General features: G+C 35.5%; 11 protein-coding genes, 1 long non-coding RNA gene and 1 pseudogene across 19 annotated transcripts; 4 read left to right on the top strand and 9 right to left on the bottom strand.

Annotated features, from left to right (window-relative positions):
- Positions 1-3270: 3270 nt before the first annotated feature.
- LOC136066813 (uncharacterized) lies at positions 3271-4885 on the bottom strand. 2 transcript variants are annotated; one of them, XR_010628286.1, is made up of 4 exons: positions 4638-4885; positions 3735-3837; positions 3523-3589; positions 3271-3433 (listed from the first exon to the last, which is right to left on the bottom strand). It is a non-coding gene; the product is annotated as an uncharacterized LOC136066813 (long non-coding RNA). The 2 variants fall into 2 exon arrangements; XR_010628285.1 differs by having other exon boundaries at positions 3271-3589; positions 4638-4880.
- A 9181-nt stretch (positions 4886-14066) lies between these two features.
- LOC112032167 (L-type lectin-domain containing receptor kinase IV.1-like) lies at positions 14067-16612 on the bottom strand. The gene has a single exon (XM_065771658.1). The coding sequence runs from the start codon at positions 16442-16444 to the stop codon at positions 14417-14419; it is 2028 nt and encodes a 675-aa protein (XP_065627730.1). The 5' UTR covers positions 16445-16612; the 3' UTR covers positions 14067-14416.
- A 20910-nt stretch (positions 16613-37522) lies between these two features.
- On the bottom strand, positions 37523-38131 carry LOC136066808 (uncharacterized). The gene has a single exon (XM_065771697.1). The coding sequence runs from the start codon at positions 38129-38131 to the stop codon at positions 37523-37525; it is 609 nt and encodes a 202-aa protein (XP_065627769.1).
- Positions 38132-40779: 2648 nt separating this feature from the next.
- Positions 40780-56986, top strand: LOC112032129 (large ribosomal subunit protein uL30w). Of its 3 annotated transcripts, none has more exons than XM_065771657.1 (7): positions 40780-40912; positions 42317-42498; positions 55167-55264; positions 55352-55409; positions 56226-56305; positions 56406-56508; positions 56598-56986. In XM_065771657.1, exons 2-7 carry the CDS (start codon positions 42319-42321, stop codon positions 56811-56813), a joined length of 735 nt encoding a protein of 244 aa, XP_065627729.1. In that variant the 5' UTR covers positions 40780-40912; positions 42317-42318; the 3' UTR covers positions 56814-56986. The 3 variants fall into 3 exon arrangements, with proteins under 3 accessions (XP_065627729.1, XP_065627728.1, XP_065627727.1); XM_065771656.1 differs by having other exon boundaries at positions 40827-40985; XM_065771655.1 differs by lacking the exons at positions 40780-40912; positions 42317-42498 and adding exons at positions 52926-53058; positions 54890-55071.
- Positions 44117-45812, bottom strand: LOC112032135 (large ribosomal subunit protein uL30x). Its single transcript, XM_024064892.2, has 5 exons — positions 45679-45812; positions 45537-45594; positions 44769-44848; positions 44564-44666; positions 44117-44472 (listed from the first exon to the last, which is right to left on the bottom strand). Exons 2-5 carry the CDS (start codon positions 45582-45584, stop codon positions 44257-44259), a joined length of 447 nt encoding a protein of 148 aa, XP_023920660.2. The 5' UTR covers positions 45585-45594; positions 45679-45812; the 3' UTR covers positions 44117-44256.
- A 6084-nt stretch (positions 56987-63070) lies between the features above and the next one.
- Positions 63071-65112, bottom strand: LOC112032175 (uncharacterized). Its single transcript, XM_024064935.2, has 4 exons — positions 64974-65112; positions 64513-64767; positions 63604-64326; positions 63071-63252 (listed from the first exon to the last, which is right to left on the bottom strand). Exons 1-4 carry the CDS (start codon positions 65050-65052, stop codon positions 63209-63211), a joined length of 1101 nt encoding a protein of 366 aa, XP_023920703.2. The 5' UTR covers positions 65053-65112; the 3' UTR covers positions 63071-63208.
- Positions 65113-66507: 1395 nt separating this feature from the next.
- LOC112032173 (pentatricopeptide repeat-containing protein At1g11290, chloroplastic-like) lies at positions 66508-69154 on the bottom strand (annotated as a pseudogene).
- A 5120-nt stretch (positions 69155-74274) lies between these two features.
- On the top strand, positions 74275-78554 carry LOC112032155 (protein TOC75-3, chloroplastic). The gene is made up of 7 exons (XM_024064912.2): positions 74275-75544; positions 76014-76235; positions 76365-76472; positions 76584-76775; positions 76878-77126; positions 77567-77821; positions 78030-78554. The coding sequence occupies exons 1-7, from the start codon at positions 74381-74383 to the stop codon at positions 78267-78269; spliced, it is 2430 nt and encodes an 809-aa protein (XP_023920680.2). The 5' UTR covers positions 74275-74380; the 3' UTR covers positions 78270-78554.
- Positions 78555-81141: 2587 nt separating this feature from the next.
- LOC112032156 (uncharacterized) lies at positions 81142-85411 on the bottom strand. Of its 2 annotated transcripts, XM_024064913.2 has the most exons (5): positions 84811-85411; positions 82883-83051; positions 82022-82054; positions 81779-81873; positions 81142-81574 (listed from the first exon to the last, which is right to left on the bottom strand). In XM_024064913.2, the coding sequence occupies exons 1-5, from the start codon at positions 85171-85173 to the stop codon at positions 81344-81346; spliced, it is 891 nt and encodes a 296-aa protein (XP_023920681.2). In that variant the 5' UTR covers positions 85174-85411; the 3' UTR covers positions 81142-81343. The 2 variants fall into 2 exon arrangements, with proteins under 2 accessions (XP_023920681.2, XP_023920682.2); XM_024064914.2 differs by lacking the exon at positions 82022-82054 and having other exon boundaries at positions 84811-85409.
- A 4770-nt stretch (positions 85412-90181) lies between these two features.
- LOC112032139 (pentatricopeptide repeat-containing protein At5g59600-like) lies at positions 90182-92989 on the top strand. Its single transcript, XM_024064898.2, is given in 2 exon segments — positions 90182-91172; positions 91174-92989. Coding segments are annotated over 2 exon segments (1644 nt in total). The 5' UTR covers positions 90182-90735; the 3' UTR covers positions 92381-92989.
- A 2454-nt stretch (positions 92990-95443) lies between these two features.
- Positions 95444-98726, bottom strand: LOC112032157 (transcription factor PCL1). Of its 4 annotated transcripts, XR_010628275.1 has the most exons (3): positions 97582-98726; positions 96873-97163; positions 95444-96533 (listed from the first exon to the last, which is right to left on the bottom strand). XR_010628275.1 is itself a non-coding variant. In XM_024064916.2 (2 exons), the coding sequence occupies exon 1, from the start codon at positions 98531-98533 to the stop codon at positions 97592-97594; it is 942 nt and encodes a 313-aa protein (XP_023920684.1). In that variant the 5' UTR covers positions 98534-98725; the 3' UTR covers positions 95444-96533; positions 97582-97591. The 4 variants fall into 4 exon arrangements, 3 of the variants coding, with proteins under 3 accessions (XP_023920684.1, XP_023920685.1, XP_065627726.1); XM_024064916.2 differs by lacking the exon at positions 96873-97163 and having other exon boundaries at positions 97582-98725; XM_024064917.2 differs by lacking the exon at positions 95444-96533 and having other exon boundaries at positions 96828-97163.
- A 20680-nt stretch (positions 98727-119406) lies between these two features.
- Positions 119407-120398, top strand: LOC112010952 (uncharacterized). Its single transcript, XM_024043336.2, has 2 exons — positions 119407-119853; positions 119981-120398. Exons 1-2 carry the CDS (start codon positions 119512-119514, stop codon positions 120143-120145), a joined length of 507 nt encoding a protein of 168 aa, XP_023899104.1. The 5' UTR covers positions 119407-119511; the 3' UTR covers positions 120146-120398.
- A 13183-nt stretch (positions 120399-133581) lies between these two features.
- Positions 133582-141085, bottom strand: LOC112010933 (pumilio homolog 2). Its single transcript, XM_024043310.2, has 9 exons — positions 139869-141085; positions 137566-139088; positions 137337-137478; positions 137132-137239; positions 136513-136725; positions 136321-136431; positions 135416-135610; positions 134819-134993; positions 133582-134057 (listed from the first exon to the last, which is right to left on the bottom strand). The coding sequence occupies exons 1-9, from the start codon at positions 140520-140522 to the stop codon at positions 134020-134022; spliced, it is 3159 nt and encodes a 1052-aa protein (XP_023899078.1). The 5' UTR covers positions 140523-141085; the 3' UTR covers positions 133582-134019.
- Positions 141086-143393: the final 2308 nt, after the last annotated feature.

Here is a 143393-nt window from a genome sequence, read left to right as displayed (position 1 = left end):
ATAATTTAATTTTTATAAAAAGCTAACAAAAGAAAATTCCAATTTTGATTCTAATTTAATTTTCCCTGAGCTTTAGTTTATATATATTATTTAATTAGTAATAGACCATACATAGTCATGATATATTACATAAATAACTTATAAAATTGAATTTTTTTTATTACACAAAAAAAAAAGGCTCAGAAATATAAAAACATTCAAACTCTCTTTTCTTCTAATTTTATATATAGGCTTAGATATATAATTATGTTTTTTTTTTATTTTCATGGTTTATTTATTTTGGACTCCTCCTTTTCTACACTAAATTAACTCACTTGGCACAAAAATTAAAAAACTTATTAAATGGGACATGTGGTGCAAAATTAAACTCTAATTGAAATCCAATTTTTACATTGAATTAACTCACTTGACACAAAAATTTAAAAGCTTAAATTAGATGGGACATGTGGCACAAAATTAGACTCTAATTGAATTCTAATTTGAAATGTAATTAGATTTTCTCTCAATTTTACCTATTAATATAAACTAGTATGTAACCCCGTGCTACCGCACGGGACTGGTTAATTGTAATGATGCTTTTGACCAATTTTTTTGTTTTTGTTTTGTTTTTGTTTTTTTGGGTTTATGACACGGATGATAGAATTAAATAAAACAATGAAAAATATATATTGCATTTTATTATTTGAGTAATGGTATTGGTCTTTTTTTTTTTTTTTTTTTGGTTTATCATACATAGGATAGTAGGATATCTCACTCCAACAAGTCCAACGATATAATTGCTAAGTGGAGAGAAATTTTTGCTTTTGATTGACTCCATAGACTTGTAAAGTAGATGCTATATGCCTATATCTAGATACTGTAATTATTAAATAGTCAGTTGTATTGATTAATAAAATTTACATAGTTTGGAGAATTCCGTTAATTCAATGGATAAAATTTCTTATTAGTTTAGTTTTGACTAGTGACATGGTTTGAGAAATTTCATTTAGCTCAATTGATAATATTTCTTATTAATTTAGTTTTGACTAGTGACGTGGTTTGGGAAACTCCAGTTAGCTCAAAGGATAAAATTGATAAAATTTCTTATTGGTTTAGTTTTGACCAGTGACATGATTTGGGGAATTTCAATTAGCTCAAAAGATAAAATTTCTTACTAATTTAGTTTTGATCAATGATATAATTTGAAAAATTTCAGTTACTTCAACTGATAAAATTTCTTATTAATTTAGTTTTGAACAATGACATAGTCGGTAAAATTCTAATTTTGTGATATAGTGCTTATACATCAAGTATATTTGTGACACCCAAGAGTTGCGTATCATTACCTAGTTTCTTCTTAAACCATTAGAGGGCGCAGGGAGGGGTACCTGGTTTTTTCAAATTCTCCCCCTCCCCTCTATTTATCAATATATATATATATATATTTTTTTTAATTATGTCGAAATTATATTTAATAGCACATTCATTTAAAATATACTAGTATGTAACCCCATGCTACCGCACGAGACTGGTTAATTGTAACGATGCTATTGGCCAATTTTTTTTTGTTTTTGTTTTTTTGGGTTTATCACATAGATGACAGAATTAAATAAAACAATGAAAAAGATATATTGCATTTTATTATTTAAGTAATGCTATTGGTCCTTTTTTTTTTTTTTTTTTGGTTTATCATACATAGGATAGCATTAGATAAAGCAATGAATAAAAAAAGAGAATATTGCATTTTATTATTTAAAATATATAAAGGAACGTTAATGGAACTTTCTTCAAAAGTTTCTAATAAAATTGAACATGAATAGCGAATTGGAATCAGAAGTGTGTTGCAATTCACAGTTTTTAGTGGAGATGCCATCATATAGCACTTTTTCCCCATAGACATGTCTAATACGTTGTCCTTAAGTTTATTTTGAGTACGTTTCAAGGTGAAATCAATATTGTTGTCTCTTTTAACACTTCAGAGTTTATTTTGAGTACGTTTCAAGCCGAAGTCAATATTGTTGTCTCTTTTAACACTTCAAATTGCCATTGATCAGTTTCACAAAATTAAAATTTACAGAACATTTTACCTTGTTTTTTCAACATCCGAAGGTTAAATGTTTCTATTAAAACCCAAAAGTTCACCTAACTAAAAATCATATATACATATCTTTCATCAATTGTTAATAGCTCTATTTCAGATTACGATTGATATCTATTTGTCTATGAATGATATCAGATCTGACCCTCACTTACACAAAACATAAGGTATCACATTCACAAAACTTAACGTAAGGTATCCTATGCTTTCTTGCTTTTTGAGAAAATTTCATTTCCATTCCGTGTGTTTGTCTCAGGTTTTTGTTTTGTGTCTTTGGGTTAATAAGGCAACAAAACTAAAGTTTTTAAGGCTGTCTGAGACTGTCAACAACATCACATAATGGTAGCTTAAATTCTTCTTTCATTGCTGATTTTTTTCATTTGCTTTGATTTGTAAATAAGGACTGTGTGTTTTGGAGAAGTGAATAATGACTCTAAGTTCGTTACATTTCATACTGATTGTACTGTCAACTACCTGAATGGAAGTATATAAGTAAGATTTCCCTAATTTAAATGCCATTGTGATTTTTTTTTTTGTTTTTTGTGATGCACTTGAAGCATAGAGTTTCTTTATTCAAAAATTGATAGTTGATACTAGGTTAATATTTCTTCTTATTATTCTCTATGGTTTTTGTTTTCCCTTTATTACTACACAACACAAACACAAACAAAATTCCAATATGTTATTTATTTATGTAGTTGTCCTAGATTTTTTAAAATTTGGGTTGCCGAACATAGGTGTATATGATTTAGACTCAAACCTTAAATAACTACCATTTGTTGTGATAAGATTGTATTGAAATTATGCACCATAATGTGTATTATCCATACTTCTAAGAGGATTGGCTCTGTTCCTTCTGTGCCTACTTAGATAACGTGGATGTGGTTTTGTAAGGTGCGACTAGGTGCCATCATCAGAAGTTCATTTGAGACCAATTGTGAGAATTTGTGGTATAAAAAAATTTGAAAATAATTACAACGAAACTTAACACAAATCTATCTTTTAGATTTATTGGTTGAAGAGCAATTTCTTCAAAATGGTTGGCATTGATAAGCAAGAGTTCAACATAGATGTTGGTCATTTTGGAGTAGGAATTTGTCATAATATATGCTTCCTTAGTCTCTGTATTATTAGGTGCACCAAGAGCTTTTTATGTCCTTTTATTTNACGAACTTAGAGTCATTATTCACTTCTCCAAAACACACAGTCCTTATTTACAAATCAAAGCAAATGAAAAAAATCAGCAATGAAAGAAGAATTTAAGCTACCATTATGTGATGTTGTTGACAGTCTCAGACAGCCTTAAAAACTTTAGTTTTGTTGCCTTATTAACCCAAAGACACACAAAACAAAAACCTGAGACAAACACATGGAATGGAAATGAAATTTTCTCAGAAAGCAAGAAAGCATAGGATACCTTACGTTAAGTTTTGTGAATGTGATACCTTATGTTTTGTGTAAGTGAGGGTCAGATCTGATATCATTCATAGACAAATAGATATCAATCGTAATCTGAAATAAAGCAAATAGATAAAACCCATCAACAGAATTTCTCAACCAACCAAATAAATAAATAGAGCAATACAAATTCTATTAGTTTCAATAGAAAATAGGCTAATTTATCAAAACCAAATATTATATCTTAAAAAATCACTACCTTTGAAAGATCTTGGAATCTGGTTGCTATCAAAATTAATCAATCTGTAAGTCCACGAAAGAATACCAAGAATCTCTTTGATGCAAATTCAACATTTTTCCTCCTGCCACAAAAAAGGAAACTTGAGAACTATAAAACAAAACCTAGAAAAGTATTTGAACTCTATGATTGATAACCAATTAGATGGCAAATTTCATAGCATTCATTGAAAAAGAGGGAATGGGCTATCCAAGTAAAAAAAAAAAAAAACTGAAAACGCGCTACAGTGCAAAACGTGAAACGTAAGATTGGATCTAAACCCCACCTTAATCACGGATGGAGGAAGAAAAAAATTTAAAATATATTCTTTTATTATAATATCTTTCAAAAATAACAAACACTAATAATTACCAAGAGATTTATTTATTTTTTTAAATTTAAAAAAAAAATCAAAATATCAAGAATGATGCAAGAGTCAACCTATGGCAGTTGACTATTTCTAAAAGTTTTAGTAAAGTTTTAATCAGAGTTAAAAATAATAATAAATAATAAATAAATTCCTTTTATAATAATATATCTTTCAACAATCACAAAAGCCGATCATGGCCCATGATTCAATTTCAACAGAAAAAAAAAACAATAAATAAATAAATAAAATTAAGGGAAAAAAAAGGGCGATGCAAAGAAGAAGTGCATGCCTCTAAAAAAATGGTGATCAATTTATACATATATATTCCCACGAAAACAACTACATCATATCAATTAAAACACACACACACACACACACACACACACACACAATAGAAAGCAACCCAAATTAGCCAAAAACGGATGATGTGAAAGACACTGTGACTACCAATCACTGAAACCATCAGACTGAAGTATATATAAAAAGCCAACCAACAAAGAAAGAGAGAGGCATACCGGAGCCATGGGAGAAGAGGGTCGTTGCCAAAGTAGGATTTGATGTCTGAGATCAAGGAGCTGAAGAGATTAGTGTTGTTGTCGTTGTTGGCTTTGGCAGAAGGGGAGGTGAACCTGTAAAATAGGCGTGTCTGATATATAAAGAAAAGCAAAAGGTTTTATTTAGCCAAAAAAAAAAAAAGCAAAACATTTAAATGTAAAACGCAGATTTCTAGAAGGGGAGCTGTATATTGAAGGATTTTGGGTTTTGAGAAGGGGAGGTGAACTTGAATATACGTGGTGGGTGTGAAGAGTATGATGTTTTATTCACCCAAAAAAAAAAAAAAAGAGCAGAGCGTTAATTGACTGAAATTGGTGTGTACACGTGGCACACAATTAGAGTTCTAATTTGGAATTGCAATTTCACACTCTCTCTGCTTCACCTATTATTATATATATATATATATATATATATAATTTTGAATCTTATTGGATCTAAACTCTTCAGTTTTTGCACCCAATAATTCACTTATCATAATGTAATATAGGATCAATCCAAAACACCAAAAAAACATACACTAAAAAAAAATTAATAAAACTTAACAATGATTAATTGAACCAATATTAGGATAAAATTTTGTTTTTGATAATCTATTAAGGTTATTTTCTTTGTAGAAATTATAATTTCGGCCACTCAAAACATATTATCAAATAAACAATTATTAGCAAAATCTAGGAATTAAATTTCTATACATGAATTGTTATAAAATAATAATAATTAAAATAAAATTGCAAAAGTTAAAATTTGTCACCTATCCGATTATTTTTGTTTGGCTAACCTTTGCTTTTCTTTCATTTTGCTAACCTTTGCTTTTCTTTAAATAAATGGCATTATAAAGTATTTCTAGTACAACTATTAAGAATACTTTGTCTATTACAAAGGATTAGAAAATAAACAAAAATTAGTAAAGTCTCACAGTTTAACATTTAAACTAAGCACTATAAAAAATATGCTATGTAACAGAATAAATACCAAATTATCTAAATCATGCTAGTAATAGAATAATATTATATTTGTATATGCTATATTTAATTCTTTAGAATGCAATAGGACAACATTTAACATTCAAAGAGAATAAAAAAAATAAAAAAAATAAAAAAATAAAAAAAACAACAACAACAACAACAACAACGACAATTTAAAAAACTAAACTAAATCACAATTTAAAAAACTAAACTAAATTGCATTTATCAAAAATAGAGTTTTAAAGAATATAAAAAAATTATCAACCTAAAGTAGAGATGCAAGAAAAATAAAAAAATCTACCAAAAAATTGAGAGAGAGAGAGAGAGAGGGAACCTTTTTTTTTGTGAGGGAAAATTATGCATGGAATAGAAGAGATAGTAACAAATTTATAGTAAGAATGTGTGAATAAGAAGAGACAAAAATAAAGGAAGATGAAGAGAAAGAGGAAGAATGATATTAATGTAGAGGGTAGTGGGGAGATGAAAAGGTAAAGGAGGGAGAAAGATTGAAGAAGTAGTAAGGAGATGAAATGGTAAGGGAGAGAGAAAGGTTGGAGAAGTGTAAATAAGTAATGGAAGTAAATAAATAAATAGTGGGCTGCATTTATAGGACTGAAAATTGTAAAAATTATTTTAAAATTGTAGGAAAATTATATTTTAAAAAAGAAAAGAAAAAAAAGAATGACGTGGCAGCTGATGTGGCGCAACATGAGAGCAACAGCATTAAACGCTACGCTTCAGCTTTTAGTAATATATAGACTAGTATGTAGCCCCGTGCTACCGCACGAGAATAGATATATTATTAATCATGAGTTTATTCATGTTTAAAAGGCTCAATTAAATCTAAATTTATATTATTAACCAAAAAATTTCATTAACAAAACTTAGCAATATATACATTTTACACAGAAAGATGAACCTTGGTGACAATGTTTATCCAAAAGATCCATTCACGCTTTTGAATCTTCAATCTCTATTGGTGATTGAAATTTTCGTAGCTTAAAAAATTAAAAAAAAAAAAAAAATCCTTAGAGTTGTACTAATTTTGTAGTTTTACGATGAGTCATTTTTTAACATAATGGACATTTGTACGAAGAAAAAACCTCTGAAGTTCCATGGCTGATAAAAAAAATTCTCTCTAATCTCTTTTTATAGAGAGATGGGTTTGTGCGTGTTTTTATACATCCTTCATAGTTGTATTATCACGAAGCAGGTCCAATGAATTATCACGAAGCAAGTCCAATGAATTTAGATTGGTACTACTGATTCCCAAAGCATAAGTGTTTAATGTGTTATTAATTTCATTTCATTGGCTTCTACGCATGATAGCAAAATTAAAAATAATTAGATTGTACACGTGTATAGTAAAATTAGACTCTAATTTCAGATTCGAATTAAACAATTGGAATGATAATATATGATAGTAACAACAATAGGAAAATTCAAATAAAATTTCGGATTAAATTGTAATAATCTGAATAAAAAATTACAGTAGAAAGGCAGGGAAGTAACTTAACACCAACATTTAAAAATCAAATTGGACACATAGCACAAAATTAAACTGCAATTAGAAATTAATTTGATTCGATTTGAATTCTAAAATTGAACTTCAACTTAATATAATATATATGATTATATTTTTGTCACTTTCAACAAATTAACAAAACCTTAATCTAGACACACTAAATCTATTAAAAAATAAGAAATGATCATTGAGCTAGGAATCTTCTTGGAGGCGCCAATGAAGCGCTAATGTATGAGAGTATGAAGCAAGGAAGAGTGAGATTGAACATTGTGTTTGAACTCGGCCTTGCTCTAAGAAATCCGTAAGAAGGAAGAGAGGGCAGTGTGTAGATCTAGTTGGTAGAGGTTGAGAGAGGAGGAGACATGGGATGATGATATGGAATTAGAAGGAGATGATGTTTTACTTTTATAGTCTTTCTCGTTGGACTTCTTGGTTCTGGTTGTGGTATTAAAAGAGCTCCAGACTCTATTGAGATCACCCATAAAAGTGTGCAGGTGAGATGTTCTTGCTTAGGCCAATGCGTATTATTATTGTGGTTTTCTTGGCTTTTGTGTTAAATATTAATGCATCATTTATTTGGGTACAAAAATTAGAAAATTTAGATAAGATACATGTCACAAAATTGGATTCCAATTTATAATCTCCATAAAAGTGTGCAGGTAAGATGTTCTTGCTTAGGCCAGTGAACATTATCATTGTGGTTTTCTTGGCTTCCGTGTTAAATGTTAATGCATCATTTATTTGGGCACAAAAATTAAAAAATTTAGATAAGATACATGACACAAAATTGAAGTCAAATTTATAATCTAATTAAAATTTTTTTTCGAGTTTTGGTTAGGACAAGTTGCGCAAAATTGAGAATCCAATTGAAATGTAATTAGATTTTCTCTCTGCTTCATCTATTATTATATATATATATATAGATATATATATAATTTTGAATCTTATTGGATCTAAACTCTTCAATTTTTGCACCCAATAATTCACTTATCACAAAAATTAGAAAATTAAATAAGACACATGACACAAAATTGAACTCCAATTAAAATTCAATTTAGAATATAATTGAATTTAGACTCTTTGATTTTTGCATCTAATAATTTTTTTTTTTTTTTTTTGGAGGAGGTTGCACCTAATAATTCACTTGACATACAAACACGTGACGCTATTTAGAATATAATTGAATTTAGACTCTTTGATTTTTGCATCTAATAATTTTTTTTTTTTTTTTTTGGAGGAGGTTGCACCTAATAATTCACTTGACATACAAACACGTGACGCAAAATTAGACTATAATTTAGAATTTATTTGAATTTTCTCTTAACTTTAGCTATTAATATGTGTGTATATATATATATATATATTTCATGGAGTTATTTTTTATTTAAAACCCAATTTTCTTACTTTTTTTAGATGTAAAATTAATATTTAACTCTTTTGTATTTAAATTTGCTAACATCTCATTTTCAAATAGTAATATGACTAATTCACTTAATATTTTTGTGATAAATTTGATTTTACGTAGGATTTTAACAATTTTAATTTGTAAAATAATTTTCTAAAGAAATAATTATAACAAATATTTTCAATAAATTCTATAACATGTATTTGGAATATAAATATACATAGTCCTTTCCAATCATCAATAATTATTATATTACATGTTTGACCATCAAAATCTCCTAGTGTTTTTTTAGTGGACCTCTGTAGAAAAAGACCAAAATTGCAGGGGCAATAATTCGTTGCATTAGGTTGAATTGTAGGCTCTCAGTCCACACATTAGAAAGCCCAAAAAATTGTGTACCAAACTACCAATAAAAACTCAAGTCAATTCCCTCTGTTCCACCCCAAAAAAAAAAAAAAAACAAACAAACAAACAGATTACATGCTAACTCAACAAACTACCATAATGTGGATTCCAATTATTTGAACTGGTAAAATTTTTTATAGTTGAATAAAAAATATAGGGTTTAATCTCTGCCTACAACAAAAACTAATTTGTGTTTTGATCTAATGATAAAAAATTATCACCAAGAACAAGTGGATGTTATAGGTTAAAACTCTCTAAAAAAAACTAATATTAAAGTCGGTGAATTGTTTAAATTATAATTTTGGGGCCTTTATTTGATGAGGGCCGCTAGGCCATGACCTAAGCCTAAGGTTGACCCTTGGGTCTTTTATATGTAATTCTCCTTTTTTTTTTTTTTTTTTTTGATGAAATATGTAATTCTCCTATTAACACCATAGACCCACAGATCTCAAATGATAAACAAATACATAAATAGTTATAAACAAAGACATAAAATAAGAGACTTTATATTGTGTTAGGATTGATTCAATGGAGTTTGATGCCAAAGGCGATAAATTAAGTGAGATGTTTTTAATGTCTAAATTTTAATTAAATAATATTAGTTAACTAGATGTAAAAAAATTATTTTTCTTACTTCTTGAAATTAAAATTTAAGTTTTGTATTAACGTTTTTTTTTTACATCTTTTTTTAATTAGTAATATCTAGTCTTAATCTTTTTGTAACATAATCAATCTTAAATAAAATTTTATCATTTCTAATTTTAAAAATTCTCCTTACACATAAACAACAGTAACAGTATTATTAATATTGAATATTGCTTGAATATATATAATACATGCATTTGAATATATTTACATATTTAGAGAGAGAGAGAGAGTCTAGTGTGTAGTCATATAGTAAGAGATTAAGTGGCTAATGTTAACAATCTACTATGTGAGAGATTAGTTTACAAAAATTAAATTCTCAAGCTTTTAATGAAAATTAATAGTCAATGATGATTAGATCCACTTACAATTTTTTTTTTTTTTAAAATTAGAGTTTCAATTGGGTTATACTTTTATGGCCCAATATTTTAGGGCCTTCTTAGGTGTGGAAGAAAGGGCATACAAACTATTTAAGTTCTTTTTTCTTCTTAAAAAAAAAAAAAAAAAACTATTTAAGTTTTTAAAAAATAAAATAAAACAATTAGTTATTATATTAATATTGGGGCCTTTTTAATGGACTCATTGGGGGTCTTTAAGCCTAGACTTAAAGCAGACCCTATTCTTACATTAAGTGGGTATTGTCTTTTTTTTAATCTCTTGTCTGTGTCATTAGAAATAATTTATTTGAATTTTTTATTTTTTATTTTTTTAGCAAAAACAATAGTAAACTTTATTTATGAAAAATCATGTTGTGCAATGAAGAAAAGAAAAGATTGGTATTCTTCTAACCAAACAATGATATCTTCTTCCTCCTTTACAGCACTAGCTAAAGTTAAGATAACACGATTACATCGTAAAGGTATACAGTAAAAAGAAATTAAAAACAAAAGCAAAACTATACCTAATGACACCTTGCAAAAATGAATACTTAGACAAAAAAGGAAAGCCAATCTCCACTAAATCCCAAGTCGTCTAGCCGTAAACAAGCATCCACAGCCTCTGTGAACTTAGCAATTTGATTATATATAATTAAGGCCAGGATCCATTACCCCAGTACTCATCAGAATGCAAAATTTCATTGAAATCACCTAATAAAAGCCAAGGAAAAGAGATAGATGCATGGAGTTGACGCATAAATCCCAAGATTCTCCTCTTCTTGATGTTTCAGGATGTCCATAAAAACCCAGAAAAGTGTCAAACAATGCCCTCTTGGGACAAAATTATAGCATCAATGTGATGTGAGGAAAAAATTAGGATATCTAACTCCACACTATCCGCCCAAAGGAGGGCCAAGCCACCACTAGATCCAATTCTGGATACCGCAAAACCAGCTGTCAATTCCAACTTTTTTCTTTAATCTGCTAAAAAACCATCCATATCCAGACAAGTTTCAGACCAAAAAAAAAAGAAGAAGAATTTCGGGACATTTTTCTCTCGCCAATCAGCGGAGTTCTTCTACAGTTCTACTACCTCTCGGATACCAAGCCCTCGACAATTAAGGCTTAAAATCTTCACGTTCGAGAAGGGGTGGAAGATTACCCCCAACAAATGTTTGAGAAACATTTAAACTATCTGAACAGATAGCTTTTTTTGTGAATTGAAGAGGTCAAAGAAGACGAGGCTGATGAAGGTCGCTTACCCACGTGTTGAAGGTTAGGCAAATTCTTGCCAGAAGTTTGAAAATTGGAACTCTGAAGAATACGTTTCCATGATCTCAGTGCAGGTTCTTTTTGGCCCGGCCAATCCTCAATATAATTGGACTACAAAGGGTCAGGGAGAGAAAAATTTGTTAAAAACTGATTTCTACAATTTTCCTTTTCTTGTTAATATCTTTAGACCCTGTCAATAGCCCAATTTTGTTGTCAATCCCTCTTGCATTCAGTCCGTATCTTTTAATTTAAATTTTTCTGCCAATCACTCTTGCATTCAGTTTGTATTTAAAAAAGAAAAATCATATATTCATCATGAGACAATATTTATTTGAAATTTAAATTTTGCTTTTTTTATAAGAAAATTTAAATTTTGTTGCCAATTCCTCTTGCGTTAAGTCAGTGTTTTTTTTTTTTTTTTTTTTTTTAAAATATTTTTATTAGTATCTGTCCATCCAGAGAAATTTTTTTTTTTTTTTTTTTTTTTAATATTTTTATTAGTATCTGTCCATCCAGAGAAAGTGAAAATTAGTTATTGGTTCATAAAGAACACAAATTGCAGTATTTCTTTTGTGTGTTGAAATTTGTCAACCTATTTGGGAGGAGGGAAACAGATGGAAGGAAGTTGAAAGAAAAACTCTCTTAAGAATATACATTTCATTCACTTGTTTGAGAGTCTAGGTAGGAGGAAATAAAAAGGCCATTCACTTCTCTTGAAGGAATGGAAAAAAAAAATGATTAAAACATATTACTTTCATTCCCTTATTTGGGAGCCTAATATAAGAGAGAAAGTAATGAAACTCTTATTCCATTTCCTTTCGCCTTATAAGCCAATTTTTTAATCCCTACAAAATTAGGAGGAATCAAACTACGTAAAATGTGTTTTACTGAATTCTCCATATACGCTCCTTTTTTCTTTTTTCTTTTGGTTAAATGCCTATACCCCTATTTTTATTTAAGAAAATGCATAATAGTAAAATTGTTACAAAAGGATTATTTTTCATTCAACTATCAAATAAGATTACATTTCATTCCATTATTTTCCTTTCAAACATCCAAATAAGAGAGATAAATTGTTAATTCCTATCTAATCCTTTATATTATTTTTTATTTTATACATTCCATTCTATTCATTTTCTTTATGAACTCCCAAATATAGTAGAATGGCTAGGTTGGAAGACTCATTCTTCTCTCCCTTAAAAACTTAATTTTTCATTCCCAAAATTGGAAGGAATTAAAGGAAAATGGGATGGATTTTGATGAAATTTTGACCAAAATATTTATAATACCCATTTATATTTTCCAATTGTCTGTACTGCCCCTCTTATTAGTTTCCTCACTTTATTTAAAGATATCTCATTATTTTTTCATCTCCTTAAATTGTGTAACTCAATATTGTTATGTTTACAATAAATGAGTTATACATTTAAGCCATCATAATCAGTTTGTTTTTAAGTACTTTTACTCTTTTTTTTTAATAATAACTGTAGGGACACAATTTGTGGCCCAAGCCCAAAGATGAATAGGGTGGTGGCCCAATGATCCCGATACAATAAATTTGTAAAGAGTGGGTTAAAGAACTAGACCCTAATGAATTTAATAACGGCTAGTATGGATTTAGAAGATGATCAAGTAAGAACAAGACATATAAGACTGGATAAATTCACTATCTGAGGAGATAATTCTGAGTATAAATCACTATGAATGTTTACAAATACAACTTTGGTTGCTACAGTATTTCTTCTCTTGTCTTTTTCTCCCCCCCGTCTCATGGGAGGTCTTTCACCATATATGGTTCCTTTCCAACCATCTTGATCCTATACTTGTTAATCATCTAATCCTTCACTTGAGTGTATGTCCCATCAGACACCTTCTCTGGCTTTCTATAAGTTCTGATATTTGAGATTGGACTATTCAGGGGTCTACTCTACACAAATACGACCAAAAAAGTAACTGCAATACATTTAATGCGGTGGTAGCAGCTTTTCCTTTAAATATTTCTGAGTTCTAATCTCTCCTGTACGTACATGAAGCTCATCCTTATCGTGGAAATCTCCTGAAAAGTCACCTAGATTGCTGAAATACAGATTTGATCAATATTCATCATATCCGAGGAGTAGTTCCTCCTCGAATTATCCTCTTCCATCCCTTTCTTATGTGACTCTAAACTTAGGGCCTCCCCTAATTACTTACCCTTCCTCGGACACAATCACATCCCCAAATAAGGCTCAATGCCCAATATATAACTTTAGGCCTTTACCCCCCACAATAACAATAATTTCATTCTCGTGGAATTTCCAAACAAGGTTATTTTAAGTTCCATTCATTCATTTCTTTTTCTTTTTCTTTTTTTTTTTTCTTTTCTTTTTTTTTTTTTTTTTTTAACTTCTAATAAGACAGTTTAGTTTCACTCCACTTCAATTCATTCTTTTTCATTTCATTCTTTGCTATTACTTATACTTATTCCATTCCTTTATAATTTATTCATTTCATTTCATTCCTTTATAAACTCCCAAACCAAGAGTTAAGGACTAGTGCTTAATGGTAGCTTTGTTCAATTGCTGTTTTTGTTTTCTAAATTCGTTCAGCCTTTAAGCCATTTCTGTCTATTCTATTTTGATTAACAGAGTCATTCGGATTTCTGGTTTACTGAATTATATACTATCTACATAATCACATATTGTAGTTTAATTTCATTAACAGAGTCTATTCCATCAACTTCTTTCTATGCCTTTACGCTGCTGCCATTCATTATAAACCATACAAGCAGGTACTTTGTCGAGGCAAATAATAACTTTCAAACAGAGTAATTACTGTCTGTAGGTTTTCAGTATTCTAAAATTTGATTTGCCACCCAATCAAGTTTTTGCAATACTCTGCATAAATATTGATTTACAAAATTTGCAACAACGCAAACAATCTTATTGTTGTGTTACTCAAGCATCAGTAGACTACTACCAAATAATAGTTTCTATATTATGTGAAAGAACTGTATATAAATCATGCTCTTTGAAATTTCTTTGTATATAAATCATCTCCATTCCCCAAACAATCTCTAAGCTTTTTGTCTGCCACAGTTTAATTTGGTGCCAAGCATTGATTGATCCATGATCTAGTCTACCCCATAGCATGATATGCAGCTAATTCAACGACCACTTCTGAGGATTGAATCAGTGGTAGAGGAGGAAGGCGCAGAACCCTTGCCATATGATGAAGGAATTGACAATAAGATCTCAGATGTTTCAGTACTTGTAAAGTTACTAAAACAAGCATTGTCGTAAGGTAATTCTGGCAGATCAGCATTACCATCCAAAAACTGCATCACTTGCCTCATGCTAGGCCTAGCTGCCGGCATTGAGTGTGAGCAAAGTAGGCCTAGTTTCAAAACCAATTCCATTTCCTCCATCACATAGTTACCTTCCAATCTAGGATCACTAGCATCAAGGATAGCTCCTTTTTTCCAGCACCCAAAAACCCAATCAACCAAAATTACTTCTTCAGGCAGTCGTCGATCTATAGGCCTCCTTCCACAAGCCACCTCAAGCATGAAAGCCCCAAAAGCAAACACATCAGTGCAAGTGGTTGCCCTTCCTGTTCTAGTGAGCTCTGGAGCCAAATAACCCACTGTCCCAACAACATGGGTGGTTTGAGGATTGGTACCGTGGTCGTATAATCTGGCAAGGCCAAAATCTCCAAGCCTTCCATTTAATTCAGCATCTAATAGAACATTGCTTGCTTTTACATCTCTGTGTAGAACAACCTGTTCCCACTCTTCATGGAGATAAAGAAGCCCAGAAGCTACTCCTCTAAGGATTCGAAATCGTTGAATCCAGTTAAGGTTTGGTTTTTCATTGTCATATAAGAACTTGTCGAGGCTTCCATTGGGCATATAATCATAGACCAAGAGGAGTTCTCCCCTTCGCCTGCAATATCCCAGGAGTTGCACCAAGTTCCTGTGTCTTAATCTTCCCATGCTAATGATCTCAGCCACAAATTCCTTCATCCCTTGTTTGGAATCATGGGAGACTCTCTTGACTGCAATTTGCACATTAGAAGAAGGAAGTATTCCTCTATAAACTTTTCCAAAACCTCCAGATCCAAGAAGCCCTTTGTCTGAGAAACCTTTGGTTGCTTTGTAGAGATTCTTATAGATAAACCTGTGAGGACCATACTCCCTTTCCCATTCTTCACGTAGTTCTTCATATTTCTTCCTCCTTGACATGTAAGCAGCTCCAAGAATAGTTATTAGCACAATCACTAGCAGTACTGCTAATAACAAAATCATAATCACTTGTCCTACTTTCTCTTTTCTTTTCCTCAATCGGGGAAGTGAAGGAAGCTTGGAAACATCAAGGCTTTGTGCTTGTCCACTTTTATTAAAGCTCCATCCAAGAATATAGTGGTCACTTGTAGCTCCTCCGGTGGCTGCAGTGAAACCAATATACATAGAGTCCAAGAGAACTCTAGACAGATCAATTGGTGTTGACAGGAGAGGTTGGTCTGGTCTTGAGCTACTGGTTGGAGCTAGTGTTACATTCAGTAACTTTTCTGCTTCATCATAGTCTATCCAAAGGTGCATTGGGTTGCCACTCAAGAGGTCCAAGCTTATATTCTTCCCTTCTTTCTTAGGAATGTATGATGCAGGAGCTGATTCAACTGATATCACGCCGTTCACGTCAATTCCCACATGGTTTTTATTTATATCTAGTAACTCAGGATTCAGAAGAGTATCAAGCTCTATGGCTAATATGTGGTTTGCTGGAAGGCCATTATCTTTGGAATTGAAGAGTCCCAGAAACTGGCTTGATTCAGCATGGGTGAAGTCCCAAGAGGGAGTGATGGTGAAGGTAAGGCCATGAGCCCCCAAATTTGGTATTTGAGGAACTATTGCAAATACAAAGTTTGTGGAAAATGAAAGAGATGGGGTTAAACTGGAAGTAGTAGTTGTGTTGAATTTTAAAGGGAGTGGGTGGAAAGCATAACCAACTTGTTGGTTTGAAGTGTTGGTTAGTTGCAATAGACCATTGGGGTGGATTTTTGCAATTCCATCTAGATGTAGATTGGCTTGATGGAAGCCATTATAGATGAAGTTAACATCTTGAGCAAATTTCAGTGGAATACTAATTAGGTAGAGAATTATCAGAAAAGAAGGTGATGTAAGAACTGTAGCCATTTAAGAAAAGTGGGAAAAGGTACTGGTTTTGTAGAAAAAGGTAGATTTTTAAAGGTAATTTTGAAGGATTTCAAAAAGTTAAGGTGCTGGTTTTATATAATACAGTGGGTTGTATAATATTATATTTGACTCACTGTATTTCTTACGCAAAACTCTTTGATGGGGAATTGTATTGAACTGAATAAGAAAGAAGTAGTCATCTGGGCTTTAAACTAGACTGCTATGACCGAGCAAATTTCAATGATTTTTTTTTTCTTTGGATTCAAAAGTATAAGCCAAAATGTCAGCATCTTAGTTCTCATAGCCATAGGGAACTTATCAATTACCCCCACAATGGGTGTAGAAAATCAACAGCAAAATATGATTCATTTTTTCTTTTTCTTTTTTACTTTCCAATTTTTTTTTTCTTCAAATGTGTCAGATCAACTTCTTATACCAATTTGATCTGTTACAAGCATTCAAAAGAATCAAAACTTAATACTTGTCAAAAAGAAATTTATTTAGACATTGGCACTTGATAATAGATTAAATGCTTTTGAAGTGAATTCATTTTGTGGAAATAACTTGAATAGACGGGCAACATGTTAGAGCATCCACATTGGTGGTGCTAAATAGCTATATTGCTATTTTTAGCATCGCCAAATACCAAAATGTGCCCTAAAATCGTGGAGTCAAAGTTATATTTTTTGGCTCCATAGCTATCGTGCACAATAGCTAAAAGGTTAAATATATATATATATATTATTTGTAGGTTCACACTGCTTTTGATTATTTTACTCATTTTTATTCTTTCTTTTATTGTTATTTCTCTTCTCCTATGTTCACACGGCTATTGTTTGTGCATTCACACTTTTTTTACTCATTTTTTTTTTCTTTTTTTATATAGCCGTGTGTGATATAGCATTCACACGGCTATATATTGTTTGTGCGTTCACACTACTATTGTGATATTTATATTATTTTATTATGTTAAAAGTTAAAATAGATTCGCTGATGCTGGATGTATTGTAAAGTGAGTAGGTAAAATAGATAAAGTAAATTTTTGTGATGTCACGTAACTAAAAAACATAACTCCACCAATGTGAATGCTTGAAGATGCGGCCATCTTTAATTTGGATTTTTCAGGCAGTGGCCTTGTCCTTTTATTGAATTTTCCTTCATATGACAAGTAAAAGAAAGTGAAGGTTTTGGATATTATGGATTTGATGCAAAAAAACTCAACCACGTGTCTTCATTTTGTCCAAAATTTCAAAGTGACACGGAAATAAGCTCTAGAAGACTATTACAACTCTCTCTCTCTTTCTCATGTAAATGAGAGCCACTATTTCAGCCTTTAATTATTTGACGGGTGCAGGTGTGGCTGTCCTACTAGTGAATTTTCCTGTCTTCAAGCTCTCATCAGCTCAAAGCATTGACCAAACTGCTGGAAGCAATGATGAAAATTCTAGAATTGACCCCAAGCTTCCTCTAGCCTTTTAGGCATTAGGCCATGTCATGTTGAAGATGCTTCTTGATCTGGAGGAAGTAGCAATATTGCCACTTTGTTTTCACTGACTAATATCCTGTAACTCTGGTTGTAAAGGAAACTTAGCCTAATCTTAATTGTAATTTCTTATTTTAAACATTATTTAGCAAGTGTGTTGCCTTATTATTATTTTGCCTAGAAGAAGGTTCTCTTCAGCATTGGTGAGTAATGTAAGATGTACATTAATGCTATCCTGCGTATGCTTTAATAGACCGTAAACTCATATTAATTATAGAAGCTATTAACAAGTAGCAGAACCTGTATACATCATAATCTTTGGGATTCCTCCTGACACTCCTGAAACTGCCAACAAAAACAGTCCCAAGTATCAAACTATCATCTAGAACCATGAAGTGTTGCTGTTTCCAAAACACTCCCTAAGATTTCAATACGTACTAGGTAATCAGAAGCAACCTTCTCATACGCTGAAGGCAAACATAGCAAACTCTGCAGAAGGATCATGGCACCATTAGTAGTATTCCCAGAAAGATGGCTTTGAGGTCCAAATAATGCATTACTGGCCTCATGCTAAGCTGCCTCTTGGCAGTGTTATATGAACAAAGCAGGCCTATCTCCAAGAACAGCTCTTTTTCTTCCACTGCATGATTACATTCAAATTTAGGAATTCTTGTTTCATATACCTGCCAATCTAATACAACTATCATCATCTCACCTCTCTGAGGCAAGCATTCCATCACTAGAATTACAAGCTAAAGCAACATAGCTCGGCTATATATTGATAATATTAGCACTCACACAATATTGTGACAGATCCGCTATTTCAGCTAACTGATTTAGTATTGTCAATACATTAAATCATGTTCATGACTCATATTTAACTATGTAAAATTTTATTAGCATTAAAAATTCATAGACACAGAGAGTTTCACATTTTTTGGATTAATTTGTACATTTTTTAACTTACAGAGCTGCAAAAAAAATTTATTGGTAACCATATAAAGCTTGTTCAAACAGAGGACATTATCTCTGCGAACTACTTACTGGTACATAAAGCTTGTACGTGGTTCAGAAATTTGTTTCCTTTTCAAAAGTTGGGTCCCTCATATTTAATTGGCTTGGAGTATTCTTCCATGATTTTCTTCCTCGCCAACTGCAATAGAGAAAGACACATGACGATGAAATATTATACCATAAATAAAACCATAGTACTTGGTATCTGTAGCAGGGTCAGGACCCTATTCTAATAACTAATCAGAGATATACTTTTGACAAAGTCATTTCTTGCCATATATCAAATGCATCCCATAAAAAAACTCAACCACGTGTCTTCATTTTGTCCAAAATTTCAAAGTGACACGGAAATAAGCTCTAGAAGACTATTACAACTCTCTCTCTCTTTCTCATGTAAATGAGAGCCACTATTTCAGCCTTTAATTATTTGACGGGTGCAGGTGTGGCTGTCCTACTAGTGAATTTTCCTGTCTTCAAGCTCTCATCAGCTCAAAGCATTGACCAAACTGCTGGAAGCAATGATGAAAATTCTAGAATTGACCCCAAGCTTCCTCTAGCCTTTTAGGCATTAGGCCATGTCATGTTGAAGATGCTTCTTGATCTGGAGGAAGTAGCAATATTGCCACTTTGTTTTCACTGACTAATATCCTGTAACTCTGGTTGTAAAGGAAACTTAGCCTAATCTTAATTGTAATTTCTTATTTTAAACATTATTTAGCAAGTGTGTTGCCTTATTATTATTTTGCCTAGAAGAAGGTTCTCTTCAGCATTGGTGAGTAATGTAAGATGTACATTAATGCTATCCTGCGTATGCTTTAATAGACCGTAAACTCATATTAATTATAGAAGCTATTAACAAGTAGCAGAACCTGTATACATCATAATCTTTGGGATTCCTCCTGACACTCCTGAAACTGCCAACAAAAACTGTCCCAAGTATCAAACTATCATCTAGAACCATGAAGTGTTGCTGTTTCCAAAACACTCCCTAAGATTTCAATACGTACTAGGTAATCAGAAGCAACCTTCTCATACGCTGAAGGCAAACATAGCAAACTCTGCAGAAGGATCATGGCACCATTAGTAGTATTCCCAGAAAGATGGCTTTGAGGTCCAAATAATGCATTACTGGCCTCATGCTAAGCTGCCTCTTGGCAGTGTTATATGAACAAAGCAGGCCTATCTCCAAGAACAGCTCTTTTTCTTCCACTGCATGATTACATTCAAATTTAGGAATTCTTGTTTCATATACCTGCCAATCTAATACAACTATCATCATCTCACCTCTCTGAGGCAAGCATTCCATCACTAGAATTACAAGCTAAAGCAACATAGCTCGGCTATATATTGATAATATTAGCACTCACACAATATTGTAACAGATCCGCTATTGCAGCCAACTGATTTAGTATTGTCAATACATTAAATCATGTTCATGACTCATATTTAACTATGTAAAATTTTATTAGCATTAAAAATTCATAGACACAGAGAGTTTCACATTTTTTGGATTAATTTGTACATTTTTTAACTTACAGAGCTGCAAAAAAAATTTATTGGTAACCATATAAAGCTTGTTCAAACAGAGGAAATTATCTCTGCGAACTACTTACTGGTACATAAAGCTTGTACGTGGTTCAGAAATTTGTTTCCTTTTCAAAAGTTGGGTCCCTCATATTTAATTGGCTTGGAGTATTCTTCCATGATTTTCTTCCTCGCCAACTGCAATAGAGAAAGACACATGACGATGAAATATTATACCATAAATAAAACCATAGTACTTGGTATCTGTAGCAGGGTCAGGACCCTATTCTAATAACTAATCAGAGATATACTTTTGACAAAGTCATTTCTTGCCATATATCAAATGCATCCCACGGTTAGCACAGAGTCTACAAAGAAACTTCAATGATTAGGGAAATTAGTGAAATTATTTAACCAGTGTTATCAATCATGGCAAACATGATTACTATTTCCTAGTCTGGTTGACTGCTGATTTATTCGTGATGGTTATGTCTTTAAGTTGTATTAGCTTGATGTATTTTTTGTCTATATGGTTTTAAAAAATGCCTGGTTGATTAAACGTTTCTTAAACAAGACTGCTAATTTCGTTCTTTTTTTTTTCTTTTTTTTTATTTTTTATTTTCTTTAAAACAGATCTTCGATGGTGTATATTTGAAAGTGAGCAAGGCTACAGTGACACAGACAGTGGAGAATGAGTTTTGAGAATAGACAAAAGTTTTGACTTATTTATGACATGTAAAAAGTGATTGCTAACCATTAGAGGTGAAAATAGTCAAATACCACGTTTTGACAAAATTTATGGTAAACTAGCACTGTTTCGAAAATATTTAGTAATTTATCACTTTTCTAATACTCGAGTTCCACAAAATCGAGTTCTAAATAGTACTCAAATTCAGTGAACTAGAGTTCCTAATGAGTCGCCAGTGTAGCATTGCTAACCTGGAATTCATGTAATTAAAAAAATAACGTGATACTCGATATTACTAAAATCAAGTATCTCTTTATAGTACTCGAGCTTATTGCAGTCGAGTACCTCTTTTTTTTCTTTTCTTTTTTTTTTTTCTGTTGAAATGGCTTGAATAGTCAAACTTAGTGGCTTGACATTAGCCAACAAACCATTAAATGGCTTGCATGCCCATGTCAGGAAGATGCATTATATTCAAGAAGTTTCATACGTAAAGAAATACAAGAGCTTGCATTAAATGTCATTCATGAATTGTCAAAGAAGATGGCCAGGAACAACACCTTACATGCAAACCAAATTCATGCTTCATTTCCTTGGCCATAAATGCTTGCCATTTTCTTTGACTTGACAAGTTTCTTTGACTTGCAAGAGTGAGTTCTTACCAGAGATAAAATAAATAAATAAATAAATAAAAAGAAGAAAGAGTGCCTCTACGAGAGATAGAGAGAGAGAGAAAAGAGAGAGAGAGAGAGAGAGAAAAGAACTCAACTGTATGAAAAGTAGGGGAAAAAAATGTACTCGGTTGTATGAAGCTCGAGTACTATAAAGAAATACTTGATTTCAATAATATCGAGTACAATATTATTTTTTTTAATTACACAAATTCCAGGTCAGCAGTGCCATGCTGATGACTCACTAGAAACTTGAGTTCACTAAACTCAAGTATTATTTAGAACTTGATTTTGTGGAACTCGAGTACCAAAAAAGTGGTAGATTGCTAAATATTTATGAAATAGTGCTAGTTTGCCAAAAATTTTGCCAAAACGTGGTGTTTGTCTATTTTCGCCAACCATTAGATCTAATAGGAATGGACGGTAGAAAAAAGGTCAACTCTGATTAAGTTACATCAAACATAACTTGAACACATCTATATATATATATATATAGATGTATATATTTATTTATTTATTTATTTTACTTGAAGATATAATCAATCTCATGCAATTCATTTTTAAAAAAAATGACGTTAAAAAAAAGAATAATTGTCCTAAAGTGCTTATATTCATAGTCTTCATGTTTCGAAAGACTTTCACTTAAATTTAGTTGAACGGAAGTAGACCGAAATGATACATTAATGTGGCTCATCAAGAGTGTAGCAACACTAATGTTATACTTAGGATTTTAGATATTATGAGTTTGAGATCCATATAATTTTTTAATAGAGTTACTAATTTAGAATAGGTGATCTCAATCAAAACATGCCGTTTCACATTATGTAAATACACAAAAATAGACCGAAATAGACTAAAATGGACCGTAAGAAACTGAATGGATTGAAGTGGACACAAATGGGCTGAATTGGACCAAATGGATTGAGTTGAACTAAATGACCAAATAGGACCAAAGTAGACAAAATAATACCAAATGGACCAAATAAGACCAAAGTGGACAAAATGGACCTATTAGGACCAAAGTAGACCAAACTTGACAGAATGGTTCGAATAGGACATATATAAACCGAATAGGAACAAAGTTGATAGAATGGACCAAATAGAACCGAAGTCGACCAAACAGGACCAAAGTGGACAAAATGAATTGAATAAAACCAATGTGGACCGAATAGGATGAAAATGAACTAAAAATGACCAAATATAACCAAATTGGACCGGATAGGACCGAAATGGTCAAAATGGACAAAATTGGCCCAAATAAGACCAATGTGGATCGAATAGAACCAATTTGGACTGAATAGCACCAAAGCATACTAAAGTAAACCAAAGTTTGTAGAATGGACCGAATAGAACCAAAATGGACTGAAAATGACCCAATATAACCGAATAGGACCAATGTAGACAGAATAGACCAAATTGGACTAAATGAGACCAATGTAGACTAAATGAACCTAATAAGACCAACTTAGACGGAATAGAACCAAGGTGAACAAAATTGTTCGAATTTGACCAAATAAGACAAATGTGTACTAAATTGGACCAAATAGGACCAATGTGGTTTGAATAAGAGCTGATAATGCCAAAAAAACCACTAGTGAACCACACATACTCGCACGCTTAGAATGTAACATGCACAACACAAGAAGGGAGAAAGACCTAAACAGAGAACACCAATGTGGTACCAACCGAATGCCTTCCGAAGGTCAAGTTAGAATCTTTTACAACTCTAGAGTGCTAAAGAGGGTCAATTATGCATACCTCGATTTGTAGGGGTATTAGGGGCTTTTATAGTAGTCGAAAATTGACCTCTTTTACTTGGAGTCGAAGTCTTTCCTTGTGAAAATCCTCTTGAGGAGTCCAAAACGTGATGGGCAACTCCTTTCCATATAGAAAAAGATCCTTATTAATGCATGCGGCTAATAGAGTCCTATTTGTGCTAGGATTTCATTATATGGTGTGCACTGCAAGTATTCCCATCTAAGGTTTTTGGAGATTATGAGATAACAAGATCAGGTCCCTCCTAGATCTTACACCCGTCTGTACTAAGTCCATCCAGGTACAGATCTGTCCAGTACATAAAGGGGTCTGTCCACATAAGGATCCGTACATATCAGGGTCCATCCATATCAGGGTTCATTCATACGAAATTATTCCTCTTCAGTTGCCCCCTTCACCCTGTGGGTCCGAAACAACAAGACGGACACATGGGGTGACAGTAAGGTAGGGATTCTATGAACTTAGTGTAACCCTAACAGTCCTGACAGTTAACCATCAGAACGTACGACACGTGTCACCTTCTCCTTGATTCTTCTCTCAGATCGGAGCGTCGCTTCGTCTTCCGTGCACTCCCTATATATATATATATATATATATATATATCACCCATCCTCCTTCATTTTCACATTTTTCTCTGAGAGTACATTGTTAGAGCAAATCTGTCATCTTCGTGAGAGAATACTCCATTCTCTTGCTTCATCTGTCATCAAAGTCTTTCCGTCCTCTTTCTGACTTGGTAAGCATTCTACACTTCTTTTTTCATTTTTTCTTATCAGTTAGACGTGTTTTTACTTTTATTTTTTATCTTTTTTGGACTTGTCATAGTCTTAGGTTTTGTCATCCCGTGTAGGTGATGTCTAGTGCGTCAAGTAATCAATCCGTCGTTCATGACGGGGCGGATTAAAGGAGGTATACCCGTCAGGTCACAAAGACCACTACAGTACAGAGGAAGATAGGAGTCCGTCCGCCTCTACCCAGTCCTCAACAAATGAGGATATGGAGATGGTTGTTTTAGAAGAAAGTTCTGACGATGGAGGGGAAGAACCCACAACACCCGTCTAAGGTGTTGATGGACCCAGCGAGTTCATCATGCTACCAGAGTGGACGGTGAATGCATTTGTGTCAACCATCAAGAAAAAACACTTTAATACTCTTACACTGTGTTTGGTTGGGGTGATTTTAGGGGGGATGGAAAATATAGAGTGGAAAACTGAGTGGAAAACATTATTTTCCACTGTTTGGGAAAGAGAGGAAAACAGGGAGAGTGGAAAATCCGGGAGAAAATTTTCTCTCCGGGCCCACAAATTTCGTCTCTCCAAATCGGAAAGAAAAGGCATGAGAGAAAATTTCCTCTTTGCTCTTTTACAAACATGCCCTCTCCAACGTCCACAACAACCCAGCGCGGGCGCGGCAGAATAAGAAGAAAAAAGCAGGAAATAACCACCAAACCCAACACCACCACCAAACACTGCAATCTAGCACAAAAAATTAACCCAAAATCAACACAAAATTAATAGAAAAATAATTAGAAAATCCAACTCAAAATCACTGCCCAAAATCACCGCCCTTAATCAAACCCAACCCAAAATCATTATCTATAATAAAAGCATAAAACTCAAATTGTAAAAGAAGAGGAGGAAAGAAAAATATTCTCAAAAAAGAAAAAAAACGAAATTTTTACCGTGTTCATCCAAAAACCCATCCAAAAAATGAAATCATCATCTATCATCTTATTTTTGACAAACCCATGTTCATCCAAAAACTTTAGTCCAAAATCTGGACATCCACCCGCAACTCCTCACCCCAAAAAAAAAAAATGAAAGAAAGTAGAATGGTTCGAATAGGACATATATAAACCGAATAGGAACAAAGTTGATAGAATGGACCAAATAGAACCGAAGTCGACCAAACAGGACCAAAGTGGACAAAATGAATTGAATAAAACCAATGTGGACTGAATAGGATGAAAATGAACTAAAAATGACCAAATATAACCAAATTGGACCGGATAGGACCGAAATGGTCAAAATGGACAAAATTGGCCCAAATAAGACCAATGTGGATCGAATAGAACCAATTTGGACTGAATAGCACCAAAGCATACTAAAGTAAACCAAAGTTTGTAGAATGGACCGAATAGAACCAAAATGGACTGAAAATGACCCAATATAACCGAATAGGACCAATGTAGACAGAATAGACCAAATTGGACTAAATGAGACCAATGTAGACTAAATGAACCTAATAAGACCAACTTAGACGGAATAGAACCAAGGTGAACAAAATTGTTCGAATTTGACCAAATAAGACAAATGTGTACTAAATTGGACCAAATAGGACGAATGTGGTTTGAATAAGAGCTGATAATGCCAAAAAAACCACTAGTGAACCACACGTACTCGCACGCTTAGAATGTAACCTGCACAACACAAGAAGGGAGAAAGACCTAAACAGAGAACACCAATGTGGTACCAGCCGAATGCCTTCCGAAGGTCAAGTTAGAATCTTTTACAACTCTAGAGTGCTAGAGAGGGTCAATTATGCGTACCTCGATTTGTAGGGGTATTAGGGGCTTTTATAGTAGTCGAAAGTTGACCTCTTTTACTTGGAGTCGAAGTCTTTCCTTGTGAAAATCCTCTTGAGGAGTCCAAAACGTGATGGGCAAGTCCTTTCCTTATAGAAAAAGATCCTTATTAATGCATGCGGCTAATAGAGTCCTATTTGTGCTAGGATTTCATTATGTGGTGTGCGCTGCAAGTATTCCCATCTAAGGTTTTTGGAGATTATGAGATAACAAGATCAGGTCCCTCCTAGATCTTGCACCCGTCTGTACTACGTCCATCCAGGTACAGATCTGTCCAGTACATAAAGGGGTCTGTCCACATGAGGATCCGTACATATCAGGGTCCGTCCATATCAGGGTTCATTCATATGAAATTATTCCTCTTCAGTTGCCCCCTTCACCCTGTGGGTCTGAAACAGCAAGACGGACACATGGGGTGACAGTAAGGTAGGGATTCTATGAACTTAGTGTAACCCTAACAGTCCTGACAGTTAACCATCAGAACGTACGACACGTGTCACCTTCTCCTTGATTCTTCTCTCAGATCGGAGCGTCGCTTCGTCTTCCGTGCATTCCTTATATATATATATATATATATCACCCATCCTCCTTCATTTTCACATTTTTCTCTGAGAGTACATTGTTAGAGCAAATCTGTCATCTTCGTGAGAGAATACTCCATTCTCTTGCTTCATCTGTCATCAAAGTCTTTCCGTCCTCTTTCTGACTTGGTAAGCATTCTACACTTCTTTTTTCATTTTTTCTTATCAGTTAGACGTGTTTTTACTTTTATTTTTTATCTTTTTTGGACTTGTCATAGTCTTAGGTTTTGTCATCCCGTGTAGGTGATGTCTAGTGCGTCAAGTAATCAATCCGTCGTTCATGACGGGGCGGATTAAAGGAGGTATACCCGTCAGGTCACAAAGACCACTACAGTACAGAGGAAGATAGGAGTCCGTCCGCCTCTACCCAGTCCTCAACAAATGAGGATATGGAGATGGTTGTTTTAGAAGAAAGTTCTGACGATGGAGGGGAAGAACCCACAACACCCGTCTAAGGTGTTGATGGACCCAGCGAGTTCATCATGCTACCAGAGTGGACGGTGAATGCATTTGTGTCAACCATCAAGAAAAAACACTTTAATACTCTTACACTGTGTTTGGTTGGGGTGATTTTAGGGGGGATGGAAAATATAGAGTGGAAAACTGAGTGGAAAACATTATTTTCCACTGTTTGGGAAAGAGAGGAAAACAGGGAGAGTGGAAAATCCGGGAGAAAATTTTCTCTCCGGGCCCACAAATTTCGTCTCTCCAAATCGGAAAGAAAAGGCATGAGAGAAAATTTCCTCTTTGCTCTTTTACAAACATGCCCTCTCCAACGTCCACAACAACCCAGCGCGGGCGCGGCAGAATAAGAAGAAAAAAGCAGGAAATAACCACCAAACCCAACACCACCACCAAACACTGCAATCTAGCACAAAAAATTAACCCAAAATCAACACAAAATTAATAGAAAAATAATTAGAAAATCCAACTCAAAATCACTGCCCAAAATCACCGCCCTTAATCAAACCCAACCCAAAATCATTATCTATAATAAAAGCATAAAACTCAAATTGTAAAAGAAGAGGAGGAAAGAAAAATATTCTCAAAAAAGAAAAAAAACGAAATTTTTACCGTGTTCATCCAAAAACCCATCCAAAAAATGAAATCATCATCTATCATCTTATTTTTGACAAACCCATGTTCATCCAAAAACTTTAGTCCAAAATCTGGACATCCACCCGCAACTCCTCACCCCAAAAAAAAAAAATGAAAGAAAGAAGGAGAAGAAAGAGAGGCGGAGACAGAGATAAGAGATAAAAAGAAGAAGAGACAAGAAGAGATAGAGTAGAGACGTGTTTTTATGAATCAGAAAAAGGGAGGAGGGGTTAGGTGGGGAGGGGTAGTTGGGAAATAATAAAGAAAAGGAAAATATTATTTTAATAAAAAAAAAGTATGTATAATAGATAAATTAATATGAGTGTTTTGTAAAAATAATAGTGTAAAAATGATGGTTTAATGAGTATAAATAAATTTATTTATTACATATTATGTAATAAGGGCATAATAGTCAATTTATATAAATTATATTTTCTATCCTTCCTTTTTTCTCTCCAACCAAACAAAAGAGTTTTCCACCCTCTCACTTTTCCACCCCTCCAACCAAACACATAAGAGGGAAAACTAAAAATTTTCCATCCTCCCACTTTTCTATCCTCTCACAATTTTCCATCCCCTCACTTTTCCACTCCTCCAACCAAACGGACCCTTAGGGCCAACTACCAAATTCCAGACAATATTCCCATCTGTCTACCCCATGAGTCAAAAAGATGCTACTACGAAGGGGTGGCAGATTTAGGAGAATACGAGTAGATGCTAAAGGCAGGTCTGCGATTCCTGTTGAGTTCCCTTCACCGTCAGCTTCTTAAGTATCTTGGCCTATCCGTCAACCAAATATCTCCAAATGCCTAGAAAGTCTTCATAGCTATGGAGGTACTTTATGGTGCTATGACGGATGGTGCCAGAAGGTTGACGGTGCGGGAGTTCCTCCACTGCTATCGTCCATATGAAATCGATAGATCACAAGGAATGTATAGCTTTGTGGCTAGGAGTCCTTTGTTAAAGGTCATATACAATACCCCAGACTCAAATAGGGACTGGAAGAGTCGCTACTTCTTCCTGGAAGGTGATGGGTGGATGGGCCATCCAGGGGACACGGAATATATGCCCGTCGACACAACTTGGGGTGTGTTACACCCGTCCGGTATGGGCCCATCCTAGTGTTTTAAACTAGTCACCCATCCAGTTAATTTCAGCGTTTTAACTCAACCCTTCTCTTTTTTTTTTTTTTTTTTAAACAATTTGCAACCGTCTTCTTTTTTGTAGTTAGACGTCGTTCATAGATTGATCTCGAAGAATTCATTTTTCTTTAGAAAATTTTTAACAAGACCAAGCCGAAGGAAAGAACTTGGGCGAAATTAGTCACACTTGATACTATCCACTAGTATTGTGACTGGCCTGAACCTTCACCGGCAACCAAAAAGTACTACGCTCGAGTTCGTCAACGTAAGTCCGTTATGCCAAATATGCTCAGACGGTTCTGTTTCTGATAAATCTAATTTCTTATCTGACTTTATCTGTCTACCTTTATAGAAATGGACGATGCGAAGAGGAGGGCCCTGATCAAGGCTAATGCTACCAAGAAGAAGGAGTCCGTCGACGCAAACCCCACGAAGCCCAGTTTAAGCAATCTGGATCAGAAAAGGAAATATCTACCAAAAGTGGACCGTCCCTCTAAAAAGCCAAAAGTCTCCCTAGAACCCGTCGTAGGGTTAATGGCTAGGGGTTCAAAGACAGTCACCCCAGCCAAGCCTAGGGCTGGTAAAGGCCTAATGAAGGGTCCATCCTCCCCATTGAAGAATCCACCTGTCCCCCTCCTTTGAGAGGACTCCAAATACGCCTTGGAGAGGTTGTCGTTCATCATAACCAATAAAGACTATGAAGACCCAGGCAACCATTCGACAGAGGCAATGGGTGAGACAGGTCTATTCAACATTGCTTAGGTAATCCTTCGTTTACTTTTTATCCGTCCACTTCCCTTAGTCTGGAACTAATCTTTCTTCCCTATTTCTTCAGGCTATGATTATGATGAAGGGGCTGATGGGACGATGCCTGAATCGTAAGACTACTCTGGACCATCTAAGGGACAAGATGACGGTTATGGAGGAAGAGCTGGACGAACTAAAGGCTGGGAGAGTAGCTCAAATGAAAAAACTCTCGGCGACAGAGAAAGCAAGGGATGACTTTTCACCAGAGGACGAAGGAGTTGAAAAAGGTCCTTGAGAAGAGGGAGAACGACGTCCGTCGTACAAAGGAGGTCGCCATACAAGAGTATCGTGACTCCGACGCCCTTCTGGCGGAGCTCGGAGTCTCTTATGGGGACGGCTTTGATGACGCCATCTGTCAGGTAAAGTCGATATATCCCAAGCTTGATCTTTCCGCTGTCAACATCAATGCTCAGGATTAGTTACCAGTTTAACCTGTCAATTCAAAGAATACGAATGAGCTATTTGCTGAGCACACGCCTGTCCACTAGTCCCAAGATGAAGGAGCTAATGCTGAAGTAGAAGGTGAACAAGACCGTCGCCTATCTGAAGTGTTAATTGAAGATAAGGACGAAACCCCTGCCCCAACTACACAACAATAGAGTTTTTTTTTTTTTTTTTTTAAATATGTGGAGAACAATTCCATAATTCCCCCGTCAAGTTTTGGGGCTATGTAAACATTTCCCTTTCGAGGTTTTTATTTATGTTAAACTATGCTAGGTCTGTCGACCTTTTTGATGTTTTGTTTTGTGGAATATGTCTGTATGTTTCATTTAATCTTGTTGACGCTTTTGTTTACCTCGTTTCTTACTAATTTTTATATCCATCTAGTTCTGGACTTGAATTTCATCCTCTCGGGATGATTCGTCCATCTTGTGAACTTAGTTTATATCCGTCCATTTTTGGACTTGAATTTCATCCTCTTGGGATGATCTGTCCATCTTGTGGACTTAGATTATATCCGTCCAGTTGTGGACTTAAATTTCATCCTCTAGGGATGATCCGTCCATCTTGTGGACTTAGTTTATATCCGTCCATTTTTGGACTTGAATTTCATCCTCTTGGGATGATCCGTCCATCTTGTGGACTTAATTTATATTCGTCCAGTTGTGGACTTGAATTTCATCCTCTTGGGATGATCCATCTATCTTGTGGACTTAATTTATATCCGTCTAGTTGTGGACTTGAATTTCATCCTCTGGTAATAATCTGTCCATCTTGTGGACTTAATTTATATCCGTCCAATTATGGACTTAAATTTCATCCTTTGGGGATGATCCGTCCATCTTGTGGACTTAATTTGTATCCGTCCATTTTTGGACTTTTAATTTCGTCCTCTCAAGATGATCCGTCCATCCTGTGGACTTAATTTGTATCTATCCAGCCTGTGGGCTTTGAATTTTCATCCTCTTTGGATGATCCGTCCATCTTGTGGACTCAGATTATATCCATCCAATTTTGGACTTGAATTTCATTCTCTCGGGATGATTCGACCATCTTGTAAACTTAATTTGTATCCGTCCATCTTTGTGGACTCGAGCATTTAAGTAGGTAAAAACATTGTCGTGTCTGAATATTTCTCTTTATTTAATTTTAAAAAAGGAAAACCATGTGTTTGCAGAAAGGTACCTGCCCCCTTGGGCTTTAAAAGGTACTTGTAGAAAGAATTGTTCGAAGTAAAACTAGTAATAGCAAAAACTATAAAAAAAAAATATTCGAAGTAAAAACTAATAAAACTCAATAATAAAACTGGAGAGCACTGATGCTCTTCATGTCGTCTCTACTGGTAGTATCTCCGTAGGTGCTACGTGTTCCATGGGTGCTGTAGCTTCCGTCTGTCTAGAGTTTCTAGGTGGTAAGCCCCTTTCCTTTTCCATGATGAGATCCTATATAGTCCTTCCCAGTTGGGGTCGAGCTTTCCTTGTGAAGGATCTCTAACAGCTCTCATTACCTTCCATAGCACAAGATCTCCGATATGAAAGTCTCTATGTCTGACATTGGAGTTGTAATACTTTGCCATAAGGTTTTGGTATCACGCCAACCTCTGCTTTGCTGTAGCCCGGACCTCGTCCACCAGGTCTAGCTGAAGCCGCAAGGCCTCTTCGTTCTTATCTTCGTTATAGTTATCCACCCGATAGCTCGTAACCCCTACCTCCACTGGAATGATAGCCTTACTTCTGTATGCTAATCTAAACGGTGTTTCTCCAGTGGGTGTTCTTGCCGTAGTACGATACGCCCATAAGACGCTTGGTAGTTTGTCAGGCCAGATGCCCTTAGCCCCCTCTAGCCGGGTCTTGATGATCTTAAGTAAGGACCGGTTCATGACTTCAACTTGCCCATTGGCCTGTGGCTGTGCGGGCAACGAGTAGTGATTCATAATACCCAGCTCTGAACAGAAGTCCCTGAATGCACTGTTGTCGAACTGCTTTCCATTATCGGAGACGAGCACTCTAGGTATCCCGTACCTGCATATGATATTTCTCTATACAAAACTTCGGATGTTCTTCTCCGTGATAGTGGCCAGGGCCTCTGCTTCCACCTACTTAGTGAAGTAGTCGATACTAACTACCAAAAATTTTAGCTGCCTTGCTGCCGTCGGAAAGAGGCCCATGATATCTAGTCCCCATTGGGTAAATGGCCAAGGGACCATCATGGGTGTCAGCTCCTCATTTGGTTGCCTGATCAGATTACTAAACCTCTGACATTTATCGCAAATCTTAACATAAGCTTATGCGTCCTTTTGCATTGTAGGCCAATAGTACCCTGCTCGGATCAATTTGTGCACCAAGGATCGTGCCCCTGAATGGTTTTCATAGATACCCTCATGGACTTCTCTCATTACGTAGTCTGCTTCCTCGTGACCCAAGCACCTTAGGTACGATCGTGAGAATCCCCTTTTGTATAAGACATCATTGATCAGCATAAATCACGAGGCTTAGACTTTCAGTTTCTTGGCTGCGTCTTTTCCGTCTGGTAGTGTGCTCGTCTTCAGGTATGCTATTAATGGCGTAGTCCAATTGTTCTCAAAATTCACCTCCTGCACTTTTGTTTCGTCATCAATAATAGAGGAAACTTGGACAAATGACAATACCTGATCGGGGACTAGCATAAATTCTGCAGAGGCTGCTTTTACCAGGTAGTCGGCACATTCATTCTCCTCCCTTGGGATTTGAACGAATCTGACTTCGAGGCTGCCAATCCGATTCTTGACTTTTTTTAGGTACCTCTTCATCCTTTCATTTTTGCACTCGTAGAAGCCATTAATCTGACTTGTTATTACCTGGGAATTGCAATGTACGACCATGTTTTTAGCACCTACTGCCTTTGCAAGGTCTAATCCTGCTACCAATGCTTCATACTCGACCTCGTTGTTGGTCGTTGAGAAGTCCAGTCAAATCATGCATTTGATTTTATCTCTGTCAGGGGTTTGGATCGCCACACTGGCGCCTCCAGCTTGCTTGTTTGGAGATTCGTGCATATGGATGCTCCATTGTCTAAGGGCATCTACACCTTTGCCTTCTAATTAAGTATATTCAGCGATAAATTCTACCACAGCTTGTCCCTTTATTGCAGTTCGTGGGTGGTACTGTACATCAAACTCGCTCAGATCTATTGCCCACAGAGCCATTCGTCCGGCAGCCTCAGGGCTGCTCATGGCTCTTTTTAGAGGCTGATCCGTCAAGACTATGATGGTATGGGCCTGAAAGTACGACTTGAGTTTTAGGGTTGCAGTTACCAGTGCGAAGGCCAAGTTCTCCATCTAAGGGTACCTCTCTTCTACCCCCCGGAAACCTCTACTTATAAAATAAACGAGTCGTTGAGATCCTTCCTCTTCTCTTACTAAGGCCGCGCTGACAGCCACTTGTGAAACTGCTAAGTAGAGGTAGAGTCCTTCCCCTGGTTTGGACGGGCTTAGCAATGGTGGAGAGGCAAGATATTTCTTCAGGTCTTCAAATGCCTTCTGGCACTCGTCTGTCTACTCGAACGACTTTCTTAAGATACGAAAGAATGGTAGACACTTGTCCATCGCTTTAGAGACGAACCTGTTTAAGGCTGCAATTTTGCCATTCAAGCTTTGCACCTCTTTCACTGTCCTCGGTGGTTCTAGCTCCATGATAGCCTGTATCTTCTCTGGGTCGACCTCTATACCTCTTTGGGATACCATGAATCCCAAGAATTTCCCCGCCGTTACTCCAAACACGCACTTGCTTGGATTCAGCTTCATGTTGTATGACCGAAGGGTGTTGAACGTCTCTTAAAGGTCGTCTAGGTGGTCATTTTACGCAGGCTCTTTACCAACATGTTGTCGACATAGACTTGTACGTTCCTCCCAATCTAGTGTGTGAACATTTTGTTCATTAGTCTCTGGTACGTCGCCCCCGCGTTCTTGAGTCCGAATGGCATCACCTTGTAGCAAAAAAGTCCTTGGCTGGTGACAAAGGAAGTTTTCTCTTGATCAACTTCCTTCATCTTAATTTGATTGTAGCCCAAAAAGGCGTCCATGAAGCTTAGGAGCTGGTGTCTGGCCATTTATTCTACCAGAGTATCTATACAAGGGAGGGGGTAGCTGTCCCTTTATTGCAGTTCGTGGGTGGTACTGTACATCAAACTCGCTCAGCTCTATTACCCACAGAGCCATTCGTCCGGCAACCTCAGGGCTGCTCATGGCTCCTTTTAGAGGCTAATCCTTCAAGACTATGATGGTATGGGCCTGAAAGTACGACTTGAGTTTTCGGGTTGCAATTACTAGTGCAAAGGCCAACTTCTCCATCTGGGGGTACCTCTCTTCTACCCCCCGGAAACTCCTACTTATAAAATAAACAGGTTGTTGAGATCCTTCCTCTTCTCTTACTAAGGCCGCGCTGACCGCCACTTGTGAAACTGCTAAGTAGAGGTAGAGTTCTTCCCTTGGTTTGGATGGGCTGAGCAATGGTGGAGAGGTAAGATATTTCTTCAGGTCTTCAAATGCCTTCTGACACTCATCTGTCCACTAGAACGAATTTCTTAAGATGCGAAAGAATGGTAAACACTTATCCGTCAGTTTAGAGACGAACCTGTTTAAGGCTGCAATTTTGCCATTCAAGCTTTGCACCTCTTTCACCGTCCTCGGTGGTTCTAACTCCATGATAGCCCGTATTTTCTTCGGGTTGACCTCTATACCTCTTTGGGATACCATGAATCCCAAGAATTTCCCCGCCGTTACTCCAAACACGCACTTGCTTGGATTCAACTTCATGTTGTATGACTAAAGGATGTTGAACGTCTCTTAGAGGTCGTCTAGGTGGTCATTTTCACGCAAGCTCTTTACCAACATGTTGTCGACGTAGACTTGTACGTTCCTCCCAATCTGGTGTATGAACATTTTGTTCATTAGTCTCTGGTACGTCGCCCCCGCGTTCTTGAGTCTGAATGGGATCACCTTGTAGCAAAAAAGTCCTTGGCCGATGACAAAGGAGGTTTTTCTTGATCAACTTCCTTCATCTTGATTTGATTGTAGCCCGAAAAGGCGTCCATGAAGCTTAGGAGCTGGTGTCTGGCCATTTAGTCTACCAGAGTATCTATACGAGGGAGGGGGTAGCTGTCCCTTTATTGCAATTCGTGGGTGGTACTGTATATGAAACTCGCTTAGCTCTATTGCCCACAGAGCCATTCATCCGGCAGCCTCAGGGCTATTCATGGCTCTTTTTAGAGGTTGATTCCTCAAGACTATGATGATATGGGCCTCAAAGTACGACTTAAGTTTTCGGGTTGCAATTACCAGTGTGAAGGCCAACTTCTCCATCTGGGGGTACCTCTCTTCTACCCCCCGGAAACCCCTACTTATAAAATAAACAGGTCGTTGAGATCCTTCCTCTTCTCTTACTAAGGCTGCGCTGACCGTCGCTTGTGAAACTGCCAAGTAGAGGTAGAGTTCTTCCCCTGATTTGGACGGGCTGAGCAATAGTGGAGAGGCAAGATATTTCTTCAGGTCTTCAAATGCCTTCTGGCACTCTTCTATCCACTCGAACAACTTTCTTAAGGTGCGGAAGAATGGTAGACACTTGTCTGTCGCTTTAGAGACGAACCTGTTTAAGGCTGCAATTTTGCCATTCAAGCTTGGCACCTCTTTCACCGTCCTCGGTGCTTCTAACTCCATGATAGCCCGTATCTTCTCCGGGTTAACCTCTATACCTCTTTGGGATACCATGAATCCCAAGAATTTCCCCGCCGTTACTCCAAACACACATTTGCTTAGATTCAGCTTCATGTTGTATGACCAAAGGGTGCTGAACATCTCTTAGAGGTCGTCTAGGTGGTTATTTTCACGCAGGCTCTTTACGAACATGTTGTCGACGTAGACTTGTACATTCCTCCTAATCTGGTGTGTGAACATTTTATTCCTTAGTCTCTGGTACGTCACCCTCGCGTTCTTGAGTCCGAATGGCATCACCTTGTAGCAAAAAAGTCCTTGGCTGGTGACAAAGGAAGTTTTCTCTTGATCAACTTCCTTCATCTTGATTTGATTGTAGCCTGGAAAGGCATCCATGAAACTTAGGAGCTGGTGTCTGGCCATTTAGTCTACTAGAGTATCTATACGAGGGGGGGGTAGCTATCCTTTAGGCACGCCCTGTTAAGGTCCGTGAAATCGTCGCACATTCGCCACTTCCCATTAGCCTTCTTAACCATGACTACGTTCGCCAACCAGTCTGGGTAATATACTTCTCGAATGAAATTCGCTTCTAGTAGTTTCTTAACCTCTTCCATTATCACTCTGTCTTGTTCTTAAGCGAACACTCGCTTTTTCTGTCGAACGGGTGAGGATGCGAGGTCCACGTTAATCTTGTGAACTATGACTGAGGGATTAATCTCGGGCATGTCCTCGTGGCTCCACGCAAATACGTCTTGGTTTATCCTGAGGAATTCTGCGATGGCTTGACGTATTGGCTGGCTGGCCAACGTCCCCATCCTAGTCGTCCGTTTAGGCCTTGATTCATCGAGTGCTATCTCTTCCAATTCTTCAACCAACTCTGATGTGGTCCGTTGCTCTTCTTTAGACATGGTCTGCTAGTGATCTTCCATTTCTAGCATGGCAATGTAGCATTCACAGGCGGCCACCTAGTCTCCTCGCAACTCCCCAACCCCATAATTTGTAGGGAACTTGATCATTAGATGGTATGTCGATGTTGCCGCTTTCCATGAGTTAAGTATGTGTCATCCGAGAATACCATTATAAGCTGACGAGCAGTTGACCACAAGGAATGTTACGCCCTTCGTGATCTGCTGAGGATAATCGCCTACCGTCACTGAGAGTGTGATCGAGCCTAACTGGAATACCCTTATTCCTCCAAAACCGACCAGCAGATCATTTGTTGGTATCAATCGCATTCTGTCAATCCTCATTTGCTGGAACGCTGGATAGTATAGGATGTCAGCTGAGCTGCCATTGTTGATTAACATTCTGTGAACATTATAGTCCCCAACACGTATGCTGACAACTAGTGCGTTATCGTATGGGTGGTGAAGTCTTCTCGCGTCTTCTTCGAAGAACCCAATGATGGCCTTTCCCTCCGTGCTATCTTAGGTAAGGAGCCCATTAGCTGGACGTTCTGGACCATCTTAAGGTATGTCTTTCGAGCTTTTCTGGAGGAGCCAGTAGTCGCGGTTCCCCCTACAATCATCCTTATGTCTTCGATGGGGGGGTTTAGGATGCTCATTATCCCGTCGGAGGGCCTGCTCTTAAGGATTGGGATCCACTCTCTCCTTACTAACGAATTTCTGTAACTTTCCTTGTCTGATAAGGGCCTCAATCTGTTGCTTTAAGTTGTAGCAATTGGCCGTGTCATGACCGTGATCATGGTGAAAGCGACAATACTTGTCTCTAGGTCGCTTGTTTGGATCACTTTTTAGCTTCCTTGGAAATATCAGTGCCCCCTCGTCCTTCATCTGCATCAGGACTTGGTCTATTGGGGCGTTCAGTGGTGTGAAGCTTGTGAACCTTCCTCCCTGGGGTTTAGGGCGCCTTTCATTCCTTCTATCTCCTGTCCTTGGTCTTTTCTGCCCTTGGTTTTGCCATGCATCTCCCTGTCGCTCTCTCTTCCTGGGTTTTTCTTCCCGAGGTAGTAGCGTGTCTTCTGCGTTCATGTACTTAGTAGCCCTGTAGAGTACTTCTGACATGGTCTTGGGGTCATTTTTGTATAGTGAGAACAAAAACTTACCCTTTTGCAACCCATTTGTGAAGGCTGCTACCAATATCTTGTCATCGGCTTCATCGATCGAAAGCGTTTCCTTATTGAAGCGGGTTATGTAGGCTCTCAGTGTCTCGTCCTCTCTCTGTCTGATACTCATCAAGCATGCCGTGAACTTCTTGTACCTGTGCCCCCTATGAATTGTGAAGTGAACTGAGCACTTAACTCCTTGAAAGTGCTGATGGAGTTTAGTGTCAGTCGACTAAACCATATTCTCGCGGGACCCTTGAGCGTTGTAGGAAAGGCCCTGCACATGATTTCGTCCGGCACCCCTTAAAGATGCATCAAGGTCTTGAAGGTCTCCAGGTGATTTAGAAGATCCTTAACTCCATCGTAACTCTCTATCTGTGGCATCCGGAACTTATGCGGTGAAGGAAAGGAATTGACAGGGGCGGTAAAGGAAGAGTCGGTTCGGTTGACTAGGTTGTCCAGATTGCTAGATACTCGTCCCTTGAGGGCATTCATCATGACCTCCATCTGTTCCTTCATTGCCTGCATCTCTGCGGCAATAGGGATTGGAGCCATATCCATGAGGGACGGGATGCTCATATGTTGTCGTTCTTGCGTGCTTGGGGCATTGCTACCCTCAGCCCCCTCTCGATCTCTTCGTGTAGCGCTGGTACCTTCTTGGTCTTCTCTCTGATTGTTTGGTACAGCGTTCTTCTGGCGCAGCTGTTCTTCTAGGTCGTGGTTTTGTTTGGTGAAATGCTCCACAGCTGTGGTGAAAGTTCGAACCTGTCTTTCGAGGGCAGTTGTGGGTGGTTCCTCTCCTTGGATGTCGTTGGTGGTTGCCATCGAGCGAGTGAGCACCATGCAACTCTTTTGTCCGAGAAGCGATAACACGGCTTATAGATCGCAAAGATCATTTTGTCTTTCCTACAGACGGCGCCAACTGATGATGTCGAAAAAACCACCAGTGAACCGCACGTACTCGCATGCTCAGAATGCAACCTGCACAACACAAGAAGGGAGAAAGACCTAAACTGAGAACACCGATGTGGTGCCAGCCGAATGCCATCCGAAGGTCAAGTTAGAATCTTTTACAACTCTAGAGTGCTAGAGAGGGCCAATTATACGTACCTCGACTTGTGGGGGTATTGGGGCTTTTATAGTAGTCGAAAGTTGACCTCTTTTACTTGGAGTCGAAGTCTTTCCTTGTGGAAATCCTCTTGAGGAGTCCAAAACGTGATGGGCAAGTCATTTCCTTATAGAAAAAGATCCACATTAATGCATGCGGCTAATAGAGTCCTATTTGTGCTAGGATTTCATTATGTGGTATGCGTCGCAAGTATTCCCATCTAAGGTTTTTGGAGATTACAAGATAACAAGATCAGGTCCCTCCTGGATCTTGCACCCGTCTATACTAAGTCCGTCCAAGTACAGATTCGTCCAGTACATAAAGGGGTCCGTCCACATGAGGATCTGTACATATGAGGGTCCGTCCATATCAAGGTTCATTCATACGAAATTCTTCCTCTTCAGGAGCAAAGTGAACTGAATGGAGCGAATTGGACCACTTGGAAAATTTATTCTACTACTAAGATTTAGAATCAATAATCATTCAAAAATACTGAGAATTAAAAAATATATAATTCAAGTTAAAAGAAAGTTTATTTCAAATTTTCAATTCTTTTGTGATGGTAGGAGTCTAATGACACCAATGGTGCCATTGAAGAGCCGCTTGAGCGGTGCTATCGAGGGCAAGTTCAAAACTATAAGGTTTATGGACACTATGCAACCTTTGCTTTTTCTTTTCTTTTTTTCATGATCTCTTCTATGTACTCACTAGCATTAATTCAAAATGTTGGCCAAATGTAAGAAAAATAATTATGAGCTCTTAGTTGGCCTCCATAGACTAAATCATAGGGTTAGGTGATGGAGCAAAATTAATAAAGAGCATGTATGAGAAGAAAGAAAGTGAATGGTTGGCCATAAGGGGCATTTTTTATGTGTGTTATATCTAATCATTTTTGTTGTAGACTATCTTTATATCTCCTATAAAATAATATGTATTTATAATATGGTCCTAGGAAACCCTATAGTTAGGACTAAGGATTTGTCAAGCTGGGCTACCCTTATAACCCCCAAAAAAACATCTCCATCGTTGGACCGCCCCAAGTCAAAGTGCATTTAAACCCTACAAAACCCTAAATTTTTATTTCTCAGTCCCTCTCTTATCACAGATATCATTTGATCTCAACTTTGGGGAGTTCTTAGTTCCCTTTCAAATCTCAGGTTTTAGCCCAAAACCTAATCTTAATCCCTTCATTTCTACCTCAATCTAATTAGGGTTTCATTTTGTTCTCGATTTGTGAATTTTAGCTTGTGGGTTCTGTGAATCCAGGGTTTGTGAATGTTTTAAGCTTTGTGGGTGTTCACATTATGTTCTATGCTTATTAGGTTTAGAATTTGTTTTCTTGTTTGGGCACTGGAAAAATTGTGGAATAACTTTGAAAGTTAAGATTTTGTGGAAGTAGTTTAAAAGGACAGATGTCACTATTTTAAAGTAATTGGAAGTAAATTGGAGAAAGTCTTTTTCCTATATCATTTTGCAAAAGGATTTAAGTATTTAAAAGACCAAAAGCCACGTAACAATTTCCCAAATGAAGTGGGTCTTGGACACTAACCTTATGGATATGGACGAAATAGACAAACAAATTAATAAAAAAAAAAAAATGACCAAAGCCCACGTGTCAAGTTTCCCCACAAGCAAAACGGGTCAATTGGGCAATGAGCTGCCCAAGCCCATAACCCAAACAAAACATCCACAGTTGCATCAACCCTACTACAAACCCTAGCTTCCCTCTTCTTCTTCTCTTTTTCACGGCCGAGAGAACCCTAAATTCTCAGTCCCTCTCTCTACGCACACATCAGAAGACCGGTGAGTTCCCTCTCAGATCTTCGATTTCAGATCAAACCCTAATCTTTATCCTTTCATTTATTTCTCAATCTAAGTAAGGTTTCATTTTGTTCTCGATCTGTTAAATTAGCATGTGGTTTCTTTGAATCTAGGGTTTGTGAATGTTATAAGCTTTGTGATTGTGTTTTCTGTTTGGGTGCTGGGAAATTTGTGGAATAGCGTGGAAAGTTAAGATTGTGTGGAGTTTGTAGTTGTATTAAGCTTTCTGGGCGTTCATTTTTTTTGTATGCTTATTGGTTGTTGAATCTTTTTTTGTTTTGTTTTATGTTTGGGAGGTGGGAAAATAATGGTAAAGCATGGAAATTGAAATTTTTGTTTAGTTTGTTGAAATATCACATTGAATAAACTATAGTCCTGTACTTGTTTGTTTTCTTTATATTATTTGGCCTTTTTATTTTTCATATTGGGAATAATAGATTCCTGTTATAGAGTTGATGTTTTGAATAACTGTCTTTTATAAGCATTATATTTGGGGGGTTTTATATAATAGACAACAGAATCAATATTTGATTAAGATAATTAAATGTGGTCGGATTATACCCAAACCTAGCAAATTTATAATTTGAACCTTGTTTGGTTGCTGGTAAGATTCAGAAAATTGTGAATTGATAGTATTATTTCTTTCCAGATATTTATTTGTTCAAGGCAAATTATTAGTATGAAGCTAATCCCTAGCGGCGAAGCTCATTTCTGGTGGTGGTTTAAATAAGTTCATTTTTTAGTCTATCATTTATCTGTGAATGCTTATCATAGTTTGTATTGGGTTCAATTTGGTTGTTTAATTTGCGTTTATTCATATATACTGTCATTTCTCTATTGAAAATTATAATAAGGCTATTCAATAATCTTTTTTCTTGTCATTTCTTGCCCGTGGTGAATGAAGAATGACTCTTATTGTTGTTTATTCTATTTACCATTTAATTTTTGGTTATTCAAAGGAGATAATGATAGAACTTCACATAATTATTGTGTTTTGTGGTATCAAAAACCGGAAATAATTATCAGTTCGACTGTGTCAATTATCTCTATGATGTACAGTTCCCAAATACACCATCGATCAAATAGGATCCTCTAATTCCTATTAAACCTATTACTATAGTACCAATTGAGAAGAATAGCGCTAAGTGTAGTGAAAGGATTTATGGTTTGAAATTTTAATTGTATGAAGTAGTGGTTGTTTTTGCAGTCTAATTTCGGAAGCAATGACACAGGATATCTTATTAAATATATGCTTGGAAGTGATAATGATCATTTATTATGTAGTGGACTTCTGGTTGATGCTCAAAATAAAATGTGCTCAAATAATCTTTGATATTTTCTTAGAACTTGTATAGTTTATTTCTTGATTAATCTTTGTTTCTGCAGAGATGGGTGAAGAGGCAGTCAAGACAGTGATTCCAGAGTCAGTGTTGAAGAAGAGGAAGAGGGAAGAAGAATGGGCATTGGCAAAGAAGCAAGATCTTGAGGCTACAAAAAAGAAAAATGCAGAAAACCGGAAGTTAATTTTCAATAGGGCCAAGCTGTACTCAAAGGAGTATGAAGAGCAGGTATGTATTAGTCATCTGTACTAATTGTTAGTGCATATTAAAATAAAATTTATGTTTTCTATTTAGAAAAGGAAATTAAATTATTAGTAATTTCATACAATTCATACAATTTCGAAGTGATTGTGTGCACTTTAAAAAAATATATATTTAGGTATAATTTAAATTTACTTCGGTGAAAGGAAAAAAAGGATTTAATAAAATGTTGATTGAATTTTTCTTGTTCATAAAATTTTTATTAAAATAGATTAAAACAATTTTTTTAATATATATTTTGGTATCATTGCAAAAATACCAAAAAAACACAAAAAATCCTATTTTCAGCAATGAGATTGCCAAATACAAAAAATGGGTACCAACAATTTCAGCAATACCAATGCTGAAATTGCTTCTCTCTCCTCCCCTTTCACAACATTTCTCTCTTACTTTTTTTTTTCACAATTTTGACAATACCATTGCTGAAATTCATCTCTCTCCTCAAACAACTCAATAACTTTGGACAGTTCATATATCATAAATAAACTCCATTTTTACAAATATTTAGCCAAAAGACTTAAAGTTGAGAGTATGAAACTTTTGTGAATAAGAAGTGTTTGATGTGTCTCAGATGGAGAGAAATAGCTTTTCGTGAATAAAGAAATGTAATAGAGTTGAGTTGCCTATTGTTTGGCTATGCATACTTGTTGAATACATCTTCTCACTTCCAAGTTTAGTTAATTTGAAGAAAGTCCAAATTTTGGAGCAAATATTTCTCTAGTTGTAGTAAATGCATTAGTGTAGGGACCACGTCAACAAGTTGTCTCCATCAACAAATTAAATCTCTTGTGCGCTAGGCGGCCCATCTGCTTGTGAGAGGCTGGTCTCATGCACTTAGCACATGAGATACCACCTCCCATCAACTCTATCCATGAACGTTGCTTGTTCTCTTTATTCTTTCTCATTAGACAGACTTCACTCCATCACTCCAACCTCTTATTTATTTATTTATGTATTTTTTTAAACCATCACTCCAACCTCAGTAAAGCACACCCACCAGTTAAAATTTCATAAATTTCTTCCCTCTTCGTAACCCTCTCTCCTTCCCTTTCCAACCCTATCTGGTGCCGCGTGGAGGAACTAAATCAGTTTGGTGCACCATTGGGTTCCATATAATTAGTAGAAATTTTAATTAACAGGCCAATTTCAAAAATTATTATAAGAGGGCCTCGTGCCACAAGCACATATGGCACCCTTTGGACATCTAGCTTGGGCCACCCTACTCTAGGAGTTGAGGGGAGCCCATTGGGCATTGATATTATGAATTTTGAAATTAAGAAAAAGTTAGCAAAAATCATATAAAATTACTGGAAGTAGTCACACATTCAACAAGATCAAGCTAACAGTCTCGAATTATCACTAAAAGGATGGAAAACTAACACTTTTTTTTTTTCAATAAATTAATAGACGGTATATTTGGTCGTATCTTTCGTAGAATTATTAGGACATTGTTAATAAGTCTAATTGGGCAATCGGACAGAGCATTTGAATGTCATGACTCACAACCAATCCCTTTTTTTTCCCTCTTAAAAAAAATTTCGTCTAATTTAACAACCCGAACTGTTAAAATAAAAACAAAGGTGTCTGAGCTTTAAAAAGTAATATATGAAATTGACCAAGTTCATAGAGGAAAATTGGTGTTCAGATTACTTCCTGAGATAACAAAAAAAAAAAAAAAAACAAAAACAAAACTCACTCTTCCAACTAACAAAATAGTGCAGTAGTCTAATTCATTCTCCTGATTAGCTCATTGATAAAATTCTCGCGATTTCCAGCGTCACCTCCCTCAACGTAGTGGTTCCTCTTCTTCTTTAAACCACCCAAGGGTGCCTTCAGCTTAAATGGCCACAGGAAGTTGTTTGCCTGCTTGAAGTGAGGTCCGACTGTCATTATCTCATGGATGAGATCTTCCGTGCAGATAATGCCATACTTACCCAGAGCCTGTGACAACATCATAGTGTATAAGCAACAAGTTAAAGCAAACACTTCCCTTTAGTCCTTTACAAAAAGGCAGTAGCCTGGAATTACAAACCTGTTCAACGATAGTGTTATCAGTCAGAGCAGTTCTCTGCTGGTTCAACTTTCCATATCCTCTCTTATAGATCAGTTCCCTCACACTCTTCAAGTTGGGATATCTATAAACATGAACATCCAGTTAATGAGAGATGATGTGAATTTTGAACTACAGATGTTTATGCAAGACAAATGAAAAGAGGGAGAGATAGAAAAATACACACCCATAAGTCACATAAGGCTCAACCCTCTGGAGCATATTCACCGTAGCCTTGTTCACTTTCAAAAATACACCATTGAATATCTGTTTTAAAGAAAATTAAAAAAAAAAGAATTAAATTAGCAGTCTTGTTTAAGAAATGTTTAATCAACCAGGCATTTTGTTAAACCATATAGACAAAAATACATCAAGCGAATACAACTTAAAGACATAACAATCACGATTAAATCAGCAGTCAACCAGACTAGGAAATAGTAATCAGTTTGCCATGATTGATAACACTGTTAAATAATTTTACTAATTTCCCTAATCATTCAATTTCATCATTTCAGTCAAAATATTAAAATAGTGAAAGATCATCATAGACTTTGATCCTAGATTAGATTGATGGGCCAATCACTGTACACTGAAGATGTGTTATCACTAATGCCAACAGTAACCCTACTAGAAATAGTGTCTACTTAATGCATATATAAAGATCTAAAAGGTCAAAATAAAAACGTGCTTACACCTAAACACCTTGACACTACATGTTTGAGCTTTACCTCAAAGATTTCTAGGCTATGACTCGAGGAACTTAAACTTAAATAGCTTAAAAACAAGAGTACATTTACTAAAAATACCTAGCAATAAGCATATAATCTGAACCTGCCTTAGCCTTCAAAAGGATATACTTAGCCTCATGACCAAGACAAAAACATAAATAAAACTACAATAACCAGATACCATTTTATAATACCATAAGGGGTGAGTCTCATGTAAATTGTAATACCTGTCTCAAACGCAAGAGCTGCAATATCTTTCTTGTCTTTGGGTGCATGGCATTGATACTGTAATTCCAAATTCCAAAATATAAGAACCTGGTGATCTCCATAAAGATTCATGTAACATAATAATCAAACAGGAAAACTTACCCACGAATGCGAATGATAAACAGGAGCTTCGCCTCTGGGTCAACATAAAACCCACCTTTCAACTTTGCCTCACGCTTCAACCTAATCAGCTCCTTCTCCTGAATAGCCCAAATAGATAAACAATAATTCAGGAATCATCAAAGCATAATACTCCAGTTTTATGAATCCCATCATAATATCCAATCAATATTAACAATATATAAACAAAAGAAAAGACACAAAAAAAATTATTTTTCAATACATTTTAAATAAGTCATTTATCAAAATGTAATTTAGCTTTCTTTTAAATCTTGGAAATTCTATATTATTGATTTTATACTAAATTTGCACTAATTTCTCTTACAATATACAAAATCAAATAGTAATTTAAAAATTCATATTTCCTTTCGTTATAGAACCTAATTTTGACAATTTATGATTGAAAATGCTTGTGTTGTAGTTATAGTACAAACAAAAAGATTAAGTATAAGTACAATTACTCTATAAATAAGAGGGTAAATTGCTGATATTTTAATCATTACCAATCATTTGGCAACATCCAAAAAAGAAATGGTGAAGAATAAAAAGAAGCGTACTTAAGATTTACCTACCATCCCATCAAAATTTTGATGGGAAAAAAGAAAGAAAAAGGAAACACACATTTGACACTGATACATATACATATAAGATCCAAAAACTAATTTAGAATGAAAATAAAATAATAAGTTTGTGTGAAGAACCTTAGGCTTCGTTTGGGAGTTTATAAGGAAATGGAATGAAATGATCATAAGAGAATGGAAAGGAATGAAATATATTCAAGTAAGGGAAATGAATGGAAAAGAATGAAATAGAATTAAATAAAGTAAACTTGATTGGATGTTTTTAAATAGAGGAGTGGAAAATAATGAAAATGAATGGAATGTAAGTAATCTTGTTTGGGAGTAATAAAGAGGCAATGGAATCAAATCGAATCATTTTATAACAATGCTACTATTAGACCTTTGTTTTAAAATAAATGATTGAATATAAAGGGATATTTTGAGAGTTTTAGTTAAAAATTCATTAAATCTAAATTCATTTTCTCCCAATTTCGGGAGAATGAAAATTTGAGGTTAAGGAAATAGAGAGGAATGAGTGATCCTTCTTACCCATTTCATTTCTCTCCACCTTTTCCACCCCCCCCCCCCTTGCTTAATCTCTTATTTCTTAGCTTGCCCTTCATTTTCTAAGGATTAGGAAAAGATTTTTCTTAATAAAGAATTTTTGCTTCACAAAACACAAAAGCACGCCACAAATGATTTTTTTATATAAAACTTTTATTTAGAAAAAGCCCACAAGTTATAACTATAAGCAAATTTTTTTTTTAATTTACTGTTTTAAATATTGTTTACGAAGTTAAAATTGAAATGTATAAACTTATATTTAGTAAAAAAATATTTGGTTTAAAGGGGTAGCCCATTGGACCAGAGGGCCATGGCCCTCTATTGTCTTGCTCTGTCTCATGGTCTGCTGTACGTGTTTTTATTTTTATTTTTATTTTTATATTAAATTATGGAATACAAATCCTCTGCACCATTTTTTATATTCTATTTTATATTCCACCAATCACAATTTGTGATATATTTATTTAATTTTCCTTATAGAATAGCCAAAGCTTAAATTGAAAAAAAAAATTTAAATTAAATACATGGCAAGTTTTAATTAGTGGAACATAAAGTAAAAGTAATATAGAGGATCAATACTATTTCAGCAATCTCATTGCCAAAATACCCACACACAAAAAAAGAAAAAAAAATCAATACTATTTTGGCAATCTCATTGCCAAAATAAAAAATAATTTTTTCCTCTCCCATTTTGATGTCATTGCCAAAATAGAAAAAATAAAATAAAATAAAATAAATAATCTCTCCTATTACGGCAATGAGATTGCCAAAAGACAAATTTTTTCCTCAACAATTTTGGCTTTTCCATTAACGAAATTGCTTTTTTCCTTCCTCTTTCTATCTTTCACATCATTTTTCTCTCTTCTCTTACTTTTTCTCACAATTTCAGCAACACTTCTCGAAATTCATCTCTCCTCAAACAACTAAATAACATTGAACACTACACATCACAAACAAACAAACTCTATCTTATCAATATTTACCCAAAAGAATCCAAGTCTCTGAGTATTTTGTAATATGAGTTTATGCAATGGATTCAGGTCTGTCTAACATCAAACACGTAATGACTACGAAGCAAGGACACACTGTATTTTAGGCAAAATTACAATTTAATTTATGACTTGGTCCATGACAATTTAGCCTATAAACTTTTAATTGATAACTCCAATGATTTTATTTTATAACTCCAATGTGTGATGGACCAAGTCATAAGTTAAATTGTAATTGATAACTCCAATGATTTTATTTTAGTCTCAACCTCATGCAACAAAGCATTAAAATTGAATAAACCATTCCTTAACTTATTAAGCATAATAAAACTCGAATAAACCACTCTTTAACTTATTGCTAAATTGGGTTGCACGTGCTACCCCTTTAGTGAGAAAATTAGATAGATTATTGTAGGGATATTAGGCCCGAAAGTTCGAGGAAAAAGAATTTCCATCATCAGAAACCGTATTACAAATAAAAGAGTTATTTTTGGCCATAAAAGCTCGTCGAGACAAGCCGAGAATAAATTTATCCTCGGCCAACTATAGCCGAGGTAAGGATGGATGGCTTGCTAAAGGCAAGAGAATCTCTCAGGAAGTTCTGTCGATATGAGTAGACATTGTAGAAATATTAGACCAAGAGAAGGCGTCAGATATCTTAGGAAGAAAGCTGTCACCACCGCATTTAATGTTTTGCAGTTACCTTCCTAGCTACATTAATGTGGAGAAGACCCCTGAACAGTGCAAAGTTGGCTGCCCCAAAGCCTATATGACCAAAGAGGGTGTCTGATAGGACAAGCACTCAAGTGGTAACACAGGTGATCAACAAGTGTAAAATCAATATGCTTTAGGAGGAACTATATAAGGAAAGAGTTCCTTCATGGAAAAGGGATTGAAAAGGGAGAAGAAAAACACACTATTATTTAAAGACTAAATTTGTAACCCTACTTGAGAATAATAAACAATAATAGTGTACCTCGGATTTGGCCGAGGACCAATTATCTTCAAGATAACCCTATTTCTTTTCGTTCTCCTATCATTTGAATCTACTCCAATGTTTGTTTGATCAACTATAGCCCAGTTTTCCTACCCATTCTCTATAAATTTATTGTTTTGGGCTTATTTGGGCTTAAGTCCTTCCACATAACGGATTACTAGCTCAAATCGTGCCATCACAATTTTTTTTTGAAAAAGTATGAATTCATGTACTTAAATTTAAAATAGTTATTTGAATATCTATTTATTATGACAATTTATTAGAACCTATTTACTAAAGGTAATATCTACTCACTAAAAAATGCTACTAAGAATGATAATGACTGTCATTATCTTTCCACAATATTTAAATTTTTGCAATGAATGATGATATATGCTACAATTTGAAATTTTTCATCAAATTAAATACTTGCAACCATTTACAACAAAGATTTTGTTATTCATACTTCCTTCTTTATCAATTTGTTTTATGAGCCTAACTACGATGTTTTGCTTACTTATATTTAATGAACAACATTTTAATCAAGAAAAGAAATTAAAAAAGAACAAGATAACAAAAGACATATGTCATCAAAGTTTTTATTAGATAAAATTATAGTCTAGAAGATTTAAACCTAATAAATTAGTGTTCTCTAGGTAACAAATAGAACACCATATATCACAATTCTAACTTTCTAAGTATGACTACCAGTCTACCACATAAAATTCAAAATACACGAAAAAAAATTTTGGGACATTAAAATTTAGTGGAAGTATTTTAGATATTGCACAATGGAATATTTTAAGAATTATAAGATTTCATTAGAATTTAATTAAGAGAATAACAATAGGGGTATATGCTCATTTACAAAATATAAAGGAGAAAATTATTCAAATTTAGTTTAGAGGAGAATGAAACTATCCCAAACATAATGGGGGAAAGCGATTTTTCACCAATTTTGTGTGTGTGTGTGTGTGTGTTTTAATATATATATATATATATAATAAAACTTCAAACAATGTGTTAAAAAAAATCAACCTAAAAAAACTATGCATAAAATAATGAATTTTGTCTCAACAAATTGACTAAACCAAAAAAGAAGTCTTGGAACACAACAAAATGTCATGATATTTTTACAGTACCTTTATTTTTAGCTATGATGGGTTCTAGTCTAATATTTTATTGTTTTATTTTAGAATAATACTACGTCTACAATATTTTCATAATAAATCCTAGGTGGTAAATTGTTACCGGTTTTAAACTGAGCTAATCACTTTAAACCATACATTAAAAAAAAAAAACCCAATTGAAGAAAATTGTGCCTAAAACAATGAATTTTGGCTTACCAAATTTAACTAAACCAAAAAAGAAGTTTAAGAACACAAAAAAAAATGTCACAACATTTACACAATACTTTTTATTTCTAGCTATGGTAGGTCTTGGTTTGATATTTTATTATTTTATTTTTGACGTCCACAACATTTTTACAATAAATCTTAAGTGACAAATTATTACTAATATAAAAATTGTGCATTAAAAAAAAATGGCAACACAAGAAAATTGTGCGTGAAGGCGTGAATTTTGGCTCACCCAATTTGACTAAACTAAAAAAGAAGTCTATAAATACAACAAAATATCATGACATATAACAATACTGTGTAGGAACATATAAATATCTAGAAGAAAAAACATAAAAGGCGCAAACAAAACTGGCTTACTGTGAAAGAAAAAAAAATGTGAGTTTTGCTCACCAAATTGAATAAACCAATGTTACTGTAGATTGAGCTATTAGCTCTTTTTATATAGTTAGTAGATACTACAACTAAAACTCAAAACTTGAAATCATTCAAAACTTTTTTCCATATTCCATGACTCAAACTCAAATTTTTTGAATTTTGAGTTATAAAAACTGAACCAAACACACTGAGTTTAGGTGAGGCTCATGAAATTTGAATTTTGGGCAATGGAAACTGAGTTTTGAGTTATAGAACTTAGAGCTTGTTTGGTTTGCCTTATTTTCATCATTCATCACTCATTTTCCATCACCCATTACTCACTTTTGGTGGGTCCCACACAAGGGAAATATGTTTTGCCAAGTTTTCAATCCCATAACTCAACAAAATGAGTAACGAGTTGCTGAAAATGAAAATAGATTTTGAGTGTTTTCGAGTTATAGAAAATGAGTTGCGATGATACTATTGTAATTTCACTCATCTTATGGGAGCCCCTGCTCTGTCTTTTCTAATCATGCCAACCCATAATTACTCCACTCCAACGGCTCTATCCCTCTTTCCATACCAGACTCTTTTTTCTTTCTATTTTCTTCCCAAATAGCAATCATCTCTTCCAAGAACTGAAGAATGCTCCTCTCGGTGGTCATAATATAAAAACATGACTTGAATCTCCCCATATTTCTCATACCAACTCTCCTTCTTCTTTTCTTTTTTTCTTCTTCACTTCACACTTGCTTCTCTCTTTCTTTCTCTCCTAACTTCCTTTAAAACTTTCTCTCTCATCTCCTTCTCATCTGCAACTACAACCCAAAGTTCCCTCTAGGTTTTCTCCTCTTCTTCTCATCTTCAACCTAAAGGTCCCAAACACTGGCCAAGCCTCCATGGCTAGATATGTCACAACCACCATTAGAGGTGGTCTGATCCCTCCATTTGCTACTCTAACTCTTCTTCTCTTTCTCGCTACTCAACTTCAAAACCCATGGTCAAAGCTTGAGAGCTCCAACCTCTCATCCTTTCTAGATCAATACCTTTAGGTTGAAGCCCTCAAGTTCCCCTCTCCTATCCCCTCTATCTCTATTTCTTTTTTTCTTTACCTATGGTAGAAAATCCCTCTCCATATTGTGGTTGTTTGTGGGTTTGGGGATTTGGTTGATTTAGGTTTAAGGATTTGGAAAATGGAATATTGATTTGGGTATTTGTGGCTTTATGTTTGTATGTTTATGAGTTTTGTATCCATGGGTTTTGATTTGGGTATTTGTGGGTTTATGTTTGTATCTTTCATTTGTATTTAAGGTAGAATTGTTTTTGTTGATATGTGTGTACATGAGATATCTTTGTGTTTATGAGCTGGGATTGTGTTATGTTCTTTATTTTGATGTGTGGGGGAGAGCAAAATGAAAGAGGAAGAGGACAGTTTCAGAGAGAAAAATGAAAGAGAAGTGGGGGGAGAGAGAAAATAACGTATATATATATATATATATATATGTGGGCTCTACATCTTTTGAGTTAAAATTGAGTTTTTAAATTGGAAAATAAACCCAATATTTGTGCCAAACACATTGTTAAGTGAATTAAGAAAAAATAGAGAATAGGATATGAGATATATGTTAGAAGTTTGAGTTATGAGAATTGAGTTTTGAGTGAAATGCACAAACCAAACCTGCCCTTAGTAAACCAAACACCCTCTTATTTTGACACTAAAATTTAGAATCAAGAATTATTCAAAAATATTGATAATTAAAAAATATATAATATTCAAGTTAAAAGAAAGTCTATTTTTATCCTTGTTTGTGATGGTAGGAGTCTAATGATATCAATGGCAATATGTGTCCTTCCAATTTGACCAAATTAAACCCCACTCCACTTATGGTTAAGTTGGGTTAGTTGATTTTTATTTAAAAAAAAAAAATCAAACTATAGGTGGCGTTGGGTTTAGTTAAGTCAAGTTAAATGGACACGTTTGTCTTTTACCTTAAAAAAAAGTTGAGAGGACACATGTCACAATTTTAAAGTAATTTGAAGTAGTTTAGAGAAAATATTTTTCCTATATCATTTTGCAAAAGGATTTATTGAGTATTTAAAAGACCAAAGGCCGTGAGTTCCTGCTAGCTCAACCGGTAAAGTCTCTGATGGTTGAACAAGAGATTAAAGGTTCAATCCTCGCCTATACCAAAAACTGATTAGTGTCTTAATCTGATAATAAAAGTTATTATTAGAAGCGGACGACATAGATTAAAAAAAAAAAAAAACCACCAAAGGCCATGCACCAATTTCCCTTGTACACTTACTTTAGGGCTATGGACCAAATAGACTAACAAATATAAAAAGACCAAAGCCCACGTATCAATTTCCCACAAGCAAATCTGATCTATTGGGCAATGAGCTGCAAAAGCCCATAACCCAAACAAAACATACCAAGCCCACGCATCAACCCTACTACAAAACCCTAGCTTCCCTCTTCGCCTTCTTTTTATCACGGCCGAGAGAAAACCCTAAATTCTCATTGCCTCTCTACGCACACATCAGAAGACCAAACTTCGGTGAGTTCCCTTTCACATATTTGATTTCAACTCAAATCCTAATCTGAATCCTTTCATTTCTTTCTCAATCGAAGTAATGTTTCATTTTGTTCTCGATCTTTTAAATTAGCTTGTGGTTTCTATAAATCCAGGGTTTGTGAATGTTTTAAGCTTTGTGGGTGTTCACATTTTGTTGTATGCTACTTGGGTTTTGATTATTTTTTCTGGTTGGGTGCTAATAGCGTGGAAAGTTAAGATTTTGTGGAGTTTGTAGTTGTATTAAGCTATTCCTACAGTACCCATTGAGAAGAATAGCGCTAAGTGCAGCGAAAAGGATTTATGGTTTTAATTTTTATTTGTCTGAAATCGTGATTGTTTTTGCAGTCTAATTTTGGAAGCAATGACACAGGATGTGATAATGATCATATATTATGTAGTAGACCTATGATCGATGTTCAAAATCTAATGTGCCGGAATAATATTTGATTTTTGCTTAGAACTTGGGTAGTTTATTTCTTGATTAATATTTTTATGTAGTTTGTTGAAATATCATATAGAATAAACGATAGCGTTGTACTTATTTATGTTCTTTATTTTATTTGGCCTTTTTTTTTTGCATAGTTCTTTGTTGGGAATAATAGATTCCTATTATAGAGTTGATTTTTCGAGGACTGTTTCCCCATTTGCTTTCTAGGAGAGCTAAGTGTTCACATTATGTTTCAAGTTTTATTTTGCATTTGGGAGTTGGGAAAATAATGGTAAAGCATGGAAATTGAAATTTTTGTTTAGTTTGTTGAATTATCACATTGAATAAACTATAGTCTTGTACTTATCTATGTTCTTTATATTATTTGGCCTTTTTATTTTGCATAATTCTTTGTTGGGAATAATAGATTCCTATAATCCTATTAGGAGGGCTAAGTGAAACCCGAGTTTTGAATAACTTTATCTTTTGTAACCATTATATTTGTGGGGGTTTAATCTCATTGGCAACAGAAATAATATTTGATTAAGATAATTAAATGTGCTAGGATTACACCCTTACCTAGAAAAATTATAATTTGAACCTAGTTTGGTTGCTGGTAAAATTCAGGAATTGTGAATTGGTAGTATTATTTCATTCCAGATATTTATGTGTTCATGGCAAATTATTAGTATGAAGCTAATCCATAGTGGTGAAGCTGATATCTGGTGGTGGTTTAAATAAATTCATTTTTTAGTCTATCATTTATCTGTGAATGCTTATCATAGTTTGTATTGGGTTCAATTTGGTTGTTTAATTTGCGTTTATTCATTTATACTGTCATTTCTCTATTGCAAATTATAATAAGGCTATTCAATAATCTTTTTTCTTGTCTTTTCTTGCCCATGGTGAATGAAGAATGAGTCTTATTGTTGTTTATTCTATTTTCCATTTAATTTTTGATTATTCAAAGGAGATAATGATAGAACTTCACATAATTATTTTGTTTTGTGGTATCAAAAACTGGAAATAATTATCAGTTCGACTGTGTCAATTATCTCTATGATGTACGGTTCCCAAATAAGCCATCAATCAAATAGGATCCTCTAATTCCTATTAAACCTATTACTATGGTACCAATTGAGAAGAATAGCACTAAGGATTTAGGGTTTGAATTTTTATTTGTCTGAAGTAGTGGTTGTTTTTGCAGTCTAATTTTGGAAGCAATGACACAGGAAATCTTATTAAATATATGCTTGGAAGTGATAATGATCATATATTATGTAGTAGACCTCTAATTGATGTTCAAAGTATAATGTGCTGAAATAATCTTTGATATTTTCTTAGAACGTGTATAGTTTATTTCTTGATTAATCTTTGTTTCTGCAGAGATGGGTGAAGAGGCAGTCAAGACAGTGATTCCAGAGTCAATGTTGAAGAAGAGGAAGAGGGAAGAAGAATGGGCATTGGCAAAGAAGCAAGATCTTGAGGCTACAAAAAAGAAAAATGCAGAAAACCGGAAGTTGATTTTCAATAGGGCCAAGCTGTACTCAAAGGAGTATGAAGAGCAGGTATGTATTAGTCATCTGTACTAATTGTTAATGCATACTGGAGTATTATGTTTTGATGTTTCCTTCATAATTGATTATCTATTTGAGCTATTCAGGAGAAGGAGCTGATTAGGTTGAAGCGTGAGGCTAAGTTGAAAGGTGGGTTTTATGTTGACCCAGAGGCGAAGCTCCTGTTTATCATTCGCATTCGTGGGTAAGTTTTCCTGTTTGATTATTCCATTACATGAATCTTTATGGTAGATCACCAGGTTCTTATATTTTTTGAATTTGGAACTTACAGTATCAATGCCATGCACCCAAAGACAAGAAAGATCTTGCAGCTCTTGCGCTTGAGACAGGTATTACATGAAACTCATCCCTGATGGTATTATAAAATGGTATCTGGTTGTTGTAGTTTCTATTTATGTTTTTGTCTTGGTCATGACGGTAAATATATCCTTTTGAAGTCTAAGGAGGTTCAGGCTATATGCTTATTGTACTGGGTAGTTTTAGTAAAAGTACTCTTATTTTTTAAGCTATTTAAGTCTAAGCTCCTTGAGTCATAGCTAGAAATCTTCGAGGCAAAAAGCTCAAACATCTAGTTTCAAGGTGTTTGGGTGTAAGCACTTTTTTTGTTTTGACTTTTGTGATCTTTATATAAGCCTTAAGTAGACACTATTTGTAGTAGGGTTACTGTTCAATAGTTTAAACTTGAAGCCCTTTGTTGAGAGGATTATAATAAGCTTATCTGAAACTATGCCTGATTCTTTTATTCTGAAAGCTGGGACTTGGTGACTGTGGACTTAAAAAATGGAACCTGTTTGGTATTAGTGATAACACATCTTCAGTTTACAGTGATTGGCTGATTAGTAATCTAGGCCAGAAGTATATGATGATCTTTCAATTTTTTAATATGTTTGACTGAAATGATGAAATTAAATGACTAGGGAAATTTGTAAAATTATTTAACCAGTGTTATCAATTATGGCAAACATGATTACTATTTCCTAGTCTGCTTGAGTGCTATTTAATCATGATGGTTATTTCTTCAAGTTCTATTTGCTTGATGTATTTTTGTCTATGTTGTTTAACAAAATGCCTTGTTGATTAAACATATTTCTTAAACAAGACTGCTAATTTCGTTCATCTTTCTTTTTTAATTTTCTTTAAAACAGATCTTCAATGGTGTATTTTTGAAAGTGAACAAGGCTACAGTGAATATGCTCCAGAGGGTTGAGCCTTATGTGACTTATGGGTGCGTATTTTCCTCTCTCCCTCTGGTCATTTTCCTTGCATAAACATGTGTAGTTCAAAATTTACATCATCTCTTATTAACTGGATGTGCATGTTTATAGATATCCCAACTTGAAGAGTGTGAGGGAACTGATCTATAAGAGAGGATATGGAAAGTTGAACCAGCAGAGAACTGCTTTGACTGATAACGCCATCGTTGAACAGGTTTGTAATTCCAAGCTGAAGCTACTGCTGTTTTATAAAGGGAGGTTTTTGCTTGAACTTGTTTCTTATATGCTATGATGTTGTCACAGGCTCTGGGTAAGTACGGCATTATCTGCACGGAAGATCTCATCCATGAGATAATGACAGTTGGACCTCACTTCAAGCAGGCAAACAACTTCCTGTGGCCATTCAAGCTGAAGGCACCCTTGGGTGGCCTAAAGAAAAAGAGGAACCACTATGTTGAGGGAGGTGATGCCGGAAATCGCGAGAATTTCATCAATGAGCTAATCAGGAGAATGAATTAGACTACTGCACTATTTTGTTAGTGAGGAGTGAGGTTTTAATTTTTATTTTTGTTACTGGCTTCTGGAAGTAATCTAAACGCCAATTTTCCTCTCTGAACTTAGACAATCTCACATATATTGTTTTTAAATATCAGAACTAGTAAATGGTGTCTACCTTTGTTTTTATTTTAACAGATTGGGGTGTTAAATTTCCTTTTTTAAGAGGTAGAAAAAAAGGACTGGTTGAGTTGTGACATTCAAATGCTGTGTCTGATTGGCCAATTAAATTTATTAACAATGTCCGAATAGTTCTCCAAAAGATACAACCAAATATAACGTCTATTAATTTCTTGAATAAAAAAGTATCAGTTTTCCATCCATCAATTTTATATGATATTCGGCTACTTTTTCTTAATTTCAAAATTAATAATTCCAATGGGCTTCCCTCAACTTCTAGATTAGGGTTGCCCAAAGTAGATGTCGAAAGTGCCCTCAATTGTGGCTCGAGGCCCTCTTCTAATAAATTTTGACATTGGCCTGATAATTAATTAAAATTTTCTACTAATTATATGGAACCCAATGATGCACCAAATCAAGGCTTTATTTTTCCTGGGGGCTGTCTTCAACCTCCACTAGCTGGGGCTTTCCTAAACCCTAACCACTTGGAAAATTTATTCTGTTACCAAAATTTAGATTCAAGAATCATTCGAAAATACCGTAAATTAAAAAATATATTATTCAAGTTAAAGAAAGTCTATTTCAATCCTTTTGTGATGGTAGGAGGTCTAATGTCACACCAATGGTGCCATTGAAAATCCGCTTGAGCAATGCAATCAAGGGCAAGTTCAAAACTATTAAGGTTTATGGACACTCTGCAAAAATGATGTAAAACTTCATTGGATTATGGAGAGCCCGAAAAAGACCATTTGGTTATGAATCTTATGATACTAATGAAGGAAAAGGAAGGTATAAATGATTACACATTGAAATAATCAAATTTGGGTTCATATATATAATATATCTCTTGGTAAGATGAAGCAGAATAAAAAATAAAAATAAAAATTCACATGTAGGCGTTATTGCATTGGAATGGGATCAACCGTTGCTCTTTTTTTCTTTCTTTTTTTTTCTTTTTTTCATGTTCTCCCCTATGTACTCGCTAGCATTAACTCAAAATGTTGGTCAAATGTAAGAGAAATAATTACGAGCTTTTAGTTGGTCTCCATAGACTAAGCATTGGGGTTAGGTGATGGAGCGAAATTAATAAAGAGTATGTATGAGAAGACAGACAGTGAATGGTTGGCCATAAGGAGCATTTATTATGTGTGTTATATCTTTTCTGCTTTATCATAGTCTATCCAATGGTGCATTGGGTTGCCACTTAAGAGGTCCAAGCTTATATTCTTCCCTTCTTTATTAGGAATGTATAATGCAGGAGCTGATTCAACTGATATCATGCTGTTCACGTCAATTCCCACATAGTTTAAATTTATATCTAGTAACTCAGGATTCAGAAGAGCATCAAGCTCTATGGCTATTATGTGGTTTGCTGGAAGGCCATCATCTTTGGAATTGAGGAGTCCCAGAAACTGACTTGCTACAGCATGGGTGAAGTCCCAAGAGGGAGTGACGGTGAAGGTTCCTTTTGGCTTTTTGTCCTTTCAAAGTCAGAGATTCTTCTGGTCTTTTGCCCATGCCAAAGCCTCAGTTGCTGGAGTTTTCAAGTCATAAAGCTCCTACACCACCATTCCAATGCATGCTTCTGAAGATTCTCAATATGGTGCATATTTGGTTTCTTTTGGCACTAAAGGACAATAATGATGTGGCCTAGACTCTTGAAATAAAGGCGTAGACTTTTGAGTAGAAGGTTTTTGAACTCTCCGTATTCCTCTCATGATTCTCCAAAAATTTGGAGTCAAAAAGAAAGAAAGACTCACTTTTTCACTATTAACCTGTTACTGTTCACTCCGAATTTTTGCCACTCCGAATTTTTGCCTATTTAAGGGAGGTTGTCCCTTATGTTGAAAACAAAATGTTTGGTAGAATGTTTTAGAATTCTCTCCCTAGAAAACCTTTTTCCCTTAGAAGCTTTCCTTTGAGTTAGAGAATTCCTACTACCTTGTTTCTACTACTACTTCCCTACAAATATTATAACTAGGACTAGTTCAAATTTTGTAACTGTTAACCTGTTCTGAGATCTTGTAACTACTACTACTATAAGTGTTTTGTAGTATTTTCAATAACAAGTATTATTCAATTTTATGTTTATTATACTATTTGTTGTTACCGCCACCTTGAACGGATTACCGCCATACCGAACGGTTTTAAAGGCCATGACCCTTCCAAATTTGGTATTTGAGGAACTATTGCAGAGTTTGTGGAAAATGAAAGAGATGGGGTTAAACTGGAAGTAGAAGTTGTGTTGAATTTTAAAGGGAGTGGGTGGAAAGCATAACCATTTGTTGGTTTGAAGTGTTGGTTAGTTGCAATAGACCATTGGGGTGGATTTTTGCAATTCCATCTAGATGTAGATTGGCTTGAAGGAAGCCATTATAGATGAAGTTAACATCTTGAGCAAATTTCAATGGAATACTAATAAAGTAGAGGATTATCAGAAAAGGAGGTGATGTAAGAACTGTAGCCATTTAAGAAAAGTGGGAAAAGGTGCTGGTTTTGTAGAAAAAGGTAGATTTTCAGAGGCAATTTTGAAGGATTTCAAAAAGTTTAGGTGCTGGTTTTGTATAATACAGTGGGTTGTATAATATTATATTTGACTCACTGTATTTCTTATGCAAAACCCTTTGATGGGAACGCGTAATTGTATTGAACTGAATAGGAAAGTAGTCGTCATATGGGCTTTACACTAGACTGCTATGACCGAGCAAATTTCAATGATTTTTTTTTTCTTTGGATTCAATAGTATAAGCCAAAATGTCAGCATCTTAGTTCCCATAGCCATAGTGAACTTATCAATTACCCCCACAATGGGTGTAGAAAATCAACAGCAAAATATGATTTCTTTTTCTTTTTTACTTTCCAAATTTTATTTTATTTTTTCCTTCAAATGTGACAGATCGACTTCTTATACCAATTTGATCTGTTACAAGCGTTCAAAAGTTAATACAGAAATTTATTTAGACAGTGGCACTTGATAATAGATTAAATGCTTTTGAAGTGAATTCTTTTTGTAGAAATAACTTGTATAGACTGGCAACATGTTAGAAGATGCGGTCATCTTTAATTTGGATTTTTCAGGTAGTGGTCTTATCCTTTTACTAAATGTTCCTTCATTTTTTGAGATTAAACGGTAGAAATTTTTATTCAAAACAAAGCAAACTATACACTAGGAGCAAACTTGCTCAGTACAAGATGGAGACATCTCCAATTGGAAGGCTTCTGAAACACTATCAAATCTCTTGCATATGATCGACATGCTCTAGAGCAGTTACAATATCTACCTAGTCTACCATCAAAAAATCACAACTACGTTCCCATATATTTATCTATCTGTATAGAATTAAGAAGAAAAGGGGGGCATTCCTCCACCCAAATTCCTATAGAATTTCTCTTGAGAGCTTCCTTTGCTATTACATGAGCTACTTGATTATATAAAGAATTTGTAAAACTAAAAACAACTTTTCTGAAAGTGTGATGCTCTCCACTGGATGTCTTCAACCAATGTTCCAAAAGGGGCAAGACATTTCTCTGGATTTTGTAGAGCTAGGAATATATCTGCCCAGTCACCTTCAATCATGATATCATACAAACTCAAGTCAGCAGCAAAAGATAGAGCAAGTAGGGCAGCTTCAGCCATGAGTTGCACTTTGTCTCCATAATTCTGGAATTTTGTACAGCAACCCCAATTGTCTCACCTTCACCATCTCTGATTATAATGCCCATGCCTCTAGTAGTTGGCTCATTCTTCTTTTTTTCAATGGCAATGTTAATCTTGTATAGATGGGATGGAGGGGGTTCCTATTTATTACTTTGAGCATGTGGTACAGCTCTCCTTAAGTCCAGATTATCTAGGAAGTCTGTAGTATACGCTGCTGCTCTTTAGGTGATTTGAGTTGGAGAACTATGCTTTTGGTCCCACACTAGTTCATTCTGAGCATTCCATATCATACATGATATAGTGAAGATCAACTGGACAATAGACTTCTCTAATTTACTCAAAACCAAAGCCACAAAATCAGTAACATTTTTAATACCTGCGTACTCCCTTCCGGAGGCCCCTGGAGTCATCTTCCATACAGCTTGGGCTACTTCGCAGGAGTACATCACATGGCCTCCTCTTGACACAAAGGACATGTTAAGTGATAGACATTTTCCTTTTGTATAGATTTTGTCTTGTTGGCAATCCGTTGCAGCAAGCTTTCCTTACTAGAATTTTGATCCGTGATGGAAGTTTCACCTCCCATATACCTTTCCACAGAAATTGACTGTTATTTGGATTTGAACATTCTCCTGTTGTGTTACAAGTTTCAGCTGCTCCCAACATGTGGCAAGCACTTTTAACAGTGAAAACTCCACGAGTTGTCCCATTCCATATCAATATGTCTTTATGATTTCTGCGGCTTAGGGATGGATTTAATAATTTGAGCCTCATTTGGTGTAAACACAGCATCAATAATTTCGTGTTTCCAGCAACCAGTATTTTGGTCAATCAGGAGGTTTACTGTGGCATTTTCAGGAAGGGTTAGGTGGGGTTTGCACCTTGTATGTGATGGGCATGGTAGCCAGCGATCCTTCCAAATCAGAATCTTCTCTCCTGTATCCACTCTCCATCTAGATCCTTGTTCAATGACATGTTTCGCTCCAACAATGCTTCTCCATGTGTATGAAGAATTTCAGGGTGTATTTGCTGTAAGAAAAGATGAAGGTGGAAAACACTTCGCTTTTAGGACTCTAAACAGCAAAGAGTAGGGATTTTTTTAATCAATCTCCAACATTGAATGTTCCTTCATATGACAAGTAAAAGAAAGTGAAGGTTTTGGATATTATGGATTTGATGCAAAAAAAACTCAACCATGTGCCTTTATTATGTCCAAAATTTCAAAGTGAGACAGAAATAAGCTCTAGAAGACTATTACAACTCTCTCTCTCTCTCTCATGAAAATGAGGGCCACTATTTCAGCCTTTAATTATTTGATTGGTGCGGGTGAGGCTAGCCTACAGGTGAATTTTCCTGTCCTCAGGCTCCCATCAGCTCAAAGCATTGATCAAACCGCTGGAAGCAATGATGAAAATTCTAGAATTGAACCCAAGCTTACTCTAGCCTTTTAGGCATTAGGCCATGTCAGGTTGAAGATGCTTCTTGATCTGGAGGAAGCAGTAATATTGCCACTTTTTTTTCAGAGACTAATATCCTGTAACTCTGGTTGTAAAGGAAACTTAGCCTAATCTTAATGTAATTTCTTATTTTAAACATTATTTAGCAGTGTGTTGCCTTATTATTATTTTGCCTAGAAGAAGGTTCTCTTCAGCATTGGTAAGTAATGTAAGATGTAAATTAATGCTATCCTTTGTATACTTTAATAGACTGTAAACTCATATTACTTACAGAAGCTATTGACAAGTAGCAGAACCTGTATACATCATAAATTCATAATCTTTAGGATTCCTCCTGACACTCCTGAAACTGCCAACATAACAGTCCCCAATATCAAACTATCATCTAGAACCATCAAAGTGTTGCTGTTTCCAAAACACTCCCTAAGATTTCAATGCATACTAGGTAATCAGAAGCAACCTTCTCATACGCTGAAGGCAAAACATAGCAAACTCTGCAGAAGGATCATGGCACCATGAGTAGTATCCCCAGAAAGATGGCTTTGAGGTCCAAATAATGCATTACTGGCCTCATGCTAAGCTAGCTATTGGCAGTGTTATATGAACAAAGCAGGCCTGTCTCATGAACAGCTCTTTTTCTTCCATGGCATCGATTACATTCAAATCTAGGAATTCTTGTTTCATATACCTGCCAGCCTAATACAACTATCATTATCTCGCCACTCTGAGGCAAGCATCCCATCACTAGAATTACAAGCTAAAGCAACCAAGCTCGGCTATATATTGATAACATTAGCACTTACACAATATTGTAACAGATCCACTATTGCAGCTAACTGATTTAGTATTGTCGATACATTAAATCATGTTCATGACTCATATTTGACAATTTAAAATTTTATTAGCATTGAAAATTCATAGACAGGGAGAGGTTCACATTTGTTGCATTAATTTGTACATTTTTTTAACTTACAGAGCTGCAAAAAAAAAAAAAAAAATTTATTGGTGACCATATAAAGCTTGTTCAAACAGAGGAAATTATCTCTGCGAACTACTTATTGATGCATAGAGCTTGTACATGGTTCAGAAATTTGTTTCCTTTTCAAAAGTAGGATTCCTCATATTTAATTGGCTTGGAGTATTCTTCCATGATTTTCTTCCTCGCCAACTGCAATAGAGAAAGAAACATGAGGATGAATTATTTTACCATAAATAAAAAATAAATAAAAACCATAGTACATGGAATCTGGTCAGGACCTTGTTCTAATAACTAATCAGAGATATACATTTGACAAAGTCATTTCTTGCCATATATCAAATGCATCCCATGGTTAGCACAGAGTCTACAAAGATACTTCAATGGAATACTTTGTAAATATCATCTCATGCATATGTAGGTAGGTCCAACAAGATTTCAACATCCTCACATGACCATGATTTAGCAATATTAATTGAAGCTTGTTAATTTGTCTCCACTTACATTCATGATCAAATTTGACAATGAATGGGAAAAAATTACCTTCACGAACATTGGTGGAGATCGGAATATGTGATGCTGAGTTTTTAGCCAAATGTGCATTGGTGGAAATTGGCAGGTGAGATGTTGTGCTTTTAGCTGAATTCGCAGCTGTGTATTTGGACGATTCTTCATGCCAGAGCAAAGAAGTCACAGCCTCTCTCACCTTCTCGACCACACCAATATCACCAGGAGTTCTCCTTGACCTTGGACTCATTGCCTCAGATATCACTTGAGAAAGTGCTCTCTCATCTTCCCCAGGCTCAAGTTTATGCATCAAATACTCCTTCACTGAAACACCCTTATCCCATATTTGCTCACTAGTATTAGCGTGCGTTCCTATTTCAGGAGCAAAAGAGGAAGAATAAGTTTGTGGAACCGAAGTGCCTGAATAAGTTTGTGGAACTGTCTGGCCTGACAAGGGCTGTGGAGCAATAGCCTCCTTTGATGTGGTCTGTGAAGCTGCTGGTGTTGAAACTGTGAGGCCTTGGACTTTTGAGGCCAGCGCATAGGTTGCATCCGATACTGCAGCATAAGCTGGTGCCAACCTCTCAGTCACAGTTTCAGTTATTGTCTTGTTTGGACTAGTAGTCTTCTCTTTTTCTTGTTCAGCATTACAATTGACACTGCTTGACAAAACATGCTTTTCAGAAATCACAGGTATTGCTCTTGGATGCTGCTTGGCAGTTTCCCTATACGTCTCAGGTGCCAGCTCCGATTCATACACTGAAAATGAAATGATATTATATAGCAGAATCTGCCAAGCTAGAACTTTGTTGATAAGGGGCTTTAGGAATTAGGAAACCACATTGAAGTTTTTGCCGTTTACATCACAAAAAGCAATAAAACAATAAAGAAAGAAAAAACATAGGAACATATCTGTTAAACAAAATGAGGGTGTAATGATTTTACTTGGGGCTCCAAGGTATTCAGCATCTTCTTCTTCTTCTTCTTCATAATCATCCAAGCTGACACCCCAAGAAGGTGTGGTGTTATCATCCTCACTATTCCTCTTCTTGTTGCTGAGAGTATTTCTCAATTTCTTGGCCTTCTCCTTCACTATGGTGAGAACTGATTTCTTTTGAGGATGGGCATGATCTTCTTCTGGGTCATGATCCCTCCCAAATGTAGGTGATGAGGAGTTTGCTGACCACTTTGAACCATCGCCTATGAAAAGCATGATCAAGACAAGGATTTTTCATTGCTCCAAGCATTAAATGAAACATTTAACAAATAAAACAAACCAGCAATGTTATATATAGTTTAAAATTCATGGTATGAATATGTACTAACAAACTCTCTACCACTTGGACCAAAGCACAAATTTATGTAGGATGCTTAAAACCAATGATGGCATGGCTGCAATGAATTACCTCTGAGAAGTTGTTCAAAAGTGGGGCTTGTAGGACTTCTAGGATTATCACCGTATCTATGCATGCGGTCAAGACTCATTGTTTTAATTCAGAATAGAGAGGGTCTTAGTGTATTTATGCCTTTTCAAATAACTGTTAGTTATGCTGCTCCTTTATCTCTTAACATTGAGAGAAATTTAAGAGAGAGGAACGGTGATCAATTCCGGGGTTCTTGCATGGACAATGAACAAGAGCCACATTTCATCTAGTTCATATATTTGTGGGCTCCATTATTACACTTGGCAACAGAATGTAGCCATTGACTTTTGCTTGCCACTTGCAACTCATTAAGCATAGGGTCGAAATAGAAATTTTTGACCAGGATGGGAACGACCATTTTCCTTTCCTGAGAATTATGCCTTGTGACAGGAATTTCTTGTGAAAGACATAATTAAGGGGCATCTAAAATAGCCAGCGACTCTGAGGGGACCTGAATCTCCTGATCCATTGAAGTAGGCATAGGATTCTCTTACGTTGCATGGTTAATGGTGAAAGTTGGCATAAAATCTAAAGGATAGTATTTATTACGCACGTCCATACACACATCCTTAACACAGTTTATTTTTAATGGTCCAAAATAAAGTGGGTAAGGACGTGTGTACAACTTTTATCCAAATCTAAATGCTTTAATCGGGAAGATAAAACTTCTCAAAATAAAATAAAATTGGAAAGATAAAATACATCAGAAATTGTGCTCTCGTTGCATTGTTGGGTTTGAAAGTTCTCTTTTCTTTTTATGTTGTTGCAGTGCACTGTAGAACAAAATTTCTTAGAGGAGAAAATCTAAGCCATACCTGTTTTACTTTCTAAGCATTCCATTAGTCAAGTAAACAGAAAAAATAAACGGAAGGAATAAATTATAACATTTAAAAAAAAAAAAATTTTGAAGGACCAAACTTAACGTTTAAAATCGAACCTACCCCATATTCAAAATTGCATTTTACCCAAAAGAATATTTCCCAACATTTTTTTCCCAGATGCAGAATAAAGGAAGAAATCACCATCAGAGTTGGATTTGCAATACAAACTAGAACGTTGTACAAAGATCTTGACTACAATGTCTCACGAGCAATTAAACATGACTTCTTCTAAGCACATAATCCACGCTAAAGGGTGGTTGTTCATTCCTAGTTAGGAGTAGCCTTCGTCCACATAAGCCCAACTAGTAAAGGACTTGAGGCTTTGGTATGCCATTTACAACCTACTTTGATTGGGTCAAGAGCAATGTTCCATCGAGTATTGGCATTTTATAACTCCACAACTACATGCCTAATGGGTAAAGCCATGGTTGCCTTTTTGTCCCACCAATTGGTCAATAAAGCACAAGATATTGCATAACATCAGCAGTATGTCCAGTATGATCAACTGCAAAAGGGTAGAGCAATTTCCTTGTGAACTTGACAAGTTAGAAGAGCTTAAGATTTAACTGATCACCCCGCAGTTGGAAGTTAAAACCATGAGTTGATTTATCCTGAAATTGTTAAATAACCAAGCAGTCAGCTTGACCAACCATCAGCAGAAATACCATTTTTTTTAAAATGAAAATGCAGTAAAAGATGCTCCAAATCTTTAAAATTGTCCCCACAGAGAGTTCACCATCAATCAAGAAAATTGGAACAAGGTGCTACACTGCTACTACTCATACATGAAAAACCTTTTACATATATTCTTTCTGAAGCATAAGATTCAACTGATCATAATTTTCAAGCTAAACAAGTTATAGTTTTTTTTTTTTTTTTTTTTGGGGGGGGCTAAGTTTCTGCTGGAAAAACTAGGAGGTTTCTGGACGCTCTTTTGAGGGATAAGCCCAGTTGTATTATTGTTTAGTGTTTTCTTTCATTCTTTCTTTTTATTCACCTTTTGCAGGGGGAGAGAGAGAGAGAGATTGTACCATGTAATAGGAGAAAAACTATCCTGAGTAGTATGGAATGTCAAATGTGTTGGAATCTTCCAACCCCATTCTCAATATGCCCAACTCAGCTGATCACTGCATGGCATTAACAGAAGTTTACTCTCTGCCTCTTCCTTAAGAAATGAGTTCAAGATCAGCTGCCCAGTGACACCGAGGGAGGATCAAATAGTCCTTTTCTGTCACACTATAGAATCCATTTCCAATTCGTTCACTCAAATCCAACTATAACCAGGAGTTTTCCTCACTCCTGTATCACACATGAGCTTCCGTATTTTGGATGCATCATCCCAGTAACCCCGTCTCCAACACATTTGATAGCCCCTGTCTCCAACACATTTGATAGCAACACATAAGTTCCAGGGTCATTCAGGCACAGCTCCAGGATCCTTTTTACAGAACGTAGAGCAATTTCCTTATTTCCATGAATTTGACAAGCGCTTAGAATAGCTTTGTAGACCGACAGTCCTGGCTCTATTGGCATGCTATTGATAAAGGCTTCTGCCTCATGGAGATTCCCAGCTCGACCAAAAAGATCAACAATTGTTGCATAATGCTCCATTTGGGGAGGTTCAAGAAAATCATCATTTCTCATCAAATTAAAGTATTCAAGCCCTTTGTCCTGCAAACCTGCATGACTACAAGCAGTGAGCACAGCCAGGAAGGTGGTATTATCTGGCTTGATGTGAGTTCTTCTCATCTGTTCAAACAATTGAACAGTCTCTCTACCATACCCATGATGAGCACAACCAGAAAGAAGAGTGTTCCAGGAAATCACGTCATGTCTGTCCATTGATATAAATACTCTCTTAGAATCATCAATAGCACCACATCTTGCATACATGGAAACAAGCCCGTTTTGGACATATAAATTTGCAGCATGTCCACTTTTGAAAACCAAAGCATGGACCTGCTTCCCCTCTTCAAGAGCTGAAATAATTCCAACAGCTTTTAGAATGCTTGTAAATGTGAAGAAGTCTACATCAACACCAGCCAACCTCATTTCAAAGAAGCATTTCAAGGACTCCTCACCATACCCTAAATTAGAAAACCCAGCAATGACTGCGTTCTATGAGATTTGATCCCATTTTGTGACACTCAAACAAATCTTCTGAAATTCCTCCAAGCTACCACCACATTCCGAATATGCAATTGCAAGGGTAACCACTATATATGCATTAGACTCTAAACCATCCTGAATTACACGACAGTGAATCTGCTTGCAATGATCCAAATAATTAGGACTATAAAATAAACTCAGCAAACTATTATAAGTTACATAATTCGGCTTAAGATCCCAATGCAGCATATCTTTTACTAACACCATCGCCTCATCTGGTTGCTGATTTTGCGCATAGCCAGTAACCATGGAACTCCAACTTAAGATATTTTTATCCAACATTTGATCAAATACCAGCCTTGAATCATCCACACTGCAGCACTTTGAATACATATCAACTAAACCTGTTCCCACAACAACATTATAGCAAAATCCTGCTTTTAAACTTAGACCGTGCACCTGAGTTCCAAGCCTTTTAGCTCCCAATTGGGAACAACCCACCAAAACAGCCGAAACACTGAATGGAGCTGGAGCTATCCCCACTCGCAACATCTCCAAAAATAAAGCAACAGCAATTCCCGGGCACCTAACATGCAAATACCCAGAAACCAAAGAATTCCAAGTGACTACATTTCTCTGAGGCATTTCATCAAACATTTTCTGAGCGCTTGAAATTTCACCACATTGACCATACATATCCACAAGAGCACTGCATATATACACATTTGAACCGAAACCCATTTTGATAATAATTGAATGGCCTTGAATTCCAATATGAAGAAGTCCCAATTTGGCGCAAAAGGACATGAATTTGTTGAGAACGTGAGGGTTGAGTAGAGTCCCATACCCATGTACTTGAAACTGAGCCAAAAGGTCCAAATCAACTGGCCTCGATAGCTTCTCGACAGAGCATACAAAATCGTGTTCTGGGTCAGTGTCACTGTGGAAAGTGTGGGTCATGGGAGCGCGGGAAACCACCCGATTGGCTGCTTTTGCTGCTTTCCACAAGGTGCACCGTATTTGAGAAGCGGACGATCGCAAGCTCATTTCCTAACACAAAACTAGGTGAAAATGTTTGAAATGTGGAATCTGTGGATGCCATCACCATGGTCCTCTCAAAAATTTTGAAAATTGTATTAATGTTTTATATAAATATAATTATTATTTTTTAAATTTTTTGATACCCGAAAAATATGAGCTCCCCTGAAAATTAAAAGGGATTTTAAAAAAAATATATTATATAATTTATATTCAAGAGGTTGAAATTTTCAAAGAGTAAAATCTTACCATTTCATAAAAGAATATAAAGGTATACAACTATATTATTATAGAAATAATAAAAATGGTCAAGTCACATTTACTTTTATAAAATTGAAAAATACATTTAGGATGTGTTTTGTAAGCAGGAATAACTCTTGTAATAGAATAGTTATTTCTATTTTTGTGTAATTCGATTATTTAGTTGCATCTTTATTAATTTTTCTTTAAATTGTGATATACAAGTTATTCATCTTTAAAATTGTTGTAATATTGGGTGGCTCTAGGTGTATGTCAGGTGGTTCACTTGCACACCTTGATCACAAATCAGCCTAACCCAAAATCAAATAACAACTTAGATTAGTCCATACCAAAACCAAACAACAACACAAATCACTGATCACTCTCCCTCTCTCTCATATATCTTATCATATTTATCTTCTCTATTTGACAATCTATATATTTATAGCTTTCAAAGTAAAGAGCGAGTGTTTGTAAGTTGTGAATATCTCTCTTTATTATAGATTTAGATTATATATGTGTGAGTGTGTGTCTAATACTAATTGTGTGTGTTATTATTATTATTAAGAGGATTTAGAAAGTTAGTTATGATTTCAGAAAATGTCAAAAATACCCCTAATTTAATTAGATAATCTTTAAAATTGTAATTCAACAAAATTCAAAATTCAAAAAAAAAAAAAAAAACTACTTGAGAAACTTTTTTTCCTAATTAAAACACTCTCTATTTAAATATATCTCATGCACGTTTAATACTTTTTTTCCTAAAAACTAGCACACACTAAATCCAATAGTTTAGTCAATTTCAAATTCTAAATTTTAGTTTCTTAAAAATTCATTCTTGTGTAACCTCACTAAAAATTGAAAATTGAAAAATTATATTAAACTCAAAATTAAAAAAAAAAAAAAAGTATCATCGTACGTGCGAAGCGCGTGTGGTAAGGCTAGTTATTATTATTGTAAGGACTCAAAAAGAAAAGTCCAAACCCAAGCCCACCTAGAATAGTGACCCCTAGTCCTTCAAGTCAAGCCCAACACAATGAATTTTTTTTTTTAAGAAAGTGGGCTTCTGAATCAAGTGCAATGCTAGAATTTACAAACTTAGAACCAACAAAACCAAAGCGATTAGTATGATTGAAAAGAATGACAATTCAATATAAGTTCCTCATCAGGCAAGTCTGAGGATGGTTTCTCATTAAAAAAGAAAAACGAAAAAAGAGTGATATGTTTACAAAATGATGTTGTGCTCTCTCTCTTTATGTCTTTTTTCTTGTAAGGTGTTCATCCCTTATTTCTGTGGGGGTCATTTCTTTATATAGTCCATTTCATTACATCTCAGCCCACCATTCGTACGTTTTAGGGGAACCATTTTGACGCTTGTCCTATCAGGACCCTTCTGCAAGTGATAGAGAGGGTTATGAGCTGTGAAATCACTATTCAGGTATCTTTTCCTCATAAATGCGGCCAGTTCAGTTGGTGTAGTGCATTAAATATGGAGGTGGCAGTCATTTTCCTAGATATTTGCCCTTTCCGTTGCTTGCATGACTATGTTGTCTTCCCTGAAACTTTACTTTCCAGTGTAAGGAGCTACTTAAAGTATTCCCAAGGTGTCTTTACTCCTCAAGATCCTTGGTTGGTGAACCAATTTGCATTTTCTCCTCAGACCTCTCATTCACAACTTTCGTCTGTTTTGGAATGATCTTGACGTCTTCCCTCCTCAGACTTGGTCCACGTGTCAAATTTTAGTTAACATATATGTGTATCTTTAATCATCCTCATACAGGGCCCATAGCCTAAAAATGTGCTTGGATCATTTACTCCCACAATTATTATTGTTGTTGTTGTTGTTGTTGTTATTTGTTATGTGTGTAAATGTGTGCACACATATATAAATTTAAATAACTTAATCATTAGGAAATACAAAGGTTTGTCACATGTTTGTGTATTGTTATCATGTTAGAATAACTTTTGTTATAAAGTTAGTGAGTTAAGAAAAAAATAGTATAAGTTAGTGATTGTTCAAGCATTTAATTAGTTTTTATTTATTTATTTTATAAGAAGCATTTGATTAGTTAAGTAAACACTTAGTATATTATTTATGTATAGATGAGTGTGGGTCAATAATGAATACAATACAAGTGGATTGAATTTTTTCATTTTATATAAACTTAACTGTAGGGACATAGGGTTGGTGACCAATATTGGCCCACTCCAATAGGGATAGGCCCAACCTAGTATCCATAATATATAGACATAGGATCAGTACATGGGGATAGCTTGTCGTTATTGGACTAGGCTCGGCCCATTGTCAACAAATGGGCTGGGGACGACCGAAGACTCAATAGTCAAATATGAGGTCGGTAACCAAACGCTGTTAGTGCCTTGGGGGAATCTGCTACTGAGCGTTGTTTGGCGTCTATTGCAAGTTTCAAGAAAATCTTCAGAGTAGACCAATTTACGAGGGATTCTAAGCAGAAGTGGGGGCCGCATGTGAAAAGATGAAGAAGTAATCATATGGGTCCCCACTAAGGAGAGACTATAAAAAGAAAGGGAGGAAGAATGTAAGGAGTTTGGCAAACACAGAGGGGTGTGAGATAACAAGGGAGAAAGAGGGAAGGGTAAGGTTAAGGCTTGTGAGGAAAAAGGTTAGATGGTTGGGCTATCAAGTAGTGTTTGAAGCAATACCTAGTAGGAGTGTAAGGAAACCCATCAACAAATAAATTGGGAGCCCAAATTTTCCAACCCTAGAGGAAGTACTATTGGGTTTGGGAACCACAATAACAAAATAAAATGGTTAAACCTACATTGACAATAGATAATGAATTATCATATAACGATTTCAAAACATGAACTTATTGAAAGAAATTGCAAAACTTCATGTATTTGCACGTGTGTGTGTGTGTGTGTGTGTGTGTTTTTTTTTCTCTGATGATAACTCAATATGTTCAAGTTCTCTTTTTCTTAATTTTTCTTTTAATTTCACTTTCTTAATGACCCTCTTAAAAAAATTCCATGGAGTCTGATAACCCTAGACTGAAGATGCATGAGTACGAGTACATGGATACAATATTTCTTGAAAAACTTAGGGTATGATATGTCAGGGATACGTTTATTAATTACTTATTAAATATTATATATATATATATATATTGTTAAGCATTTATTTTTCATACATTATTAAACATATATCAATTTAAGAGCAATAATGGATAATAAAGCGAATCTATAGGCATTAACTAATGTTTAAAATACAAACCAATCCAAATAAGTAAATAAAGGATAGCTAGATAAATGTTCAATATTGAAACTAATATATATATATATATATAATATAAATTAAAATTCATACAAGTTTGAGATATCTCTCTTCAAGTTGTATCACAAGTGTATCCTAGATGTATTGACACATTTCTTTTCAAAAAAAAAAAAAGACTTGGATATGTATCTTAGAGGTATCCAATATGATACCGGTACGTTATGTATTGGATATGGGTACGCAAGGAAAAATTGAGTACCTATACATCCATCCTAGCCTAAAGCTCTTTTGAATTGGTAATTAAGAACTTAATTTATAATTATCTATGCAATAATATTATGAGCACAATCATTTCAATACCAAATTTTACAATTTTTTGACTTATATAATTGTGAATGGTCTATGAAAAGAGTTAGATCACGTTCGAACAAGTTAATAAGTTGTGAAATTGTGTGAGATATTAAGTGTGTTGATAGATTGAAAGAATTATTTATTCTAAAAGAAAATAAAATGTCCTGACAAACATTGTAGATCTCGCCCCAAAGCCAAAGAACTCTCATCCACCTTTTGAAACACGATTCAGACCCACAGGAAGTTGACTCAAGTCATCAAAGGGTGCAAAAAAAAAAAAAATATGATAGAAGAGATTACTGCTCTCCTCTCTCAAGTTTTTTTTTTGAGTTTCAATCTATAGCGTCTGCTCTTGATGATAGCTCTTTATCATTAAACCAATATACCAATCAGTTTTTGATATAAGCAAGAATTAAACCACAAATCTCTTATTCAACCATCAAAAACTTTATCAATCAAGCTAAGTGAAACTCACCTCTCTTCTCTCAAGTTTAGGGGTGTGCATGGGTCGCGTTGGGTCGGGTTGAGGGGATTTTTTGACCCAACCCACCATGGTGGGTCAAAAAAAAAATTCAACCCAACCCAATCCATCACATAAGTCCAACCCAACCCACATGAGTCGGGTTGGGTCGAGTTGAACCCATGGGTTTAACAAATTTTTATTATTATTGTGGGGCCCGTGGGCCTAACAGCCACAACCCATCGCATAGTAGGCCCAAGGCCAGCGCCGAGGAGGACTGACCAGCCAAGGCTAAGTCAGACAAAGCCCCTTTTTGACCCACGCCGAGGACCTCTCCGTCCTCGGCATGCTAGGGATAATTTTTGGGAGGAAACAAGCCCAGAGCAAACTGTCACATTCGCACTTAATGCATTCACCTAACCCCTCTGGCCGCATTAATGGGGATATAACCCCTTAGCAGGACAACGTTGATAAGAGTGAACCACTTGAGTACTGATAAGGCCTCTGATGGGACGGATGGCCAGAAGGAAGGCGAATGGATGATCAACAGATGGAAGAAGGGGATAGGAAGATGAAGACTATATAAGAAAAGCAAGTAAAGTAAAGAAGGGAGGGAGAAAAAAGAGAAGAAAAGGGGCTCCTCGGCCACGGGCCGAGGAGCATTCTCCCCGTTGCAAATCAATTCTAAGTCTTTCTTAATAAAAGAGAGTTCATGCTTGGTGGACGACGGCCAGCGTCTAAACCTTTAACCCACTCTCTACAAATTTATTGTTTGGGCTTGTTGGGCTGAAAACCCATTCATACTCAAGGTCAGATTCAAATTGAGTCCCTACAATTATCATTATTAAATATATTATTATTAGTATATATTATATATTTTTTAAAATATATAATATTATTATTTTTTTTTTCAATTAAACAAACAAACAAAAAACCCAAAACCCAAACCCCAAACCCTGTCGTCCTTTCTCTTTTTTCACTTCACAGTCCCACTCCTTATCTCTTCTACTTTCTTTGTTTCTTCTCCTCTCTGAGAAAACAAAGAAAGAAAGAAAGAATGCATTCCTTCGCCGCTCCGACAACCCACCTCCATTCCACAACCCCATCTCTTTCCTCCCGACGGCGTAAATTGCCTTCTCCTTCTCCCTCCTCCTCAAAACGCACCGTTCAATGTCACATTTCCCCTCCCTCTTCTCAAAACCCTAATAATACTAAACCCCTCAAATCCTCTTCTCCCTTCAAACCCCTCTTTAAAACCCTCGCCGCCTCCTCCACCGCCGCTCTCCTCTTCCACCTCCGCTCCCTCCCCTCCCCCTTCTCCTCCGGAGGAGGTGGTGGCTCTAACGGTGGTGGCGGTGGTGGATTTGGAGGCAACGGCGGCGACGGGAGCGGAAGCGATGGTTTCAACGATTTCTGGAACAAACTCTTGTCTCCGGCGACAGCCAACGCCGACGAGCCCCAAAACCAGGACTGGGACGCCCATGGCCTTCCCGCCAACATCGTCGTCCAGCTCAACAAGCTCAGCGGCTTCAAGAAGTACAAAGTCTCCGAGATCCTCTTCTTCGATCGCCGCCGCTACACCACCGTGGGAACCGACGACTCTTTCTTCGAAATGGTCTCTCTCCGGCCAGGCGGAACCTATACGAAATCGCAGCTCCAGAAAGAGCTCGAAACCCTAGCCACTTGCGGCATGTTCGAGAAAGTCGACATGGAAGGGAAAACCAATCCGGACGGCACGATTGCCGTCACCATATCCTTCGCCGAGAGCACTTGGCAATCGGCCGATAGGTTCCGGTGCATCAATGTGGGTCTAATGCCGCAATCGAAGCCGATAGAGATGGACGCCGATATGACCGATAAGGAGAAGCTAGAGTACTATAGGAGTTTGGAGAAGGATTACAAGAGGAGGATCGAGAGGGCGAGGCCGTGTTTGTTGTCGCCGCCGGTGCATAGAGAGATAATGCAGATGTTGAGGGATCAAGGGAAAGTGAGTGCAAGGCTTTTGCAGAGGATAAGGGACCGGGTTCAGAAGTGGTACTACGACGAAGGGTATGCGTGTGCTCAGGTTGTGAATTTTGGGAATTTGAATACCAAGGAGGTGGTTTGTGAGGTGGTGGAAGGTGACATTACTCAGAGTAATATTCAGTTCTTGGATAAGCTTGGAAATGTTGTTGAAGGGAACACCCAGGTTGCTGTGGTGAAAAGAGAAATGCCCAGACAGGTATTTGCATTTTTATGTTCTCTACTTCTGATGTAATGGGTATTTGCCTAATTGGTTGTTTTCTTGGATTTTAGTATGAAAACTTCGCATTTAAAGTTGGTGACTTTTTATTTGTTTGAATGTTTCTGTGTAATGGGTAATTACCTAATTGTTGGTGTTTGGATTAGCTTTTTGTTGAAAGTTGGCAAAATTATACAGTTGTAACTAGAGTGAGGCTTTAGAAAGCTGTACATAAGCAAATAAACCAAAAAGCTAACCCAAATTCACACCTTGATTTCAAGTCACGACCTTTTTCTATTTGGAAAATGATTTTAGAGTGACTGATTTCAAACTTTAGGAGGGTGATTGGCTTTAAAATTGTGTGCTTTTGTTTTGAACGTTAAATGGGCGATTCATAGGTAAAAGAGATTGGATGGATGATTGATTGGTTGTTTATTTCTGTTGGTGAATGTTTGTATCGGGATGACAGCTTCGACCGGGCCAAGTTTTTAACATTGAGGCAGGGAAGCAAGCTCTAAGGAACATAAATTCTCTAGGTCTGTTTTCAAACATTGAGGTGAACCCACGGCCTGATGAGAAGAATGAGGGAGGCATAATTGTTGAGATAAAGCTTAAAGAACTAGAACAGAAGAGTGCCGAAGTTGCTACAGAATGGAGTATTGTTCCTGGACGTGGAGGGCGTCCCACTCTGGTATACTTGTCTGTCTGATTATATCTCTGCTCTCTGCAGTCTGCCCCCCACAAATCATCAAATTTTTGGGGTTACAGTTTTGAAGGTCTCATTGTATTTTCTTCTTTCTTGTGTATGTCGCATGTTTAGGCTTCGTTACAGCCTGGTGGAACTATTACTTTTGAACACCGGAATCTCAGTGGGCTAAACAGATCCATTATGGGTTCGGTGACTACCAGCAACTTCTTGAATCCTCAGGTAAGCTTACTTTAATGTAAACTATCCTTCTCTATTTTGTTCTATGATTGATTTAGTTTCATCTGTGGAAGATCCTGTACTGTGCAATGTTCTGATATCTTCTCTCCTTAGGATGATCTTGCTTTCAAACTTGAGTATGCACATCCTTATTTGGATGGTGTGTATAATCCACGCAACCGAACTCTGCGAGTGAGCTGCTTCAACAGCCGGAAACTGAGTCCGGTCTTCACTGGTGGGCCAGGGGTGGATGAAGTCCCCCCTATATGGGTTGATCGAGCTGGAGTTAAGACTAATATTACAGAGGTATTGTTTTGTGGTTTTATGTTTATTGGTTTGTTATGTGAGCAATTTTCAGTAAATTTTATGGTGATGACTCAATGTATATTATCATTATATGCCTAGCAGAATTTCACCCGGCAGAGCAAATTCACTTATGGACTTGTAATGGAAGAGATAACAACACGTGATGAAAGCAGTCATATCTGTCCAAATGGCCAAAGAGTGTTGCCCAGTGGAGGAATTAGTGCAGACGGACCTCCTACAACCCTCAGTGGTACTGGCATTGACCGAATGGCTTTTTTACAGGCAAACATTACACGTGATAACACCAAGTTCTTAAATGGAGCTATAGTTGGGTCAAGGAACGTATTTCAGGTGAGTTTAGCGTCTAGTAACATGTAGCTTGATTTTTATTTGTGAATGCCTTCTTCTTCTATTTTGGTTTGAAAAGACCTTGGAAGGAAGAAAAATGCATAAAAGATCTTTAGGAAGGAAGCCATATTAGCAGGATCATCTTATTTCCAATCAATTTTTGTCAGGAGCCTTCTTTTTCTGTTTGGTATTTTGATAGTTTCTGATGAGTCAAAAGGACTTCTGTCCTTGTTTCCAGCTATTTCACAAGTGTTCAATGGATATCATAGTTATTATGATGGTTGGAGTTGTGAACAATTTGAATTAGAAGTTTTTGCTCTATACATGAACATTGCTGTCCGCCAGTTTGCCAAATTTTCTGTACTACACATCTTGGTTTGTCAATTTTTCTACACTTCATCTTATTTCCTATCTATTGAGTATATTTCATGTATAAACTGCAGGTAGACCAAGGCCTTGGCATTGGCAGCAAGTTTCCATTCTTCAACCGCCACCAGCTAACATTGACACAATTTTTCCAGTTGAAGGATGTGGAAGAAGGTGCTGGTAATCCTCCACCACCTGTCCTTGTCCTTCATGGTCATTATGGTGGCTGTGTTGGAGATCTTCCAAGTTATGATGCTTTTACCCTTGGAGGTCCCTATTCTGTGAGGGGTTACAACATGGGTGAGATAGGCGCCGCCAGAAACATCCTTGAGGTAGGAATTATGGGAGAGATATTTGATTAAGCAGTCCTTTAGATTTAGTCATCCTAAAATGCTCAAATGTTTCAAAGAGATAGATTATAAGCAATTAAAAGAGCTTACTATCTATATCCTATGGATGCAAAATATGATTATGGTTATGATATTTGTACTGCTACATGGGTAAAAAAATACTGATTCCGTGTCCTGACATTTCCTACAGCTTGCAGCGGAGCTACGGATACCCATAAAAGGTACACATGTGTATGCATTTGCAGAACATGGCAATGATCTGGGAAGTTCAAAGGATGTCAAGGGAAACCCAACAGAAGTCTACAGACGGCTGGGTCATGGGTCTTCATATGGTGCTGGTATAAAGCTAGGTCTAGTCCGAGCTGAGTATGCTGTTGATCATAACTCTGGCACTGGTGCATTGTTCTTCCGATTTGGGGAGAGGTTCTGAGATGCGATTGGTTTCAATTTTTTCCCCTGATTACATTTTGGTCGTTAGGTTTTGGTATAATTTGGAGTTGTACGTTAGCAGAGGCTTTTTAAGATGCTTGAAACTAATATATATGATTCAATTAGAGTGGAAGTATGTATTTTTGTTTTTGTCTTTGTTTTGATTTTTATTATGTTTGGTGACTGATTTTGATGAACTATATCTGGTTCTCAAAGAACTAAGTGTTGTGAGAAGATCAACATGCTGGATAGTATAGATGAGTACTTAATAAATATTGTTATTTTACTGCGGTGCTCTGTATGATAGAAGCCTAAACCATGTGAATAAGTTAAAGAAGTATATCACTGATGCATGGTCGTTCTCATTATTGAATGCTTGGGTTGAATCCACTGGTACAATGTTAGCAGCATGTCATAAATATCCTTTCTCAGGGTTACCTTCCTAGAACTAGAATATGGATTGGGGTGCTGTCACTTCCTTACTACCCTTTTTGTTTACCAGCAAAAAGAAAAATAGGGTTTGGGATTTGGGAGGGTTAACCGTCTGGCTGGAGTGAAATCAACCTTCATTTTTTTGGTAAACAGCTTCTAGAAGCCTGTTTCGGTTAGATGCTGTTTTATTGGATTCAAAGTCTCAATGCAGCCCTTTGTTATAATTGAAAGTTGAAACGATAGCAACACGTTAATAGCCTTAGAAAACAACCTTGCCCTTAACACAAAAGGGAAGAGTCTGAAAGAGAGAGGAATGTGGGGAATACCATTTGTGAAACAATTTTCATTGATATCCTCACTTGCTATCTCTTAAGAGTCAAAAGCGGAATTTTATTTTCAAATTGTTCGACTAGGGTCTGAACATAACATTGTAGTAGCTTTTGCAAGCGAAAAAAAAGAAAAAGAAAACAGCAGATGTACAATTAAGTACAATTAATGCTTAAAGAGAACAGCAGATGTACAAGCTTATTTCTCGCTAGTCCAATATCTCAAGTCTATGCAGTCCTTGCATATATTACCTCCAAAACTCTTTTATAAAAAAATTATAGCTGTAATATTCGTTACTTCAAAAAAAAATTATATCTCAAGTCTATGCAGTCCTTGCATATATTCCCTCCAAAACTCTTTTATAAAAAAATTATAGCTGTAATTTTCGTTACTTCAAAAAAAAATTATAAATAAAAAAGAAGAGAAATTAAAGCTATAAATGAGTCAAGTCAAATTGAGTATTAAAGTTAAATTAGTTCTTTTTTTTTTTTTTTTTTTTTTACGAACACAAACCAAATTTAAGTTCATCACCATCATCTTTTTTTTTCCAAACACAAACCAATTCAAGTTCATCACCAAGTTAGCTTGCATGTTCAAGTTTAATCCATTTTCTTGTTGAACTAACTTGAGCTTATTTATTTGATTAAATTGTTCTTTCTCCATATATAGTGTGCGTTTGGATACCGCTAATTTTGCTGAAAATTGAGAACAATAAAAAATCATTTTTCGGTTACTGTTCACATGCCTATTTATACTCTTTATGTCCCATGAATAGTGCAAGAGGCACTGAGCTAAAAAAAAAAAGAAAAAAAAAGGCAAAAGCAGGAGAAAAAACGCAAACGCAAGAGAATCCAAATGAAGCCATAGCAGACACCATGACTCAAATATCCCCTTCACAAATCTATATTAATAACTAAAATTTAATTGAAATTATATTATTTGAGTTAAATAGATAGACTAATTTTCGTCTATACTTATTGTGGGAAGTAAAAGAATCCCCGTCCAAGCCTTAGGCCCAATAATTGATTGGGCCACGGGAACGAATTGGCCCAAGCCTATATGCTTGAAGGAGTCCCAGAGGGCAACCAGTTGCGAGAAAGAGGAAGCTAAATCATTCCCCATATCCAAGAAAGGAAAACATCACGGGAAAAAGGCTCCCATGGTGAAGGTGAGGGACAAACCTTACTAGAAGCAAGGCACACAAATGATCCACATGTAGCTCCTAGATGGTGCCTATTTCCGCGAGAAACTTCCAGAACACGCAAGAAGGTTGAAGATTTTTACCTCTGCATCAATTTGGGAGCCCTCACCTAACCTCTGCCGCATTAATTACATCTGAGACAGCCTAAACAGAGAAAATATCCCCCAAAAGATAGAGCTCAAGAATAAGGGAGTGGAGGAAATCGATCAAGTAAGGAAAAATATCCCTGAGTGTTTAGCTGGCAACAGGACAGCTATAGGGATAAAAATAAGGAGGAAGAAGCAGAATAGAGGAGGTTCTTTTTTGGTCTGGAGAAAAAAAGAAGAAGTTAGACAACCTAAGAAAAAGAGAGAGAATGTATAACACCGCGGGGATATGTGAGGAACCAAAATGTAATACTAGTAATACCATGGAAACATGTAATTTGTCAATGAAATCAACTGTTTGAGCTTCCCATTATAGAGTGTTTATTCCCAGTCGTTCTATTATAAATAGATTGTGTGAGACTTGTTAGCTGTAATACGTGTAGGTCCACAAGGCCCAGTTTTTGTCTGCCCACACTTATAAATTAGATTTATCAACCTTGTATTATTAAAAATTATATGTGCACTATTTATATTATTAAATTATTACAAATAATAATCCGATATGTTACATGCTTATTTACAAAATTGAAAATTACACAATTCAATCTCAAATCTATGTATATGAGATTTCTCAACCAAAAAAAATAAAAAATCTATGTATAATACATATTATTATACTTAAAATCAAGCTCATACTCACAAGCTTGTACAAGAACATATTTTTATATATTTTTATATTTAAATTGAAATCGTTTCAAAATTGAGCTTAAACCTAAGCTTGAGCATGGATTATTTGCTTAATAAATGAATATAAAAATGCTTATGAGTTGGGCCTAAATTGTTTATAAACAGTGTGATTCATTTACAACAATATTTGAGAGGAATATGATTTAGGCCTTAAAAGCCATTTTAAGATATTTAAAAATGACACTGCACAACATTTCCTCTACATGTTTAAGGTGGCAAACAAACTTGGTCTTCACCTTTAACATCTGCTGACCATGGTTCAATGTAAAGCTGCACTTCCTGCTATAAACCCAATTCCTTCTTCAACTGAGCAAGACTAGCTTCTATATCGTTAATATTGTCCTCAATGCTGCTCTCCTCTCCTGCTTTCTCTTTACTAACATTTCCACTTCTCTCTGTCCCAGATGTTCTAAAAGAACTGTCTTTCTTAGGTCCTTCACTTTTATTATATGCTTCTTCATCAGTTATGTTGAGTTCCTTCTCAAGAAATTCCACAAATTCTTCTCCAATTTCCTATCAAGTGCAAATTTACAGAACATAAGATAGTTTTCCTCCACTGGGACTCTTCCTTATAGATTACACAAGTTTTCATGAATACATCATATTTTAAATATATATATTGTGCGTGTGTGTTTTATAAATTAAATCTGTGAAGAAAGTTTTGAGATAATTATGTTCATGTATACATTGTAACTGATAAAGACAATAATGTCTCACCGCCAATTCTTCCCATAGGCTTTTTGGCTTTCCTTGTGAAGCAGCATTCACTTCCCAATTCCGGAATTCTTCTTGAAGATCTTTAAAGAAGTCCTCTGTAACATCAAATCCAGAATTAGAGCACCTTGATGAAGTAAAATTGCAGCATCAAGGGGAAAAGTAAACACATGCCAAACAAGATTTATGGATAATGAAAGTTGGCTTTATGGCCTATATGATGTCTAACAGAGAGGACAAATCTACCTATTGTTATTTGAACATCCCTCAAAAAATTACCTGCAGCATAAAGGGCTTAATTATAAGAACATAGAGAACAGAGAATAAATCTAACTCTGAAAAAGGATTAGATAGACAACAAGGAGAAGGGCAGAAAATCTTTTCTTTGACCATTTGGAGGACTAACAAAGAGGAATTTTTTTTTTTTTTTTTAAATGGGTTTTGCAGAAGACATAAAAAGGATGGATGACATGCAGGGAAGCCAGGTGTAATGGCTATGCAGAAATCAAAGGTAACGCGGACATGGACCACTAGAGTCCACCAAACAAGAAGAATAATATGCAGATGACATAAAAAGGCAGCGAGTCTATTGATCTAAAGTTTCATTAGGAAATTCCTTTCATTATAAATTTGTTCAAGTTGTTGATCCAAATATAAGTCAATCTCAACACTCTTTTAAAGCCTTCTTGTTGAAGAATGCAGTTACTTGGATGGTTAGGATAAATTTTACAGGTCCATTGCAAGTTATCTCCTTTGGTTAAGGTTCCACTTAACCCGCATGTCACTCTGCCAGCCACATAGTGACATGTCAGTGGCAGAAAGGCCAATGACATCTAGGTCAATTGGTAATTCTTGGTATTTCCAACAGAGATTTCCAAGGTTTAAATCCCCCTTCTCTGCAGAAAATGTACAAAAAAAATTTTAAAAATGAAATGGTGAATTTCATTTTAAAAAAAGGGCAGTCTTGCAACCATTGAAAGGGAATGCATCGAAGTAGACACCCTTCATCATGTAAATACTAAGTATAGAAAATAGGCTTCCATGTTCATACAAACTTTTTAAATCCTGCCAAATCAGTTAGATTTTAATAGGATTATAAGTTTTTACCAAAACCATAAAATTCTTCATCTTGTGTTTTTGTAGTTTCGCTTCTTTGAGCATCTGAGTAGGAATAATCAGATCTGCGATTTCCAGTGTTATATTTCCTCCTAGATTCAGAACTCATCAACATATTGTATGCATGTTTAATCCTCATAAATTTCTCCTTTGCATTCACCTGTGCATCAAAATTTTTATTAGCACCATCTATCAACATACACGTTAAAGAAGCAGATTTAGGTTAGAAATTTAAACACGCTTTACCAACTGCATGCAAACTATGAACTGGTGTAGTGTACTCTTAATTATTTGTGTCAAGAAATAATAAACTAGAAAAGGTAGCAGCACAGTAAAACTCAAGAATGAAAAGTATTGTGGTACAAGATAAACTGCCAAAAAAAAAAAAAAAACACAATATGCTATGAAGAGGTAAGGACTTTTTCCTTCATCTTTTAAAGCATCCAAAATATACAGTAATAAGAAACACAAAAAGGTATGCTGGTAGAATGTAAGTCCAGTTGAAATCATCAAAGAACGGTCAGTTAGTTTCTCATGCTAGACCTCCAAAGCTAACATCATTTGTGGTCAGGAGCAGCGCCTGCTTAAAGTCTAGAAGCATAAAAATGGTTAATGATATTTAGATAGGTGCTCATCCAACTTCTTAACTACAAACTGAGGTAGGTTAAAGCAATAATAACACGAGGTTAGGTGGAGATTATTGAGCACTCCACAAAGGAACATGGAAACTTAAAATGAACTCCTTATTAACATAATATCCTGGCCGGTTTCTACATAAAAGGAGATTCTGTATAAGCTTGTCTCTACCTGTAGGGCTCCTAGAGACAGTTAATAAATCATTTCAAAAATTATATTTTAAAAATAAGACATATGTATGCACACTAATTTTTGTAAGTCTTTAGTTTGCCTTTGCATGAATAAACCCAGTGAATAAACCCACATTTCTTACTCATTTCAAACTCCACATTACAAAAAGAAAAAAAGGTCCATGGTGCAGATAAACTAGAATGCAAAACACAGCCAAGGTTATGTAAAAATATTCTTCTTCCTAGTGAAACACGCATCAATCTTAACTATATAAAGAATTTACAAAACTCTTCTCTAAAATTTGGAACTGGATTTACTAATGACTTTTGTTAGGCTTGGAGTATAAAATTGACTGTTCATTCTATCTTCCTAACGGATGGCATATTGGGGAAACAGGTGGTTGAAATTACCCTTCAAAGAAAGTTTAGTGTTTGAAGTAGAAGTGATCATCTAAATTACATATCTACTCCCTTGGATTAGCAATTCACAATGAGGTTTTGAGTCTCAAGTACTTCTATGAATTGCTCTCACAGAGTTCTAGGTGTGATCATAGTTGTTAAGGCATAATTATCACAAAGCAAGACGTTCGGCCATTCCAATTTTCTTAAATCGTTCAAGAGAGAAGTCTGGATGGTTTTACTAAGTTCAGATATATATTTTCATGATTTATGCAGTCACCAATTAAAAAGGATTTATTTATTTAACAAATTGCCTTTAGTCGTATCCCCAACATGTGATATACATATATAATGTGTCATAATTGTGTGGTTAGTTATCTCGTGTTTCCAAAATTTTCATTGCCATTCTTCTCCATAATATTTCTCAGGCCAAAACCACAAATTTTTTTCACCTAATTATTTCTAACCAAACTCCTATAGAATACTAATCAAACTCCTTAGAATAGAACTGCCGCCACCAACAATTTCACATTCACTTTTTCAAGCAAGTAAAGCAGAAATTGAATAAAAGAACATAATATGACACAATCAAAATAAAATTCTTACAAAATCAATTAACACAGGAAAAAAAAGTAAAGATAGAGTCTTACTTTTCATATATGTTGAACAAGAAAGGGGAAAAAATTGGATAGAGAGCTTAATTTAGTAATTTACCTCCTTATTGACATCAGGATGATACTTGAGAGCAAGTTTTCGATAAGCCCTTTTGATTTCATCCTGAGTTGCAGAGGGAGACACCCCCAAAACCTCATAAGGAGACTCTCTGAAACTCGCTCTCAAATAGGTAATACCACTTCTTCTTTTCTTCTTGTAATTCCAGAAACCTGGCGTGGAGGACTTCGGAGCTAGAAAACGAAGATTAGATTCACTCTTAGAACTGAATCTGCAAATGGGTATCGAAGATTTGGTTTGGTTTTGCAAAGAGAGAAACGAAAAGTGAGGAAGAGATCTGGAACAGAGGCCAGAGAAACAGGAGAGGGTGTTGTGTGGTGTGAGAGGCAGAACCAACCCACACATGTTCGTCAAGTAAACTAAATCTACTATAATCTATGACAATGATTCTCGTTGAGACATGTTGCTTTGGATTTGGTTCCTGCCTTGTTCTGTGACTAGGGGTCCGGTTTTCTTGATATACTCTGTTACAGATCAGGTAATTATTCACGGTCGGAAATAGTGTTGTTTAAGGTCACAAGATTAGGATCCTCAATACAGTTTAGGTAATTCTTTAAATGTTATCGTTCTATTCTTCAAACAAGTGAATTAAATTTTATAGATCAAATAATCCTAGGATCACACACATTTACCTGTCTTAGTCCAGGGAAATGGGAAAAGTTAACAAATGGTAAGAGAATTGGTTTTAGTTTAGAATATAATTTTAGAAATTTTTTATAAGAGAAAAAAAAAACTAATTTTTTAACAACTTTTTATATTTTTCATAAAAATATTATTAGAACTTTCATAAAAAGGACTTTCTTAAAATAGTTAATTAACAAATAAACTTAAGGGTATCCATTAATTGCACTCTACTATATACTAGTAGTCTAAGGGTTTTACTAACACATTTTCTTAGAGTATACATTAGTAAACTATTTTAAGAATTTTTATAGAAAAAAAAGAATGACTAACTTTTTTTATAGCTTTTTAAATTTTCCATAAAATATTTCCTAAAATTAATTGTTAATATATGTCTTAAACTCCAACCAAAACCATAGCCTAATATCAATTAGTGAACCCTATACTAATACCATTTGTGGTTCACTAATTGTAAATGTGTCTAGAATACAGTTCTCTATATCATTTATTTTAAATCAAAAAATATATAGAGCAATGGTGATGATGAAGTATATTTTATAATCTTTTCACAATTTATTATCTAACGAGTATTATTACATACACAATAATTTTTACAATAAATCTTACACTTGTTGAGTTGATAGATTAATATTGATTTTCATATGGGTCCACTATTAATATTACTTTATTATTCATCGTTAATAATTTGCCACCTTAGACGTGTGAAATTTGTTGTCAATTTTGGTATGCCTCTAAACTTATTGTTATCTCAATAATTTGAGATTGGTGGGGATATGTACCCACTACCAACCATTATTATTCCTTTTAGTAAAAGTTAACGAATACCCTGAAGTCAATTTAGAAAAAATATTTAGAAACTTTTTATAGGAAAAGAAAAATGTGATTAATTTCTATGAAAGCTTTTTATATTTCTCATAAAAGTGTTATAAATCTTTCCTAAAATAGTCAATTAACAAGTATTCTAAGGTTAAGGGTCCTCAACCCTCATTAACTAGGCACTTATTTTTTTTATCTACAAATTCTATCTTGTTACCTCAATAAATTGTGTATCTAAATTAGTAAAAACAAACATGCAAAGTAACATCCTCTCCCATTTATTTTTGAAATGGAGGAAGATTGCTTCACTATGAAGATCTTTTTTTTACGTATTTAAAAATATACATAATATTGTTTTATTTTAGGTTATATATCATTTTTTATTGAGTAAATGAGATTTTAAAAGAAATACAATATGTACTTTTAAATTTGTAAAAAAATTATTATTTTTATGATGAAATAGATCGTATCTATTTTTTTTTTAAAGAAAATAATCCTAATTTAAGCCACAGTCGTTCACTAACATGTCACTACGATCATCAAGTAATGATTGATATTCATGTTCATCACTTCTCTCTACTTCTTTTTCTTTATGATTGTCACGCTTCTTTTTTTCCATTATCTTTATTGTTATTGTGGGAGCTTAAAAGCCTCATGCCAGCGGCTTAGGGGTCACAAGCCCCAAGCGCAATGGCTCAAGCCACAAAAAGCATCCAGTCCTTAGTACGACCTAACCTCTTTGGAGATTAAGATCAAGTGCAATATCAATTCTTATAAATTGTTGAGATTGATAGATACAAAAAGTAACTTTCAATTTCAACCATTGATTCAAAAAAGTTAAGAAAAAATTAAAAGAAGTAAAAAGTAAAAGTAAAAAAAAAATTTATGAATGATTTTGGTGAATTGCATCCGGTGCAATACCTTAGGTATTGCAACGAATCCTAATCCCTTCTTTGGCAACTAGAAGCCATCCATGCTGACCAAATATGTGCATAAGAGAACAAAATGGCAGTGAGTGTAATTATAAGTAATGATAATCAAGTCTTCAACTATAGAGTATAGAGGTTGGCGAGTCCAAGTTATTGTATATATAGGTATATATACAAGGATAAGTTGTAATAATGATGATGTTTGAGTTTGGAAAATATTGTTTCATAAAATTATTAAAGTGAAAATTCAAGTTCTGGAATTTTCTGGTGACTGTTTAGTGTGTTTGAAGAGGTTTTAAGCCTTGTGAATGGTTTTATGAAACATTTTAACTCTCTATACGTGCCTTTTGATAAAATATAACCCCATAGGTACATATCGAGGCTTATGTTCACTTGAAATATAACCCTATAGTAAGTTAGAGAGAAACACATGAAATTTTGTTGTTATTCTCCAGAATTACTATCTATAAAACTCAACACTTTGGTTGTATCCTGTGAACAAATTTGTAATAACCCTTTAGCAACAATAGTATGGGAGGCAAATATTGTCTAAAGAAAACGATATTGTGCCTCCAAGTTATTTATTTTCAGTTTGTCTTTTGTGTTAACCTTGTTTTTCCATTATTACTTTGTATAATATCTCCAACACAAGTGAGTCTTGCAGGACTAATAGAGCAGATGGGTAGCTTTGGAAACTCTTGTAAGGCATAGAACATCAAGATTTGTACACTATTAACTGCAATTTTTAGGGACGATAAAAATAAAAATAAAAATAAAACTATTGTATGGATATTTTGTAAACGTTAATATAAGTAATACATTGTTCTATAATCTCATTTGCCTGATGAACTATTGGTAAAATCTTAGTTTTAAAGCATTTGCATCAGCTTATGTAAATTTTTTTGGTCAATTTTAGCATTAAGACTTATTTTTTCTATTTTATACAATTACTTCTCAAAAACATCTATATTAGATTATTTATTATACACTCTATTTTACTTAAATAATTATTTTATTCTTTTTTATTATTATTTTCATTTAGTATCTCTCTCCTCTCATATCTAAAAAATAATTCTCTTGCTTCTCACCTCTGTATCATCCCAAACCCACAAACACCCGCTTCTCTCACCTCTTACCTTTCTAGCCTCTCTCCTCTCTTTCATCCTTTGTTGTTGCTCTACTTCTTCTTCACTTCTGCTTCTTCTTCACCGCCTTCTTTGCAATCAGGGTTTAATGATTCATGTAGATTTTGCATATGGATTTGATGAGTTGGGTTCTAGATTTAGGATGAGTTTGATGAATTTGCAAAGCATTTTGCTAGGATTCAAGAGGAAATAGAGTCAGGGAAGACAGTTAGGAGAAGATAAAGAATTTGATGGGAGAGGTGAGAGAAAATAAAATACAAAACTACACTAGCCATTTATATTTATATAGTTATTGTAGTAAAAAGGTAAATATATAGTATTATGGATTACTGATATGGGTAGCTTTTGAGCAAAAATGTATAAAATTAACACATTTTTCTATTATACACCCACTAATGTGAGTGCTCCTAAAAGCAAAACTGCAATTATAGAATGAACTATTCTTAGATTGAAAATTTGGTTTGAGAATTTAATAAGTTATTATTTTGGGAAAGTGATTTTATTTTTTATTTTATTTAAGGGAGTGTGATGTTCATGGGTGGTCTAAATTATTTGAATATTCATTGATGGTACTTGTAGGGATGAAGGGCCCGAATAAGGATATTGGGCCGTAGGCCGCACCCGAGGACGTCAATTAGCTCGAGGACAGATAAGTACTAGCGAAGGTAGGAAGATTATTGGGCCGAGGAAGAGATCTGGTCATAATGAACAAGTGACATTGTCTGAGGAGCAACCCCTCCTCGACCAACAGAGTGGAAGCCTAAAGTCCGACCACCCATCAAGTACTGGGCAATAGGCAACTGTGCTTGGGAGGATAAACTTTAGAAAAAGATGAGTCAGCATAGAATTGAGAAATATCTGGGAAGAAAGTTGCAACCACAATATTAAATGTTCTGCATCTAACCTCTTAGCCGCATTAATGTTAAAGTGATACATGAACTGTGACTTTCAGCTACCTCACAAAGATTTTAGGAAGGTGCTAATGGGACAAGTATCAAGGAGATTAGTAATCTAATCTATGCGTGGAGGGTTGAGATGAAAAAGGGGAAGGGAACATAAAAGGGAAGGACTCCATTACAGAGGGGAGGGGAGAAAACCATAAAAGAAATCACGGTGTAACCAAGAACTTGAATATTTGTATAAGTCTAAGAGAAATATATAAGAACATACCTACCTCAGACTCGACCAAGGAGTATTTTTCCTTTTCAAATTGTTTGTCTTGTTCATTCTAATACCAACTAGCCGATTGTGATTTACATTCTAACTCTTTGAACGTTCAATAACAAACCCACTCTCTAATAAATTTATTGTTTTGAGCTCATTAGGCCATTGTCCAAATCTGATGGGCTGTGAACCAAAACGTGTCCTTACAGTACTTTTTAAATTTTATTTTTTAATGATGCTTGTTCTTTATTTTTAGGCCAACATATTAATTGACTTTTCTTTTTATATAGACTTATTTGAAACCAGAAAAACTTTACCAATTGCAATTTTTTTTTTATTTATAAAAAGCTAATTAATTAAACTAAGGGTCCATTTGGATACAGCTGAAAACTGAAAATCACAATAGCAAATAATTTTTAAATGTATAAATAGTACTGTGGGACCTATTTTTAATGAAAAAGTTGTGAAAAAGTAAAATTTGTGGGTTCATAAACAGTGCACTGTGTGTACTGTTCACGGAAAAAGTTAAATATTGCGGCTACTATTCATGAACAGTAGCCGCAATAGTGAATGAACAGTAAAAAATTGGCCTAAAATGCGTGAAAAAATAAAATAAAATAAAAAAATAAATGCAAACTTGCGTTTCAACTGTTTTAGGCCAATCCAAATGAGCACTAACTTGAAATCCACCTTACATCAGTGGGTTTTGGTCTTATTATCCGCAACAAGGGTGAAGTGCTTGTTGCATCTTGTGACCGAGTGGAGAAGAGTTTAAACCCCTGTGCACAATGACTTTTGTAATGAGGAAAGCTTTACTTTTCTGCCAAAGTACTAGTTTTTCTAAAGTGGAAGTGGAAAGAAACTTTGCTGAACTTGTGGATTTTCTAAACTCTGACAGATTATGCTCTCTTGAGGCGGCATGGATTCTAGAAGATATTAGTTTAATTTGTGATAGTTTTGATTTTATTTATTTTACTAGTATTCCCTTACGATATAATCGTGCTGGTGCTGCAAAAGAGAAAAATGAGGCTATTATTTGATTAGAAAAATGCCCCTCTTCTCTTCCCCATTGTACAACATGATTTACATTAATAAAGTCTACTATTGTTTCAGCTCAAAAAAATAAATAAATAAAAATAAAAATAAAAACCTTGAAATCCACCTCATTGTTTTGATATGTACGTTCACAATGCTTTTAGCTCCAACCTAAAATGGTTTATGTCTCATCCCCACTTCTGCACCTGTTGCAAGGATGCAACCCCTTAAAACCCCCAATCATCTACCGTTCATTTCAGACATCACCCGATGCCTACACTAAACACATTGAGATGTACGCTCAAGATCGAGCGTTGCACTCAGGAAAAAAACTACATGCCCACCTGATCACAACCGGCTTTGCTCGTTTAACCCATTTTGCCGCCAAACTCATAGCCCTCTACACGGTTTGTGGAGAACTATCCCATGCACGTAAACTGTTCGACAAAATTCCCACAACAAATATACACCGTTGGATCGCCCTTATCGGAGCCTATGCTCGGTGCGGCTTTTACCAGGAGGCTCTGGGTGTGTTCCGTGAGATGCAAGGACAAGGGTTGAGACCAAACAAGTTTGTCATTCCCAGCATTCTCAAAGCCTGTGGTCATGTCTTAATCCGGGGAGAAAGTACATGGGTTAGTTTTGAAGTGTTCATTTGAATCTGATGCTTTTGTGAATAGTGCATTGATTGATATGTACTCGAAATGTGGCCAAGTTGAAAAGGCGTGGCGCGTATATGATGGAATGGTTGAAAAGGATTTGGTGGCATTGAATGCTATGGTTTCGGGCTATGCTCAACATGGGTTTGCCAAAGAAGCATTGGATTTGGTGAAAAAGATGCAAGCTTTAGGAGTGAAGCCTAATGTAGTGACTTGGAATAGCTTAATTGCAGGGTTTTCACAAAAGGGTGATCAAGTAATGGTATCTGAACTGTTTAGTTTGATGTATAGCAATGGGGTTGAGCCTGATGTGGTATCTTGGACTTCAGTTATATCAGGATTTGTGCAGAATTTCCGTAATGATGAAGCGTTTGCTATGTTTAGAAAGTTGTTGGATCATGGGTTCTATCCGACTTCTGCTACAGTAAGTAGTCTCTTACCTGCTTGTGCAACTGCGGCTAATGTAAAGTGCGGGAAGGAGATTCATGGGTATGCATTGGTGATTGGAGTTGAGAATGATATATTTGTAAGGAGTGCTCTTGTTGACATGTACTCAAAATGTGGATTTATAGCTGATGCAAGGAATATGTTCTATCAGATGTCTGAGAAGAACACAGTTACTTGGAATTCAATGATATTTGGGTGCGCAAATCATGGGCACTGCAATGAAGCAATTGAGCTGTTCAATCAGATGGAGAAGGAAGATGGAAAGAAGCCTGATCACCTGACTTTCACAGCAGTTCTAACTGCTTGTAGCCATGCAGGGATGGTTGAATTTGGACAGAGACTGTTCCACTTGATGCAAGAAAAATACAGGATTATGCCAAGACTTGAGCATTATGCATGCATGGTGGATCTTCTTGGTAGAGCTGGAAAACTTGCTGAAGCTTATGATATGATTAAGGGAATGCCCATTGAGCCTGATTTATTTGTATGGGGTGCATTACTAGGGGCATGCAGGAATCATGGGAATGTAGATCTTGCTGAAGTAGCAGCTGAGCATTTGTCAGAGCTTGAGCCTGACAGTGTAGGAAACAATTTGCTACTGTCAAGTTTGTATGCTGATGCTGGAAGTTGGGGGAATGTTGTAAGGTTGAAGAGAATGATGAAGAAACGAAAGTTAAGAAAATTTCCCGGGTGCAGTTGGATAGAGGCCAGCTGATACAAAAATATCACTCTAAAAGGTTGTACAACGCTTCATACAGAACAGAGAGATATTTTGTGGGATCCTTCAAGCGATCATCAGCCACATTCTTGCTTCATGCTTCTAATGTTTCTTCACCATAGCTGCCTTTTGGATCTTGTTACACTTCTGCTTTTGGGTCATCCATGGTTCGACTCCTCATTACAAGGTAGTTGAAAATTATTGCACAACCCAGAATATGACATTAGTTACCACTTTTGGAACAGGATGGGAGCTATGTTGGAAATGGACCATTTAAACTCGGAAAGAAAATGAACTGCATGCTATCAATGATATCAGGAAAGGATGTAAGATATAGCAGATAAACTTCTGTTATTTCCAATTAGATCTATAGTAGGATGTTTATTGTCCATCAGCTACTCTTGGGGACAATCAATCCTTTGCAACCAGATCAAAAATAGAAGACAGGAAGTTTGGAACGAAGATCATCCTCCGCCACCAAATTTATTCTCCTCTCTCTGCCTTTGAATTAGGGGGAGAGTAATAGGAGCCACGGTTCTAATTATTTTCAGATTGCCAATTCCATAACTCATAATTATATATAATTCTATTGTTAAATTGATCTCACACTTGAATTTGAAGAAAACATGCCCCATATTTTCTCAATCTTAATCCACCAACCAATGGCTCGGTGATAGTTAGCATAGTGAAAACATCTAACATTAGCAAGACGACATTCCACCACACACACACGATGTTAATATCCAACTATCAATAAGTTCAAAACCAAAAAAGAAAAGATACGTGTGATTGAGGTCGAGGCTTGATGTGATGGTAAGGCTCCGTTTAAGAGTTCATAAAAAAATGGAATGAAAGTAAATGATTATAAGGGAATGGAAATAAATGGAATAGAATGAAATATATTTAAGTAAGGGAAATGAATGAAATGGAATAGAATTAAGTAACCTTGATTAGATGTTTTATATTTTAAAATGAAAGAATGGAAATGAATGAAAATGAATAAAATGTAAGTAATCTTATTTGAGAGCAACATGAAGGAAATTGAATAGAATCATTTTATGATAATATTACTATTAGAGCAACCACATTAGTGGTAGCAAAACATTCGTCTATTTTACAAAAAAAAAATATATATATATATATATTTTTGCATAATCAATTTTACAAATCACTCATATCAGTCCATCTATTATACACTATATTTTATATAAATAATATTTTTATATTCTTTTTTTAATATTATTTTATCTACCCATTTCGAGTCAAAAGAATACGAGGAGTGTTTTTGCACCTAAAATATCAATCTCTCCAAAAGAATACGAGGAAAAGACTAAAATATCAATCACATCTCTCAAACTCCACGAAATAAAAGTGAGAGAGGTGACTATAACAGGCATCCAATATGGAGGAACGGATCTTGCTCAACCAATGTACTGCCTGACTGCATAACGCACATTTCTAAAGGAATGGATCCTGTTAGACCAACGACGCAAGCATCAACCCCAAAAGGATAACAAACAAAGATAATGGGACCTAACTCTAAAGCAGGCCCACTTGACAACCGAGGAAAAAAAAAAAAAAAAACACCAATAAAGAGAAGAGCAGAAAGAAAGAAAGAAAAGAAAAAGAGCAAAAACCCCACTTGGATTCCTTCAAGCATTGTGCCCGGCCATTCGTCCCTTTCAACTAGTAATATTTTATCTCTATTGCACGAGCTCCTTTGTAAGTGGCACTGGTTTCATTAACTATCGAATCACAGCATTGCACAGCAACTAAAGAGGAAGATTCAGTCACTAAAAAATCAGATTACAATCATTAAAAAAAAAAACCGTATTCTTTTTGTGAAATTAGATAACAGACCTCTATGTGGCTTTGGTTCATTTGATAGTAATATAATGATCCAAAGAAGGCACCACCAGGGAGAAGCCTAATCAAAAGGCAATCATGAAACGATGATCATTCAATGATATTGTTGTTTAGAAACCAACCAAATCTCGCACAAGTTCAATTCGAGTAAACTATCTATTAAATAACCTTCAGTTTGACTTGCCTTTTAAGCATGTACACTGAAAACTGAAAACCATCTTGATTCGCAACATGACATAAGTTGTTAAGAGTTCAGTACACAGAGAGGCCTCAAAGACTTCAGCAAACTCCATCCAGAGTAAACTTGGAGCCAGATATCTCTGGCTCTGCAAGTGAGGTGCATGTGGGTGTAACTCAACATCAACCGAAAGTCCAAAGAAAATAACATGACCTATCCGAATAATAGTAAAAGGAACCATGAATCTCAACCAAAAAAAACTTTACTACAATGTCATTCAAGACCACTTATCATACCATTTGAGAGAAGATTAAACAAATTCTGACCATCAAAAAGCTATGTTTTTAATGCCACCCAAACAAATGCTAGTAACTCACAATGAAGTTAAAAAGTCTTTTCAACCAGAAGTCATTTTGGTTTATCAAAAAAACCAGAAGTCATTTTCACTTATGCCTTTCTTCGATTCTGCACTTCTTCTAACACAACCGCATCTAGAGAAAATTTCTTCATCCTTGCAGGAGTTGGTTATTCTAATATTTAGCCCTAAGGATTCTCTAGTCTTTGCCAAAGCCTTGATACTGCAGCAAAAGTTATACATCTGCAAGTGCAAAGAGGAGGTTCTAAAGCCACTAGAGCTTCTCTTCGTGTTTTAAATAGTTCAACTCTTCCATGTATCCCATACATGACGTGAGATGAATTTTTGATATAAATAATAGACCATGCTCTATGTAGAAATGGCCAAATGGGTGGCAACAAAAAGCACAAAGGTGGGCAATCACAGGACATGCTTCAAAGCTTTCTTTTCTTGAGAAGGAGGACATGCTTCAAAGTTAGGTAGATAAAATGCTCTTCCATTTTCATATTCAAGAGAACATATTCTATTCCCAAATCATCCTCTTACTAATCCGTTGGTCATTCTCCTTTTCCCAAACTAAATCCATCTCATAAAATTCGATTCAGCCAAAAACGTTCAAGAAAGATAATTCAATACCACAGCCATATATTTGAAAGACACATGAACGATAAAATTAAATTAAATAAAAAATAAAATAAAATAAAATGCTTTTCCATATATTTGAAAGGCACATCAACAGACATAAATTACTCCCTATTTGGTAGTGGAAATCAGGCATTGAGGTCCTCGCCGGGGAGCTAGTCCTTGAAGGAGATGTTGGCATGGTGTCAGCACCATCGCTGAGGGCGGAAAAGCTTGGAGATGAAGGCAATGAACTTGATGTTGCAGTCTATGGCAAGGATCTTTGTCTTGCTGACAATGTAGTAGAGCTGGTTGTCAGGCGGATAAGGGTGGATCAGACCTGGACATTCTCTCTTTGCCTTTGATTGCCACCTTCCTCAGCTTGGACCTTCCCTCATACTCAATTGCTCATTCATCCCTCAAAGCGTTCCCACCATCTTCCTTGCCAACACCAGCGCCTTAGGCACTACTGATGCTTCATTTTCAGGCCAAACAGCTTGGTGAGTCCATGTCATGCTATGCAAGCGCGAGAGATCGCAATGCCAATACTTTGTGTGTGTGGCATTCTTTTGACATTTAGATTTTTTTTATTTGCCATGTCTTACATCCAACTAAAAATGGGAGATAATGAAGGGGTTCTTAATGGGAAAGGAGCCAAACCAAAACGTCAGAAATAGCATAAAAATTACAGAGGGAGAAACAGAAACGATGTTATGGTGATTAGAATAATGTGAATAATAAATATAATTCAATACAATAATTGCACTTCTAATTCACTGTGAACTTTCAAGAAGAAGTACAAAGTTGTTCAAATACTCTATGAAAAAAGAAACAATTACAAAACGGTGACTGAATTTTGATAAAGTTCGTATTCAAAACATTGTAAACACTCCAATAGTTCTGCAACAGAACTTTCCAACAGCTGCATCAGAGTCACTGCAGCTAATACTAATAAAATATATAAGCCAAACATCATGCATTGTCAAGACCCATGAAGTTGCAAACAAACGGCCCTAAAGTAGCTTCTGCAGAACTTATAAATTGCACTTCACAAAACGAAAAGCATAACAGAGCAGATGATATCACCATCTCAAGTAAGGGACTTCTTGAGTTTAAACATCAAAATCAATCTGCATAGCGAATTATTAGATCCACATTATTCTGACGAGCATTTGGAAATATATATATATATATATCTAATATCTTAAGAGATTACAAATGTAAACGCAAATTAAGAATTAAAACCAACTCTCTCTCTCTCTCTCTCTCTCATGAGTAAGGAGGCAAAAAGGTGACATTGAACCCAACAATGAAGGACAATTGACCCAGTTTTGCTAAGTTTTTTTTTTTTGTCTTTCTTTTTTATTATTATTTTACTTTTGCTTTTCAGCTGAAGAAGAAGAATTAATACATCCAATCAATACTTGAGAAAAACACTTTATCAATAAAAGAATAGGTTAAGAGTGTACTTGATGACTTGGTGTCAACTAGGGACTAAAATTAGTACCCCATGAATCTCCTGCTGCTACCAGGAAACTAAAAAATGGCTATGTATTATATACTGAGGCGAAAGTTCAAAACTTAGCCTGGTTGGAACAAAATTCCAGATCATATAGGAAGAGAGTATGCAGTATGGGATTCAAATTGTCTGCATATAAATTCCTAAGAACACCTCCACGTCTGTGAGGTTCAAGATTATCAATGAAGCAACCTCGGGTTGCAAGACTTTTAGCTTTGACCCACTTGATGAACATCTGGATCTACACAAAAACATACCATAAATCATCTGACAATAACTTAAAAACCACATTACATACAGGCCTAAAACTTAGCCATAGTTCCTTAAGCATTATTATATATTACGTTTCCCAATTAAATTCAATCACATAGCTTATTTTCTAGCTCGACTGACACCTCCTCCTTTTATAAGTTCTCGGTTGTAAGTTGTAACTCTCCAACTAAAATACCAAAAAAGCTACCTACATAAATGCAGTGTGGGCTAGAGAGACATATTTATTGGAATTACAATATGGGGGAAATAATAGTAAAAAACTGATCATTGCTAAACAAATTAAGACAAGACAGTTAAGACAGTTTTTAAGCAATAAAAGTAAAACACAAATAGTACAGAGAGAAAAAGATCTTTTTTTTTTTTTGGTTGGGCTTCGACAACCTCACCTCTGTTAATTCAATTCTCATTAGGCGCAACAGGATATTGATAATTACTATTCCCAGACTGTTGCTGTTGCTGCTGGAACATATTGTACTGATGATGATGATGATGATGACCCATGGGTGGCATACCCATGTGGCCGAGCATTTGAGGCATCATGGTGGGCATGTGGTAATTAGGCAGGTGAGGAGTAGTGGAAGCGAAGAGATGATCGGAGGTGGAAGTGGAGGTCGACGACGGCCCATCGGAAAACAACCCACCTCCTCCTCCTCCTCCTCCTCCGCCGCCGCCGCCGCCTTGCTGTCGCTTGAGGTACAGGCGATACTTCTGGAGATGACTGGCGACGTTCTCGCGAGTCAAGCCTTCCACGTTCATCAGCTGCATGATTGTTTTCGGAACCGCGTTTTTGATCCCCAGGTGGCCCACCACGTCCACGAATCGCTTGTGTAGCTGTGGGGTCCAAACCAAACGCGGCCGTTTCACCGCCCTCGCCGCCGCCGACGACTCGTCGTTCTCGTTGTTACGGAGTGCCGAATCGACTTCTTCTACCTCTATCTCCACACAACCCTCGTCGTCTTTTCTCGATCTTTTCGGATCCGACCCGGACCCGTCTCGATCGGTAGTCTCGTTCTCGTCCGCCTCCACGACCATCGGGTCCTGGTCCGGGTCAGGATCCGGATCCGTCGTTTCGAACAGCGACCCCTTCGCCGTCGAGTGGTTGACCCCACGGAGAGTCGAGAACGTTGTTTGCGACGCGCGGTTGACTTCCACGGCGGTCCTGTAGGGTTCCGGCGAAATACTGAACGCCGAAGCCAGCTCCGGCGATATCAACAGCTGCGATAACGGCGTCAAATCGTCGACGCTCGGTAGCCCAACCTCCCACTCCGTCACTCTGTCCTCATCGCCGCCGCCATTTTCGCCGCCGAAGAATTCGTACTCGCTCATCTTCATCAACATCAAATCATATCCGAATACTCTCTGAATTTGTGAATTCGATATTTGGATCCAAAAGAAAAGAAAGAGAAATGAAAAGAAAGAGAGATATTTTCGTGAGATTCAGAGCTTTGTTTGGTTTATATTTCTTGTTTGGGGGAAAATTAAAAAAAAAAAACAAAAAAAAAAGAAAAAAAGAAAAGAAAGAACAAACTTTTTTTTTTTTTTTTGAAATGAGAAAAGAAAGAACAAACTTAAAAAGTGCAATATCTGATTCCAGATCGGTCTTTCTTTAGTTGCCCACGTGGACGACTTAGCCTGGTATTTTAGATCCTCTAAATATCTAAACCTCGCTCTTTTTTCTCATCCCCACTCTCTCACTTCATCATTCCAATGCTACTCGCTTTAATTTGACTACACGTGGACGATTCCGGCCATTTTGAGCTCAACGCGCGAAGATAGTGAGTGTGGTGGATATGAGTTGTGAGATTACGAAAATAGACATTGGGAGAAACGGTGTGTGATTTGCTGAGAGTGGCCACGTGAGCAAAGTGCGTGCGCTTTTTATGGCTTTTTGGTAAGTTGGCAATAAAATAATGCTTGGAACCGACTTTCTATTTTGCACTTTACAAAATTGCATTGCCGACCAATGAGGAAAGGGAGTGTTGGTGGACAGCTGGAGAGAGATAAATAAACGTGGCCCTTTTATGACGGGTCGGTACTTAGTTTGTGTTACGTCGACTTTTATTGTAAGTAAATCAATCGCCGTTGAATTGTGGTGATGGGAATTTTGACCATTTTCCTAGAGTATGATGGATCATACGAGGACGGAAATAGAGGAACACAATTTGACGAATGAGTGGAAGAAAAAAAAAAGTGTGGGTTGTGTTCACCAAACATTTGACAGTTTACCACGTAATTGACAATTTCCCTAGGCCGATCCAAAAATACCGAAGGGTAAAAGAAAAAGGAAAAATTTTCGTAGGAGCGATCCACACGTCAGTGAGAGAATTGTCCTAGGCCGATCCAGAAGAACCGGAGAGTAAAAGAAAAAGGAAAATTTTTCATAGGAGTGATCCACATGTCAGTAAGAGAGATGTTGTACAAAACGGGTGCAAGAGATACTTTCTCAAGAAAAAAGACAACGAATTTGTTCTGTATATTTGTCTTGAGAAAAAATGTAGCTAGAGATACCACAAAATCTCACTCACATTTTCACAACAATTTAGCTTATTTAGAAATTATTTTATCTTAATTTTTTGTTTCGATTTATGATAGGATTATATTTTAGCTTGTTATGAAAATGTTGTGGGCTTTTGTTTGTAGCTTAGAATAATTTGTTTGTCTTATTGTAAATTGTAACTCATTTAAAAGATGGATTTAAATTTTGTAGAATTTTTAGAATTATATTATAGAATTTCTAAATTTTATTAATTCATTTTAAAATAAGTGAATTTTATGACATTATCAACAAGTTAAACAAATATAAAAAATTATGTTATGGAATTTCTTCAACCATACAATGGGCTTTTTCTCTTTTCTTCTGTTGCTATAAACATGGATGTAAATGTTGAACTCTCATGCAAATACTATCAAGTGAATGTTAGCTTACAACAAGTCAGTATATGTATTCTCAAAACAATATATATATATATAAATATGTGTGTGTGTTTTGTGGTGAGGGGGGGGAGGGGGGTACAAGATTTTCGGCCTCAATACTCATAACTTTATTGCTTTATTTCCAAGGGTGCACAAATCTGTGAAGCTTAGGACTCAAATATAATTGGCTTCGCTAGAATAATTCTTTCAAAGGGATTCTTTACTGAGAGCAACCGTATCAGTATATCTAAAAAGATTTCGTCTATTTTACCAAAAAAAAAAAAAAAAACTTACTTTTTATATTGTACACAATTATTTTTACAAAACACCCACATTAATTTATTTATTATATACACTTTTTTATTAAAATAATATTTTTCCTCACTTTTTCTATTATTTCCCACCTACCCCCACCTAACACTTACTTCTTTTTTCTCTGAGAGTTTGAATACACTCCCTTCTTCTTCCTCTTGTCCTTATCTCTATCTCCGCCTCTCTTTCTTCTTCTGCTTCTTTTCTGTTTATTTTTTTAAGAATCTTTTTCTTTCCTCTTCTTCTTTTACAATTTGGGTTTTATACTTTTTTATAGATGATGATTTTGGGTTGGGTTTGATTAAGGCAGTGATTTTGGGCGGCGAAAGCAAAATTTCGGTTTAGGTTTTTCTTTCCTCTTCTTCAGCATCTTCTTCTTTTTTAAATTTCTGTTTTGATTATTTATATGAATTTGTATATGGGTTTGATGAATTTGCATCTAGATTTAGAACGATTTTGATGATTTTGTGGTGTGTCCGTATTGTTGTGGTCGTGGTTGGTGGTACTGGGGTGCAGTGGTGGTGGTTAGCGGTGTTGTGTTGTTGTGATGGTCGGCTTCTTCTTCTTCTTGGCATTGAAGAGTGTGTGAGAGAGAGTCTGACATGGCAAGAGAGAGGAGAGAGGAAAAAATATAAAATAATAAATAAAAGAGCTACAATAACCATGTATATATGCACAATTACTGTAGCATTTGTGCATAAATACACAATTTTACACCAACTAATGTGAGTTTTTTTTTTGCTCAAAATGTGTAAAATAAGCAATTTTTTTTTTCTATTTTGCAAGATTTTACACATACTGATGCTCTAATTTTTCATTTCTCCTTTTCTGTCTCTTAGCCCTCTTCTCCTCTTACTCTGTTTTGTGTTTTGAGTTGGCCAATAAGGCTACCTCCTTTTATACTTGGAATTAAAGGAGTATTTTTCCCATTTTTACCTTCTTCCTTTTTACTTCTTGGACTCCGTTTTCAGTGAGCAGTCCACTGATTTGTCTCAATTGTTGCAAGTTATTTTTTCCCCTATTTTTGAGTAATTAGTATTGTGAAAGTGCTTTGTGCTTTGTCCTTTGTGCCTTGAGAGTTATCGATAAATTTTAAAAGAATGAATTATATGGCAATGTTTGTCATCGGAATTAGTTAGTCTTATTAGTGAATTAGTTATTTGTATTAGATGTAATCAGTATTAGTTTAACACTTGGCAAGAAATTAATGGTTGTTAATTGTAGGACATGTTGTAAAAGTACTCTTGTACTCTCATTTTTGTAATCAATTTTTGAGAATTAGTAATTTTAAGCCTTTGTGTGATTTTCATTGGAACTTTAGTATTCTTACAGAGGTACCTAACCACCTATTAAATGTTCTAATCAACTCTCATTGCTAAACAAGTCCAAAACAGTTGAGTCTACACACATTCCCTACACCAATTATTTATTAAAAATATAATGTAAAAAGTGTTAATTGTTCAACTAGAAATTCAAGGACAAGATGTCCCCATATGTATGAGATAATTATTTTATGAACAGATATAACGTGTTGTCTCTTTAGCAAAGGATTTGGTGTGGGCCTTGAGGAATGTGGTACTTTTTAATAAGGATGTCCTTTTTCCCAAGCATACAATCTGAGTATATAATATGATTTGAACACCTATTAATGAAATTTCGTCTGTTGGGATTCAGGTTGGAGTTTCACCAGCCTCATGAAAATGCTCTGAAGAATTTTTTTTCACATCAGATAAATTATAGAGATCCTCTTAAACTAGGTATTTCCTATAATATCATGGCTTTTGTTGGTATCAGTATTCATATTTCGTTTTTGTTTTTTTTTTTTTTTTTTTTTCATAAGCCTTTGGTCATGTTTGTGTCATGCTACATTAGCGGCTACTTTCTCAGTCTACAAGTAATTAAGCAGAGCAGCAGCTCTTTTGTTTCATGAGTTGTCATGAAACATTTGCTATCTGTCTAATGATATTAATGTATCTATTAAGTTCATTACCATTTAATAGATGAATCTATTAAGATTCTGTGCATACACGGACACTTGGAATATTAGGGCGACGAGTTTCTAAGCTTTCTACTACATCTTAAACTTTATGCAATTTTTATCCTAGGTTTTTTAAATTAAAAAAATCATAACGAGGCTTTTGGTTTCATGTAGAGATCTTGCTCCAAAATATGCAGAGGAAGGTAAATTACAACTAGGCATTAATGTCTTACAATTGTTTAGGAAACATCCTCAGCTAGGCAGTAGGAGTCGTATATTTGAGATAGGTAATGACCTTTAATTTTTATTAAGTTGGTTTTGAGTACAACTTTCTGTAATTACTTCTTATAGTGATTTTTTTTATTTAGCCTGATTTTCAGTTGTTTTGGTTTAGATTGATTTTCAGGTAGCTTACTGTAAGCAAGTCACTGGAGAGTAATCAATATAAGTTTGATCGAGAGAAGTTATATCTCTCTCTCAAAAAAAAAGAAATTTTTTTTCATTTTTTTGTGGATTTTTTTTTTCTTGCATCTCTACTTTAGGCTGATGATTTTTTTTTTTTTTTAAACTTTACTTTGATTTGATGTGATTAAGATGTGTTTTTAAGTTTTTTTCTTTCTTCTTCTCTTTGATTTCATGGATGGTTCTTGTTGCGTTATATATAAAGATAGTATATAAGAATATAATGTTATTTTATTACATAACATGACTTTGATAACTTGGTATTTATTACAATATTCTTTAATATTATTTTTTATAAATTTCTTATTATTCTCTCTCACATTCTCTCTTAAAAAGTGGTTCTTCTTCTCTCTCTCTTCATTTTTTATTATTTTTTGCAACTTTACTTTATATTGATGAATTGTTGTGATTTTTTAAAACTCTATTTTGGGTGGTTCATACATTTTGGTGTTGTATTTTTTAGTTTCACATTACGTGTAGTATCTCTCTCTCTCTCTCTCTCTCTCTCTCTCTCTCTCTCTCACACACACACACACACACACACACACACACACACACACACACACACACACACACACACAGAGTTTTGGTTGGTTTGATTTTGTTTGATTTAATGCTTGATTATTTTGGAAGTATGAATTTAAGTTTATATCAAAATACAATCTTGGCTATGCTAATAATAGATCGACATTCGGTCCATTTTAGTTTATCTTAGTCCATGTCATCAATTCGGTTCAATTCAGTCCACTTTGGTCAATTTTTGGTCCAATTCAATCTATTTCGATTCACTTCAGTTCAATCAGGTCCATTCAGTCTACTTCGATTAATTTAGTTCAATTCGATCCATTTCAGTCCATTTGTTCTACCTCGATCCAATTTGTCTCATTTCCACTTTGCTCTATTCAGTCCAATTTGGTCCATATGATCCACTTAGGTCTATTCGGTTCACTTCAGTCTATTCGGTCCAAATTGATCCACTACGGTTTATTCGGTCCATTTAGTCATTTCAAATCACTTCAGTCCAATTTGGTGTACCTACTAAAAATGGGAAAATATAAGTCTGAGTTGAGAGTACTACTAATTATTTGAGTTATATCAATTGTAATTGTTATAATAGTATTATAAGCTTTGGTGATCATAATAATCTCTTTAAGAGAATGAGAATTTGAATAATAACTTTCAAACTTAAAATTTTTAATTGTACCCAAAGAAATTAGTGGAAAAGAATGAAACATTTTACCACGTGGTAAGAGATAATATATACAATAGCATGTGAATATATATTTACTACGTATTTAGGATGTGAATACACACATGTATAACATGAGTATTTACAACGTAAAAATAAAAGAGGGGGGAATAGTAGTGCCAAAAGGAGGGAATATGTTAGCTTGATTAGTGCCTATTGGTTCGATGAAATTAAACTATAGGCACAAACCTCTAAAAGATGCCATTCTAAGGAAGAAAATGATTCAAAACAACTATGCATGAATGTAAAGATAGATAGTTTAAAAGCTCACCTAAAGGAAAAAGGCGCAAATTATTTTGATAAAAAAGGGTTGTTTGGAAAACAACATTTGCCTATTTTTTTAGTATAAGACTTTAAAAAAATTTCTTTTAGGGTTTATATATATATATATATTGATAAAAGATGTGAAGAAAAGTATTGGTTTTGAAGTAAAGAGATTGGAAAAACACGTTTCTTCATTTTTTTTAAATGGAAGGGTTTGAGATAAGGTTTAAAAATCATTTATTTAAAAAAGGATTTCTATGGTTTTAGGAAATTATGAGATAAAAATATGATTTTGGAAAATCATGGGATCAAAATGTAATTTCAATAAAGTTTTGGAGTCAAAATATAATTTTGAACAAAGTTTTTGGGTCAAAATATGATTTTGAAAAGGTTTTGGGGTCAAAATACAACTTTGGAAAAGTTTTAAGGTCAAAATAAAATTTTTAAAAAAATTTGGGTCAAAATATAATTTTGAAAAAGTGTTGGGGTCAAAATACAATTTTGAAAATTTTTGGGGTCAAAATATAATTTTGAAAATTTTTGGGGTCAAAATATAATTTTGAAAATTTTTTGGGATCAAAATATAATTTTAAAAATTTTTGGGATCAAAATATTATTTAAAAAAAATTTTGGGATCAAAATATAAATTTGAGATGTATGATGGCAAATTAGCAAATATAGGCAAAGCATGCTATCGGACCCATTTTTTTTTTCTTTAGGAAAACATTTTTAAAGGTTTGTTTACCCAAACTTTTATTTTATGGCAACAATGTATATTAGGAAGAATGTAAAGCAACAAGAGTAAATATAAGTGCTAAAAATTAAAAGGCAAGAAAGTAAAGTGCATTAAAAGTAAAAAAATATAAAATACAAGACGACAAAATAAATTGCTTGAAATTTAAAGGAATTTAAAGACAACAAAAGTAGGCTAATTAATTAATGGGCTTGCTTTGTTTTATTGTTAATTGTTGTATAATTGTCTTATTTTTGTTGCTGAGAGGGGCATCTATGTTCAAATTTTAGTGCTTTGCTTAGGCCTTTGCTGAGCTCTGTTTTGTTAAAAGAACCTGGTGGTGTTGGCTTTAATTGTAGAAAAAGAAATGCGTGTGTATGGGCCATGGCAAACTTTGATACAAGCAGAGTTTCTTATTCTTCACTTTCTAAGGTTGTTGAAAAGGACAATAATAATCTATCTATATATATATATCTAAAAGCTGAAGCGTAACATTTATTGTTGCTACGCTCCTGTTGAGCCACATCAACGTCCACGTCATTATCCTATTTCTTTTTAATTTTTTCTATAATTTTTTTTTAACATTTACTCATTTAAAAAAAAAATATATATATATATTTTTGTGAGGGAAAACTATGCAAAGAATGAAAGAGAGAATGACGAATTTATAGTAAAATGGTGTAAATAAGAAGAGACAAAATAAGGGAAAATGAAGAGAAAGATGAATAGTGATATTAAAGTAGAAGGTAATGGAGAGATGAAAAGGTAAAGAAGGAAGAACGTATAAATATANTATTTTATTTTATTTTTTTGGATATAAACATGAGTTTACTCTTTTTTATTGGGTTTTTTTTTAATGGTTTATTTATGTTAGACTCTTCGTCTTTTGCACAACATTAACATACCTAGAAATTAAAGAAAAAAAAAAAATATATATATATATATATATATATATATATATATATAGGACATGTGGCACAAAATTAGACAACAATTAGAATCTAATTTGAAATTTATTTTATTTTCTCTCAACTTTACCTATTAATATATATAGACTAGTTGTAGATCCACGCAATGCGTAGAAATATATAATTATTTTCTAATATGGTAAAATGTATAATTTATTCTCTAAAATTTATTGAAGATAATTTGTTCTCCTTAAAAATTGAACTATTTTTAAAAGTATTATCCATTTTCATTCTATTATTTTGGTTTTTTTATTTATTATTATTATAGAAACTTGGGGGTGCTTGATCAATATTATTATTATTATTTTTTTTTTGAAGTGGTCTATATTGTTCAAACTTTTGTTATAGTGTTTTATGTTTTGCTTTTCTTTTGGTAAAACTAAATGTTTTTAAGTTTCAAATAATTATTCAGATTTCTCATTCTCTTAAAAAGATTATCATAATAATTAAACTTCATCACAAATATATAATTGATAGTACTCAAATAATTGATAGGCACATTCAAATACATAGCCATGTAGATTGTATTTTGATATAAATTCAAATTACTTTCAAAATATCTAAGAATTAACTCAACTAAAATTATAAGAGGGAGAGAGTGTGCATGTGATGGGAAACTCAAAAAACACACCACCTCAACCAAAAGTAGAGATAAAAAACAAAACCAAAACAAAACAAAACAAAAATTCATCAATCTAGGGGAGGGGGGGGGGGGGGAGAGAGAGAGAGAGAGAGAGAGAGAGTAATCACATTTTCTTAGGAATTGAACTAAAAAAATGAAAGTCTCAGCTTGATTAAAATTAGTAACTAAACATATTAGAACCAAAGTATATTATAATGTAAAATCATCGAACCAAAGAAGCAATTATTGAACAACAATAAAGCCACCAACAAAGGACTTAAGACTTGTTTTATTTATTTAAAATTTACTTTATTTTCTTAGCAATCAAACAAATAGGTGTATAGGCTTCTTTATTTATTTATTTATTTTTTTAAATGGTGTATAAGCATGTGAAGTGAAAGAAACCCACCGTGCAAGCTTAAAGTGGTTTAGAACTTCTCTTTGCAAAGTGACATTATGGACAACAATTTGCCACTTCCAAAATTCAAAGAAAGAGTAGGCTTTTTGGTAGAGTAGTCAAAACAAAGGAATAGATTGTCAAAATCATGAAGATCTGATTCTAAAATCTAATTCAAGTGATGGGTGATTATGAAGTGATTATTTGGTAGGTTTTAATTACATGGTCTAAATGGTTGCTAGTTGAAGCTCTGTTATTGATACAGTAGTTGGGAGTCAAAAGTGTTCTAATTATAATTAAGTTGTATCAATCTAATGTTATCTAATTAGATAGATTTAGCCAAGAGTATTCACTTGTACATGAACGATATCAAAGTAATGATGGTGAACTCAATTTATTTGTCTTATTGTTTCAAAAACCACAAACAAGAATGTACTGGATTTATTTGCTGGATTTTGCATTGCTCTTGCTAAGGACATCATTTGTTGCTTGAGTTTTTTAGTCTCTTTTAGCCTTCGTTCCATTTATTGAAGGTATGCTCTTGTAGTTTACTACTTCTCTCCGAGCTTTCCTAACTTAGAAATGTCTCTAGCCACTTAAGAAAACTTCATTATCAAACTCCATGTATTTGGATCAATGTTCGTAAACCCTACAAGAACCAAATTCCACATTTAGCATTACCATAATCGGATAAAAATTAAACCCTAATCATGTTTTGATATTTTCTATTTCCTTGTGACACACAAACCCATCAAACTTTTGAGGCAGATCTATTATTTTCTATTGGACTGCAAGATCAAATTATTATGTACTGCACATAGTAAGATACAGTATGTTAAAAATAGTATTTATGATTGTTAAAGCCAAACAGAAATTGAGAAAGTTCCAATTGAGTTAAAAAATATGAAAGTAGTAGTTGGAATAAAACTACAGCATATACTATATTATTGTTTCAAAACTATTAGAGGTAATTACATCGAACTTTATTTTTCTTTTCTTCTTTTGTTTACATAGAGTTAAACAAATGTCAGATGTAAGAAAACTAAAATGTAAAAGATAAAAAAATTGAATAGGTAAAGCACAAATAGTAAAAATTGTACAACATGAATATAAAGTAAGAAGTTCTTGTAGAAATATCTAATCCTTGAAAACCCTTCTCATAATCGACAAACCAAATCCTAGCCACCCATAGCCATAAAGTGATCACATTGTTGGCAACCCACAAAAAAAGCATATCAGCCACAAACTTTTATAAGGAATCCAATGGAAATTTGAAGTTGGGAAAAAGAAAAATAAGATAGAAAAGAATACACCTCAGAGGACTTTCCAAATCTGATGCCACATTGGCAACTTTTGAGGAGGTAGAAAAGGAGCAATTGGAAATTTATAGTGTTAAAAATAACTTAGTTAATTTTAGGAGTGGCAATTGAAGGGTTTGAACTTCAAAAGAGCTAATTGGTTTTGAAGGGGAAAATGAAGAGTTGAGAATTAGAAGAGGCTGAATTAATGGTGAGTTGATTTAATGAGTTAAAGAATGTGTAAGGTGTTAATAATGAGTTGGATTTAATGAGTTAGAGAATTTGTAAAGTTGCACTATATATATATATATATTTAAATGAGTAAATGTTAAAAAAAATTATAGAAAAAATAAAAAGAAATAGGATAATGACGTGGACGTTGATGTGCTCAACAGGAGCGTAGCAACAATAAATGTTACGCTTCAGCTTTTAGATATATATATATAGATAGATTTGATTGTAGATTATCGCCCCCCCCCCCCCCAAAAAAAAAAAAAAGAACTAACCATAGTTGCAATAATCTATTGTTAAATGTTTGATCTACTCATTTCCTTCTTTTTGCTTTCCTATATTTTTTTACCTGCCTTTATGCTGTTTGCTTGACATATTTAAAGAAAAAAAAATGAAAGAAGGGACGGGAAGAGAGAATATCGTGAGTGAGGGCAACAAGAGCACTATAATTGTCCGTGTGGGCTTCACCTTTTTGAGTTTGAGTTCTTAAGCTGAAAACTAAAGCAAATATTTGAGCCAAACACATTGTTGGGTAAGTCAAGAGAAAAATAGAAAATAAAAAATGAGATATGAGTTATAGTTTTGAGTGATTGGAACTGAATTTTGAGAACTGAGTTTTAAGTGACTCTCAAACCAAACACCCCTCTCTTCGCACTCTTTTTATGTAGTTAGTAGAAAATTGTACTTTTACACTACTTATTTTTCAAACAAAACAACCAATGAAAATGAACTCATCCAAAAACTAGACAAACCATTTGATAATTATTAAGTAATATTTGAAGTTAAAATAATTTATTCATGCCAACTAAATTTAATTTTTATCATTCTGTGAATATATACATGAACAAGTCCCTACGAATCTTAGTATATTTACATCATATTATACTGAACGGTTTGACAATCACAAATGAATAGGATTAAGATAGAAACAATAGACGAAATTGCTTGTGACATTAAGTATATTCCTTTATATAGATAGAAGATGAAACAATCCGAAATAACTTTTTTACATTTATAGATCTAAGATGAGAATTTGTATTAGAATCCAAGCATGTCTGAAAAGTGATCTACACCAATGCCCATGGGATAATTTACATGCATTAGAAAGATGCCAAATTGTAGACAATTGAAATCATCACCGTAGATTGAAGAATAGGTCTTCAAGTGCTGCATACAAGGGCTTAGCAGCCTTTGGTCTGCTCACCATCCCAAGAAGAATATCTGATTTGGTGAGATAAGAATCACCATAAAAACATAAATTGGTATCCATCCTTGTTGCAACACCATTCCCTTCCAATGACACTCTCATAAATGCACCTGCCATAGTTTGCAAGTGCCGGCAGTTATCAACTTTCAGACTACCACAAAATTACTTTCAAATGCACAAAACATATTAGAATGGGGAAAGTGCAGAAAACAACATCTTTGAGCAGCACTACCTTGCAAAAATGAATATTGCATTCCCCCTCCCCCCCCACCCCCCCCACCCTCCTAAATATATATGTACATATATATATTTAATTATTTATTTATTTATTTATTTTAGGCTAATCTTTGAAACTAAAGATTTTGGCATGATTTTAAAAAACCAGACCGGGAGCAACACCGGATTTGCCTCGGTTCTCGGTTTTTGGCTCCTTTTTTGCGGTTTTTGGCCTTTTTCTGGACCCGACTGGCCTCCGGTTCCCGATTCAACCGATCGGACCAGCCGGTCCGATCCATTTTTAAAACCATGGATTTTGGAATCTTCCTCTAGTCTCTTCACTATTTGCATTTATTTTAGGCTCTCAATCTTTAAAAAATCCTTACGCTTCCAATTCAGTTCAAAACTTTAAGATGTTGATTACGATAAAAACAAGCAAGAAGATTTAATCTTAAAAGAATCAAAGGTATAAAGCAAACACAAACAACAAGAATAAATTAAGTAATGCTGTTATGGTCGCATAGGATTAGAACTATGACATATATCTTGCCTCCCTCTCCTGAAAGAAACTGTCCTAACAGAACCATGCCTTCCCCCACCCACCCACCACCAAATGCTAGCACAGACACGTGAACATCTAAATGTTGAAATTCTACCATAAAACACTGGAATTCAGGTAGATCAGTATTGACTAATGTGCTAGCATTCACTTAAGACGTTTTTCACAACAATTTCTTTAGTTTTAAGTCCAGCAATTCATGGAGCCAATGTCCAACCTTAATCAATTGGATTAAGGCTTAGTAAAGTCACTAATTGATATGAAGCCATAAATAGGAACCATCTGAGGAAGCAAATTCCAATGTTCCCACAATTTTTCTCCATTTTAAAGAGATTGCAAAATTAAAAAAAAATAGCAGAAAATGATTGAACAAAAGAAGCCTATGGCATGCTTTCAAGAGCCCAAAGAACAATCCTTAGCCATTTGGATGTCAACTATCAGTAGATTCCAAAGATTTGAACAAGATTTTAGGAACATTCAGTGCTGCTTTTCTCTCTCCCCTTGTTTTTCTTTCTTACACTTGTTTGATCATTGTATTTTGAATTGATTGTACTTCTCTCTTAGTGCACCACTAGTGTACTATGTTTACTTTTTTCTAATAAAATTTTTCATTATCAAAAAAAGAAAAAAAGATTTTAGGAACATTCAGATCACAGCCAATGATACTATAATAAAAGGTTCACAGTTTGTAACCTCTAAAGATCTTCATTTTTTCTTTCATGTTAAGCCATCATACATGTATTTTAGCATGTTAAACACATGTATGATTCTAATTATTCATGTAACCAAAAGTTACAGACACACACAAAATTTAAATCCTGACACAATACGTTTGCTACAACTGTGCTCTCCTTCAATCTGGGAACACGTATTAAGTACAATTATTCGCTGAAACATAAATTGAGGAAGTCTTGATAAAAAATTAGAATTTCACAAATAGTTAAAAGGAACTCTCGCCAAACTCATGCATATCCTGGATTTTTTTTTTTTTTTTCAGGCCTTCTACCTAAGATTGACACTTACAGACATAGTAATAATAACAAAAGAAATTAACACTAGAAGTAATGAAAATTTTGTTGTACCTGAGGCACCCCATCCTAAACCAACAGAGAATATGGCCGATGAGGCAGACCATGATCCATCTGACCTTTGAGAAATGACCAAGCCTATGCCAAGTTTGTAACCAAGCAGAACACCAGCTTTTGCTACAGTTAAAATTGCCAGGCCTTTTGCTCCTTTCAAAATTGCCAAGGGTATCAACTTGTCAGGATTCAACCTGTCAATTCCAACAAAAACTATAAAGTCAGGGAAAAAGGGAAAACCGCTTTACAAAGGACTGCATATTTAGAATGTTGATGCAAAGTATGAATTTCTAAAATACCATTATAGTCCAGTTGACATGCATGTGAAAAGAAGCAAAGAGTAAACAAAGAAACAAAGCTCCAAAATAGAATTTTACAATCCTATCTCTTTGACATTACAAAGCAGGAAAGAGATGTTAGTTTTACAAAGATAAAACAAGTTGACATGTAAAAGCAAGCTGAGATGCAAATGAAAATCACACCTGGCAACAGATTCTCGAAGTATTGGAGGCCTTGTATATCTCTTGGTCCATAGACAAACCAAGTGGAAGATTCAACCATCCTCTTGTGCAAGTCCAATCTATCACATCATGCTTTGCTACTTTCTACGGCATTGCTGATGGTGTTAATAAGAACACCTTGTAATGGATCAAGCCTATCATGGTAGGCATCACAGACCCTCTGGGGATCCCTCTCCTGAACATCCTTGTAAACACCATAATTAACACTATAATTAACCCCACTTGATCCACTGGGCTCAAGAAGTGGGGCACTAGGTATGTAAATGGAGGACAAGAAGGTATCGCCATTCTTTGCGGACCCAACAAATGAAACATTTGAAGTGGGGAGTAGCGACTGCTGATTTGAAATGAAACTCTGAATTTTGTTCCAGCCAGCCAAAATGGCAAATATACCATTGAGCACATTCTTCAAGTTAACCTCAGGATGATGTATACTAATATTATTATTATTATAAGGTTGCACCAAATTATGAGTGTTATCACTTGAATCATATCCTTCTCCATCAACAGCAAAATCATCATCTTAAAACGCGTGATGCGGTGGAGAGGACTTTGAGTTTGAGTCCCATGGAGAGTCAATGTAGTCATCAACATAGCGGAATTGGGCATTATTATTATTATTACTAGTCGCGGTCCCGCGCACTGCGCTTGATAATTTTTTTTGGGTGGTTTTTTTGTTATCAATATTTATCATGTTATTACGTCTCAAGCTGTGTTATATATGTATTACCAATATATAGTAGGATTCATGCTGGCAAGAGCTTTTGTTCATGGAACTATATTTTTTTTTTAATTAGAAATTACTATTTGGAAAAAATGAGGATAATTTATAGTAGAATTGATTTTTTTTTTTTTTAAATGTTAATTCTACCATATTCAGTTGACTAATTTATACATTTTCAAGTCAATTGAACACATTTTGCATGTTACATGTAATTCCTTGTTTCCATAAGGGTAAGGACATTCATAATCCCAATGATCCACTCCAATATTTTTACATGCTTGGTTTCTTTGAATATGAAATGTGTTTGTTACGAAAATTGTATATTGAAGGATTTGTCAATAGTTTTGGAGAAGGTTTTTTTTTTTTTTTTTCCTCCTTTTGGTTGATTTATAATCGAAGATAGTAGTTGTATTCCCTCGTTATTTGATTCACATAACAACGCAATTGCTAATCCATATTTTGCATTTTTGTCCCCTTCTATGTTGGCTTGAAGAAGGATTTCTTTTCCCCTTGTAATTTGATCTTGTACAAAATATTTGTGATCATGTTGTGTACTCATTTTGTGGTTGTGTAGTTGTATCATGTTTTTAGTTTGTAATTTTTAAGTTGTTTAGAATTGTAATTTATAGTGTTGTGTGTGTTTATGGATTAGTGATTGCTCTAGTTATTAGCAATAATTTTTCATTGTCAACTAAGTGAATAAAAGCTTTTCATATACCCTCCACAATAAAGCTCAAGCCTTATAGTATTTAATATATTTTTCAATTATAGTTGATGTTTAATGTTCTCCTCAATGAAGCCCAAGCCAAATAATCTTTCACGCTACAATACCTGTTCAACTGCCACTTTCCTTAAGAAAATCAAAAGACAATAATATTAACTTACTGTCTTTTATAATATCAAAAGTCTCTTATAATTAAATTATTAATAATATTGAAACAGCGGAAACAATCATTAATATCTAGTTCTTTGGCTCTTCCTCTCTTTATTTAACTGAATTACTTCTTCATACGTATTCAATTGCCACTTTCCTTAAAAATAAATAAATAAATAAATAAAAGACAATATATCTGAACTATCAAAATTCCAATACAAATTAATTATTAATAATTTTGAAGTAGCTAAAAAGTTATTAATATCCACATCATTTATTTTACCTACATATAGTAAAAGGTGAAATGAAATGTTGGAAAATGTGATATTTAAATTGGGTAACTATTTTTCATGTTACTTATATTATTACTGGAGGAAATATCCTTGGTAGCTATGTTATTTTTATTTTTTTTTCTAATGCACTGTAACATTTCAGAAGAACACTTTATGTGGATTTTTTTTTTTTTTTGAATTTAAGTGCTTCCAACAATTGTGTAAATTTCAAACAGTAATTCAAAAAATAATTGATGTTATATGTTCATGCTTTGATTGTGTAGTTCTATTATGGATTTGGGTTTTAACTTATAAGTTATTAAGGAACTCTATATATTCTACTTCCTTAGATTTTTTCTTTAATTTCTAGGTATGTTAATGTTGTGCAAAAGACGAAGAGTCTAACATAAATAAACCATTAAAAAAAAACCCAATAAAAAAGAGTAAACTCATGTTTATATCCAAAAAAATAAAATAAAATAACAAAACAAATAATAAAAAAAAGAGTAAAATTCATGTATGTATCTATGACTTAAACAAGGTATAATTTGAGTCTATATATGTGTAATTGTGTTATTTTTAATTGTACCGTACATATGTATGAATTATACACTATTATATATATATATATATATAAAAGTAGAGACCTCATACGAGAGTACATGAACTCCTATCATGTGGCGCTCTAATATTTCATTTTTAGTCTTTTTAACCTTTTTTCATTATGTTATTTTTACTGTTACCCAAAAGATCACATTAACCTATTTTTACTGTTATCCAAAAGATAGGTTGTAGTTCAAAATTAAATTAAAATCATAACAAACCTTATGAAAAGAACAAGCCCACTTATTATTTTAAATAGTATAACCCAAGTGTGACCCTTACATATTAATTTCTTCCCACGCATTCTCCAACATATGGGCTAACACCATATACCATATCCCAATTATTGCGCAAACCCATCTATTCTCACCTTTTGACGTTCTACTATTTTTGTCTCTTCTCTTTCCCATACGTTGATTGTTATTTGGCTCAAAATGATACCCATCATTTTCTACCTACTACAAACTAGGCCAAATGTTGTTTGCTCTCGATATTCTTTTATAATTCTCTGTTGAGTGACAAATATTTTTTAAAGTAAGTGGTATCAAATTTGTATCAATCTTGCTTTTATAGACTTCACGACACATTTTTTTTTCTTTTTTACTAAGCGTAAATAGGATAATATATCTTTGCAGTTCGATTAAACCATACTATTACTAATTCTAATGGGTCGGTCCATTTCCTTAATACTATTGCAGAGATAGCAGGTTGTTCATGTGTATTGTTGAAGCAGCCTGTATGTCAAGTATAGATCTTCAATGCACGAGACCCACCAAGAGTTGTATACATTACGAGAATGAGTTGATAAAACCTCACATGTTAAGGTTTTGTTGCATTGCCTATATTTCATGTTTATTTTCATAGTAAGTAATATCTCAAAAAAAATTTCTTAAAAATTTTATTGTCAAAATTATGGTTTTTGGTTTTTTATGCGGTCTTCTAAGGTTGTGGTTGAGGCAATTACTATCCTTCTGCTCTATGAGTAGCCTGGTTGAAGTGTATTCCTTTGGCAAGGTTTAGACATTCTTGCAAGGGCATGCTAAACTCCTTGTTGCATATGTCACTGTCACATATGCCGACATGAACAAAAAATGCCATCATTAATTAATTCAAATTATTAAATTTGGTTTTAATAGTCATATAAACAATCTAGAGTACGGTGTTGTAAGCTGGTCGTTCTGAAAGTGCTGTTGGCCAATGCTTGGTGACACTGATTCAACATGAGTTTGTGTAAATTTGTCAAAAAATACTAGGCTATAATTATTTAGTCAATAACTTTGAAGGATAAAATTATCCCCAAATAGCCGTTAAAGCAAGCAGAGAGGTCAGATTAGTAACGTCAAATTTGCTGTTCCATAAAGTCTTTCTGTATTGTGCTTCACCATGCAGTTAATTTCCGTACGAGTGAAGCTTTGGCAAATATGGTCCAGAGCTTACTCCCTTCATAAAATAATAGGTACAAGTGATCGTGTGAGCTGTAAATGTCAATTCTCTTGTTTATTTAATACAAGTAGTTTGATCAGGGGCTCATCAGTCTTTTTCTTTTTTAATCTTCAGAGTACTATTTTAATTTCTCTAATTAGTTGGGTTTTATTTTTATTTTTATTTATTTTTTATATATATCAGATTTGAAGGACAAATTTCGAGCAAGAACATTGAGACTGGAATAATTGGCACCGACAAGAAATTCAGGTAAGCTTCGTTTTCCATTCTCATTAAGCTTGTGGCTGGTCTTACACTTGATGTGAATTGGTCTTGGTTTGGGTTGATATTCCAACTTGCATAAATTTCCCATTTATAAACTATTTTTCAAGCGGATATAAACTGGTAATGTGTTTGCATGTTTTAAGATTTTTGGGAGAACGTCTCTACATCACCATTCTCCTTTTTCTTTTTCTTTTTTTTTTTTTTTTTTTTTTTTGTAGATTTTGCTAGGCTGCTATTTAAGGCCTTTGTTGCACCAAGTTGGCTTTTGTAAATCGGTTTGATTCTGTTCTATAGTAGCATATGTATACTTTATTGCCCCTTTGATTTGTATAGCTGGTAATAATAAGTTGCCAAATTTAAGTTCACTTTGTTACTAAAAGTATGTGCATCCATTTTGTGTATTTTTAGGCTGCATTTGTGGATTTTATTTAAGACAAAGTTTAGCTACAAAATTGGTTGTAGCCTAAGGCAACAAAATTGTTTGTACTCAATATCTTTTTATTGATGGTGAATTTTGACAAATCCATCATTGGATTACATCTTCTTCTTAGATCCTCCATGCTTGCAAAAATTTTTAAAAATTAAAGAACAATAGCTATGTCATTAATAAATTATTTATGTGGTTCCCAAACCTAATAGTACTTCCTATGCAGGGATTGGGCTCCCAATTTATTTGTTAGTGGGTATCCCTGAACTCCTACTATGGCAAGTTTTAAATGCTACCTTGACAGCCCAACTATATAACCCTAATACATCTTGTGCTTAATTCCCTCTCTTCCCTAGTATCTTTCTTCTCACGTTCACTCCTATTTCTCACACCCTAATTTTTACCAACCAACCCCTTTCTGCCCTCCTATCTTCCCTTTTATAACATCTCCTTAGTGGGGACCCAAATAATTATCTTTCCATCTTTTCCCATGTGGTCCCCACCTTTGTCCAGAATTCTTAGTAACTTGGTAAATTCTAAGAATTTTCTTGAAACTTGCACCTGAAGCCGAATGGTGCTCGATAGCGGATTCCACTAAGGCACTAACAACGTTTGAGAACCAATCCGAGTATTGACTACTACCCCTTCAATCATCCCCAACCCATTCATTGATACTAGGCCGAGCCCAGTCCAATAACAATAAGCCACTTCCAAACACTGATCCTATGTCTCTATGATATTGCTACTGGATTAGGCGCATCCTAACAACAATGGGCCAACACCGGCCACTGATCCCATGTCCCTATAGTTTAAATTGCAAATTTTTGTAATTTAAAATTATGCATAAAATATAAGCTTATAGATCATATAGTAAATAATATCCTATTAACACAAAATTTGACATGTGTATTAGGAGCATAAAAAATATGCAATTCAACAATTAAAATTTTAAAATATGTAGTAATGTTTATTTAATCCCAGTACTCTTGGCATGTTTTTAGTTGGCTACTTTTTAAGGAGTTTGTCGTAGTAAACTTGTCTTCTCACAATTTGCTTGTAAGTGTTTTATATATTGTTCCCTTAATCATGATAGTATCCTTTATTAAATTTATTTTATGTATATTGGTGCTCAACAGTTTTTTTTTTTTTTTTATTATATATATATATATATTTAAGGTAATTTCTTCCTCCTTTTATACTTGAAATTAAAGGGGTAATTTTTTTTTTTTTTTTTTTTTCTTCTTGAACTCAATTTTTGTGAGCAATTTTGATTTCCTTATTGTTGCAAGGTTTTTTTTTTTTTTTTTTTCCCTCCCTCTTTTAGAGTAATTATCATTGCGAAAATGCTTTGTGCTTTGAGAGTTATCAATAAATTTTAAAAGAATGCATTATTTATTAAAATATAATGTTAAAAGGGTTAATTGTTCAACTAGAAATTCAAGGACTAACCACATACATATAAATTTAAGGATGAGATTTGTAAAAATCTCTTCGAAATATTGCCATTCAATTGGTTTTTTAAAAGCAATTCCTTTCCTTGTTCTTTATTCCTTTTTCACACTTGGTTTGAGAATACGCAATAGTATGTACTAACCCTTATCCACATGTCTTAGCCTTAAATCCTCTTTTTTTTTCTTTTTTTCTTTTTTTTTTTCTTTTTTTTTTTTTTAAATAATGCTAGAGAAACACCTAACTATACACCCCATTGCTTTCCTTGTGATTGATGCAACTAAATTTTTTTTCAGCAAGTACCCATGGTGGTTTGGTGTGTAAGTGCTAAAATCCATTCTCAAATTAACCCCCACTATTTTGTGAAATTAGTTGTGGGTGGCAGGGGGGAAAAAAAAAAAAAAAAAACCATTTTGTACACAACCGTCAACATACTACCACCAATTTGGCAAGTTGTTGCTTCCATTTTTGTAGAGTCCATACTCAAATAACAATAATTGGTGAAATGATTGAATAATATTATTTATAGTCTAATGGAACTGTTAAATGGAGACATAAGCTGATATGCATAACAATAAGATTAAAGACCTATCATAAATCACATTTTGGAGTGCAACACCTAATCAACTAATCTGCAAATATTGGAATATACCTCTAGGCAATAAATAGACACCATATGAAAAAAAAAAAAAAAAAAAAAAAAAATCCTCTCATTTTAAGTGCCTCTTTTTCCTCTACTAATTGATGTATGGCAAGGTCTGAATTTTATTTTTATTTTTTCATTTTAAACTTTGGTTATTTCAACCAAAAAAAAAAAACTTATGACAACACACACATAATATAAAATGGAACACTAAGAATAGAATTTAGGATTTTTATCCATAACATAGTAATAGGACTAAAGCCTAATTGCTTATCTCAAGTCTCAGCAAAAAAAAAAAAAAAAAAAAAAAGTAGGCTTACCTCAAGACATGGCTCTTGTACACCACTCCCCAATCCAGTCCAATTTTAACTTTCAGTTTTTAAAGGTTGGAAGCTAGAAACAGTCTTGTAGCCCAACCTTCCATAACTTGGGGTTGGCCTGATGGGCTTTAGGCCTGGCATCCAAAAATTCAGTGGAACACTAGCAAATATGTGACGACTTACCTTGGAGTTTCCTTCTCTCTCTCTCATCCATCTTGGCACTCGAGGCTGGAGCAGCTTTTGCCACCAGCAGAAAGAAAGATAAGTGGCAGCAACAGATGAACCATGACTACCACATCTTTATCTCTATCTCCAAAGCTTTTGCTCTCCATTTCCAAGCCCAAGCCTTACAATTCTGTTAGCACCCATAATTCCTCTCTACCATTTACCTTAACAATAACCAAAAATTCCATTCTTTTACACAATCCAGCTCACAGAATTGCTCAGAAAAGCCCTCAACTTTGGAGAATCTCTTCTGCCTCTGAAGGTGAAGTAGTTCTACCACCAGAAGCCACCCCACTAGAGAATTCCCAGGAGATAGTGTCAACCAGTGATGATGGTGTCTCCACCATCATATCAGCTCTTCTCTTCATTGCTTTTATTGGTCTATCTATTCTCACTATTGGGGTAAAGTCCCTTCACAAAAAAGTTCCATTTTTTCATGTGTAATTACTTGTGTTGTTTGTTCTAGTTGCCTAAAATTGTGACTTTGCGTTGTGGGTTGTTGCTAAATTGAGTTGGTTTTGGGTCCCAGGTTATCTACATAGCTGTGACAGATTTCTTGCAGAAGAGGGAGAGAGAGAAGTATGAGAAAGAAGAAGCAGCTAACAAGAAAAAGAACGGGAAAAAGAAGAAGGTGAGAGCAAGGGCTGGGCCAAGGGGGTTCGGGCAAAAGATTGATGATGGTGATTATGAATAGAATGTTCAGTGTAAGTTTTTCACTGGCTTTGTGTCTCCAGATTGAAATGGGTGTTCTTTAACCTCTTTTTCTTTGACCAAAAGGAATGGGTTTTCTTTGTTCTTTTTACAAAAATTTTATGCTCATTCCGTAAAAGTGAGAGCTTTTGTGTACTGCGTATGACAATTTTATTAATTCAAACATACATGATGCTCAATCAAAACAATGGAGCTGATATTGATTAGCCTTCAAGGCTTTATGGTTCTTTTAAAAATTGCAATAGTATTTGGCATTAATTCCCTACTCTACTCCCACTTGGATATCTAAAGCAACGAACTTTCTGATTTTAGGACATTCTTGCTTAATGGTTTGATTATGAACCATGAATTCAAATACAAGAGATGGAGAGAGCTTGATGCATATGTGATAAAATTTTCTTTGGCCCAGTAGTTGGATGTCCACCTTTATTTTTTGCTCCCCCTCCCCTCTTCTTTTGAGAATATCTAGAGTGGATGAAGTTTTTCATATTGGTCAAATTTAATTTTTTTTCCCTCAAGTTGTGTTAATGTAGTCCCTAAAGTTGGTGGTTTAGTGTTCTAAACTATGTGATTAATTAAATCCTCTTTTATCTCTTCGGGTCTGAGGACTCTCCATAAAGAAAATCTACATTCAGTAATAGAAAAAAAATCTAGTTTGCATCATATTTGGAAGAGCCGAAAAGGCAATATCAAGGGTTGCGCTTCCTTGTGAAACTTAACCTAGCATCTTACAACACAATGTGACAACAACCATACACTACCGATGTCTGCATTCAAGGCATCCCTCTGGCTCTGCCTCAAGATGGAATGATGAGTGACGGTCATCCTCACTTCATCTTGCTCATTGCCAACAATCTGCACATGTTCCAAATTTAGTGGTTGCAACTAACCATGAGGATTGAACTTTTTGTGAGATTTAATCTTAATCCAATACTAATGACATGAGTTGACAACAGCCATATATCACATGTATCCACGTTTTGGATGGCATGCATCTCTTGTAAAAGTATTCACATGTTAAAATTTGGTGAGGTTATTCACTTTGCATCGAATTCAATTATGTGGAACTCGTGTTGGAAATACATGTGTGAGTGAAATCCCATATTGAATAAAAATGTCAAAAGTGAGTAATTAATATAAACATAGTTGGGTCCAAACTCACAGACTTGATATATTTACTATGGGGCCTTGGCCCTAGAGTGTGTAAGGGCCTTATCACACTTTTCCAACTGTTCTTTTAACATATTGATTTGCTCTTTGAATTTTTGTTATCAATTAAAAAGGAAATGCCTCTTAGGTTGTTCTTGAACCTTTGCATGTGAAAGTGTGCCCAACACAAAGATCAACACTATAGTTTCATCATAGGGGTTGTTCAATCTAAGAATTGTTAAGTGATTAGCTTTACTCCCAACAACATGAATCAACTCTTAAGGGCAACACATTCACCCAACTCTCTAGCTCTAAGAGATTGTTCCTTAACTTATTTTAACATTCTCTTCTTGTTTGTTGATTATTTCCATTAAACTTGTTTTCTTGGCTGAAGATTTTGTGTATTAATAGAAAATATTTCCAACATATTCATCAAAGTGAAATCCTACAACATCTAAAATGATGTACTCCTAGCCTTGGTTTTGCTCCCATGCGGTGGCGGCTCTAGCATATTTTTCTAGAGGGGTCAGTAAGTACTAAGAAGATGAATCTTGAGTAAGAGATGAATTTTGCAATTTACGTGGTTTTTTTATTACAAATCTATCCATAGTGTGGGCAAGAAAACAAAAGATAAACTATAGGCTAAAATGCAAAACTCACCCTTTAAGTTTCACAATTTTTCATTTCAGTCCTTTAAGTTTCAATCCTTCTCAATTTAGTCTTCCGTTAATATTCCGTCCATCACTACCGTTTATCACCTTATTTTATCTTTTCTTAAATTTAGAGAAAAATGTTAGTTTAAAATTTAAAAAAAAAAGAAAAAAAAGAAAAAAAAAAAGAAAGCAAATTAAAGGAACCCAGTAAAGCTCTAATACCAGCAGATCTTGAGGAAGAAAGTGAGAGATTGACGCGCATTTAACCCTAATAGAAAGACTCTTCCTCCAACCTGGAATAAACCAAGGAATCCACTGTGAAATCGGGTTAAAGAACCCATAAACCCAGACTAAACCCAAGTACTCAACTCAGTGATACTCAAGCACCCAAGGTTCTCTAGCCTAATGGTCCGTGACTCCAGTGGCTGAGAACACAGGCGCTGCATAGACCGAGAGGAAGAGGAGGTATTTTGGTTGAAGTCAAGTACATCTCCAGGAGCGGAGTGCCGAGGATTGGCATGAGGCAAGCTGCCGAGTAGCTTCTCTCCCTCTCGATCTCTTTTTCTCCCTCTGGATCTCACTTTCTCCCTCTGGATCTCAATTATTGATGGGTTAGGCAGTTAGGCAGGAGTGGGTAGTGGGGTTTCTCCTTATTCTTCTGATGGTTCGTGTTCTTCAGATGGGGGATGGACTGGGTTTTTTTTTTTTTTTTTTTTTTTATTAACGTTTTTTAATTAAGAAATAAATAATTAAATATAAATTAAATATTCAATAAAGGGCAAAATGAAATCTTTTTTGGACAAATCAAAGGTAGTGATGGACAGAATATTAACAGAAGACTAAATTGAGAAGGATTGAAACTTAGAGGACTGAAATGACAAAATGCAAACTTAGAGAACTGAAATGAAAAATGGTGAAACTTAGAGGGTGAGTTTTGCATTTTAGCCTAAACTATAAGTTCATTTGATATATTATTTCTTAATACTATAAACATATTAATTATTGTTGATAAGATTAAATTGTAGAAATTATCTATTGTTTCTTAATATGTTTAGATCAAATTGGGTTTTTTTTTTTTTTTTTTTACTTGTTTAAAAAGGCTAAGATATTGTCAAGGGGATCATATTCAAGCTTATTTTAATTTGAATTAAAAAAAAAATGGGTCAGGGGTTCGAAACAAAACTATTGTAAAATTAATATACATAATTCTCTTCTTCTTTTTTTTTTTTTTTTTTTTTTTTTTTTGGCCAGCTCAGGGGGTTCATCCCCTAAGCTTCACTTGCCACTATCCATTGGCTTTGCTATAATAAGGATTAGAAGGAATACAGTGGTGGAGAACTGGTGATTAGATTGGAATATGATTATCTATAATAGAATATCTCTGTCTTTTGCTGTTGACATTGAACTTTCTATTGGTTGGACAAACTCAAATTCTCTATCAGCTTGAAAATAACTGGTGTAATGCCAAGAGAAATCTGCTAAAGGGTACAGGCTTTTAGTCAATCGAAGTGCTTCAGAATTGCATGTGTAAAATCCTGAAACTCAGGTAGGCGGCAAGGACTTTCATAAAATTTGAGATAAGGGTCGGCATGATTGGTTGCATCCAATGGGTCCTCTTCATCCCAGATTCTGTTTTAGGGTGATATGCGATGCAACTAGCAATGTTGATGCAAAGATCTCTATTATTCTAAGGAGAAAGGATTGGATTTGGTCCCCTACTCAATCAAAGGACTTAGTAGAGAGATTTAGAGTCAGCTACATCCACCTAGCTGATGAGAATAAAACAATCTAGTGTATAGGTGGAATTTAGGTCGTCCTTTTCTTTTTAACAAAGTGAGAACCACTATGCATCAGTTTTAACATAGCTATAAGAATGACCAAGAACTGAGTGCTCATAATAGAAGAGGAGGCCGAGCTATCTAGAAGCACAAAAAAGGTTAAGGACGTCCATCATGCTGAGTTCAAGGATGGCTCAAGCGAGAGTGGACAATCTCATGATTTCCAGAATACATGGGGGGCATCTAAGAGAACCTTCAAAGAGAAGCTGGTGGGGGAGATTCCAGGAGCCTATGCCAAAGCATTTGATTTTTCAGATCTTATGGACATGGAGGTAGAGTTGTATGACGAGGTAGAAGAGCTTCGTGAAGGACTAGCAGCAGTGAAGCTAACCAAGGAAACAAAACTCCGGATCAGGAAGTTGTGGTCCAATGCTTTGATTATCAAGTTGTATGGCAGAGCAGTGGGGTTTAATTTTCTTCAAAGCAAGCTCAACCTCCTATGGAAATTGGAAATCGTCTAGGAGGATAGACTTTGTTGATCTTAGTAAAGATTTCTATTTAGTTAAATTTTCGGTGAAGACATGGATGCAGTCCTTAAAAATGTCCCGTGGTTCATTGGAGGCCACTTCCTATCCATTCAACCATGGGAGCCGTTTTTCAAGCCGGCTTGTGCAAGTGTCTCATCCATAGCAGTTTAGGTTCGGTTACATTATCTTCCGATGAAGTTGTATGAGCCTGAAGTGTTAAAATAGATTGGAGAATCCATAGGAAAAGTGCTCAGAATAGACACCTACACAGCCATGGAGGCCAGAGGGAGGTATGCAAGACTTTGTATATAGGTGGATTTAAACGAGCCATTAATTGATACCATTCTTATAGGGAGGTTTGAACAACCTGTGTCGAAGGTCTTCATAATTTGTGTTTTTTCTGTGGAAGAATAGGACATAAGATTGAAGCTTGTCAGTACACCATTAGACGACCGGAGATGCCAGCGGAGGGAAGTCCAGTGAAAACAGGAGCGGATAACGTTTCAGATTAGACAACTAATCCACGTGATGTGCATGATTTGCCCAGTACAACCATAGGTAGTGGCACAACGAATGTCAGGGAGATAGGTACAATAGACGACAGATACGGTCCTTGGATGCTAGTATCACGTAGAAAACCTGGGAATAATAGGACAAAAAATGTCGTTACCCTTGAGGACTCGACAAGCTCTGGAATGCGCTAGACTCCTCTTGGACTTAGGCAAGGATTCAATAAGGGTCTAATGGGATGGGCTGAGACTAATAGGAGCTTTAAGGTAAATGGGCCATTGAGGGTGGGCCTAGAGAAAAAATTTACTAAATGAAGGATAGATGAATACCTGGGAAATACAACCAGCCCATCAGTTAAGGGCAAAAAGGATATTGCAAGAAAGAGGGCATTAAAGCTATTGACCAAGTTAGACTTAGTTGGGAAACACTTACAAAACATAGCTAACACTTACTCTACTCGAAGTATAAATGGTGATGGCGATCCTAATCATGATCTCTTCTAGTTTAAGGCTGATGATCGAGTTGATATGGGTCATCAACCTCAACGGCTGGGCTGTGGTGATTCCGGAAGTGGCGAACCCCCTGTTGACAGCGGCCAGCGCAAGGAGGACGATCCCACTGTGGATGTTACTGGCCGATGGCGTGGCTCCAGAGGAGGAGCAATAGTGTGTATAGAGGATGTTTTTTCACCTGCTCAAGGAATGAAGGGGGTTAGAAACCCAACAAAGATTCAACTCTTGAAGGGGGAATTGGCACATCACCAACGTTTTACTAGTGTCCAAACCATCTTTAGAATCCAGCAACAACACCACAGCGAAGGAACTGAATATGGAAATGTTGGAGCATAGATTGATCCTGTCTTAAGGGAGGGGGAAGACCAGGTAAATGCTGGGAATGTTGATAATGATGGGATGGAGCTTGAGGAAGGAAGTATAGCTTTTACTTACTCCTGTTGAGTGTCTTAAACCCTCTTTATCATCCAATCATGAATATTTTAGTGTGGAACTGTAGAGGTGCTCTGAAACCTAATTTTCAGAATCATGTCATGGAGTTAGCTAGGAATCACAATCCTGCTATTTTGGTGGTTATAGAAACCCGTATTGGGGGAGTTAGAGCCAGGGAGATAACTGATCGACTTCCCTTTGATGGTGCTATTCACACGGAGAAGATTGGCTATTCTAGGGATACTTAGCTTCTGTGAAATTCAGATAGGGTGGAGGGGATTCAACTCGCTAACACGGAGCAGGAGATACACGTCGAAGTGAAGGTACTCCCTTTTAACCTGTCTTGGATTTTTACTGTTGTATATGCTAGTCCCAAACATGCTAAAAGACAGGTACTGTGGGAAAATCTATCTAAAGCTGCTGATCTTCATAATAAACCTTGGATTATAGCTAGGGATTTTAATGAACCTCTTGCTAATGAGGATAAGTTTGGGGGTAGACTAGTAAGCATTAACAGATCTCTGCTCTTCAGGAATGCCTGGACAAGTGTAATATGGTGGATATGGGTTTTAATGGTTTGAAATTCACCCGGACTAATAGAAGGGAGATTAACAACCTTATCCAAGAGAGGATAGATAGGTTCTTCATGAATCCCAACTGGTGTCTGTTGTATTTGGATGTAAAAGTGTCCCATTTAACAAGGTGCCACTCGGATCATTGCCTTGTGCTAATGGAAACCAATCCCAGTAGGCTTATGCAGCTGAATAGGCCTTTCAAATTCCAATCATTTTGGCTATCCAACCCCTCCTTTCCAACTGTTGTGAATCAGGCATTGAGACAACCAAGGAATCGTAGGGAAGCAATTGATATTTTTTCCACTCAAGCCAACCTATGGAACAAGAATCACTTTGGCAATATCTTTTTACAAAAAGAAGAGAATCATGGCTCGGCTTAATGGGGTGCAAAGGGCTATGGCCAATCAGCCGTCATCCTCATTAGTAATGTTGAAAAATCATCTTTTGAAGGAGCTGGAGGTTGTTCTAGAGCAAGAAAAGGATCTTTGGGCCCTTAAATCCAGAATCAAGTAGATGATTTTGGAGGATAGAAACACTTCTTTTTATCATGTTTCAACGCTTGCTCGTAGGAAAAGAAACCTTATTACTGTAATCAAGAATGAGGTGGGGGAATGGTTGACCAAGGAAAGGGAAGTTGCAAGCCACATCAGAGAAGGGTTTATGAAGCTCTATACTACTTCCCAGGAGACAGTAACCTGGGATATAAACCACAACCAGCACTGGCAAACCAAGCTCTCAAATGAAGAGAAGGATAGCATAAGTCACATGGTAACAGATAAGGAAATTAGAATAGCCCTCTGGTCTCTAAAAGCTTTTAAAGCTCCTGGCCCTGATGGTCTACACGCGGGATTTTTTCAGAGGTTTTGGCTCACTGTGGAAGGGTCGGTCAGAGAAGAGGTGCACTATGTTTTCAGGGAGAAAAAAATTCCGGATTACCTTAACAAAACCAGCATTGTTCTCATTCCGAAAATTCAGGGTCCAACTATTGGTAACTACTGGCCCATAAGCCTATGTAATTGTGTATAAGATAGTCTCCAAGATCATAGTTGGAAGAATCAAACCCTATTTAGACCAGCTCATCCCTTCTTGTCAGGTAGCCTTTGTTCTAGGGCGAAAGGGGGTGGATAATGCAATCATTGTTCAGGAGATAATTCACACTATAGGGAAAGCTAGGGGAAAGGGCATAAGGCAGGGGGACCCTTTATCCCCATATATTTTTATCTTATGTATGGATTTCTTGGGTCAGCTCATTCAAGAAAAATGTAAGGCTAAAGTATGGTGTCCGGTTAAAGCCTAGAGGAGTAGTCCAGCTTTTTCCCACCTATTCATTGCCGATGATTTATTGTTTTTTTGCTAAATCCAATGTAGAGAACTGTATTGCTGTCAGGGAGGTTCTTGATACCTTTTGTAATCTCTCTGGGCAAACTATGAGTGAAGCTAAATCTAGGGTCTATTTCTCCCCGAATATCAACCAAGATAGTAAGGAGGCTTTTAGTGACATTCTTGGTTTCCATCAGACGGAGTGCTTAGGGAAGTACTTAGGTTTTCCCATTAAGCACCGAGGAGGCAATAATTAGGATTTTGGGTTTGTTTTGGATATAGTGAAGAGCAAGCTTGCGGGTTGGAAAGCTAGCCTCCTATCCATGGCAGGGAGGGAAGTGTTGACCAAGCTTCTTCATCAGCAATCCCGGCTTATGTCATGCAAAGTAACTTGCTGCCTAATAAGGTATTGGATGGCATTGACAGGGTCAATAGAAAATTCTTGTGGGGGTCAGTTGAAAACAAGAGGAAAATGCATTGGGTGGGTTGGAAGAAGGTAACTAGGCCCAAAGAAGAAGGGGGTTGGAGCTTCAAACAGCTAAAGGAAGGAATACAACACTCTTTGCTAAGTTAAATTGGAGATTCCATATTGAGGATAAGGCTCCTTGGGCGAACGTGCTAAGGCTGAAATACTGCAATCACCAGAGGCTAAACTCAAGAAATGTGGATAAGGTTCCTAGCTCTAGAACTTGGAAAAGGCTGTTGAAAGGGGAAGAAACCTTTAGGAAAGGGATCAAATGGCTGCCGAGATTCAAAAGCAAGATGGATTTTTTGTATGATAACTGGTCTAATTTTGGTCCCTTGAGGAACATCATCCATGGACCCCTGTCTCCAGAATCCTCCAATCTGAAAATCAAGGATGTGGCAGATTACACAAGTAGTTGGAATTGGTCTATAATTCAAATGGAATTCCCTGAGGAGATCATTAGAGAGCTTAAAGCCACCCCCATTCCTCTTTCTGTTAGTTTGGAAGATAGGTTGGTTTGGAAGTGTTCTCCCAAATGAGCTTTTGACCTTAAAAGTGCTTATGTTTTAGCCACCAAGCCCATGAGGGTTATTCCTTTTAAAGGGAATTGGATTTGGAAGTTGAGAATCTTGCCAAGAATACAAGTCTTTGTGTGGAAAAGTATGCATCACAGCATAGGGGTCAATCAGTGCCTATTGGCAAGAGGAATGCAAATTGAGCCTAACTACCCCTGTTGTCACAGAGAAGTGGAGTCCATTCTGCATGCATTGCGTGACTACCCTTTGAGCAAAAATGTTTGGTATCAACTTGGGAGGCGGACAATAGATTTCACCTTCTTCACCCAAAATTTGCATGACTGGTTGAACACCAATGCTACCTCAAGTCAACGCCATACATCAAGTCAAATTCCTTGGAACCTTGTCTTTCTCTTTGGAATTTGGCTACTCTAGAAAGGTAGGAATTAGCTTCTATTCAATAATAAAAGCTAAAATCCAAACTTGGCCAACGAAATTGTAGATCGTGCATCAAAGTATCACTTTTGTGCAAACAATTCTTTAGCCAAAAAAAGAATGGTTCTGAAGAGTATTAAATGAGAAAAACCGGGGAATGGCTGGTTAACTTTGAACACGGATGGCTCGGTAGCAGGTCATTTCGGGATAGCTGGAGGAAGGGGCTTAATTAGGGACACCAATGGTGAGTGGGTCACGGGCTTTGCAAGAAGGATTGGGACAACTTCTAGCTTCCTGGCGGAGCTATGGGCTCTCCATGATGGGCTTCAACTTTGCTTACATATCCAAGCCCAAGCTGTGCTTATTGAACTGGATTCTAAAACCATTGTGGATGCCTTTAATTCACAAGCCCACTCTTAACACTTTTGTCTCTTCTATTATGGATGATTGTAGGCACATGATCCCTCGGATTCCCCAAACTCGTATTAGACATATTTACAGTGAGGCTAACAAATGTGCCAATTTCTTAGCTAAATTAGGCACCTCGATTGAGGGTGATTTTATTGTTTTTCCCCACCTGTGGACTTAGCTATTGTTTTGGAGGCTGATGCAAGTGGGCTGTTTGTAAACAAGCTCTATCCTGAACCTATTTTTGCTGTTTAGCTCTTAATATAGTTTTCCAGTTTAACCAAAAAAAAAATTAGTTTGGCTCTCTACAACAATTCCTTGGCATGCCTTTATTCTGCGGTTGGCCTTTAAAAATAGGCTTCCAAGTTCCAACTGGAGATAGGCTACTGCAATGGGGAGATCATGGTGATGTTGTGTATTTTATAGAAAGTACATTGAACACAAGAATCATATTTTCTCTAAGTGTGGTATTTTCTAGTAGAATATGGAAAGCCTTTATAACTATGTCCTCGATTGATAACCCAGTAATAGAGTGGGACAGATTGGTGGCCTGGAACTTGCAAAATTTGAGAGGAAAGGATATTAGTGCTGTGATTTGTAGTCTGGTTTATGACAGCAGCTTTTTGTAAAATCTGGTGTCAAAGAAATGCGAGAATTTTTGGGGGCAAAATCCTGAATGAATAAAGCCAAATACAGGATGTTTGTTGGGAAAACAGGAACAGGCATTGTGGTTTTGTTTTGAAGTGTCTTTTGGGAGTTTGTGCTCTGTTGATTGTTTTTGCTGAGTTGGGTAGTATTTTGGTTTTCTTTTGTGTTGCAGCTTTGTACTGCTTTTTGGGCTGTATTTTGTTCTTTCTATGAGTAGTAGCTTTGATTTGTTGTTTATTCTTCTTTTGTGTTTTAATGAAAGTGAGTTGTTCATAAAAAAAAAAAAGACCTAGACGTTTTCGTAGGAAACATCAGAGAATTTCAATTGAACTACAAGACTCTTGACATTAAGTAATGATCCAATTAGCTTCTACAAATTTGAGAGAATGAACAGTGCTTTTGCTTATCTGGCCACTCGTGGCAGATTGGACAAATAAAAATTGTTAATATGAGAACATGATCCTTGCAAAATTGGCTAATATGAACCCACTAACCAAGTGATTTACCAATAAACGACCAACTTGGCAGAATGGCTAATTAAATTTTGTATTACACAAAAATTATAGTTTTTTTTTCCTTGGCAGATAATCTGCAAATAATTTAGAAATTCCATTTAGGTCAATCAGCAACTTAAAAGTAATCAAGGTCTCCTAAATCTTATATTCAAAAAGTAAGCACTAAGTTTTGCATGGAACACCCGAAACTAATTTTAGCGTTATACTCTGATTGAGAAACTTTACGTGAAAACATAGGATTGGTCCATAAAATTTGAAAAATTCTTTATTAGTCTTCAAAAAATTATAATCACGCTTAGTTAACCCCCGGAAGCCTTGTTAGTCATAACGAAACACCAAAAATGTCTATCACATTTTGCAACGTCATAAAAAATTTAATGGAAAGGATATGAAGGACTAACTTGATACGTTTGTAAATTTTTGAAGACTAAAAAAATTCAACTTTCAAGAACTAAAATACAATTTTTGACCCATTTTAGAATTTAATGTATATTTTTACCATAAACTTTATCACCAAAATACACACATTTTTAATGTTGGCTTCAGAAATTGTCAATTGTTATATAGCCTAGTGGCATTTTGTATCTTCAAATATGGTCAAAATCACGGTTGCTTAAGGCCTCAACTTACAGTTAGCACACAATTGCTGGGACAAAAATCAATAAAGTTACATTTGCATACTTGAATTTAGATTTGGATTTTAAATCATAAATACCTTGATTCTAAAAAATTAGATTTTGAAATTTTGTATTTGAATCTGTTTTATATACATTGGAGTATTTGAAATTTAGAATTTTAAAATCTATTGTTTGGATATTCTATAACCTATAAATTATGATTTAAATTGTTGTGCTCTATTTTTTTTTAAATGAAACATTTTTCAGAATTTTTTTTTTTTTTCAATTTTCAAGTGTTTGTTTACAGGTGAAAAAAAATATGATCAAACTTGTGAAATATTTTCTGTTAACCATAAAATCATTTATAAAAAGTTGTAAAACGTTTTACCTTTGACTTTTAGAACTTGATAAAACATTTTACAAAAACACATTATGCTCTCCCTCCCCCCATCTAGTGGCTAAGTCGTTGATCCAATGGGCTAGGCAATCGGTGTAGATGGTCTGGTGGCTGAAGTTGTCTTTTTGATGACTAGTGCCAGCTATCTAATCACTAGAGACATCATTCCAACGGCCAGAGCAACTTTTCCAATGACCGAAGCCGCATTTCGATGATTAGTGTCAATAGTACGATCACCAAAATCGTTGTTCCAATGCACTCACCGAAGCTTGTTGTCATTCCGATGCACTCGCTAAAGCCTCTATTCTAACAGCTGGTGTCAACGATTTGATTATTGGAGAGACGAGGTAATTGAAGCCCCCGTTCCGACAATCGATATCGTTGTTCCGATTGCCATTCCAAAAGTCCAGTCACCAGAATTCCAGCACTAACGGCTATGCCACCAATTTTGTGGTTTGTTTAAAAAATTTACATGTCACACCCAAACACTTAAAAATATTTTACTAAAAATGTGTTTTACATGTAAAATATTTTACTTCAAAACAAACATAACAAAATCTCTTTTTTACTTTCTCATTAATCAATAATAATAATAATAATAATGTTTATGCTATTAATAACTTCACTCATTTCCTTATAATATTATAATTATAATATATCATTATTATCTTGCTAGTTTATTTCCTACATAGACAACATGGTTGAATATTCACATTGTTTGGAAATAGTTTGAATTAGCTCATCATATACGATCAACTTTTAACAGTGTAATACTTATAATTTGATGAAATGACCATGTATCTTAATAAAGAATGAAACTGCATAACAAATGCAATAATCAAGTATTAAATAAAACAAAACCACAGAGAGAGAGAGACAGAGACAGAGACAGAGAGACAGAGAGATGGGGTTGCAGTGTTGGACTTTAGCACTAACTTGTGAACTTTGTCTTAGACTGGAATACAAGAGTTAGGTGGTCAGCTTTGAATAAAGGTATGATCCCTCCCCATTGTCAAATCACTTCTTTCACTGTCGCTATAAACCAATTTGTCACCAACAGCGCCAACAAACCCAAACTAAGAATTCACCAAAAAGAAAATCAAAACCCATTAGATTTGGGCAACCTCCATTCCAAGGTGACTTGGCCTCCTTCGATTTCTTCAAAGAAGCTTCAACCAGAGGTCATGTTGTAACCCTTTTGAGAATCTTAGTGCCCTAATGAGCTTTTTGTTACAGGCGAAGGGTTTAAAAATAGGTCTAAACTCCCAGTAGCCTCACCCCCAGGTCGGGGTCTCAAGCATACCCGAATCATTGAAGGTCTTCAGCTCGAGCCAAACCCTGGTGTTTAGAACCCCCAATGACAATGTTACGAAAGGCTTCATTAAGGACCTTCAAATGTTGTGGTTGGACTCGATGTAAAGGCCTAGAAATTTGGGGTGGAGGGAGGGGCGATTTCTTTGTGAATACTAGACAAAGTCAAATCGACAAAGCGAGCCGACTTGGTCTGAGTTGAGTGTGGCAACAAAGTCATGGTTTGTGTCAATGCATGCATAATAGAGAGAGCGGAGTCAAAGAGGGAATAGAACAGAGGGTTTTTGAAATTTGGCTGTGAATTTATTTGCAACCAATGGATTGTTGTCTAAAAATCCTAGTTGTATTTGGCCAAAATTCAAGTCCATATGGTCCAAATCTTGCCATCCAAACGGACCACAAGTAAATTTAATTCTATGAGCACGCCTATGTAGTATTCAAGTAAATTTAATCCATATGAGCAAGCCTTCGAGCATATTCATCCATGGTACAAAATAATCAAACTAGGAATACTTCATATACTTGACAAGTAACAAGATTGAACTTAGCGAACTCAAAGAAAGAGCACGTGACAAAAAATATTGAAGACATGAAATGAACGGAATTAACATCAAAGCTATTGCAGAATATAGAATAGAAGAAGATACGTGATTGCATGAGAAAATTGTTCTTATAATCAAAGAAAAAACGTCAATAACCATACGTCAAAAATATCCCTGGCCTCAACCTAAACATAAACAGCTCTCCACATGGCAACATTTGTACAGTCGCGTTAACTTAAAATCTACCTCACCATTCAATAATTTTTACACCCTTAAAAAACTTGTATAGTCATTTTGTCTCCTCTGCAGGGGGGTCAGGTGCATTCAACATCTGAGCCTCGGCTTGCTTGATTTTATGTATATAAACCTTAAAACTACATAATGTACAGTTTTGCAGTACAAGCAACAACTTTATTTCCAATCAGCCCATACCTATCACAAAAGACAGGTAGAGTAGTAGTAGCTCTAGACATGGGGGGTGAAAGAGAGGAAAAGAGGAAGCTCACACTGGCCTCAGTTAGCTGTACAGAACTTTTTCCTACGCTGCCTAAGCAGGGTGTGGAGACTGAGCTGCAATTCTCCTTTCTGCAATCAATTTAATTGATTGGTTAGCAAGCTATTTCATTATGGAAGAATCCTAGCATCAACAGACAACAATCTTTTAAAGCAGATGATTATAAATAAATAGATAAAAGCTAAATGCAATATGACATTCATGTTGCATATATAACAACATTTGAAAGCCCATGTCTCTTTTGAAACTCAACGACACATAAATCATAATGATATAGCACAAAATTTAGGGGGTCAAACCACAAAAGAGTTAAGACATGCTCAATAAGTTGATTTCCTATATTAAACCGAGTAATCATTGGCATATCTACTGCAGTGAAACCTTGATCTCTTCTTGTTGGGTGGTAAATTCCAACGATGCATTTATACAAATGGTCCAATTAGAATGGAACCTTTTTTTTGGGGTCATAAAACTAATACAAGGCAGAAAATTTGTTCCCTACAGATAGAAAAGCTGGACATAAGAACGGATGTCTCTATACCTACATATCCAAGAAGTGAACCAATAGGAGTACAAAGAGGAACTATTGGTCTAAGAACCAGGGAGCATCATAAGAAACCTCAGCATGTGAGATCAGCAACGTAGCTCAAGAAAACACTTGTTACAGTTTGCTTACTGGGTGTGGAAAAAAATTATAGAAATTCTAACATGTACCTGTATGTACATACATGCAAGCCAACACAAATACATATAAAAGTATCTAAATCTACATACATGCATACATAGAAGTACAAACTCATATATATATAACAAGGGAAGAATGAATGAATACCCCCGGCAGCAACAAGTTTCTCTACACGTGCAACAATATGCTTTCCGTAAGTGTATTTTTTCAATGCACTCAAATGAACTTTAATACGTGAGAGGATCAGCTCACGCTGCTGGTCATCACAAGTCTCCAGAACTTTTTGAACAACGTAGTTTGCGAATTGATCTTTCATCATTGCCTGGATAATAAACAAAAGATAACAATAATGAAAAGACAACCAGTGTAAATGGCAAGCAACAGACCATAAAATAAAGATTAAGACAGGTAAGCCTGATAACTAGTTAACCATCATATCATGGCATCTACAGATCTATTTTTTGTCATCTCAAAAAGGTGTGAACCAAAGCTCAGAACTAAAATCTCTTGCTTCACATTCTATAAAATATCATCTTCTGGAATCCACAAGACTATAGAACAGTATCTTTTTGCAAGTTTACAGTGAAACTGCAGTTGCAGCTGCAAGAAGATCAGGTCCCACCACATTATCATTTTACATGTCAAAGGGCTTACATACCCTCTCTAAAAGCTCCCACATTTTGATTAGAAGACACTGAAGGCCAGGCCTACACAAAAACTCAATGTTTCAACGCTAAGGCATACCTGAAGCGGCTCATTTTCATCGGTAGAGCCAAGCATCTCATTCACTAGTAACAGGCGTTCAGAAGGACCACCAAAAGTCAAACACTTCTCCACAACATTGGAGGCAAACTTCTGCTGACTCATTTGAACTATCTTTCCAGCTAATTCTTTAATAATAGCAGAACGCTCATGAGGCTTTCCATGCTCCAGCACATGCTGTTAGAGAAACCAAAATTGCAAAAGATCAATTAAGGACACATCCCCAAATAATGAAATAGATTATATGAACTAACGAACTGAAGACACATTTAGAAGATCCAAAATTCAGAGCTGGGACTCGAAAGCAGCATTAATACAAAGAACATTTGAATTGTTCATTCATGAAATGAAACAAATGGAGCTGAAATCTGAGACACAAATGTAGATGACAATCAAACCTCTAAGAGCAGAGTTCCACATCAGAACTCTTCTATGCCAAACAATCAATGTTATTAGCACAGATTGTGGTTTCAAGTCCAATTGACACTAAAAGTAAAAGATGGGAAAGAGAACCATAACGTTTTTGAATAAAGAACAAGGAAGACTGAGAAGCAACAGTGTTAACTAACAGAGTAGAACTTTGGGAACATAAACTTTAATTTATAAGAATTAGAAAAATAAAGTACTGGAAAAGCATGCTGGCAGGCAGTGAAAAAGGAAATAACACACTTGAATGACCTAACAGTAGTTAGGATGGTGCTTAATAATAAGAACCAGGATTACCAAATCCAACCATATCAAGAAAGCCCGCATCCTGTTAAACACATGAATCCTATAGCCCAAAATACAAGACAGAACATGATATCATAATTTATATTGCCCTCATAATAATAACTACCACACATAAGGGTCCAAGCAGAAAGTATTCAGGAAAGATGATTATCAACCTGAACAACATAATTGCCATACTGATCTTGTGCCAACATGCTAACTGCACCTAAAATTTCATCCATAACTTTACTCTGCGTTTTTGGGTCGTTGCAGTGCTCTAGTACTCTCTGCAAGACAATGTCAGAGCATACAGTTCTTAACAGTTCAAACAAAATAATCAAAACTAGAACAGCAAAAATTTTCTCAACCTGTATAACCCGACAACCATATGGATGGGTGGAGAGGATGACAACTTGATCAAAAAATGTTGAGACAATAAAGTGTATAGCATCTTCAGGAACACATTCAATACATTTCTGGATGACATGGTTCCCATTCTGATCACGTACACAGCGCATGACATGACCTTCAAGCTCTTGGACCATTGTGATCTTCTGATCCAGATCAACAACTTCAATAGCCTGAACAGTTCAACAAAGCCCATTACTGCAACAACCTTCTTTGAGGAAGAAAAACTCATATTTTAGTCATTAGCCCTAAGAAAATTGGGAAAAGATACAGTTGTTATCAACATATACCCTAAATTTGTGTCAAAGTAACTATTTTTCATGCCTGACACAATAAAATAATTATACCATAATTTCAAAGATTCAATCTCTTAAATTGACCAGAAAATGGAGTCCACAGAAACAATCAGAAAAAATTATTATTCCCAAACTACCAGAACAAAATATTTCAGTCAAACCGAAGAAAGATGACAGAAAGTTTTAGCAGAACACTGCAGAGCATAAAAGATTGAGATCCATATATGAAAAATGCTGGGCACAAAATTAAAACATCAAAACATTGTTACAAAATAATTGATACCTTCTGGATCACTCGACAACCATACATTTGAAGGCTCAGTGTAAGTACATGGCTGAAAAGCTTGTTGGCCAATTCTCTTCTCTGGGATGGAAGTCCATGCTCAAAAAACTGCATTCAACAACTGTGTTAGTTAAAGCAAATACACTAGACTAGAGGGTATTGAAAACACAACTATAAATTGTTTGCAAAAAATAGTGCAGGTTACCTTCTGAACAACATAATTACCAAACACATCAGTCATTAAAGCAAGAGCTTGGGGCATGATTTCCTGATAAACCATGTTTTTTTCTTCTGTTGTGGCTGTTTCAAGTTTCTGTTGAATAAATCGGCTCCCATACTGATCCGCACTGCTCATAAAAGATGTAAAACCACAAAAATCAACTTTGGATGGTAATAAAATAATGGAGTACAACAAATCAACTAGTATTACATACCTGAATTCAACAACGTGACCAGCAATTTCAGAAAGTTCAAAACACTTAGTTTTATTGCTCTTAAACTCTTCTAAAAGTGAGGATGCAAAGCTTTCATCAATGTTAGCTGGATCCAGGTGCCAAGGCCCCATGATGCCCCCAGCTAAGTTCCTCATGCCAGTAGGAAGACGCATAGGACTTCCAGGCCCAACTGGAGAGTTTGGCATAACAGAACCTGCCATAGGACTTCCAGGATAAGACATGCCAACACCAAATGCAGGATTTCCATAATAACCATGATGATTAGAGACACCAGATTTACTTCCCAATGGAACACTGTACTGAGACTTCTGCGGGGATAGCATAGCCCCAATATAAGCTTTCTGCAGCTCGAGTAAATTCATGTATGAGTTACCTAAGTAGTTCCTATCCATAGATGGGTCATTAAGAGCAGCAAGCTGTGCAGCATAATCAGATGTCCTCAAGTACTGATACATAGGATCAACAAATGGCGCTTGAACAGCATTCCCTGCCATTTGGTTACCCATTCTACTAAGATTATGTACTTCAGATGCAGCAGCTCCAGAGGGCAAACCTCCTCCAAGAACTCTTGAGTCCATCCCAGGGGCGGCCATAGCAGAAGCTGCAGCAACATTTTCATACAAGGGTGGAAGATTACCAGTTCCAAGTTGGTTAGCCATCATGGACGCCAATGATGGATTTACAGAATAACCATAGTTAATAAATGACGAATTTGTACCCTCGACATGCTGATATGAAGCAGCCAATCCACCTCCACCATTAGTAGATCCTTTTAGGTACGAATTGCTAGAAGGAAGAGCAGATTTTTGCATTTCAACCTGCCTATCCGAGGAGGGGATTTTCAGGTCTGACCCACCCCCATTGCTCTTTCCCAAATCAGAGTAAGATACTTTAGCAGATTGAGGAACAGAAGGCATATGCAAATGCCCAGATTCTGACTTTTTAAGGTAAGAATGTTGCTTAATATGATTCTGACTCCCTTGCAGACCAAACAGATAATTTTGTTGACTCTCTACTTCCTGTTCAAGCTGTGATGGCAGATGATTTTCATCATCCAGCACACCATTTGTTGACAAGTTCATGCCAGATAAAGCAGCTACCAGATCTGCAGACTCATTAATGCCAGATGAGACACCATTAAATGAGTTTGGACTAGCAATGACTTTCTTTTCCGATGTGCCACCTCTGCCTCCTCCGATAGGAGTAAGGCAAGGGCTAGGAGCCCTAGCAACATGTTGGGGATCTGGAGTGGTACTTCTTGACAAGGAAGAACCTAGAACAGCAGCATAAGAATATGAAGAAGGAGGGCCCATATTTTGGACAGAAGATGAGCTCTGACCATTTGTACCAGATCGCAAAGCATCAGAATTTTTAAGTTCACCACGCAAATGAGCTAGCTCAGCTTCAGCAGATCCTAATGTCTCAACATTCTCATCAAAAGCATTACGACTGGCTGGACGAGAAGGATGCCCAGTGACAGGAGATGAACGCCCCATGTCATCCTGCACAGGTACTAATTCTTAATGCCATGGGAAGAAATTTGGGGGGAAGTCAAGAGAAAAAAATTTCAAACCAGGAATAGCAACTGCATCAATGTAAATGGTAGGCCAAATTTGATAATAGTAAGAAAGATAGACATGCAGACAAGACCAAAACTAAAAGCATATGTCTTCAGAACAAAACTAATGAAACACTAGTTAAACAACACTATAACAATAAACATGGACAAGAGAAAGGTCATATCTTCAACAACAGGAGATTAAAAGGTATTAATATAAAATTCACTAAAAAACAATCATATCAAAGATGAAGGATGACATTCTTTTGTAGATATGAAAGTGCAAAGTAATCAAAAGAGCGGCCAGCTTAAAAATTGGAACCTAATACTCACAAGCTTACCTAAGACAGACTAAAATAGGTGTAATGAGTTAAAAATAGACACCTAATATGAAATCATAAAAACTGGTGAGGATGAACATATGGCTCTACATATCACAAGAACTCAAGTCAGCGATGCAGACTGAGCAACCATTGGATATCAAAATCATATGATACCCTAATCAGTATTCATACTAATCCCAAAAACAAGGGATTCAACTTCTATGTAGACTGAATTAAACAAAAATGATATAGTCCAATCAAGAAAATAGCAAGAGAATAATCCGCAGGTGAAAACTACTTTGATAATCAATCAATAAATAACTGCACAAAAAAAAAATACCAACAAGCACAGTTCAAACAGAAACATTAACTTCTAAGCACAACCAAAGAAGGAAAATCACCTGAAAGATTTCAGCAAGGCTCTTTTGTTTGCTCCCCAGCCCTAAACCCGGCAAACCAATCAGTCCATCACCACCCCACTCAGCAGAACCACGGCCTTTGTCCGACTCAACCTCACTGTCTCCTCTCCTCGTGTTGAAGCCCGGTGGCATTGAAAACAAGGACCTACCGCTGCCACCATCATCGCCCCTATTTACTTTCCTCCTATCTCCAATCCCACCCAACACCGAACTCCCGCCTTTCAGCCTCTGCGTATACCTCCAGTCCTCCTTTGAAAGCAAAGGAGGCGGAAGCCGCGGATTCAGATTCACATTCGAGTAATAGTACGAAAGATAAGCTGGATCAGACCTAAGCTCCTCCTCAGACACAAAGCCATTCCCATTCTTACTTCCAGGAAACTCCGAAAACACGGCACCATCACCTCCCCCACCACCCCCGCCACCACCAAATAACCCACCAACAGCACTCAATGATCCCTCCACAGTTGGAGGAGCCGAGCCACTTCTATAAATATTAAGCTCACGCTCACGATCATCAGCCTCTTGCCTACTACGCTGTTGCTCACGTAGCAACATACCTATCTCCTTCTCCAACTCATCCCCAAACGAACCATCGTTACCTCCAAGCATTGGTCTTCTCCCCAATTCACTTAACATTCTTTCAAAACCTCAAATTGATCATCTCCGCCTAACACTCACTATTAACCAAAACTAATCAATACCCACTTCCTAAAACCGAAGGCTAAACCCTAAAACGCCCTCAAGATCAAAACTTTTCACACCAAAACTGATAAGCCCCCCTAAGCCCTATATATACAGCTCCAAGAATCCTAAACTTGCTTTCTTTAAACCTAATCAAACCCCAAAATTTTCAAAACCCATATACCCTTTACAAAGCATAATCAAAATCAAAAACTTACCCACCCCAGGAATCTGATCACTGAAAACAAATTTGATCTCCCACAACATGTTTTCATGGTTTCAGCAAAACAAAACAAATTGAAATCAAATTTAGAGAACCAAAAAAAGAACAGTGTGGAACCTGAGGAGTGGTTAAGAGAGATATATATATGACAAAGAGAGAGTAAGAAAGCAGTGAAGGCTGAGATCAATCAGGCGGCGATTGGCTCTTACAAGAACCCTTAGGGTTTTGTTCCGCGATTAAATACACTCATCCTACTAAATTCTTTTCCTTTTTTGGTTTTTCTTTTCTTTTTTTCTTTTTTTGTATATATCTCGATATTTTATTTTTAATAATTTTCCTAAAGATTAGAGTAATTGACCAAGTGATAACCGACTGTGAAAACAAATTTGATCTCCCACAACATGTTTTCATGGTTTCAGCAAAACAAAACAAATTGAAATCAAATTTAGAGAACCAAAAAAAGAACAGTGTGGAACCTGAGGAGTGGTTAAGAGAGATATATATATGACAAAGAGAGAGTAAGAAAGCAGTGAAGGCTGAGATCAATCAGGCGGCGATTGGCTCTTACAAGAACCCTTAGGGTTTTGTTCCGCGATTAAATACACTCATCCTACTAAATTCTTTTCCTTTTTTGGTTTTTCTTTTCTTTTTTTCTTTTTTTGTATATATCTCGATATTTTATTTTTAATAATTTTCCTAAAGATTAGAGTAATTGACCAAGTGATAACCGACTGCTGTAGGGATTTTTGTGAAGACTGAAATTGATGCTTTGGTTTTTTTTTTTTCCCTAGTGTTCCAAAACTGACACGTAAGTGCCTTAGATTCGGTGCGTTGAGAAGGGTTATTAATTACATAGTAAAAATGTGGAATTATAGGTAAAAAGTTTGTGTCACAACTCAATAATTCTAAAAAAAAGGAGAAATGATATGTCTACAACAATTTTACAAAATTTTTACAACAAATCTTAAGTGACAGGTTGTTACTGGTTGTTATTGTTGGGGCAAAAAAGTAATCTTAGTGTTAGTTTAAAATTTGAACCAATAACAACTAGCCACCTGTGATTTGTTGTAAAAATGTTGTAAAATTGTTGTAGACGTAGCATCTCTAAAAAAAAAAAAAACTCAATAATTTCTCAACTGCTCCACTTTGGTTGGTTTTAAATTTCATCTGTGGATGATTTCCGAGTCCTTTGCTTGTGTGGGGATATATTCAGGACAAAGTCTCTATGCCAACAGACATATCATGTCATCTATGTAACACCTTTGTAACAAGTAACATCACATGAGTGAATGTAATTCAATCCACATGATATTTATTTATTAGAATTTCTACAAGTGTGACTTAGGCATGTTTGTGACAAGGGGTAGGTAATTTTTATAGAACAAAATTTAGATACAATACTTAGATATTGTTCCTTAAATTTTCCTTTTAAAATTCAACTATGTGGCTTTTTTTCTCATAGAATGAAAGTATATTTTAGTTAAGTACAACCACATAGCTGAATCTTAAGAGAATAAACTTAAGGAACAACATATAAATACTGTACCTAAGTTTTGCTATTTTTTATATATACACCATCAATAGATTGAGTATGAGATTTGATCTTTGAATGTTTCCGTTGAAAATATTAGGAGATGTCAATTAAGATACAAGCCTTGACACAAGTGATAAGTTTATGAATTCTGTTTGTTTTAAAATAAAATATTTTCTTATTTTCAAACGTTTTTTTTACATGTATTTTATAAGTTAGGGAAGTGATCACAGAAGGCATGCTTTGGTGTGTGGGTGATGGTAAGAGTATCAAGATCTATGCAGATAGATGGCTAACTGGTACTAGTCCTTCAAAAATTATTTCTCCACAGGTGGACATGGCCGAAGAATGGACAGTTTCTCAGCTGTTGGATTCAGGTATAGGTGGCTGGAATCACCATCTAGTTGAGTCCTTATTTATTCCCTTTGAGGCATAATAGATTATGGGCATTCCATTATGCATGTCACGGCAAGAGGATTGTATTATTTGGCCAAGATGTAGCTCGGGGATATATTCAGTGAAAACGGGTTATCAAATGCTATGTGAGATGGAAAACAATGAGGGGGCCTCGGCTTCTTTGGTGGAAACATCTAGAAATTTTTGGGGGAGTATTTGGAAACTAGAGTTCCAAATAAGGTAAAAAATTTCCTGTAGCGTGCTTGTTCTGATGCCCTGCCCACAAAGGTAAGCTTGCAGAAAAGAAAAGTGTTGGATAAAACATTATGTAGTGAATGTCAGATTGCCCTTGAGGATTCTTTCCATGCCCTTGGGAGTTGCAAAGCCCTTCATCCCGTGTGGTTATCGAATTTTTCTTTGCTCCAAGGTCAGTATCCTCAACTGAGATCAGTTTCTGACTTGATGAGTGTTGTCCTTAAGGAATCGGCTATGCTAGATGTGTTTGCAATGGTAGCTTGGTCTGTGTGGTTTCGAAGAAATAAATTAAGATGTAATGAGCAAAGTTTGCCCATTCATAAGGTCTTTGAATCAACTTCTACATTGCCGTCCGAGTTCTAGTAGAAACTCCCTATTCATGGTCCAAAACCGAAGTTAGCCCCTGCTAGATGGAAGCCCC

This window comes from Quercus suber, unplaced genomic scaffold (genome assembly GCF_002906115.3).
Source record: "Quercus suber isolate HL8 unplaced genomic scaffold, Cork oak 2.0 scaffold_47, whole genome shotgun sequence".
NCBI classification, from domain to species: Eukaryota; Viridiplantae; Streptophyta; class Magnoliopsida; order Fagales; family Fagaceae; genus Quercus; species Quercus suber.
The sequence above is the reverse complement of the archived record's forward strand: the minus strand, read 5'-3'. Positions and strand labels throughout refer to the sequence as shown.

What these genes read in the sequence shown, in the direction of transcription:
- LOC112010933 (XM_024043310.2), bottom strand. Translation starts at nt 140,522, where the DNA reads ATGTTAAGTGAATTGGGGAGAAGACCAATGCTTGGAGGTAACGATGGT. An exon ending in ATGAAAATGAGCCGCTTCAG is followed by an intron (nt 134,994 to 135,415) that starts GTATGCCTTAGC and finishes TTTATTATCCAG; the next exon opens with GCAATGATGAAAGATCAATT. An exon ending in GAAACTTGTTGCTGCCGGGG is followed by an intron (nt 134,058 to 134,818) that starts GTATTCATTCAT and finishes AATTGATTGCAG; the next exon opens with AAAGGAGAATTGCAGCTCAG.
- LOC112032175 (XM_024064935.2), bottom strand. Translation starts at nt 65,052, where the DNA reads ATGAGTCTTGACCGCATGCATAGATACGGTGATAATCCTAGAAGTCCT. An exon ending in TTTTGAACAACTTCTCAGAG is followed by an intron (nt 64,768 to 64,973) that starts GTAATTCATTGC and finishes TGCTTTTCATAG; the next exon opens with GCGATGGTTCAAAGTGGTCA. An exon ending in TGAATACCTTGGAGCCCCAA is followed by an intron (nt 64,327 to 64,512) that starts GTAAAATCATTA and finishes TTTCATTTTCAG; the next exon opens with TGTATGAATCGGAGCTGGCA.
- LOC112032135 (XM_024064892.2), bottom strand. Translation starts at nt 45,584, where the DNA reads ATGCACCCAAAGACAAGAAAGATATTGCAGCTCTTGCGTTTGAGACAG. An exon ending in GAGCCTTATGTGACTTATGG is followed by an intron (nt 44,667 to 44,768) that starts GTGTGTATTTTT and finishes TCATGTTTATAG; the next exon opens with ATATCCCAACTTGAAGAGTG. An exon ending in ATAACACTATCGTTGAACAG is followed by an intron (nt 44,473 to 44,563) that starts GTTTGTAATTCC and finishes ATGTTGTCACAG; the next exon opens with GCTCTGGGTAAGTATGGCAT.
- LOC136066808 (XM_065771697.1), bottom strand. Translation starts at nt 38,131, where the DNA reads ATGAGTATCAGACAGAGAGAGGACGAGACACTGAGAGCCTACATAACC.
- LOC112032156 (XM_024064913.2), bottom strand. Translation starts at nt 85,173, where the DNA reads ATGTGTGGGTTGGTTCTGCCTCTCACACCACACAACACCCTCTCCTGT. An exon ending in TGAAGAATTTTATGGTTTTG is followed by an intron (nt 82,055 to 82,882) that starts GTAAAAACTTAT and finishes TTTATGCTGCAG; the next exon opens with GTAATTTTTTGAGGGATGTT. An exon ending in GGATGTTCAAATAACAATAG is followed by an intron (nt 81,874 to 82,021) that starts GTAGATTTGTCC and finishes TTGATGTTACAG; the next exon opens with AGGACTTCTTTAAAGATCTT.
- LOC112032157 (XM_024064917.2), bottom strand. Translation starts at nt 98,533, where the DNA reads ATGTTGATGAAGATGAGCGAGTACGAATTCTTCGGCGGCGAAAATGGC.
- LOC112010952 (XM_024043336.2), top strand. Translation starts at nt 119,512, where the DNA reads ATGACTACCACATCTTTATCTCTATCTCCAAAGCTTTTGCTCTCCATT. An exon ending in TATCTATTCTCACTATTGGG is followed by an intron (nt 119,854 to 119,980) that starts GTAAAGTCCCTT and finishes TTTGGGTCCCAG; the next exon opens with GTTATCTACATAGCTGTGAC.
- LOC112032167 (XM_065771658.1), bottom strand. Translation starts at nt 16,444, where the DNA reads ATGGCTACAGTTCTTACATCACCTTCTTTTCTGATAATTCTCTACCTA.
- LOC112032155 (XM_024064912.2), top strand. Translation starts at nt 74,381, where the DNA reads ATGCATTCCTTCGCCGCTCCGACAACCCACCTCCATTCCACAACCCCA. An exon ending in TTAAGACTAATATTACAGAG is followed by an intron (nt 76,776 to 76,877) that starts GTATTGTTTTGT and finishes TATGCCTAGCAG; the next exon opens with AATTTCACCCGGCAGAGCAA. An exon ending in GGTCAAGGAACGTATTTCAG is followed by an intron (nt 77,127 to 77,566) that starts GTGAGTTTAGCG and finishes TATAAACTGCAG; the next exon opens with GTAGACCAAGGCCTTGGCAT.
- LOC112032129 (XM_065771657.1), top strand. Translation starts at nt 42,319, where the DNA reads ATGGGTGAAGAGGCAGTCAAGACAGTGATTCCAGAGTCAGTGTTGAAG. An exon ending in GAGCCTTATGTGACTTATGG is followed by an intron (nt 56,306 to 56,405) that starts GTGCGTATTTTC and finishes GCATGTTTATAG; the next exon opens with ATATCCCAACTTGAAGAGTG. An exon ending in ATAACGCCATCGTTGAACAG is followed by an intron (nt 56,509 to 56,597) that starts GTTTGTAATTCC and finishes ATGTTGTCACAG; the next exon opens with GCTCTGGGTAAGTACGGCAT.